The sequence below is a fragment of the Emydura macquarii genome, unplaced genomic scaffold, assembly GCF_026122565.2.
Source record: "Emydura macquarii macquarii isolate MOO-44397 ecotype Brisbane River unplaced genomic scaffold, CSIRO-AGI_Emac_v2 contig_2199, whole genome shotgun sequence".
Lineage (NCBI taxonomy): Eukaryota > Metazoa > Chordata > Testudines > Chelidae > Emydura > Emydura macquarii.
Window position 1 is genome coordinate 1,863,314 of NW_027132336.1, and position 121,896 is coordinate 1,985,209.

The 121,896-nt window shown below is 42.4% G+C and overlaps 1 long non-coding RNA gene across 2 annotated transcripts; it reads left to right on the top strand.

The window, feature by feature from the left end:
* Positions 1-53,408: 53,408 nt before the first annotated feature.
* Positions 53,409-121,637, top strand: LOC137160346 (uncharacterized). Of its 2 annotated transcripts, XR_010921858.1 has the most exons (4): positions 53,409-53,880; positions 98,716-98,804; positions 119,848-119,911; positions 121,528-121,637. It is a non-coding gene; the product is annotated as an uncharacterized lncRNA (long non-coding RNA). The 2 variants fall into 2 exon arrangements; XR_010921859.1 differs by lacking the exons at positions 119,848-119,911; positions 121,528-121,637 and adding an exon at positions 102,292-102,703.
* Positions 121,638-121,896: the final 259 nt, after the last annotated feature.

A 121,896-nucleotide genomic window follows, 5' to 3' on the forward strand; every position in this document is an offset into this window, starting at 1 on the left:
TTGTGAGCAGAATTGCCATTTGTAGGTTTGCTGTAATTTTTTTTCATCCCTGATCTGTGTAAACAAAATTTGTTTTGTATTTTGTGAATAAAAATGGAAAATGTGAAAATACCCTAAAGTCTGTGTGACCAATTTCCCCTCCAGTGAGAACCTGCAAAGCCTAAGATTCGACCACAGCTCTAGAAAGGGGTTTCAAAATATGAGCAATCATGCATTTCTATAATGGACTGATTGTAAGCAATTAGTAGAGACTGTATACTGCAGGCTTAGCAACTAGAGAAGAGAATATTTACATTTATATTGTAAAAAACCAAGCCCATATAATGCATCAAACATCCTGATGACATAGTAAAAACAGGTTAATAAACTTGTTTTTGAATGAAAAATGTTAAATTTATTAACATATCAGATTATACTCTAAATACAGCAGAGGCATGGCATTCCTTAAAAATGCTAGAGGTCTTACTGAGTCATGCCTTGTTTGGACAGTAATGCATTTCAAAATGAGAAATTAAGAGAGGAACTTTATGGAAACAGTAGTGAAGCCTGATGGCACAAACTCTACTTTTGTTTGTTTCCCCTCCCCTGTATTCCAGCTATCTATTCTCTACAAGCTTTTCTTTACTATCTGTGGCAACTTGGAAAGTAGGGCTGAGTGGGAAATTATTTTACCATCCATCAAAAATTTAAGAGTTCAAACATTTTTTCTGTCCTAAATGGGACAAAGAGTTGAAATTTCAAAAAATTTCACAAACCAAAAAAACCCAGTTATTTTTAATTGAGGTCAATCTTTCTTCTTTTAACCTTTTTTTAGTCTAATTAGCCTAAATTTCTAAATGAAAAGTAACTTTGCACTCAACTGGAATTTTTCATTTAAATATTGAAATGAAACCTTCTGATCCTTTCAAAACTTGTTTTTCTAAAAACTTTTTGAATCAGGAGATGGGGCAAAATTTACCCTGTTTTGTGAACAGTTTCAATTCTGACCAATAGGCATTATTCAACAAAACAAGGTCTTGTGAAAAAATTCCTGACCAGCTCTATTAGGAAGAGGTAGGCTGGCACACCTACTCTGACAAATTTCATGACTAGATGTTTGAATCTCATGGGCATTTATTTAAGAACTGGACTGAAGAAAGTTTCAAGTTAAACTGCAAAATCAATACCTGAGAAGATACACAAACACAAAATAATAATTTAATTCAGGCTTTGACATATTGCCATTTCAAACAGCAGTAGGTCAAAGCACACTAAAGATGATTTAGTGCATGTAAGCAGGTCCACACAGCAACTTAGTGTGCAGGAGGCTAGTGCATTATACATTCACACTCTGGCTTCCCATGCAGACAAGCATTTGTTTTGCTGTTGCTGTTCTGATTAAATTTAAGGTAATTCAGTTCAGTCAAAAGGCATGGGTGGCTGATTGGATTTTGGGAGATATAAGTCACCTAGTATATCAGTGACAGGCTGTTCCTGGCTCCAATTGCTGACCAGTTCATTAGATGACACGGCCTCTCATCTTTTGTGCCATGTATCTTTTTATCTAACTTTTTAGGATGAAGAAGAGGTAGATGGCACTTGTTACATTTGGGAGAAGTTAGTATAATCATACATATTTTAGCCCTAACCCTTGCAAATCATTCTCCTAATGCTTCAGGGTAGGCATACAGACACAGTCGAGGTCACAAAGCGTTTTAGGAATATTACAAGAGTTTTCACTAATCTAGTTGTTTAGCATGAGGCCTCTTCTCTGAACATAAATCATAAGAACGTAAGAATGGTCTTACTGGGTCAGACCAATGATTCATGTACCCCATCATCCTGTCTTATGATAGTAGCCCATGCTAGATGTTTCAGAAGGAATGAATAGAATATGGTAATTATTGAGTGATCATCCCCATCATCCAGTGCCAGCATCTTGGCAGTCAGAGGTTTAGGAACACCCAGATCCTTGGGGTTCAATCCCTGACCATCTTGGCTAATAACTAATGGCTAATAACTGATGGGCCTACCCTCCATGAACTTATTTAATTTTTTTCTGAACCCAGTTATACTTTTGGCCTTCCACATCCCCTCGCAACAAGTTCTATGGGTTGACCGTGCATTCTCTGAAGAAATACTTCCTCTTGTTTATTTTTAAAACTGCTGCCTAGAAATCTCTATACTTAGTGTTCTCTCTTTATACTTACTCTGAATGCTGTCCCCTGTGCATCCACATAGGAAGCAGCCAGAGTGCCTGTGCTTTACAATTCTAGTGTACAAAGAGAGCCAGCCAACATGGCTACAGTTACTCTGTACCAAAGGGTCTGTTGGCTGGATGAGCTGGCGTGTACCAGGACCTTCCCGCCTCATCCTGCAGCCCCACACCACTGGTCCTGGAGGCTGGTGCTGATGGGAGAACACTGAATCTCTTTTTTGTTTTGTTTTTGCTTTAAAGGGTAGCTAGCATTTCACAGCTCGCTACCGTCTTCTCCAGAGTCCTTGGAGGCAATCCAACTGTCTCCTTATCCCAGAAGCAGAGTGCTCCTACTTCTGCAGCCTACACAGCTCATACAGGTTGGGCTGCCAAAACTAGAACAGAGTCCTTAATTTAAGCACATAAATCTATACTGCTGAAAATCCCATACCAATACAAAATTCAAATATTTCTTATTGGATTTCTCTTATAATAGGTAACTCCTCTTCCACTATGAAACCACACAACATGCAACAAGACAGTAAGTTTTCTGTTTTTCCCTCTTTTCAGGACACACATATACACCAGTGTCCACTTTTCTCTCAGATTGAGGAGGAAAAGAGCCAAGGATCTAACTTTAATCCCTAAATTCCAAAACAGAAGCTACTTTCTTCAACTAAAAGATCAAAGACCTCATCTACCTTCCATCTAGAAAAAATCAATCCCATTATAATAACAATCAGGATAGGCAATAATTGTTCACCATTTTCCCTTTGGGATTCTGTATATATGGCTCTCTACTGACTCCACCAGTTTTAGAAACCAACTTAATGTTATGTTAAATATAAAAAAATCCCCTGAAAAGTAACAATCTTCTGTCTTCAAAAGACATAAGAAGATTCATACTTTTCATTAACTTCTTGAAAGGAGTCTCTCTTTAGTGATTCATAAAATCCAGCAGAGGTAGCAAAAAGTTACATAAAATGCTTTTTAGAGTAATTGTCTTCTGTTGGAAATTCTGACATTTGTGATCTTTTACTCTTTGATAGTTACTATTAATAACTGCCTAACAGACATCATTTGCCAGTTACTTGAAGTTAAATAAATAGAAAAAAGCTACTTACAGTTGCAAGAGTTTTCTCTTTTTTTAAAATTGAATTTAACTGACAAAGTAATGTTTTTTCCCTGAACTGGATCATTATTTTTCCAATCAACATAAAACCCAATAGATAGTGTTAACGTATGGTTAGCTGGACCTTTTATCTTCTAATTAGTATTTAGGTATACGTTTATAGATATATATTATTTGTATTACAGTAGCAACTACAAACCCCATAGTACTAGGTGCTGTACATACACATAGTATAAGACAGTCCCTACCCTGAAGAGCTGACAATCTAAAAAGATGAGACCAAGAATAGAAGGGAAGTAAAAATACCAGTTTTGACAGAGTCCCAGAGATAAAATTTCTAGACACAGTTTCTGACTGCTTCTTCGAGCAGTTAGTCCTGGAACCCACAAGGGGAGAGAAAATTCTTGAAATAGTCCTAAAGTGGCATACAGGATCTTGTCCAAGAGGTGCATATAGGTGAATCGCTCAATAATAGTGAACATAATGTAATTAAATTTAACATTCCTGTTGGGGAAATACCAAAGAAATCCATCATAGTAGCTTTTAACTTCTAAACGGGGAAATATATAAAAATGAAGAGGCTAGTTAAATGGAAATGAAAAGGATCATTCATAAGAGTGAAATGTCTATAAGATGCATGGAAATGTACTAAAAACACCATAATAGAAGCTCAAACTAAACATATATCCCAAATAAAAAAATGGTAAGAGGGTCAAAAAATGCCACCATGGCTAAACAGAGTAAAAGAGATGGTTAGAAACCAAAAGAAGTCAAACACTACAGAGGAAAATAGAAAGGAACATAAACTGTGGAAAATCAAGCATAAAAGTATAATTAGGCAGGCCAAAAAAGAATTTGAACAACTAGCAAAAGAGACACAAACTAACAGCAAACTTTTTTTAAAAGTACATCAAAAACAGGATGCCTGCCAAACAGTCAGTGTGGTCATTGGACAATCAAGGTGCTAATGGAGCACTCAAGGAAGACAAGGCCATTGTGGAGAAGCTAAATGAATTCTTTATATCAGTCATCACTGATGTGATGTGAGAGGATGTGAGAGATTCCCACACTTGTCATTCTTTTTAGAAGACGTATCTGAGGAACTGTCCCAGACTAAGGTATTAGTAGAAGAGGTTTTGGAACAAATTGATAAATTAAACAGTAATAAGTCACCAGGAGTAGATGGTATTCACCCCAGAGTTCTGAAGGAACTCAACTATGAAATTGTAGAACTATTAACTGTGGTATGTAACCTATCGCTTATATCAGCCTCTAGCCAGATGACTAGTGGATAGCTAATGTGATGCCCATGTTTGAAAAAGGCTGCAGAGGCAATCCTGGCAATTACAGGCTGGCAAGCCTAACTTCAGAACCAGGCAAATTGGTTGAAACTATAGCAGAGAACAAAATGATCAGACTCATTGGGGAAGAGTCAACACAGCTTTTTTTACACGATTTCATTTGGGGTATTGGGGAAATCTAGCCCAGGTTTGATTACAAAAGTCAGGGTTAGAAAGTTATACCTGGAGTAAGAGAGAGATCAAATTAGGTCTGAGGGAAAGAGTGGGCTTAACCAGAGAGAGAGAGAGAGAGAGAGAGAGAGAGAGAGTGGGGGTGTCACTGCTCAGTGCAGCTTCAACCAGTTCAAGGTTCCCAGGAGACAGGCTGTTCAGCTTAGGGTCTGGAGTGCTTGAGACAGGCAGAGCCCCCAACACCATCAGTCAGGAAAAGGTGAAGTCCCAGTGGAACTGATGCAGCTTTTGGATCCAGGCATCAGAACAGAGTTTTGAACTTGGGTAGGGGTTTTGTAGGGAAACTACAATGATTCCAGAGAGAACACTAAGCTTGTTTATGGGTAAATAATGGCTCAAGGGAGTATACCACAGTCATTTTGTTTAGGCTGGACAATAGGAACTGATCATTCCTGGCTATGGGCAACATTACTTCGAGGGAGCTCACAATGCAATGAGGCAGATTCAGTATTTTGGATATCAATAAAGGATCTATGACTAGAATTGGTCTGATAACTGCTGAGCTGGGTGTGTGCAGGCATGGGTTCATTAACATCTGGAGCAGAGATCCCCCATCATACAGTGCTTTCCTGATTCTTTGGTCCCAGAGTTCAGTACGGTCTGTGCCTTGGAATCTCTGTTCTTCATTCTGTATGCTAATGGAGATGCCTCCTTGTTACATCTTCTATGCAAATGAGGCTAGGGGAGTTGCTTTAATCCTGTCACCCTTGTCCTGGGGTTTAGGTGTGTCTCCCACTGCCTTTTCATTGCTTTTTGTAAGTCTTCCTTCTGATCAGTTCTGATTCAAGCAGACACTGGGGGAAGGAGATGTCCTTCGTGAGTCAGACAGGTTGGGTACGGTGCCCTCGTTCCCCAAGAACACAGGGCTGACAGGTAACGCAATTCCCCTGCTTAACTTGAAATTGAATTCCGATTTTGCCAGGTCGTTGATGTCAGGGTAGGTTTTCATTAGCGAGGGTAGGAGCAGGTTGGCCGGGTCCCACATAACTGTGGGCACAGAAACATCATACAGAATCACATTGTTTCTGGGGAATAAAATACCTTCCTCCCACTTCAAGTACAATCCTAATCTCCTCAGCACACTGACATTCCTGTGTGTCCAATGTTAGTGTTCATGAACCTGCCTTTGTGATCCACTAAGCCTTGAAGAATGAGTGAATGGTAGCCTTTTGACTAACATACTCACTCGCTCCTTTCAGTGAGCAAAGCATGGGGATGTGGGTGCCATCTATGACCTCTGTGCAGTTCAGAAACCACACTCTTTGGAAGCCAGATATAATTTCTAGAAGTTTGACCATGGCAACCAGGCATGGGTAGATGAGTGTTGAGAACTTTGCAAACCTGCCCCACCATGACCCCGACAGTGGTCTTCCCCACTTGGAAGTGGTTTGTGACGGACTGGTAGGTGTTGCCACTTCCAAAGGGAAATAGCTATCCACTTCTTCACCAGTATAGGTCTTTGGAACCAAGTGCTCTGCTATTGTAGGGTGGGGGCCAGCTCCTCAAAGAGCTCCATGAATATCTGTTTCCTCATTCTGAATTTCTGCAGCCACTGATCATCATCCCAAGTTTCCAAAATGATATGATCCCATCTCACCGTGCACACACCACATAGCACCGTGCATCACTTCTGGTCCAGAAGTGGCGGTCCACCCATGGATATACAGTCACGGCACCAGCAGTCTCCTGCATCTCTGTGTCACAGAACAACAGTGACTCAATCACTGCTTCGGTCACCTGGCTTCAGCTTTTGAGAAAGGTTCAAGTCATTCACCCAAGATTCTCACCAGTCATGTACTGCAATGCACACACCTTGTTCCTGCAAGATAGAGCAGGAGCAGAAACACATTGTTAGGCACGTGCTCCATGTCTTCCACCAAGCTGGGCAGGAAAGAGAGGTGCCATCAACAAATATGTGAAGATGGAAAACAGTACCAACAAGACACTGCAAGGCAGCTCCTAGAATGTCTCCTGTGATGCACAGAGCCCTGGGATACTACCCCTAAAATGCTAATGCCAAACGCTTGTACTAAAAAGCAACAGAGTGGACATGTGTATACACATGTGTACAGCTTGTACCCATGTCCCCCACAGCATATGTTGACTCTCAGCATAGGTATGGGGTACGTGCACTAGCATATACACGGTAAGTACCTGAGTATATGCACCACTATAGACGTAGGCTAAATGTCAGAAACAGAAGAACTGCAAACTCAGACAGTCGGGTCAGATATAGGTTAGTTCAAAGGAGTGCAGGGCTAGAAAGCAACACAAACCCCCTCAGAAAGCTTTGGCCATTTATTTATTAAATTTATTTCTTAGCATTAAAGGGTAAAAATCTGTTTATATAATTTTCTTTCATTTGCTACTTCTGCTGCCCATCCATAATTTGCTGAGAGGGAAGTCATTCTTCTTGGCTGACAGCTCAAGACAGCATTTTTTTGTTTTGTAACACAATGAAGAAAAGGATGATTAAGAAGCTGATTGATAGATACAGCAAGATGTTTTAAACTGAAGAATTTGGCACTTGATATGTTTACATTTCTCCCTAGAAATTTGTTACTGTCAGGCGTTAGAGCACTGTATTAAACTTATACAAGAATTCAGGATGTTCTTGCCAGGGCCATTAGTGCAGTGCAAAATCAGCTGATTCAAGGAGGAATTGAAGTGAGAGCCTATTCAAGTACCTAAGGACATGTTGAGGTACGGAATAGTCAACTTTATCTCAGCTGACAAGGTAGAGGTGAAGTGGAAGGTGCTAATGATGACCTCACAGGATCATCTGCAAATTAATCTTGTCTGCAGCAACTTTCAATATGTCATACAAATCTCCTAATGGGGAGAGGTTGAAAGTGAAACAACTTTTGCCTAGACAATATTTTGCAGCTTTCCACAACCCAACCTGGCAGAGTAACCAGTGTCATTTTTTGTCACCTGTGTAATGGAGGAGTTCATCTCTCGGAATGCTGGTGCAGTTTTAAATATTAGTGACAATTGGTGAATGACAAGAATTAACATAGCATGGGACTAATTCTGCATTGTTTCATATCTTACATCTGTACAATGTAGATGTCAAATGCTACCAAAACTGGATGGTAGCATTTTATACTTGCATTGCACAGCTATAAATGACTGCACAAACTGCAAGCCAGTAGACAATCAGGCCCTAGTATGTTATCCAAATAGAAAAATTGTATATTAAAATTTAAAAAAAACCTTGAATATAGGTGCTACTCCTGAAGATCTGGAGTGAGTGAAATATCTATGTACTGTATAATGTTCAGGAATTATTGTTGGAGATGGAACATAGAGAACATTTTTCGAACATGTAAAATGCTCATTCCATACAACCACACAATCTTGATGTAAACATCATTCTCCCTTCCCTACTCAGCATTTTTGTTTGATTGTTTTTTTGTGTTCACTTGGTTTTTGTCGATATGTATACTGTTGCCTTTTGGGGTAGGCTCTAGGTCTTTTATATATGTGCTGAAAATTGTATTCTATTATAGGCAGGGCTACTAGCACCACATATTATTAAGGTTGCTCATTAGAAGACTTTGTTTTCAGTTGTCTGTAACTTTACCAGCCTCTAAGCATTGGTAGGAATTTCCCATTCTGGGTGTTTGTCTCAGGATTATTTAAAAAAAAAAAAAATCAGCCAAAATGGTTCAGCCATTTCTGAGAACAAGGATAGAAGAAAACTGTTACTTTGCCCATGTTAAATTCTGGTGACCTTTGAGCAGTTTTAGTGTCCTCACATTTTGAAGAAGGGACTTGAAATTGGGCAAGGTGTGTTCTGTATGTCAGGGATGTGCCATTCGCATCCGGATGAAAATCTGCCCAAATATTGTCAATTTAGAAGGTTTTAAACAACTGTAGTTTGCACATTATCCCTGGAAACGTCTTTGATTTTAGCAGCTAAAATCTCCAGACATTTCAACCTCACTTGACATATGCCATCTCCTCTTAGGTCATAGTGTTGAGTGGACTTCACATGCAGTATCCCCACAGAGAGAATGACTGAGCATGCTTCATCCAAAGCAGAACTACAGGGGCAAAGCTGGATTTTCCATCTATCAGCTGCTCTGGGCCAGAGTGAGGCTGGAACTGAAAGTGAGAGCAGGGAGTCTGTCTCTCCTGTGCTTTCAGTCACAGAGAGAGAGGGAGAGAGAGAGAGAGCACGCAGGCAAGTAGAGTGGGTCTGATGCAAAGTAGCCAAATGCAAAGGGGACAAAAGCCAGACTGGGGTGGAGGGAAGGGAGTAGATCGGGACAAGGAGATAGCGACTGTGACCAGAGATACTGAGAGAGAAACTGGGACAAGCAGGGCAAGGGGACTGAGACTGGGAGCTGGGGGAAGGGAGGCTGGGACTGGTTGGATAAGGAGAGTGCAACTGGTGTGAGGAGCCCGAGGAGGGGAGACTGGAACTGGGTTGTCAAGGAGAATGGAACTGGAACGAGAAGTCAAGGGTGAGGGAGACAGAACCTACACAGAGACAGGTTGGAGGGAATTGAGCAGGAGTCAGGCTTGGGGGGGGAATGGGCACAAAAGTCTGTTCCCATTAGCAAACACTCCCCTCCAGAGCCTAGAATGGATTTCAAGGTTCCTGAGTTTCACCATTCCTCCACTGTCAGCAGATATCTGTAAAACTTACTGACAAAGTGTGTGTCTCATCCTCATGTAATGCCGGTCCACACTGTAGGATGACAAACTACTGCTGCTATCAGTTACTCCATTAGCTCAAGTGGCAGAGGTCTGTGTGGTGGGTCAAAAGGTTACAACCCTGCTGATGACCCATGTGGGTATACATATAATGGGATTTCAGGGGGTTTTTCAGTTCGCTTTTTGAAAAACCTAGGATATTACACACACACACACACACACACACAACCCTGTATTAAAAGAACATTGTTATGGTTGCAAAGTCAAGCACTCAGAAATTAGGAAATGCCAGAATTAAGGTTGCTTAATACTTTAATATGCTCCCTGTTGAACATGCATGATAAAGTCATTAATTTAGTCTACTGTTACTGTCAGGCGAAAGGGCAATTGTTGGGAGAGTGAAACTCAGTGGTGAAAATCTAACTGAAAGGAGCTGAGAAGGAGAAGAATTTATGTTATTGCACAGGACCAGGCTTAAGTGGTGTCATTAAAAAAATAAAGGTGTGAGGAGAATGTTAACTGTCCAAGGAGATCTGGGGAGCATCACCATTAGTAAATCTGTCACACTTCTAAATTGAGGGGATAAATAAAATGGCACAATAAAGATAGACAGTGAATTACTGTATTTTGGTAAAGACTGGTGATCTTTTTGGCAGTTTGTTCACCAAAAATGCAGTTTTGAGTCAACCAATACTGTTTGTGAATTTCATTGAGATCTGGCAAATAGTTTCACCTGGAAAAAAAAGGGGAAACAAATTCCTAAAAAAATCTAAACATTTTGTCTCAGCATTTTCAAAATGAAAATTAGTGTTTTGAAATGTAACTAGATTTAACTAAAAAAAAAACGCCCACACATAAAAGAGTAAAAATAAACTACCCAAAAATGAAACGTGTTTCTCACTGAAATGAAAAACTTTTTGATTTCAGCTTGAACTGAAACAATTTTTTTTTTTTCAGTTTGGCCAACAAACCAAAAAGTCAATTATTCACCCAGCTCTAGTTTTTCGATATCTATTTACATGGCAAAAGTGGTGGCCTCTTCTTCCTCTGTGTTATATGTAGGGTTCAGCACACTTTCGATGTTTAATATTTGTCACTATGTTTATTTCCTTACTTTTTTAAAAAAAATCTCCCGAACAACTTGTTCTCCTCGGCAATAAAGAAACTCTTCAGACCAATGGTCATTAATTTAAAAGAAAAGTTCTTAGATGATTAGCTAATTCCCTCAAAACATTTGAAATCCTTTGTGACTCCCCTCTCACAGCTGTTATTGATTATGCTTATTATTTTTCATATGCATGGGAAGTTTGAATATATTCAAATATCAGTGTTTTTTTATCAAAAAGGACAATCGCTAGCTATATTCACCATGAATTGCCTGACAATCTTTTGCACCGTGGTAAAAGTTTAAGAAATTATAGTGACTTGAGGTTGAATTGTTCCCTGTGCAGATGTTTTCCTCACTTGGGAGACAGAAAACCCAGGGCCTGATTCTCCATTGCTCTGCACTTTGTGTCATTTATATACCACTGCAAAGTGTGTGTAAACTATTACTCTATCAGAACGCTAGCATTTTAAAACAGCTAATTTGCTCTACATCAGATAGCTGCACATGGCTATACAGGATACAGGACAGTGGTAAACCGGGCCTGCAGTGATTCTTCCTAAGTGTTCAGAAATGGGGCATTCCCCTCCCTGAAACAGCAAAAGAGCTTTCCTATGCAGAAAGGCAATCAATTTAAAACAACACTGACTAACCCCAGAATAATATTACATGGGTCGGTCTCTGGGGGCAGAGAGGGAGGAATGTACAAATGCTGTACTCTCTCTTCTGGCCACATCTCTTCCCCTCTCATGGAGTCCCAACAACCCACTGTGTACCCATGAAGAAGTTTCCTTGGAAATGGAGGTAACGAGACGATGCCATGGAGCCAGCTTTTCCTCCCATCCCTGCCTTACATCCCTAGTCTAGACACCAGCCTGGCTCAGAGACAGAGTAACAGCAGAGCTCTCGATTGCTTCTCTTTTCAATGGGAGAAAGATTTATAACTCCAGGAAGAAGAAATGAAGCATTTAAAGAACTGGCAGCTCATTCAACATGAGTGCTTGTTGGTAACATCCACTGAAGAGTTAATTCTCAAAATAAAACCAGACTGAAAGGACTTCTGAAGCTATATCTACACTGGAGTACAAGACCCATGGCCTGGCTGCTGCTGGCGCAGGTCAGCTGACTTGGGCTTGCAGGGCTCAGGCTGCAGGGCTAAAAATTGTTTTGTAGACTTTGGGCGCATCCCTTCTCAGGCTCCCAGAGCCCAGGCCTAAGGCCAAACATCTACATAGCAATTCTACAACCCCACAGCCCAAGCCTGAGTCAGCTGACAGGGGCCAGCCGCAGGTTTTAATTGCTGTGTGAGTGTCGGAAATCTGACAGTACAGATACAGCTCATTAATTCTCTTTTGGTTTTCACTGGATCTTTCAGTATACATTCTAAAAAAATATTCAGTCATGGAGCTAGCAATTCAATGTTGCTACCTAAAGCTATTACAAAGCTAAAATATTGTACTGAATCACATAAATAAGTACAGATGTTAGCAAGCATATTCTGTTATTCACGACAAGCTCTATTAATTAAATAACTAAATCAATCAATTATCTGGCATAGAATTACATATTCCCTCATTCTAATTAGAAATAATTAGGTAGATTTGCTTCATTTTAAAGACATTGTTCCCAGGAAATAAAATAAAAATATTTCATTTTGAGTGTTTTGTCATGAGAATTTAACAGAATTGAGATGTGATGATTCTTAAAAAAATCTTATCAAATAATTTTAAGAATCTGAGAATTGTAATTAATATGAGATACTTTTAAAAAAAAGCTTACCTTTTCTCTCTTCCGTAGTTTTTCATATGACATTTTCTCTATATATTTCTAATAAAAGATGAAAAATGTGTTTTCTTTTAAAGTCTTGATAGCAGTATTCTGGAACTAGACCTTTATAACTGAATCTTGATTGTATTGTAACCTCTATGGCAGGTATTGTGATATATTCTTAACTTAGAGGTGAGTAACTTCTTTTCTTTAAAAATGTATTTTGCAAAGTGTTGCAAGGAATTTGTTAATTTTTTTCTCCATATAAATAATCATGTTTAACAAAATTGTTTTATATGTTGCTACATTGAAGCCTAATTTTAATGTACTAGCTGCTATGACTTTATGAAGCTGGGGGAGTTGCACCTTTACTCCATAAGGCCACTTTCAAAGAATTATGAGAAAATTACAATGCACTCCATAAAAACAAAGTCACCTGTTTTTATTTGGTCAATTAGGACTTGTCTACACTGTGTGTTAGTTGGCACTAGAGTGTAGGGAGACCAGCTAGCAAGTGTGAAAAATCAGGACAGGGGGTTGGGGGTAATAGGCACCTATATAAGACAAAGCCCCAAATATCAGGACTGTCCCTATAAAATTCTAGTGGGCACTAGCATATGGTGCACTAACTGACCCATGTGGATCCCGCTGGCACTCACTAAGTGTTCCCTAGAGCACATTAATGTAGTACTGATTAAAATGGGACTACATTAATGTACCTTGGGAACTTTTAAGGGCATGCCTGTAGGATCCATATGGGACGTCAGTGCGCAACACGCTAGTTTATGCTAGAATTCACACCCCTCTAGTGCAGACTGATGTACTGTGTAGACAATCCTGTAGATAAGCTACTACTCTTCTGAGTCACAGCTAAAATGCACACTTCTTTATTATGTATGTAATAGCTATGAATGAAAATTAAATTTAAAAGCTCAGTGTCCACTATTCCATTTATAATAAAACTGACAGAAGTTGTCTCAAGAATAATTTATATGCAGTGTAGTTGTAGCTGTGTCAGTCCCAGGATATTAAAGAGACAAGGTGGGTGAGATAATATCTTTTATCAGACCAACTGCTCTTCAAAAGAACTCTGTGTGGCTCAAAAGCTTGTCTCTTTTCACCGATAGAAATTGGTCCAATAAAAGATATTAACTCACCCACTTTGTCTATCAAAAATAATATCACTTTTACTTGCAGAAATATTCCTTCTAGAATCCACTTTTAAACTCTAGTAAGTTTTGCATGGTGTGCAAATACCAGGTATAGATCACTGACTTCAGTTCCTGGTTCTATCTGGGGTGCCCTAAGGCAAGTTATTAGAAGCTTGATGCCTCCATTTCCCCAGCTATAAAATGGGCATAATACTGATGCACCTTATGAGGCTTAATCTATTAATAATTCTAAGGACTAGTCGAAATTTACTCTGCTTTGAAACAGGAATAGGTTACTGTACAGTAGGGAACTTTTAGTGCACTTTAGCAGGATCTGCATGGGCAAGTAATGCATGACACTCTAATGTGCTACCGATTTATGCTCCAGCTTTCCACTTGCTAACCGTTCATCTAGAGAAGCCCTAAGATGCTTTAGACTCTTCAGATGGAAAGTGCTACAAAGCTGCAGAGTGTTTTACAGAGCCATTCTAGAATAAGCACAGAATAAATGCACCCATTGTACACTAGTAAGCTCTAGTATCTGGATCAATAGTTCCATAAAGGCTTTTTCTCAGGAAAAATACCCTTTGCCCTTAATGACCATTTTGCTTGAATAAGCACGGCAGTATCTGGCCCCAGATAAAAGGGCTTTCTGATTAAGAGCCATACTCCAAAGCATGGGTGGCTGGTATCATAGGCGGGGAAGGTTTAGCCTTCCCAAACAGCCAGGTGTGACCCCACCCACACTTTGCAATGGGCCCCTGCCCCCTCCTGCTGCATCCCACTCCCAGGTGGGTGCTGCAGTAGCAGCTCTTCCCACCTTTAATGCTCAGCCTCCCCTGAAGAGGGTGAGGATGGAGGCTGAGGCCTCACCTGGCCAGGACTTGTGGCGCCTGGGGCCACGCAGCGCTGGGGCCCTGTGGCACTGGGGCCGCCTGGCCGGGACTTGGGGCAGCTGGGGCCACATGGTACTGGGGCCACTTGGCCAGGACGTGGAGCGGCTAGGGCCACCAGGCCGGGACACTGGGCAGCTGGGGCTGCCCAGCTGGTGCTCTAGGGTGGCCAGGGCCGCCTGACGCTTGGGCCTCATGCGACTGGGACTCAGGGCCACCTGGCCAGGACTTGGGGCAGCCTGGGGCCACGCAGCGCTGGGGCCACTTGGCTGGGGCTCAGAGCTGGGGCCATGCCCAGCTGGGGCCCGGGTTGCCTGGAGCTGGGGCCAGCGGCTTAGGCCAACTGGAGTGGGGCTTCCCCACTAGCTGCGGTAGGGGGCTCATCTCTGGCTGGCACAAGGAAGGAGGCAGGAGGGGTGTGGTCTCAGGCAGAAGGGATGGGCCATGGCCTAGTCTTGCCTAATGGGATTCACTGGGCACCCATGCTCCCAGAAGGCCTTAGCTGCCCCAAGTCCCAGCCACATATGGTCCCAGCACCAAGCAGCCCTAGCCACCCCGGAGCACCAGTCACCCCGGCCACCCCGAGTCCTGGCCACATGTAGCCTCAGTGCTACGCAGCCCCAGCCACCCCAGAGCACCAACCGCCCTGAGTCATGGCCAGGCGGCCCCAGTCACCCTGAGCTCCAGCCACCCCGAGTCCTGGCCACATGTGGTCTCAGCGCCAGGCAATCCCAGCCTCCCGAGAGCACCGGTCCCGAAGCACTGGCTGCCCCAAGTCCCGGCCAGGCGGCCCCACCGCCCTGAGTTCTGGCCAACCCCCGTTCCCACCTGCTTCAGGAAAGGCTGTCAGCTGAGCATTAAGATTGGGAAGAACTGCTGCTGCATCACCCACATGGGAGTGGGACGCAGCAGAAGGGTCAGGAGGTTGCCAATTGTCCATACATTTAAATAAGTACAATTTTAACACTCTCCGTAAATCCATAAATAAATGAAAAGGTCAGTGAAATAAAACATATTCTATTTTGACATTGATTGTCGTCAGTCAGAATCACTTCTTGTATCATAAAACTACACTGACCATGACTTTATCAATTTTCTGTTTTCTATTATTGCACACTCTCAAAGAACCTGATTGATCCGTGGCTTCTCCCCCTGGGCCCTGCATCTGTGGATGTCTCAATGGGCCATTAAGCAGGCTATTGTTCTGCCGCCACCCTGTCTAGGGTGTGTCGCAAGCAGCACAATTTGAAATACGGATGTATCAAATATATCCATAACTTGCATTACACATATAACACATGAACATAAGTATTATCATCATACTTAGCATATTATAGCCTTTCTAACAGTACCTGACATGGCATATCTTACATGAATTATTATGATTTTGACATACTGATGTTAAACAATATACTAAATGCCTCCCTCCCACCTCCCCGCCCCAAATCCAGCCAGCGTGACAGTCAGTAAAAAGTTTACCAGGTCAGTAAAAAAAAATCAGCTTCAGATCTCCATGTCAGTAAATACTAAAATGCAAAATTGGCAATCCTGGCATGGGTGGGGCCATGCCTGGCTGCTTGGGAAGGCTAAGCTTTCCCTTGCCTATGATACTGGCCACTCATGTCTGGGAGATATTAGCACCTTCATTGCTCTCTGAAATCAATAGGAGGTAAAGACTTTGGATTTTCTCCACAGACATTCAACATCGGGCTCCGTTATATCAGATGTTTGTCATTTAAAAGTTCTCAGTATTTGTTTTTAAGTTTTCAGAATTCAAACTTTAGCTCCATTTCAAAATGTAGATAAAATGTTATCTACAAGGAGGTATGTAAAACCAGTAGTCTAAACTTGCCATCCAAACAGAGGGACATGAGACTGAGCAGCCAACAGACTATGCATGGGCACTGAGGACAAGGATTCCCAGTTGTAAATGGTAAAAACTGCTGATACTGAACTTACGTTATTTGCCATAATCAATCCATCCATAAAGTAGATTAACTTTAAAACAAAAAACACCGAACAGCTTCTTTGGCAGCATAAAATATTTTTGGCCTGCTTTAATTACCTGCAATGCAGTATTTTAATGATGTGTATCTTTTATTTGGTTTCTACTGGAAATCTCAGTGAAACAAGCCAGCAATTTCCTGCAGTCTGGCTGAATTTCAAGTGTATAGTTGTATAAACCTGGTGTCCAGCTTGTTGAAGGTAGAAAGAAGTGATATTTAGTGTAAAGATTACCACATAATCCACTTATCCAAGGACACAGTAAGAGGTAAATGGCTTCCAAGTGGTTGCTTTAATACTGGTAAGAAATAATATTTCCTGGTTAATTATATAATAGAATATAACTTTTGGTCAAAATCACTAACAATTCACTTTGGATCTTTTAGGACTTCTTAATAGAACAGATAGCAGATGTGGTACTAGTCCATTAATGTTGATCAGACTGATTTTCATGTCCTAACACTCAAAATTATCTATAGGAAAACCCAAGCTGTGACTTGGCTTTTGTATCACAAAACTCAGGTTATTCATATTTGGATTTGGTGTTTTCTTTTCCCCAGTTCACATTATCTCTTTTTTCTAATTCAGTATTCACTGGTATTTTCTTTGTGCATATAAACTTCTTGCAAATACTTTTAAAATACGGAATATTACCTGGAAAGAAAAATTTCTGTTCATGAATTTATCTCAAGGCATTTTTCAATTTGGTTTTATTTTACAGGTTAGACCTGAAACTGGCAATTTTTGCCATCTCTGTCTATTCTATTGACTTTACTCACCTACACTGCATGATGCAATTGGGAATGGTGTGATTTGCTTGCTCTCCCAATTTGAATATCTAAAATCATTTCTTTAACAAAGACCTCTGAATCTTAAACATCTCTGTCAATCATGGGGTTTGCATTAGAGTTTAGAACCCTTCTAGCCAAGTGCTGCATAAAATTAAAGAGTACAAACAACCAGATCTAAAACATATAAATTTCTTATCCTGTGTTGCTCCAGGGGGAGAAGAGTATTGATGTTGTTGAGGTTTTTTGGACCAATTTTTTTAGGTCTCTAATTCAGGAAAGCACAGAAGTTCAGAAAAGCACTTATGCACATGCTTAAATCCCATTAAGTTAATAGGATTTAAACATGTGATTAACTTTAAGCATGTGCTTAAGTACTTTAGTGAATAGCAATGCTTTCCTAAATTAATTTCTATATGAAGGCCCAGATCCACAATGGGATTTAAGCCCCTAACAAATCACTGGAATAACAATGGGGTTCTCAAGCCTGAATTAGGCATCTAGACTCTATATACAATGCATGGGGAGGGACAGGCACCTGAGAATGTGATCCACAGAAGCCAGCACACGAGGAAGGGAAGTGCCTAAGAGATGCCAATGAGAGGGGTGTGTCCTAAGCACTTCTTTTACAGCATCTAAATCCAGGTTACCAGAAGGCACCTATCTCTGCTAGAGATCATAGAATCATAGAATCATAGAATATTAGAGTTGGAAGGGACCTCAGGAGGTCATCTAGTCCACCCCCCGCTCAAAGCAGGACCAACCTCAGCTATATCATCCCAACCAGGGCTTTGTCAAGCCTCAGCTTAAAAACCTCTAAGGATGGAGATTCCACCACCTCCCTAGGTAACCCATTCCAATGCTTCACCACCCTCCTAGTAAAAAACTTTTTCCTAATGTCCAACCTAGACCTCCCGCCCTGCAACTTGAGACCGTTGCTCCTTGTTCTGTCATCTGCCACCACCGAGAACAGCCTAGCCCCATCCTCCCTGGAACCCCCTTTCAGGTAGTTAAAAGCCGCTATCAAATCCCCCCTCATTATTCTCTTTTGCAGACTAAACAAGCCCAGTTCCCTCAGCCTCTCCTCATAAGTCCTGTGCTCCAGCCCCCTAATCATTTTGGTTGCCCTCCGCTGCACTCTCTCCAAATTGTCCACATCTTTTTTGTAGTGGGGGGCCCAAAACTGGACACAGTATTCTAAATGCGGCCTCACCAATGCCGAAGAGAGAGGAATAATCACTTCCCGTGACCTGCTGGCAATGCCCCTCCTAATGCAGCCCAATATGCCATTAGCCTTCTTGACAACCAGGGCACACTGCTGACTCATATCCAGCTTTTTATCCACCGTTACCCCCAGGTCCTTTTCTGCAGAGCTGCTGCCCAGCTCGTCGGTCCCCAGTCTATAGCTGTGCATGGGATTCTTCCTTCCTAAGTGGAGGACTCTGCACTTGTCCTTGTTGAACCTCATTAGATTTCTTTTGGCCCAATCCTCCAGTTTGTTTAGGTCACTCTGTATCCTATCCCTACCCTCCAGGGTATCTACCACTCTCCCCAGCTTAGTGTCGTCCGCAAACTTGCTGAGGGTGCAATCTACCCCATCCTCCAGATCATTAATAAAGATGTTGAACAAAACCGGCCCCAGGACCGACCCCTGGGGAACTCCACTTGTGACCGGTTGCCAGCTAGACATGGAGCCATTGATCACTACACGTTGAGCCCTATGCTCTAGCCAGTTCTCTATCCATTTTATAGTCCATTCATCCAACCCATACTTCTTTAACTTGCTGATAAGAATACTGTGCGAGACAGTATCAAAAGCTTTGCTAAAGTCAAGGTATATCACATCCACCGCCTTCCCTACATCCACAGAGTTGGGACTCCTTTCCTGGGCTCAGACACCTTAGGCACCTAAAGAGTTTCATGTGAGAATGAATTAGGTGCCTGCCTAGCTCCATAAAAAATAGCTAGTGGGAAAAGGATGAGTTGTTCCTTTTAGCCCCTTTAGGGTCTTGAGTCAGACTAGTGGAGATCACAGGTTCAATGCCTTTCTCTGCGTGGTAAGAGGAAGGGATTGGAAGAGGGGTTACCCACCTCTTAGGTGAATGTCCTAACTCCTGGACTTCCCATATTTTTATTCAGTTTTGTGGTCTAGCAGACTCACTTCCTGAGTCTATGACTGTCATGCACTGTCCTTGTATCTTTTTCATGACTTAGAGTTTCACATCTTTCCTGGTCTTCTTAAAGAATTGCAAAACAGCTATTTTTCTTGGGCCCCATTTTCCTTGTATTTTTGATAGATGTTGCAAGGAAAATGTTGTTACTTTAAGGCCTCTGTGTTTTCTGTATAAATCACCTTCTTTCAGTGGTGCAGTCTTTACAATAACAAATGATATGATCCTTTCCTGGATCTTACATGCTACATATAATCCATGTTTTTGGATGTTAATTATACATAAATTACCATTTAATCCACAATGCCCTGCTAGCATTCTAAATACAGCCACGTCCTTTTTACTCTCAGGGCTTTTGATTATGTCAAATGTAGGGCATACTTCTCAGAATTTTCCCCCTTTCATTTACCTACAGTTCTTGCCATTCCTTCCTTAACTCATTTGTGATTAGGTGTTTAAACTCCAGTTTGCTTGAGGGGATCCCTAGGTCACTTGTTTGTGATTAATACCCTTTTTGCCTGTTTTTCTGTCAATTTGTTGCCTGCTATCCGTATTTGCACCAGCATCTATGTTATTACTATGGTTATATCCAGTTGAGCAAGTTCCGTTGTTAGCAGTGATATTTAATTAAGAATATATCATTTCTGCTCTCATACTTATCAATGTAAATTGCCTGAAGCCCTAAAAAGGATTCAGGCAGGATAGCTATGGCCGTTGACCACACATCTAAAGCCCAGTTTAGTGCTAGTGTCATCCCTGTTAGCTCATCCGTAAAGACGGATACAAAGTTAGCTATCCTTATGGCTTTCTTGAGTCTGAGTGAGGGCGTGCAGAAAGCTGTTTCCTCTCTTCCTGTTCCATCATCTTTGGAGCTGTCTGTCTATTTGGCAATAGTATCCCCACTTATCACAAATATATAGATTTGCTATTGCTTGTATATTTGTCTGTTTTCTTCTTTTATTTATTTCATTATATAATTTCATATCTTTCTCAGGGGGGATGGTTCTCCAGTAATAGATTATTTTCCCATAGCTATACATTTTGGTCTCTTTCAATCCTTTCTTTTTATTAAGATCCTTTGTCCACTTCTATACCCTACTTATATGGGGATTTTTTTTTCTCCTACTCAGCCTCTATTTAATTCCCAACAATCACTATCTTTTAGCTTTGTGTTGTCATCTTCACTATTATCTAGTACTCTGGCAAAAAAGTTCAAGTCTAAGAGCTTCTTTCTGAGAGTGTTAGGCATTTCACCAGCTACTATTTGTAGTACACGCAGAGGCCCAGTAGAGAAGGCGCCACAAGTAATACACAATGTCTGGGCTTGGATATAGTCTAGTTTTCTCAGATTTCTGTTTGCTGCTGTCTCAAAGGCCTGGCATTCATACACAATAATTGGTCTAACTGTGCTCTGTATGGCATTATCACTGTTTTTTGTCCACTTCCCAGGATGTTCCTGAGATGCTTTTCAGTGAGTTTTTTCCACCTTTGCACTTATCTTTAATATTTTCAATATGGTCCTTCCAAATGAACTTATCAAATATCACACCTAAGAAGTTGTAATTTTCACTATATTTATCTCTTCTCACATGGATATAATTTTACATCTTTTTGGATTTTCCTGATTGTGAAGATCATTCCCTTAGTTTTGTCTATGAAGAATTTGAAACCCGTCCTGTTTCCCCATTCTGCAGTTCTCTTAAGTGCATCTTTGATTTTTATTTATTCATTTTTGGCAGTGCTTTCAAGGTTTCTGCTTTTGGTCCATATAGCACGATCGTCAGGAAATAATGTGATCCGTGTTCTTGTATTCATCTCCTTAGAGGGGTAATTTATCAAGATCATAGAATATTAGAGTTGGAAGGCACCTCAGGAGGTCATCTAGTCCAACCCCTGCTCAAAGCAGGACTAACCTCAGTTATATCATCCCAGCCAGGGATTTGTCAAGCCGCAGCTTAAAAACCTCTAAAGATGGAGATTCCACCACCTCTCTAGGTAAACCATTCCAGTGCTTCACCACCCTCCTAGTGAAAAACTTTTTCCTAATGTCCAACCTAGACCTCCCCAACTGCAACTTGAGACCGTTGCTCCTTGTTCGGTCATCTGCCACCACCGAGAACCGCCTAGCCCCATCCTCCCTGGAACCCCCTTTCAGGTAGTTACAGGCTGCTCTCAAATCCCCCCTCATTCTTCTCTTTTGCAGACTAAACAAGGTCAGTTTCCTTAGCCTTTCTTCATAAGTCTTGTGCTTCAGCCTCCTAATCATTTTTGTTGCCCTCCGCTGTACTCTCTCCTACTTGTCTACATCCTTTTTGTAGTGGGCGGCCCAAAAGTGGACACAATACCTTACCAATGCCGAATAGAGGGGAATAATCACTTCCCGTGACCTGATGGCAAGGCCCCTCCTAATGCAGCCCAATATGCTATTAGCCTTCTTGACAACCAAGGCACACTGCTGACTCATATCCAGCTTTTTATCCACTGTTACCCCCAGGTCCTTTTCTGCAGAACTGCTGCCTAGCTTGTCGGTCCCCAGTCTATAGCTGTGCATGGGATTCTTCCTTCCTAAGTGGAGGACTCTGCACTTTTCTTTGTTGAACCTCATTAGATTTCTTTTGGCCCAATCCTCCAGTTTGTTTAGGTCCTTCTGTATCCTATCCCTACCTTCCAGGGTATCTACCACTCCCCCCAGCTTAGTGTCATCCGCAAACTTGCTGAGGGTGCAATCTACCCCATCTTCCAGATAATTAATGAAGATGTTGAACAAAACTGGCTCCAGGACCGACCCCTGGGGCACTCCACTTGTGACCGGTTGCCAGCTAGACATGGAGCCATTGATCACTACTCATTGAGCCCTATGCTCTAGCCAGTTCTCTATCCATATTATAGTCCATTCATCCAACCCATACTTCTTTAACTTGCTGATAAGAATACTGTGAGAGACAGTATCAAAAGCTTTGCTAAAGTCAAGGTATATCACATCCACAGAGCCAGTCACCTCATCATAGAAAGCAATCAGGTTGGTCAGGCATGACTTTCCCTTGGTGAATCCATGTTGACTGTTCCTGATCACCTTCCTCTCTTCCAAGTGCCTTAAAATGGATTCCTTGAGGACCTGCTCCATGATTTTGCCAGAGATTGAAGTGAGGCTGACTGGTCTGTAGTTCCCTGGATTTTCTTTCCTCCCTTTTTTGAAGATGGGCACTATATTTGCTTTTTTCCAGTCCTCAGGGACCTCCCCCTGTTGCCACAAGCTTTCAAAGATAATAGCCAATGGCTCTGAAATCACATCAGCCAACTCCCTCAGCACCCTCGGGTGCATTGCATCCGGCCCCATGGACTTGTGTATGTCCAATCCTTCTAAATAGTCTTGGACCTGTTCCTTCAGCACTGCGGGATGTTCGCCTCCTTCCCATTCTGTGCCACCCAGTGAAGCAGTCTGGGAGTTGATCTTGTCTGTGAAGACAGAGGCAAAAAAGGCATTGAGTACCTCAGCTTTCTCCACATCCTCTGTCACTAGGTTGCCTCCTTCATTCTCTAAGGGGCCCACACTTTCCCTCATCTTCCTCTTGTTGGCAACACACCTGTAGAAACTCTTCTTGTTCCCCTTCATGTCCCTTGCTAGCTGCAACTCCAATTGTGCTTTGGCCTTCCTGATTTCATTCCTGCATGTTCGAGCAGTATTTTTATAATCCTCCCTAGTCATCTGACCAAGCTTCCACTTCTTGTAAGCTTCTTTTTTGTGTTTAACCTCACCAAAGACTTCTTTGTTAAGCCAAGCTGGGCGCCTACCATATTTGCTATTCTTTCTGCACATCGGGATGGTTTGTTCCTGCGCCCTCAATAAGGTTTCTTTAAAATACAGCCAGCTGTCTTGGATTCCTTTCGCTCTCATATTAACCTCCCAGGGAATCCTGCCCATCAGTTCCCTGAGGGAGTCAAAGTCCACTTTTCTGAAGTCCATGGTCTGTTTCCTGATGTTCTCCTTTCTTCCTTTTGTCAGGATCCTGAACTCGACCATCTCATGGTCACTGCTGCCTAGGTTGCCACCCACTTCTACTTCCCCTACCAAATCTTCCCTGTTTGTGAGCAGCAGGTCAAGAGAAGCACGGCCCCTAGTTGGTTGCTCCAGCACTTGCACCAGGAAATTGTCTGCGACACTATCCAAAAACTTCCTGGATTGTTTGTGCTCTGCTGTATTGTTCTTCCAGCAGATGTCAGGGTGATTGAAGTCCCCCATGAAAATCAGGTCCTGTGAACTGGAAACTTTCCCTAGTTGAGTAAAGAAAGCCTCATCTACCTCATCCTCCTGGTCTGGTGGTCTATAACAGACACCCACCACGACATCACCCTTATTGTTCTTGCTTCTAAGCTTAACCCAGAGACACTCAACTGGCTTATCTCCAGTTTAATACTGGAGCTCAGAGCAATCATAGTGCTCTCTTACATACAGTGCAACTCCTCCACCCTTTCGCCCCTGCCTGTCCTTCCTGAACAGTTTATACCCATCCATGGCAGTGCTCCAGTCGTGTGAGTTACTCCACCAAGTCTCAGTTATTCCAATCATGTCGTAGTTTCTTGACTGTGCCAGGACTTCCAGTTCCTCTTGCTTGTTTCCCAGGCTTTTTGCATTTGTGTACAGGCACTTGAGATAAGTAGCCGATTGATGTTAGAAGTTAGGATAATTACACTCCCTTGTGGACTTCCATTTGCAATTGAATATACTTTGGAAAAAACGTTCCCTATTCAGACTTGTATAGTTCTCTTGCTTAGGAATTCCCTTATTCATGTGCACATTCTTCCCATAATACCCATGGTCACTATTTTATGAAGTAGTCCCTCTCTCCATAACACATCATAGGCTTTGTCTACGTCCAGGAAGGTTATTATCATGAATTCTTTGGTTCTCGTGCTTTGTGCTTCTGTGTCTATCCTTACAACTTGGTCAATCACACTCCTAACTCGTCTGACCCCACTTCATGTTCCATCTATGAACCTGTTTCTTTCTGTATGTTCTACAAATCTCTCCATTACCATTCTTTCCACAGTTTTACCTAAACATGTTGTGAGGACAATTGGTGTATGCCTCCGCTCTTGAGTGCCAGTTACCTGTCTTCCTCACTGGGACACCTTTTCACCATATGTTATAATATAATTTTAGTATCACCCTCAAAGTTCCTTCACTTCAGTGTTCAAGCATTTCAAAAGTTATTTCCTCCTTGCCTGATACAGTGCTTTTGCTCCTTATCATTGCTTTTTGGAGTTCTCTTACACTAAATTTTTCATATAAAATAATGTCCACATCTCTTCTTCATCTCATAATTATCTTTAATGAATTTTCTTTTCCTCTCCCTAATTTCTGTCCTCTGATTCTGATCATTACTGCCTTTTTGAAATATGATGGCCAAAATTTCCACTTTTTCTTTGTTGGAGCTTGTTACTGCAAGGCTTGGCATTATGTGGCTCTTATTCTTTATTCCATTCATTTTCCTTATTATTTATATAGCGCTGTTGTATTGGTATCTTTATTTACTTTCCCACAGTATGTTCTCCAGCTTTCTCTTTGTGCCATTTTTATAGCCCTTTGTGCAACTGCCTTACTTTTTTATATTTCATTAAGTCCTCTCTACTTAAGGACTTTTATGCTGTCTTGTATGCTTTATTCCTTTCCCTAATTACCATTTCACAATCCTTGTTCCATCATGGACCACTTTTCCTATCTTTAAGTAGTGTTGGTATCCTAGGAATAGCCAGGTTTGGGCATATTTATGATTCCCTAAGTAACATTACAGAATTCTTCAATATTTTCATTTATACATTGCTCATTCACATATTCCTCACCTTTGTTTCTAAAGAGTTTCCACTTTGTTTTATTTTAGATTTCAAGTTGGGACATTATCTTCATCGTCAATATTTCCTTTTGCTTGGTATGTAATTAATGTCAGGAAATGGTCGTCACCCATTCCCTCCTCTCTGTAAATGTCCAAGCTGCATTTATTTTCTATGGAACTAGAAGCACATCTTACATCCAGGCATTAGAAGCTTTTGTCAGCTGTACTGAACCTAGTCAGTGCTCCATCATTAATATTACTCAATTATTCTCTTCAAAGAATTGCTCTAAACTTTCTCTTTTTTAATCATTTTTCTTACTTCCCCACAATCTGTTTGACTATTCAGATTGCCACAGATAATGAATGGGCATGTGACATCTACAATTAATTCTTTTAGGTCCATACCCTCTAGTTTCCTGTATGGGTTATAGACATTACAAAGTCTTAGAGACACAGAATTGTTTCGTACCAGTATCTCAATAGCAGTATACTTGATAGGTAGCTTTTTAACTTCTACTTCTAGTTCAGGTTCTCCCCTGCCCTTTCCTATTTCTCTATCATGTCTATATATGCCATATCCCAGGATTTTATAGTCTAGTTTTCTATTAGCCAAGCCTTCTGTTTTCATATCAGTAATACTTTTCTTTAATTCCTACCCATGTACTATTAGGCTATGGGCATTCCAGCTAAAAATAGTCACCACCATTCTTTTAATCTTCAATATTTCCTTCAGTGAGGAAAGTATGAAGTCATTCAACTGATAAGTTACTAGCCCATAGGAACTTTTCAGCAGCTTTTATTATAATTCTCATTTTCTCTGTTTTCTTTCCTGTTTGAGAAATACAATTTATTACTTCAGTTGTAAATGCAATGAATCTCTCTGTTTCTACAAATAGTATGACATCTCCTTTTACCCCAGTGTCACTCATTACTTTCTTCCCAGATATTTGTTCCTGGTTATTCCCTTTCCCCATATCAGGTTTTCTTTTTTCCTCCTTTTTTCTTTTAGAAATCTCCTAGCAGCTTCTGCATATGATAAGTTGTTGATCATTTTGGTGTTTTATATTTCTCTGGCTTGATTTGCCTCAGTATCTCCTCCAGATGCTGAGCTGTGTTTTCTTCCACAATTGCAATATTTTTCTTCTGTCCCTTCCTCACAATTATCGTATGGATGTTTAGCTCCACATTTACTGCACCATATTTTTCCTTTGAAATTATTTGTTACATGACCGAATCTTTGGCACCCAGAGCATCTCACAGGAGAAGTAATACAGGGCTTAGTCCAGAATATCTGACACCCTGAAGACATTCTATCTGGTAGCAGTCTTCCCTGAGATACATCCAGCACAGCTGTCAAGGGCTTGCTAACACCCTCTCTTCAGCTAATTAGCATCTTAGTAATTATCACCCTATATTCACCTGTTCCTTGCTTTGTTTCTTCTTCTGACATTTCAACATGTTTTCTTGTTTCTGTGAGGAATTTGGATAGCTGACAGCTTATTTTTATTTTGCCTGGCACTCTTTTCTGAAGGAGCTTCCCTGCTTGTTCTTTGTTTCTACATTCTACTAACAAGTCTCCACCAAGGAGTTTCTTAGCTCTTAATAAACCTCCCACATTTTTTGACCCACTTTGCAATCTTCAGAGGTTGATATCCCCTGTTTTTATATTCTTACCTAGGGATTTTACTATTATATACTTTTTCCCATTCCCTGCCCTCCTATTTGATGGTGCTTCTTCTGGTTCCAGAAAATTTACCCTTTTCTTTTTCCTTGTTTGCTTCCAGTCCTCCTCAAAGTATTGTCTAGCCTGATTTCAGTTCTGTTTCCTATCTTCTCCATCTCACTCTACCTAATCTTTCAGCCAAAGCCTTCCTTAGTCCTTCCCATATTCTGATTTGGTCTCTCTCCTATTGAAATTGTTTGACTTTAATTAAATAATTAAACACTAATTGGGCCAGAGAAGGCAGTCTGTAAAGCAGTCTCTAACCCAGTGGTTATGGCACTCATCTGAGAGGCCTATCCCTCTCTCCCTAACCACTGTTTGAGTTGTGCTAGGAAGCCACTGAGTACACCTACCAGATTGGGCCTCAGACAAGATAGACAGAGGAGTACCTATCTTCCCCTGGGTTGTGGATCATGCTGAGGCTCAGGCCGGAGATAGCTGTCCAAGGCCTAGAGAGAGGAGGCAGCAGTGCACATACCCAGAGGCAGGAATTTTTACAATGAAAGTTTTTCAACATGTTTTTTTTTTTATATGTTACACCTGAATGAGTTTAGGTGCCTACAGAATTAGATGCCAGCTGAGCGGGGGTTTTGTGGGTTGCTGTGGCACCTAAAACTGAGTCTTAGGGGCCTAAGTACCTTTGTGAATCTGAGTCAATTGCTGGGAGATGTTGTGATGAGGTCCACAGACACCATCCCTGGGCTGGCAATGAAAGGGTTAGCCCTTCAGCTCTGGGAACATCTGCAGATGACTTTAATCAGGGTTATAATCCCTTAACAGTTGGGAAGGCCCAAGTGAATGATCACATGATCTGAGATAAAAGGTAGGGTCTCTGCCTTGGGAAAGGGAAACTAAGTTCTAAAAATGATGTGTAGGTGGCCGTTTAGAGAGGCTTAAGGTTTGGGGTGGCATTGGCAGAGAGATCCTGCTAGAGAAAACTCCCGAGACAGAGCTGGGACCTGAAGCTCTGAGGTAGGAATCAAATATACTTGTGAAAGCCTGAAACAAGGATGAATGGGGAGCTCTGACACCAGGGCCTGAAAGGACAATTTGAAGGGAGACATGAATTTAAGGGTAGACTGCCCAGGATATAGAGTGCTAGGATTTGCTGCCCTATAGTAGAGGGTGGATTGGGTTGTCTTCTTCCATCTCTCCCCCATTGCTAACAGGGAAGATGGTGTGGAATCTCCTTTCCCCCTCACCATCACCACTAATAAGAGGGGCAAGAAAGACTACTGAGTCAGGTGACAGACTGAAAACCCACCATGACCCTCTGTTTTGTTGGACTCTAATCCCAGACTTTATGGTTGACTGGAAGCCTAAATCATTGAAAAGTATAGGAATCAGCCTGTGTAAGAGTAGAAGATTGAAGTGTCAGGAGCCAGAAGAGGGAAACTGAGGCACGGAGGACAAGATACCGAGAGACGGTAGGGGTGATCTTATCACAGAAGGCTTTATCAAAAGAAAAATCTTTTAAATGTAAATATGAGCTAACAGTATTGCTGGCCCTGTGCAGTTTGCACTCAATTTAACAATTACATTTTCACCATATTCCTTTTATGAAAGTTTAGCTATCTCATATACATGAACCCTTAAGTATACTGCTCAAGTATTGCTCCCTCCTGGTTCTATGGTGTAAGCAGCTATATGCCTGTCTATTTTCTATACACTGAACCTTTACCAACAAAGTAGTGAGGTAGTTCAAGACGTCTATTCTTCCAGAGTTAGATGCACACATTGTGCCCTCATGGGGTTCGTATGTTAATTTTTTTCTTTATTCTCTTCATAGTCTACTCCTATGTTTGTTCATACAACACCTAGCACAACAAGGCATCAATCCTGAAGACCGTCTCTGAATGCTAATATTATATTCATACTTAATAAGTCTTCCAGAAAGTATGTTTGCTCTCAATGGGAAAAATATAATAGGTGGACATCAAGGAAAAAATAATATGAAAACCTAGAAAAAATATCTCCTTTAATGCTGCACTAGGTAGCATAATCTGAGGACGAAATCAGTGTCCTTTACCACCTCCTCCTGCCTTGGATTCCAATTGTTTTTTAGCTAATAGGAAAGAATAAAAGTCTGTTGCAGGAGCAGCTGAGAAGCTGCTCACTGCTGCAAGATTTCTAGTTCCCTTTACAGTAAAAAGTCTACTTCAGTTACACTAAGCATTACAAGTTGTGCAGGAAGGCCATCTTGTACATAGGACCCTGAGACGCTGTCACGCATGATGAGATAGCTTCTGACATTGAAAACGATGAAAAACACTGTGAAATGGAATCCTTTGAAGATCAATTCCATTGCACTGGAGCATCACTTAATAACCTTGACTTTCTTGCTCAGCAGGTGAGTGACTACCAGTGAATAAAGAAAAGTGGGGGTGGAGGGAAATGTCTAAAGACAAACATTTCAGACAGGAGCTTCTCTCCAAAGGATTTCACTTCTTTAGTTTGTAGCTGATTCAAAAACGTTTGTTGTTCACTTTGTAAGTGCATTCAAGGGTACTGTACAAATATTACCTAATTCACAACACCCCCAATGAAGTTTGTAAGCATCTTCATGTTACTGATAAGCAAACTGAGGTGTTAGGGGATAATGAAGTCCACAGGATCTGGAATTTGCCATTTCTAACTAGAGATGGTCAGAACACTTTGGGCATAATATCATTGGAATATGCTGATTTGTAACAATGTATCAGTTTAACAGAGTTTGAGAATGAGACAGCAAGACTCACATTCTGTAGCCTCGTGGGCATGAGCATCAGATGTGAGGGATCCTGGTTCAAGCCCTTACTTTTCCTGATTTAAAATGAGCTGGGGTGAAAAACTCTGCTGTGAATCAGGCAGGGCAGGGATTTGAATGGGGGTCTTCTACATCCTAGGCTATGCCCTAACTACCCTTGGAGGGATGACTACATACTCTCTGAATCTAAAAGTTCAAGTTTGATCCAAAAATTACCATTGTGGCACAATTCTATTTTTGTGAAAATGGCTGAAAGATTTTGTTTTCCTTCTAATGCATAACTAAACCATATATACCACAAAATAGAATTGTCATGGTTTGGTCTACTCTAGTTCTAACCCTGTCACCTTCCCTTGTGTTCATATCGTGACCTCAGGTAAGTATGTGCAGAACTTCTAATGTCTCTCTCTCTCATAAGACCAAGGAAAAAGATGGGGTTCCGAAGCCACCTGGGCTATATGTCACCTCCAAAATCCTATATCCGTGTGGTCTATATCTTTGGCTAGTTCCACACCACAAAGGCTAATGGGGGGCCATAAATAATTAAATTACATGTTCATCAGCTTCTTAGTTTCACTTAATCCTTTTCACAACCATATAAATGTTAACAGCCTCGTACTGAAAGCTAAAACATCTTGTTCTGTGTGATTAATCACAAATGACTTTCCAAAGGTCAGAAGAAGCCTTTGTGGCTTATCTGTTCTCCTTTTGGTCTGGAGATCAGACAGGAAATATGTCAGCTAGGGCCTCCAGTGAGATTCCTCATTCTGCCTGGCTTCAGAGAAATTGGAAATAGTACCATGCAAAGTGCCTTTTTCTGAAGTCGTTTGGTATCCTCCCCTTTGGTCTTTGCTGCAGACAGGAAGTATAGAGGGACATGAGCGTTACATAAAAAGTTACCATTGGAGCACAAAGCTCTGGATTCCGTTTGTTTTAGCTGAAGGCTTATTTTATGTTAAGCAGACCAGCCTATTAATTCCTCTAAATACAAGCAGACCATGTTACTGCAGCTTGAATGAGACCATTTGTCAATTGATATAACTGCTTAGGGATATTGACATACTTTGTATAACAGATTTTGCAGAGAATTGTGAAATGTCACTATCTGGCAATAATTAAAACAAATGCTATATAATCTGAGCTCTAAATGTAGTAACAAAGCTGACCTCTTTTTAACCATATGCGAATAAAGCAATACATGGACATCTCTGATTCCATTGCTGTGCAGTACTCGGTTGGATTGGAACAATGATACTCAGACCTGAGTGGTTCAAGAGCCAAATTAGTGATCAACATTACCCAAAAGAGTCACGGTAGTGTGAATTCATTGTTTCATTTACTCTCTCTATTTCTCTCTCGTGTATGTGTGTGTGTATATGTGTATATATATATATATATATATAATTATTCTCACAGCAAAATGACTGACCAAGGATTCTACAGTTGGTTAATAAAATAGTAAAAGCTTCCTGATTGGTTAATAATTATATCACACCGTGTTTTAATATCATGTGCTGCAAAGAGCTGCAGGAGACACATTTAAAAAGCCATTTGCAGCTCCCAAGCCTCAGTCTGAGTATCACTGGATTAGAGTATTACAATAATGTACATACATACTTGGCTTCATAATGCAGTAAAGTGCCACTGTCAAGAGATGTATGACAGCCCTTGAAGCTAGTAAGGTATCTAATGTATGACACAAACTGTATCACACAGCTCATCAGCTATCTGAGCTCTCCTGGAGAATGTCTGCTGAAGAACTAACTACATTCAATATTTGTATTGAAGAAAACAAAAACTTTTCATGGATTGAGTAAAAACTTCAAAACACAAAAAATCTCCGGGCACAGAAGGCATTATGAGGAGCAGTAGAAGGGAGCATGAGATTCTTAGGCATCCAGATTTTCTTTACACACCCAAGCCATAGCTTTCCCATCCCCTTCACACCTGCCAAGTTTGTCTCAGGCAGTATTCAAAGTATTTCACTAGGATGAAAGGTTTTGTATTGTATGGCTTTTTTAAAAACAAATCTGACTTGTTTAAACTGTCAGTGCTCATGAGTTCTGAAACTTCAAGGGAACACAAAGCCCTGAAAACTGCATCCACTCTTCTTTCATTACGCTACTGACCCTACACAATCTGACAAGCATAAATTAGCTATACGACAACTGGGCCCTTATGTAAAGCGCTGCACCAAAATGATATGAAACTAATGCAATACTAGCAGTCTTGAGGCAATGAATGTAATAGCACAGCTGTGATCAAGCAGACCTGATTAGTTTGTAAAGCTCAGCAGATGTGGTATCAAAGTTATTTCAGTTCAGTTTGTTCTTAAACACATTTTGACTTTGAAATAAAACTACTGTAGCTGAGGCATTTAAAGAAAAATAGAGATTGGTAATACTTGTTTGAATATTAAAAGAAAAAACATAAAGGTATATTTTCTATATTTTTCTTTCTTTTTTAAGTTTCCATGGAACTAATTTACCAAGTAAATCAAGTAGAATGCCACTACTGACTTGCACAACACTGGAGAATGAAGCAAATTAATAGCTGATTTTAGCAATTGCAAACTACCCCAATACGGGTGGCCCTGTGCGCTTCCTATAATTTCTAAATCAGCTGCTTTAGCTCCGTATGCGTTGACATGAATACCGTGGAAATGCATTTTCTACTGAAAGGTACCAAAGTGGATTTTTGGTTTTGTTTTAGAAAAACTCTATCTGAATTAACTCAAACTCACCTTTAGGTTATACTTTGAAATAGCTTTTTCTGGTAATTGAATAATTTGTTCATTAAGCAGGTTATCTTAATTGTTTTTATTGCTATTATACTCTAGAGCCATACTAACCACAGTACATTGGTTATGCTGCAAGCACTGTATGTCATGCAAACCTAGCAGATTAAAAATGGCAGAGGCTAGTGGATAGACTTAAAGGGCCTGATAAACATTCATTGAAGTTAATGGGAATTTGTCTTTTGACATCAATAAACTTCAGATCAGGCCCTAAATTAAATGGGGAAATGGCAGCTTTCACTTAAGTGACATTGTATTTCCAGAACATAAGAAGCTGGAGTTCTGAAACAAAAACAAAAAAAATGAATACATGTATTATCATGCTTAAAGTGTATGTACAAGCATGCCAGGAATATGGGGGAAATAAGCTAGAAACAGAAGCCATATTAATTGACTAAGTTTACAGTGCTACTTTTTGTGGAATGTTCTCAAGCAAGGATTTTTAATGAATTTATAAACTTAGGGGATGTACCATATGATTGGAGAATTGCTAACATAGTACCTATTTTTAAGAAGGGGGGTGGGGGAAGTGATTCTGGTAAGGCCTGTTAGTTGGACCTCAGTAGTATGAAGGTCTTGGGGAAAATTTTGAAAGAGAAAGTAGTTCAGGACATTGAGGTTAACAGTAATTGACAAAATACAACATACAACAGACAAAATACAACATGGTTTTACAAAAGGCAGATCATACCGGACCAACCTGATCTTCTTCTTTGAGTTTTTTTAGACAAAGGGAATGCAGTGGATCTAATTTACCTAGATTTCAGTACGGCACTTGATACAGTTCCACATAGGGAATTATTTTTTAAATTGAAAAAGATGGGGATCGGGACAAGTAAGCCGGAGCGCCACTGCGAGGAATTCCTAGATTAAGACTATCTACATCACATAACTGACTCAATGAGGGACAACCCACTATTATGGACATACCTACTCCCCATTAACCGCATCCTATGTAACCCCTCCAATAAGTGATGTTCTCGAATTACTGATCACGTGTACTGTTAACTGCCATACCTATTATCCCCCATCCAGGATAGCACAGATTATGCTCCCATTGTACTCCGTGACGCTCAACCAAACTCTGTACCCGCTCATAATCTGTACATTATGCCTGGATGTCCAGGAACTCTTCCGTTTAAACTCTGTACATGACCATTTATTTTTTAAACATTATCTTTAATACAATTTTTAAATCTGAAAATTGGAAGGTGGATAACGAACTGGTTAAAGGGGAGATTACAATGGGTCATACTGAAAGGTGAATTGTCAGGCTGGAGGGATCAGTCTTATTTAACCGTTTTATTACTGACCTTGGCTCAAAAAGTAGGAGTGTGTTAATAAGTTTGCAGATGACACAAAGTTGGGAGGTATTGCCAATACAGAGAAGAACCAAGATATCATACAAGAAGCTCTGAATGACCTTGTAAACTGGAGTAATAGAAACAGGATGAAATTTAATAGTGGAAAGTGCAAGGAACTAATAACAAGAATTTTTGCTATAAGCTGGGGATGCATCAATTGGAAGTGACAGAGGAGGAGAGGGACCTGGACGTATTGGTTGATCACAGGATGACTGTGAGCCACTAATAGGATGTGGATGTGAAAAAAGCTAAAGTGGTCCTTGGATGCATCAGACGAGGTATTTCCAGGGAGGTGTTAGTACCATTATACAAGGTGCTGGTGAGACCTCATCTGAAATACTGTGTGCAATTCTGGTCTCCCATGTTTAAGAAAGATGAATTCAAACTGGAACAGCTGCAGAAAAGGGCTACAAGGATGATCTGAGGAAAGGAAAACCTGCCTTATGAGAGGAGACTTAAAGAGCTTGGCTTGTTTAGTCTGACCAAAAGAAGGCTGAAGGGAGATATGTTTGCTCTCTATAAATACATCATAGGGATAAATACTAGGAAGGGAGAGGAATTATTTAAGTTCAACGCCAACGTGGAGGCAAGAACAAATGGATATAAACTGGCCATCAGGAAGTTTAGACTTAAAATTAGACGCAGGTTTCTAACCATCAGAGGAGCGAAGTTCTGGAATAACCTTCCAAAGGGAGCAGTGGGGGCAAAAAACCTAACTGGCTTCAAAACTGAGCTTAATAAATGTATGGAGGGGATGGTATGATGGGACAGCCTAATTTGGCAATTAACTGATCTTTGACTACTACCTGATTGCCTTCTATGGTGCAATGACTGGCTCTGTGGATGTGGGGAAAGTGATGGACATGATATACCTTGACTTTAGCAAAACTTTTGATATGGTCTCTCACAATATTCTTATCAGCAAGTTAAAGAATATGGGTTAGATGAATTGATTATAAGATGGATAGAAAGCTGGCTAGATCATCAGGCTCAGCAGGTAGTGATCAACCACTCGATGTCTTGTTGGCAGCCAGTAACAAGGGGTCGGTGCTGGGGTTGGTTTTGTTCAACATATTCATTGATCATTTGGAGGATAGGGTGGCTTGCCCTCTCAGCAAGTTTACAGATGACACTAAACTGGAGGGAGTGATAGATACCCTGGGGAGTAGGGATAGGATATAGAGTGACCTAGACAAATTGGAGGATTGGGCCAAAAAAAAATCTGATGAAATTCAGCAAGGATACATGCAGAGTCCTTCATTTAGGATGAAAGAATCCCATGCACTGCTACAGACTGAGGCCAACTGGATAGGCAGCACTTCTGCAGAAAAGGACCTGGGGGTTACAGTGGATAAGAAGCTGGATATGAGTCAGCAATGTGCCCTGGTTGCCAAGAAGGCTAATAGCATATTGGGCTACATTAGTAGGACCATTGCTAGAAGATCGAGGGAAGTGATTATTTCCCTCTATTCAGCCCTGGTGAGGCCACATTTGGAATATTGTGTCCAGTTTTGGGTCCCCCACTACAGAAAGGATGTGGACAAATTGGAGAGAGTCCAGAGGAGAACAACAAAACTGATTAGGGGGATGGAGCAGATGACGTATGAGGAGAGGCTGAGGGAACTAGGCTCGTTTAGTCTACAGAAGAGAAAAATGAAGGGGGATTTGATAGCAGCCTTTAATGATCTGAAAGGTGATTCCAGGGAGGATGGAATTAGGCTGTTCTCAGTGGTAGCAGATGACAGAACTAGGAGCAATGGCCCCAAGTTGCAGTGGGGAAGGTCTAGGTTGGATATTAGGAAAAAGCTTTTTCACTAGGAGGGTGGTGAAGCACTGGAAGGGGTTACCTTGGGAGGTGGTGGAATCTCCATCCTTAGAGGTTTTTAAAGTGAAGTTTGACAAAGCCTTGTCTGGGATGATTTAATTGGGGTTGGTCCTGCTTTGAGCAGAGGGTTGGACTAGATGACCTCCTGAGGTCCCATCACAGCCCTAACCTTCTATGGTTCTACGATACTAGTGGTAAATAAGCCCAATGGCCTGTGAAGGGATGTTAGATTGGGTGGGTTCTGAGATATTACAGAAAATTGTTTCCCAGGTGTCTGGCTGGTGAGTCTTGCCCACATGTTCAGGGTTAGCTGATCCCCATATTTGGTGTCAGGAAGGAATTTTCCCTCAAGGTAGATTGGTTGAGGCACTGCGGTTTTTTCACCTTCCTTTGTAGCATGGGGCATGGGTCACTTGCTGGTGGATTCTCTGTACCTTAAAGCCTTTAAACCATGATTTGATGACTTTAATAACTCAATCATAGGTTAGGGATCTATTACAGGAGTGGGTGGGTGAGGTTCTGTGGCCTGCATTGTGCAGGAAGTCAGACAGGATGATCATAATGGTCCCTTTTGACCTTAAAGTTTATGAGTCTATGTGGAAAGCCAACATAGATGAGTAAAGTATTATAGAAGAGAGAAAAGGCAGACATGGAAATTGTGCAGTGTCAAAGGTGTCTTTAAAATATGGGGAAGCTACAACTTAACAATAATGTGATGGATACATTTCTGGGTAAAGAATGAAAAGATGAAGGAGAAATGGCTTTAGGTATTGGACAGGTGAACAAGAACCAAAAGTTTCTGAACTTTCAAAGAACTCTAATCTGCAGGGCACAGCATGCCTGGGGAGATAATGCTAGGGAAAATAGTCTAAAACTCATGTACCCAGTGGGAGGGCAAAAGATGAAAAGCAGTAATTCTGAAAAATTGGAAAAAAGCAGAAAAATAGATAAACAAGATACATCAATGATGACACTAGTTCCTGTTGGCCTCCTGCCTTACCATTGTCAGCTGGCTATTTACTGAAGACATCACAGTGGAATAGGTCTTGAGAAAGGATCTGAAGGATGACAGGGTTGCTGCTATATGGATTCATTTCTGGAGAATGATCCCTACGTAAGGGGCAGTGTGGAAGGTGACACAGAGACACTGACAAGTGGGTGATAGACTGGCCCCGCAGTGGAGGAGAGAGAGGCAATATGAGGTACAGGAGCAGGTATATAGAGAAATGAGAAATTGTCAAGGGCTGTGAAGATTGGGAGAAGAACTTTGGGTTGATAAGGTGCAGAAAGGGAAGCCAGTGGAAGGATTCAGAGATGGAAGACCCATCTTTCAATCAACTCCTATGATTCAAATAATATTAAGCATCACTGCCAATATAAAGAGTTCTACTATAATGTTTTGTCCATCTTACCCTATAGTTATGGACATGTTTATGAAACCTAGAGATCGCTATTCAAATAAAAATGAATATGGCTAGTTCGATGTGATATGTTTGCAATTGTTGCTGAGCCAGTTGTAAGGGAGGAATCTTAACCCACAGCAGAGAATGTCTCTGAACCTAAATAATTAAAATGTACATGCAAAATTTATGTGAGTCTTGCATGCTTCACTTTATTATCAAAACCAACTGGAGTTCATGCAACACACTAATGCCCAAAGGAAAAGTCTATACTGAATGCACTCTACTATAGTGTTTAAAAAGGACTCCTCCCCTTTATGGATAAATAAAGATACCAAAGAGAGACATTCTCTGATGTCCTACATAAAATATTTCACCCACTTGAATCATGCTTACTTCCTCAGTCACTTGGGGAAGTGAGAGGTGATAGCACAAGGTTTATTACTTGCATTAACATGTATTGCATATCTATGTCTTTTTGCTAGAAATAATCCTTTCACGCCACACATGTAACCCCAGTTATGTACAATGGGGGAATATTCCCAAAAGCAACACCAGGAGCTGTACTGCTGCATTTTCAGAATCTAGCTTCCAAACTGTCCTAGACTCACAGTGGAGCTATTGTAACAGTAATATGTGACTACAGATGTACCACTACTAATGTTCAGGCTCACTGATTTGATTGTCTGAAAGTCCTACTTTTAAATGAATGAGTAAAAACTTTGCCTACATACCTACTATTTTTGGGGAGACATACTGTATTAATTAAAAATATCTGTGCTCAGGCATAATTAATCTGCAGTAGAATCACAGGGAAAAAAACAAAAAATAGATCCCCATCATGTTTTGCACCCTCCCAACACCATACTTCCCCCAACCCACTCACAATAAAACCCAAGCAATGCAGGAACTTGCCCTACTGCTTTGCAGTAGAAATGAACCATCACATTCACTGAGGAGTCCATTTGCCTGCTCAGACTACTGAATTCCTGTTGTCATGCACTTTAGAGTCAGACATTTTAAAAAGTCACTCCTTCCTGAAAACTGGTATTTCCTTGTAACATTGAAGACAATCTGTTTCATTATCTTTAACTTGCACAATTGCCAAGAAATAGAAGCTCTGATATCTTGCCATGCCAAGGCATCTTTATTTTTCTGTAACTGAAAATTTTCAGACTACTAATCATCTCCTCCCCACAGAGCCATTCAAATCTCTGACCTACCTTTGCTTCTTTCTGAGGTTTTACTTTATACACATGTCAGGGAAAGATGTACACTTGAATAGCCATCCCATCTTTACCCATTATCTTCCTCATTTTCCCTATCTGTGCTCTGAGGTATCTTTAGCTATAATTAGTCACTGGGAAGATAACACATCTATTCAATCTCTTCATATAATGTAATCTAGTCAGATTCCTAAGGGGCAAATGGCAATGCAATGATTCCTTTAAGGATATTGGCTATTGTAAATTAAATGGAGCAGGTGGCACATTCAGAGTGACTGAAAAGAATCTATTTTTATTTTTCTGTTAATACTTATTTTCAGTAACCTATAGTCAAACTGGGGTGCAATTTCCAGAAAATAAAATACTCAAAAGAAAAACATAGAGTTCACTATTACTTACAACGTGGTAGGAGCTATTCAAGACCTGAGGAAGATACAATCCCTGCCCCTCAGAGCATATAACCTAAAAAAGACAAAGGCAGACAAGGAGGATGGCAGAAGGATACAAGTGAAGTGCTCAGCATCAACAGTTACATGTTTTGTTACTTTTTCAATATAAGCATGTTAAATTCCCTTTCCTTGCCATCATTCTCCCACCCTGATTTCCAGCTTTAGTTCCAGTGTCCTTACACCCTTTCCAAAATTCAACCCCTCCTTCATGCACATGATTTATTAATATAGGTTCTTGTAGACATCACAGTCGGTTAGCTTTTTGTTGCCATGATAGAGCCAACATTTGAGTTTGATAGACAGCCATTCACAGTTGTAACCAACAGTAGCCACTCAAGACCCTCCTTTTCAACATCTACATGAGACTGCCCCAGTGAGAAAGTGAAACACAATGGACTCCAGGGAAAGCAGTATGTGGATGACGTTTGTCTGCATGTCTTCTTCTCAAGCACTGATGCCTGCACTGTCATCATGTCGTCCTAATGCCTGAAAGAAATAAGTAGCTAGGTGAAGAGCAATTAGTTTTAAAATCCCTTTTGGAAAAGGGGTAGGGAGACTGGGAGAAAGGGGGAAAGAGGCCGAGGAAGTCACCAATATGCCAACCTTCCCATCAATCCAAGGTATTGGAACACAGATTATCCAAGTGGTGAGGAGCCATCAGTTCATCCTAGACACTATTTCTGGACTTACAGGGCCTGATTCGTCACTGCCTTTTACCTCTGTGCAAACTGAGTACACAGACGCAAATGCTTCCAAATTAAAATAGTAGCATTTTAACCCCCTTTGCATAGGTGAAAATGGCTGCACAAAGATGCAAGGTAGGGGAGACCCAGGCCTGGAGATTGCTACCAGGGTAATCAATTCCATCTTGCCATAATGCCCTCTGGGGGAAAGTGCTTCATTAATTACAACAGTTTTGACATAGCCATTGGAAAAATGCTCCTGGTGACTGAGACACCACCAAGTCATCAATTTTCTTATGAATTGTTGCCCTGATGGCAGATGCTGCTTCTGTAATCCATGACTTGAAGTCTTCACTGAAACCACGTGCTACGGTGTATGCCAAGTTCTGACTCATGACTTTTCTCTCACTGCTCCTGTTAGAAGAGGTATGATTCAAACAGAATTGGTCTTGATCGGTTGGACTCTAGAAGGACAGCACTGCATCAGCACCTAGTTGTCTTTTCAGTGCAGGCCACCTATATAATCCTAAACAACAGTGACCTGAGACATTTCTCATTATCTCTAAAGTGGGGCAGTCTTGAATAAAGCAGGACAGATGATCGTACTAGACAAGATCCTCAGCTGCTGTAATGTAGCTGATTTATGCCATCTAATGATGGGAGGGCTGGCTATTTCCAAAACTTGTCTTTCTCCAGGACCTTATGCCTTAACTTCCTTTTCTGTTACTCATCCAATTAACCACATTAAATAGCAAGATCTCTACACCAATCGCCTATATAATATTGCTATTTCAAGTCTGAACAGACAGATCAGTTATTCATTGTATACTTGCCTTTGTTGGCAGCACAACGGTCATCTAGAGCTGCATGGAAAAAAAATTCTCTCAACATCTGTAAAAACAACAAAATTACCACAGGCTTTCAGTTGAGTATTTTTGTGAGACACCAGAAACAGTTTTCCACTGACAGAAGACTTTAATTTCACAGAGAGCTGTCTCTTCCATGTTTCCATCTGTGGCAAAGTCACACTTTTTTTTTAAACCAGGGATCTTAATGCCATCAGTTTTATTGCAGAAGGCTTGTTTGCTGTTATGAATATTAAAATGTAACTGCACATCATCTTTGTTAAAACAGCTGTGTCTTCCTGTGAATGCTCATAGCAAAAATCAGTGGCTTTTGACAGCTCTAGTCCTATATTATACCCACAAAACTCTTTACTCTCTCACTATTCATGCTGCAGAAGACTCTAAGGTTCAGGCTTTTAAGCTACACAACAGTTATATATACTTTATTTTCAGAAGTGCTACTAAACATTTAGAGAATGAGAAAAGAATGGAGTGAAAATTCTCTCCTAAGGCTCATGTACGGTATCTGCTTTTCCAAATTCCAGTGTCCTAGGGCCTGATTCTGCCATATTTACATTTAGTACCCTATTGATTTCACTGGGTCTTCTCATAGAGTAGGGTACTTGACAACATGACTAAGAGGGACATAAATTGGCTGTGAATCTTGATTTTTTTTTCTTTATTTGCTTTTCCAATTCAGCAGGTGCATCACTTTTCAGTATTTTTTTTTAATACCAATATCCTCCTCTATGTAATTGGTGCAAATTATTCAAGATGTATTTGCAAGATGAATATCAGTTTTGTTTGCTAAACAGCAAATTTCTTTCACTATTCCCCATCGGAAACCAACAGCCTGTAGCATAATTGCCATAGTACATTTCTACAGTTGCTTTAAAGCTCATCTCATATTAGCACTTGATGCAATTTTTTCCTGCCTCAGTAAAAATCCTCAGCCTATTCCCTACTCAGTTTGCAGCAGGAAGAGTGCAGCACAGATGGAAACCCAATACAGAGACAATCCTCTCTTTCAGGAAATGTGTGTGTTTGGTAAACTGTACTTAATAAGACTGCAAAGAACAACAGTAGAAACATGGCTGCTGGTTGCATATCCCACTAACTGTTTCAGTTGATAAACCACAACTTGCAGTAGCTTGTGAAGGGGGGACATAGCAAGTTGATCTTGGCTGATTTTTAACTTTTGTGCTAATTCCTTCTTCATACATCTGAGATTAGCGATTTAGAGCTTTATTCGCATGGCATGCATACTCGTACATCAGGCATAAAATGTTACCTTACCTGCCCTTTTGTTATGCTAACAACGGGACTGTCCAGGTAACTTGGTCATTTATAATGTAATTGTGACAGACTGTACACCACTGCAAGAATTCAAATTTGACAGAAATAAGAAATAAGAATACAGGGAAAATCAGAAGCTTTACAATTCCCATCAAAGGTGGGGGACCTTCTGTCTATCACTGGAAGCAAAAGCAGCAAACATCCTCCTGCTGAGAACAAAACTGCCTGCCTGCAAATCGACTTTATTCTAACCAAGCTGTTTGCAGAAAGGTTCTGACATCCGTTAACATCAATGTATGTTCAAAGCAATCTTTGAAGTGGCAAATATTAAGTAACAGGAGATGAAAAAATAAACTGTGTACCAACAAAGTGTAGTTCCCTTAAATAATGAATAGACCTGGCCCATCCATGAAAAGGGAACATTAGTTTCAAGGCTCATTGTACACTATAGCTAGTAGTTACAAGGTAATGAATGATGCATATGCACACAAGGATCAAAGGGAGATAATTCTGATGACAGAAGCGCTGATTCAGCAAGATACATAAGCAGATATGGCTCACCCCTTTGAGGCAGATTCTCAGCTAGTGTAAACAATGAGAGTCCCGTAGCACCTTAAAGACTAGGACTCTCGTTGTTTTTGCTGTATACAGACTAACACGGCTACCCCCCTGGAACTTTTCAGCTAGTGTAAATTGTCTCATTGATGTCAAAGCATTGATCCCATACTCAAAATCACATGCTTGTTAAAATACCTTGTGGAGTGAGGCGTAAATGGGAAGATAATGGTTGATGGATGAGAGGAGGGAGAGCGTTCCAGTCATAAGGAATGGCATGAACAAAAGGCTCTGATACTCATGGAAGTAACTAATGAATAGGAATAGTATGACTAACATCATTAGTGGATAGAAGGTGCTAAATGTGATAAGTAACCAGGCTGGACAAGTAGGGAGGGGGGAAGAATTATGTAGGGCATAGGAAGGAAGAACAAGAAGTTTAAATCTGATACAGTGTGGAAGGGAGAAGCAGTGGAAAGATTCAAAGGAGGTGCAGATTGACAGGCAGGAAGATGACAATTTTAGCGGCCATGTTTTGGATGGACTGAATGGGACCAATGACAGTCTTATGGGATATGTCTATATGACAACAAAAATAGCCATATCAGCAAGCCTCAGTGCCCAGGATCTACTGATTCAGGTTTCTGCTGTGGTGCTAAAAATAGTAGTGTAGATGTTCTGGCTCAGGCTGGAGCTTGGGGTCTGAAGCCCAGACAGGAGGCTAAGTTTCAGAACCCAAGTTCCAGCCTCAGCTGGAACATTGACATGACTATTTTTAGCACTGTAGCACAAGGCCAAGTCTGTAGACCCAGGCTCTGAGACATGCTGCTGTAGGTTTTGTGTGTGTTTGCTGTGTAGACATATGGAGTCCTGGGAATAGGAGAGGATCAGGGTTCATCCATTCTTTATCCACTGAACCCCAGTGCCTGCCCAGGCAAGTCACGTCTCTCACTGTTTCCTAATCTGTAAAATTGGGACAGTCCTATTTATTTACCTCAGAGAATATTTGAGAATCATAACTACCCACTTCTGTTAAAGAACTAAGTGTGATCCCTTTGGAGATGGTGCTCCTGAAATACCACCCTGAGTCTCTAGAGGACTCACCCCTGGACTACAGCAGTGATGCCTACAGAGGCTCAGGACTCTGTTTCCCAGATTGCCTGGTGTCCAGGACAGAGATTAGTTCTGGTTATGTTGCTAGCCAGTGTGACCTGTCTGTACCCAGGGTAACCGACCTGAAAAAGCCAAGTTCAGGGAAGACTGCAAAAAGGAGAGCAGATTCTCCCAAAACTGGTGGCTAACATTGCAGTTAGATTCCCCAACCTGTTACAAACAGTGCTTCTGATTCCCCACACTGGTTATCAAGAAGCTAAAACAAAAAAATTACACAGCCCCCTTTACTGCATTTCAGTCTCTGGCCCTGCGTTAGCCCTAGGTCCACTAGATAAAGAAAGAATTTATTAAAACTCTATTCCCTTTACCAAAAATGTCCTCCTGATCCCCAAGAGTCAGCCATGTTACCAAATCATTATAAGTTTGGATCTTACCCAAAATACCACTCTGCCAGCCAATCCTTTAGTAACTAAAACTAAAGGTTTATTATAAAAGGAAAGAAACAAATAAGAAGAGAAATGTTAAATGGTCAAAGCAATCAGATACATACAAGTGACATTGACGTCACTTGAATATCAGATTCTCAACAGAGTTCTGGAGTTTGTAGGCTTGAACAGTTCCTCTGGTGTACATTCAGTACCTGGATGGGTCTCAATCCTTTGTTTCACAGCTTCAGTTGCAGATGAATTGATCCAGAGGTAGGAAGCTGGAATGAAGACAAGATGGGGATGGTGCAGCTGCATTTTATGTCCTTTCTCCATGTGGCTTGCCCCAAACACAGCCACATAGCACATGGCGTGGAAAAGCCCCAGAATCCTTTGTCCCTCGGCATGTTCTTACATGTCCTGGTGACTCATAAGATGTAGCTCCTGGGTTCTTTCACTGCATTCATCATATTTTTGAGTTCCCTTGATGGGCCATTAAGCAGGCTTAGTGCAGCTGCCATCCTGTCTTGGGTGTCACCCAGAAACACAGCACAAGTTGAAATACAAATATGTCATACATATTTAGAACTTATAATACAAAATTGATACATATATATAAACATACTTATCAATCTTAGCCAATTATAACCTTTCCAACAGTATCTGACATGGCATATCTCATATTAATTATTGTAATTTTGCAATATTGATATCAATAAGATTATAAATGGTCACCCCTAATCCAGACAGCATCACAGCCAGTTCTATCAAAAGATAGAACTCAGAGACAAAGGAGTTGGTTTTACTTTCGTTTTGGAGTTGTGTTTGGAGTGTAGCATCAAAGCCAGGGAGGACATTTCTACCCTCCACATTCTTACCCAAAGAAAGATTGAGTCCTTTTGGGGTTTCTGGGACATTGAACGGTGTCATCTCAGCAGACACCAGAAACCCAGGGGAATTGTGATAGCTTTTTGATTTTGATGTGCTCTGACTGACACGCCTCTGTATGAGACTGTGCATTAAATATTTTCCCAAGGGACAGGCCCTTTTTGTTCCCTGCACTAGGAGGGGTTTCCTTGGGTGGAGGCACCAGGCACCCTCATAAGTGAACCCAGAGCCCATAATCCTGAGGAGAAAAAGGAGAGGACTGCAGACACTCATCAAGGCTGTGGTTATAGAAGTACAAAGTACTACGACCAGTTAGTGGCAGGATGGGAATACACTCAGAGGGTGAGATCCTGATCCCACCAAACTCAATGGGAGTTAACTCAGAACCTCCTAACTCTCAGGGTGTGCAGTCCAAGGTGTGAATGCAGCAAGTGTAGACATAATGGAGCCAGCTTTGATCTAGCTAGATTGAATGATAATAGCAGTGAAGCCGTGGCAGCTTGAGCTAGCTGCCAGAGTATATCCCCAGGGTCCTGTGCAGGCTTGTACAGCCTGTGCTGCCAGCCATGCTGCTGCAGCTTCATTGCTATAGTCATTCAAACTAGCTCAGATATGTCTACACCTGCTGCAGTCAGATCCTGGGTTGCACTGTAGACCTACCTCAAGGCCATGTCTGCATTAGCCAGCTTACAGCGGCACAGCTGTACCGACGCAGCTGTGCCTCTGTGAGATCGCTCATGTAGCCAGCTCTGTGCTGATAGGAGAGAGCTCTCCTGTCGACGTAATAAAACCGCCTCAATGAGCAGCCATAGCTAGGTCGGCAGGAGAAGCTCTCCTGCTGACATAGCACTGTGCACACTGCTACTTATGCCAACAAAACTTATGTTGCTCAGGGGGTTATTTTTTTCACACTCCTGAGTGACATAAGCTTTGCCAGCATAAATGGTAGTATAGACATGGCCTCAGTCTCTGAGCTGCTTTACATAACTCAGTAAACAAACTCTTTCCTCCAGTCATAAAGCATTTTGTGATTACTTTTTCACTTAGCAAAGATGAGACATTGTCAGTAATTGAAGTGTCAAAAGAGCAGAGGCTGGAATAAACTCATCATTTAAATAGCAACAAGTTGCCAAGAGCACATACTAAACCTCCAATAGTGCTGAAGGATCTTAATCAAGCAGTTTAGCTGCCAGCAAAAACATTCAATCTCTCATTAAAATCTGCTATCAGACTAGAGATATGGGGAATAGCTAATGTTGTAGGTAACTTTAAAAGAGGCTTTGGGCTGATTGAGAATTACAAATGAGTGAGGCTTACTACACTAATGAGTAAATTGGTTAAAGCAATAATTAAAAGCAAAATAATAAAACCCCTAATGAACAAAAGACAAATGGGTGAAAAGATATGAGCAATTCTGTGTAGAATGGAGATGAATAATATCACTTAGTGAATGGAACACAGAAAGTAAATTGGATACTCCCATTTATCCTTTGTGGTAATAAAAGAACAAGGGGCCATTCAATGAATTTGCTAGGCCACATGTTTAAAAAACCCAAAAGAAAATTACTAAAATGGATAATTAACCTGTGGAACTCATTGTCACAAAAATCATTAAGGTCAAGACTTTAGCAGGATTCAAAAAGGATTAGACATCTGTATCGCTAATGAGAACATCTAATGTCATATTAGATTTATATCCCTTCTATAAAATATATGCCCTCCTGCTTCAGGGCATATGCCAACTGTTAACTGATCTGATTTAGAAAGAAAGCCTTGATCAGGTTATCTATATTGTCCTCTACTGACTTTATTGCATCTTTTTCTGGAGTACCTGGTACTGGCTGCTGTTAGAAATGGGATAGTGGACTAGTTAGTTCACAAATCTGATCCTGTGTGACCATTCTTATGTTTGTATGAAAGATGCATAAGAACCAGAATAAACTATCCTCATATTTAAATGTTCAGAAAATATTTATTTCACTTACAAACTTGTGTCATTTTCTCTTGCATGTTTTATTATGAAAAAATATTGGTCTCGACTGGCAAAAACAGCCTTTCATCTCTGCTGAGGCCAGTCAAAATCTTAACTAGAGGCCTGTTTTCGTAGCTGTTCAGGATTTGGGGATTTGGATTTTTTTCCACATTTCATCACAGCACTGTATTCCCAGCTCTCAGTTATGTGTCCTTTAGCAAATCCCTGACTCTCCAATTATCTTATGGACAGGACTAGGTGCCCTATCCAAGCATATTTGTAATGCACTATTTTAATTTATAGAAACCCCCACAGCAATGAACACAAACTTATTGTTTCTTCCAAAGTATTGTGTAAATTGAGGCTGCATTAGCACTGAAGATTTGAGGGTGTCACTGAACAGACCATTGGGAAGAAGAATACCACAAAAAAGAGCCTAATTGTCTACCAGTGATAGAAAACAAAAATCCACCGCTTTCATGAAGGTACAAGAGTCTTCAAAGATTTTTTTTTCAAAATTGTTTCATTTAGGGCTGTCCAAGTTGTTGGCCTCTTTTTCAGGGTGGACAAAGGTAGCAAAATCTCAATCATTCTTCTGTTATTCAGCCCTGGAAAATGTGCATGGCAAAAATGGGGAATTTCACCCATCTCTAACTGAGCTATAAAACCAAACAAATCCCAGTCACTCAGTTAAATAAATCTTCACGCTCTCAAACAAGAAAAGGGTCATCTGATGCTGTATATAAACTGACACACATTCTAGAAACAATTTGGCTTATCACTTATAATGGACCTTCTGGAATCAAACTGCTCTCCCACTGAGGATGAAAATAATGTTAAATACTATAGGAATGCCAGAGGAGTTTCATTTCAGAAACAGACAAATCAGGAATGCTAAGCAGAGAGATAAACAGCTTGTTTGAAACACCTTTATTAGCATGGTACTGTCTGTCTATAATTAAAAATAATTTTCTACTGCTTACCAACCATGACCAGAAATTGCCTTCTCTTACACACAATGGGTAATATTTCACTGAAATATCGTGTTTCATGGGACTCCCTGGGCAGTTTCTTTTCCAGAAATATATTAATTTCTTGAGCAATAATAAAAAGATCTGACTCTACAGCTCCAATAACTGCACTTTTCTTTGATATACTTAAAAGTGTCATATGAATGTTAAAAGAATAAACAATGAGAAAATTGCTGTGGAATTAAAGTATGTTTGGAAGTTGCATTCTGCCATGAAACTTGTGACGAGGAATATAACAACTCTCTACAGCTCAATCAACTTAATAGTGACTAAAAAAAACCAAATCTCTGCTACAGTTCTCTGAACTTGAAGATTCTAATGCTTTGGGCTGAACAGACAATAAATGAGTGAGATAACAATACGTCGAATTAGTAGATTAGTATGTGGAACAACACTTCTCAGGGAAAATGCTGATTCTGTTCAGTAAATGAAGTTTCTATTAGTACTTTCAAGCTGCATTTTAGCCCCTCAAAACAAAAGGAAGAAGTCTATATAATACCAAGCATACTTATTAATATGGGGCTAAATCCTATTTTAAATTGATGAGCATTTTGCCCAAGTGTGAAGTGCAGCATGTGTTCTTCAGTGTAAACATTGGACTGAGGTTAGTATTTTAACCAACACTAGGAAATCAAACAGCAAATTCAAAAGTACATGTAATTTAAAGCAGTGAATACTCTGATTTAGGCTTTGTCTACACTACGGGTAGTGATCAATGATTCGATGTCTAGCTGGCAGCCGGTAACAAGTGGAGTGCCCAAGGGGTCGGTCCTGGGACCAGTTTTGTTCAACATCTTCATTAATGATCTGGAGGATGGGGTAGATTGCACCCTCAGCAAGTTTGCAGATGACACTAAGCTAGGGGGAGTGATAGATAGCCTAAAAGATAGGGATGGGATACAGAGTGATCTAGACATATTGGAGGATTGGGCCGAAAGAAATCTGATGAGGTTCAACAAGGACACGTACACAGTTCTGCATTTAGGACAGAAGAATCCCATGCACAGCTACAGACTGGGGACTGACGGGCTAGGTAGCAGTTCTGCAGAAAAGGACCTCTGGGTTACAGTGGATAAGAAGCTATATATGAGTCAGCAGTGTGCCCTGGTTGCCAAGAAGGCTAATAGCATACTGGGCTATATTAGTAGGAGCATTGCCAGCAGATCGAGGGAATTGATTATTCCCCTCTATTTGGCATTGGTGAGGCCGCATTTAGAGTATTGTATCCAGTTTTGGGCCCCCCACTAAAAAGGATGTGGATAAGTTGGAGAGAGTCCAGAGGAGGGCAACAAAAATGATTAGGGGGCTGGAGGAGATGACTTATGAGGAGAGGCTGAGGGAACAGAAGAATGAGGGGGGATTTGATAACAGCCTTTAATTAACTACCTGAAAGGGGGTTCCAGGGAGGATGGAGCTAAGCTGTTCTCAATGGTAGTAGATGACAGAACAAGGAGCAATGATCTCAAGTTGCAGTGGGGAGGTCTAGGTTGGATACTAGGAAGAAGTTTTTCACTAGGAGGGTGGTGAAGCACTGGAATGGGTTACCTAGGGAGGTGGTGGAATTTCCATTTTTAGAGGTTTTTAAGCTGTGGCTTGACAAAGCCCTCGCTGGGATGATTTAGCTGAGTTTAGTCCTGCTTTGAGCAGGGGGTTGGACTAGATGACCTCCTGAGATCCCTTCCAATTCTTATGTTCTATGATTCTATGATTCTACACTAGCATTTATTCCAGCAAAACTTTTCTCATTCAGGGGTGTGAAAAAACACACACCTGAGTGACATAAGTTTTGCTGGCATATGCACTTGAGTGGACAGCACGATGTCATCAGGAGACGCTCTGCCACTGACATACCTACTGCCACTCATTTAGGTGTTTTACTACGTCAGTGGGAGAGTTCTCTCCGGTCAACATAACATGGTCACACAAGCACTTAGAGTGCCACAGCTGTACTAATACAGCTGTGCAGCTGTAAATTTTAAGTGTAGACTAGTCCAAAGTCTTTTGCTCTGAGATCCATTCACATTGATGGCATAAAGAGATGGAAACCATCCCCAGGGAATACCCAATGCTCCACCATTGGCACTGAGCTGGCAGAATGTCTCTTCACCTGCCCCCCTCCAAGCCCTTGATACAGGGTGTGTTGAGGGAGGGCTAAAGGTAGGTTGCACTATCTGGCATAATTCTTATGCAGTGAAGGGGGAGGAAGAAGCAAAGTATTAGTTACAGCAGAGCCAAGGCTGATCTAACTTACATCAGTGGCTGGTTAAGCCCTCAGTTGAATCCATAAAAGCATGAAATTTTAATGATGGGGTTGGGGGAGGGGTAATCAGGACAGGAGGATGAGGAAGAGAAATCACAGTCTCCTGTAGAGAGAATCTTGCTCAGTTTTCTCTTTCATTGGTATCTTCTACAGGGTATCTTTGAGAATGTACCAGCTGTTAAATGCTGTGTGTTGCCTGAGGATACTCAGTTCCCCTCAGCGCCCCAAAACATCTCATCTAACTTCCTCCTTTTTATTTTCCATTGTTTGTTTTTGTTTTGCTCTCTTTGTTCCTATTTTGCATTAGTGTACTGTTAATTAAGTGGTTCATGGGGCTTCTACAGCAATTTGTCTTTTCCAGAAATATATGGCTTAAAATTTATTTTTAACAGAGTTTAAGAAAATGCTTGTAACAAAATGTATATGTGTAAGTTTACAAAGTAGCAGAAAAGTAAATTTTCTTTATTGTCCTTCTTCATGATGAAGTGATGATGAGTGAATTCTTGGCTTCTTTTCCTTGCTATATTTTGTGTTTGTTGATGCATAAATCAACTAGAAAACCACAAACACAACTGTGTGGTTTTGTTCAGAAGTGGTGAGATATCCACTTACTCAGGAGCAAGATAACCACTGAGCATCTAGATTAAGACTGAGTCTGAGTTGCCTGAGATTCAAAGAAAAAAAAATCTCACCATACATTATAAATGGTCTGGGAAAAATGGACAGGCTGGCGGCAAACAGCTGATGCACCCCACTAGAACAGCTGAGCGGAGGCTGTCCCGCCCAAACAGCTGAGAGGTAGTGCCCCCCCAACATCTGAGAAGGGGTGTCCTTGCCCAACAGCTGTGGCTCTGGGGGTGCTGAGCATCCCCTATTTTTTCTGTGGGTGTTCTAACCCAAGAGTACCCAGGGAGTCGGTGCCTATGAGACTCTTTCATCCAGAGGATTAGTTTGATTCTCACTTGTCATGCCTGATAACATATAGTATGACTCTCTAGCACAGTCCAGTATTATATTCTGTTCTGTATTGATCTGTATAATAAACTCCTCTGTTTAGGAGAGAGCAGTGCTAGGCCTTCCTAGCACATAGCTCCAACTCCTGTCTCTGGGCTTGATTCTTTTCCTTGTGCTGATGTAATTCCATTGGCTTCAGTGGAGTTACTCCTGATTTATACTGGAGTAAATTAGAGAACAGTCAGGTCTTCTGAGTTTTAGGAAAAGAGCTCTTTAAAAATAAATAAAAACTGATTCTGTTGCTTTTAGCAATCTGTCCAGCAGCAAGCTCCTCAAACGTTCCCTCAGTTCACTTTTTCTGTCTTCAGTCTAAATGCAGCAGCTGTAAATGGTGGTGTGATTTGCACAGCAGGAGTGAAATGACCTAGCCTACACGACTGTAAGTGGCAAAGGAGCATAACTTGCACCAGCCTGACAGTCAGTGGGTTAAATTCTCATTTATTTGGCTTTATACCAATTATTGCTGAGGACAATATTTTGTCCAGTGACTGCTTCCACTATTTAGGTATTGATGAAGACTAAATTCAGCCCTGGAATAAGGGGGCATGACTCACATTGAAATGGATAAGAGATGTGCTTGCTGATGTTTGGCCTGAATTTGTCCTATGAGACACACTTGCATATAACTATTAATCAATATTCCCACTTTAATTCATCTACTGAACTACAGTATGTAAAGAATGTGGCTGGCTTATTGAATTTCAAAGGGATGAGTGCCTAACTCCCTTATTTTCTTTTGAAAATCCCAGCACGCAACAAAATATTATAAATGGCAATATAACGTACTTACAAATTATTTCATCTGAAGCTCAAACTTTGATGACTGAGTGGATACATAATAATAGGCAACATACATTCAGCCCATTAAACCTTTCTGACACTGAAGATAATAGATTCCTTTCTCCACTGTCTCATTATTCATGTTCTTGCTAGTAGCATAAATTTTTTGTCTCCTGATATAATTTCTTCAATATTCTTTAAAATGCAAACATCTGCATTAAATCAACCAAATACATCCTGAAAATCTTGTATATTCTCAATACATTTTTATCGGAATTTTGCAACCTTTCTACATTTTCAAACCTGATTGTCAGTCACCTGGATACCATTTTTCACAGCTTCCAAATAAAATTATACATCATACTCCTGTGTACCGGTGCAATACATAACCTATGCTGACATTTAAATATTATCACACTAGGTTTGATGTTTATTATGAAGCAGAAGACTGCAAATAAAGACAGAAATGTGACTAGTGTCTAATTAACCACATCTTTTATTAACAACAAATAGAACTGAACTTAACACTGGGCAGGCAGTCCTTGCCAAACCTGACCCAAGCCAGAGTGAACTGATGATGCAGAACTAGTTCCACTGATTCATTAGGGCCTGCCTATGCATGCGCTGCTAATAGTTCAACATACTACATGGGGCATTCACACAGTAGAGTTACCAATATCACCTTAAATGTTAGCCTACTGATGCTAGTGAGTAATAGCCCCCAGCCCTTCAAGTGCATTAACACCTAAAGGATGAGTCACTTGATACAGCTGCCTTCCTGGCTCATGTTTTATTGCCAAGGTCTGCCTGCTTGGAAACATATTGGTGGCTATGGGAACACACAAGCTGTGCCACAAACATATGGATATGAAATACCCTAGAAACACCAAGGAACATGAACATTCACTTGAGGCCAAACCCTAATGTTGTACAATCAAAGTTTGGTAGAAAATCCTGCTGGAAAATTCCTTCTTGTCCCCAGAAGTAGTTGGATCTAGCCCCAGGGGTCAATGAGGAAAACCACATCCAATGAGCAATGAGCCAGAAGCATATAACTGAGCAACTACCCTCCCAGATGCCACACCATAAAGCTAACTTTGTGTGGAAGACAACAGCACATGGAGATATAACCATATATCAGGGGTGGCCAGACTGGCTTAGAAACTGCAAGGTTCTTTTACAGTAAAAGTGCAGCTCGTGGAGCCCCCAACATCCCCCCTCCTTCTCTGCCTACCAAATTAGGGTGGGGAGTTCAGGGCTTCTGCCATGCAGTGGGGTGATGAGGCTAGAGGTTTCTGTCCAGTGGGGGAGAGGGGTCTGAGGGCTTCAGCCCCATGGGGCACACCTGTCAGGGATCGGGGCTTCAGCCCCATGGTGGGGTGATGGGGCTAGAAGCTTCTGCCCTGTGAGAGATACCTGCCAGGCCTCCAGGCTTCCACCCCGGGGGGCATGCCTGCCTCACCACCCCCACCATGGAAGCCCAGAGGTCTAGCAAGTGTATGCCAGTTCTCAAACTTTTGAAGATTGTCCAAGGGTCAGTAAGTTTGGCACCTCTGCCATATATGATGTAAACAAAAACTTGATTATGCTATATACTTGTAATGGGATGTATTCCCCACACCAGCCCAGCAAGAACTGAATTAGGCCAGGTGAGCCCAATCAGCCAATTAAGCTGCAAATGGGAGAGCTTTAGGCTGTGTAGAGGGAGCTAATTAGGAGGAAGTTCACCTGTGAGGAAGCAGATGGAGCTTCTATAAAGCCAGGAAGCTGGCAACAGTGGGGGGAGAAAGCCTATAATGTCTTTTACTGAGGTAAGGGAGAAGGATGGTAGGGAAGAAACTGCATATAGGAAGGCATCTGGGGTGATAGCAGTAAGTGGTGTAGCTGCAGACCTGACTGATTAACTGTAGGGCCCTGGATGGAACCCAGTGTAAAGGGTGGGCCTGGATTCTCCTACCAAACACTGCAGAGTGGTATTGCTAAGTTGGGCAGTGAATCGGAAGCCTCTTGGCATCGCTGTGGGACTGACATAGGGCAGCAGGCATGAGGACTACCTGATGCTGTTTGGGGAGAGAGACTTTGAAAGACCACCCCAGAAGGGGAAACAGCTCAGTGACCCTGCTCAAAGGCTGAGTCACAGAGAGGAAGCAGCAGCTTCTGAAGCAGAAGAAGGGATGCAGACTGAGACAGAATGATGGAGTGCAACCATTAGAAGAGGCACCAGCCTGGCAGAGCTAATCCCCAGAACTGCCAGGAGAAGGTGCCATCCAGCAGTGAGTAAAATGTCCTGTCACAATGCCATTTGCTTTCTGGGTGTGCAAAAGGAAGGGACAACACAAGAAACTGTTAACCTCACATGTGCACACACTGTTAGGAACCTGGACATAGGTGATCTGGCCTGGTGGTTAGAGCTGGTATCCAGTCTAATGAGAAGCGCAGGCATCAGAACCAGAGTCCACTGCCAAGTACAAGAGCCAAGGGGTTGAACCATAGTCAAGACTAGGAATTGAAACTAGGGATCAGAGCCAGGGTCAGACACCAAGTGCCAGGGCCAATGGTTCAGCCAGAGTCAGAAGCTGGAGCCAGGGTCAGAACCAGGATTGGTAGCCGATGGCCTTGTAGTGAAAGGGCAGGACCCAGAGAGCGGCAAGGATTATGCAGAAGCAAGGTGGGAGCAGGAATCAGGAGGTTTGTATCAGAACTGCAGGAGGCAGGCAAGAGCGGGTCTGATGTGGCGGTAGCAGCAGCAGGAAGTCTGCACAGTTTCTCAGACAGCCCTACTGGTTCACATCCTGGCTTAAATAGCACCTGTGAAGCTGTTAGACAGCTGCTGGGCTTGGTTGCACCACTAAAACATGCTCTGGGGTGAGATGCTACTTTTCCCATCTACCTTGGTGGTGATGATGCAGTCTCTGAGATCCAGGGCCCCACAGCCCTGGGTTCTAGACCTGCACCCTCACATCCTTACACCAGCACTGTCCTTCACACATACTCCCTTCTGGGGTGGTGCTGGGCACAGCTTGTCAGGAGGCGTTTCGTGAAACTTCTTCACTAGATGTGGGTTGCAGGCTTCCAAGATAGCTCCTTAGGAGGATAGCCTGCCCAATTTATGAGGTATTTGGAGGCAACCTTATTGCAGACAGGAGTCAAGAACCTCATGCTTTATATAGTCTTCATGACCCTGAATCTCAACTGACTGGGGATTGTTGAGACCAGCCCAGGAAGGGATTCTTTGTGTAAAGCTAGAGGAATGATTCATGGAATAATGGGTGGATGGGGAGGGACTGGGGAACGCAACTGGACTGACCTGTATGCAAGTGTGGAAGGGATCGATGAACCAACGGTATAGCTTCTGGGAAGGCTAGCACATCCTGAAGTATCTCGTAGCAAGCCAAACCTTCTGGGCCATGGCAAACACAACTGTCTGCAAACCATTTGTAGGCTTCTTTAGCCTCCTCCAGGTGCCTCTCAAGTTCATCTTGCATCAGATGAATTTGCTGGACCCAGTTGATGGTTGACAGGTCCTGAGTTGGGGGGGCAGTGTCCCTTTGTGGTACCCTTCAGATAGCCACTGAGGTCAAGGGATATTCTTCAAGTGTCATGATCCCAGGCTGGAGCCCCAGATGTGGGACTGCGGAATGGGGCTCCATGGGCTGCAGGCAAAACCTTTGACAGTGCTTGGAGGAAAAGCTGGTTGTCCTCTCCCACCAGGAAATAATGGGGTCATGCTGCACTAGCCAAGTAATACCAAGAGTCAAGGAGAAGTGTGGTGAATGGATTGCATTAAGTTGCATGATGTCCTGGCGCCCCTGGAGAACAATCTCGAATGGCACTGTTTCATGGGTTACTAGACCTGAAGACAGGAGGGACCCACTGATGGTTTTCAACAAGATCCAGTGTTCTCTTGGGCTGAAGGGGGATGTGCAAGACAGTCTGCCTCAACATTAATAAAATTGTCTGCAGCCCCAGAGTCTGTCAGAGCCAATTGGAGGGGGAAGGGCATGGCCAGATCCAGGGTGCATATCTGTATTGGAAATGCAGGAAAGCCCTTCGGGTCATAGTTTGCTTCCAGATGGCAGGTCAGGAGGCAGTGCTGAGGTGGGGAAAACTAGCAGGTCCTAAGTCAGCTCCCTTTAACTGTGCCTAGGCCTGTTAGTTTCCTGACATTTTTCTGATTGGACAGGAGGTGAGGGTGAGTCTGGAAGCCCATACATCTTCTCAACATCATTTCTCTTTCCTCTGGGGTCAGGTGGCAGCTTAGGACAATCTGCATTAGCTGGGGATTGGTATATGGGTCTTGGGTTCAGCATTTTATCATGGGGGAGGGGGGGAGGGTTCCCACATGCTGCTTCTCCTCCTTTCTCTCTCTCTCTCTCGTAGTGCACCGTCAATAAGGACAGTCACGTTGATGAAAGTATCTAGGTGGGAAGGACCTTTGAATCAGGCCAGCTCACCCTTCCCCTCTTTGCTCAGATCTCCCGGGAGCTGGTATACTAGGGCCTCCGCATTCCATTCCACATCCACTGCCCGTCACCAAAAGCGAGCCATATGTGGTGGCAAGTCCTTGTCCCTGCCAAAGCTTTCACAGAAACCCTTCAGTGGTACGGACTCGGTGTGGGTCATTGAATATAGTAGAGAGGGCTTGTAAAAAAGCTTCCCGGTTGGTCAAGATGGGGCTGCCCTGCTCCAGGACAGGTGAGGCCCAGTCCAATGCTTACCTCCGAGACCAGGCGAAGGTGGGCTGGGTGGTGAGCCTACTCTCAGGGAATGTGCTGGGATGGAGTAAGAAGAGCAAACAGCACTGGTTCAAAAATTCCCTAAACTTCCAGTGATTGCCGTCCAAGTATTCAGGTAGGGGGACTGCAGGAGCCTGCTGTGATGAGGGAGGTCCCCAATGAGTCTGAAGCATGGCCACCTCCCCCTGAGAGTGAGCTGGTTGTTCGCAGAGGGACTGCACTTTTCCTGCCAGCTAAGCCACTTGGGTCTGCACTGCTGGTTATGCAGTTCTAGTACAAAGGGGGGATCAATGGGTATCAGCAAGCCCACCTCCTCCACTCCAGGATGAAGGGGGGCCCAAAGCATCCAAGCAATTTGTTAGGAACCAGGATATAGGCAATCAGGTGTCCAGGTCAGGAAATTGAAGCGAGGGTCAGAGCTGGAGTCAACTGCTAAGTGCCAAAGTCAGGACCGGGAATCAGAGCTGAAGCTTGGAGCCAGGGTCAGACACAAATGCCAGAGCCAAGGATTAAGCCAGAGTCGGAAGTCAGAGCTGGAGGAGCCAGGACTGGTAGTTGATGGTCAGGAGCACGATGAAAGGGCAGGAACCAAAGGATTTGGGAGGTTATCATTCTTTAAAACTTTTGCTTGGTACTTTGCTAGTATATCTTTGTTCTGCGCTGATCCAGGCTGTAATGCGACAGCTATTAAATGGGCATCATTTCCAATCTTGTAAAGTACCTCATGTGCACTTACATTCTCTAGCCCAGAGAATTTTTAGTCTGTCTTAAGAACATATGTACAGAATCAGTTTAACAACCTGCATTTTAGGAGCTTTTAGAACATAGATTAGCAGGACTTTTCAAAACGTACTGTATAAGGAGGATCACATTCACCACTTCATCCATAATTCTTTGTTTTGTCTTCAGGGCACCTCATTCTGCCATGGCATTGCAGATGTCTGATCCTCCAGATGTACTAACATCTGCTCCAATATCCAAACACAATAGGACAAGTGAAGGATTAATATCCTTGCTTTTGTTAGGTCCTGGAACGAGGTTAATACCATTTGAACACTGCTATTTGTGTTTAACAGAACTACATTCAAGTCTACTATACGATTAATACTTGGTGCATTCTGGAGATTTGCATAATCTCCCTCTAAATTATTCCTCGCTAACAGAGTTGCATGACAGACACATTGCACTGACCCAGTTTTTGCACTCTTGCTGTGTTTGCTGGGATGTCTGGCTAACAGTAATTCGAAGAGGTGGGGATGCCTAGCCATCTAAATGTTCATAGCTAGGTTAGTATGAACATGGTCTCCAAGCCCCTTGCTGGAATACAAGAGGACATGAGGGGCAAGGGCTGGACTGTCCCCCTTTCTCTGAGCAAAGTGTCTAACACAGCTGTCTGCCGTCTTTCAAGGAGGGAATGAAGTTGGGCTCAGATGGTGAGAATTCCTTTGTCAAGCAAGCATTTGTTACTCTATAAAAGGAGACACATTCTAGGGTAGGTCTGCAAGAAGGCCTTTTTGTCCTTCGTTTTAACACTGACTCTTAGCAGTCCTTTAGATTTCACTTATTTTAATTGTAGACCCATTGATTAATTCTCCATTCCTGATCCATGGTTTACCTGACCTGTCAAGAGACACAGCCAAAGCTTGTTCATTAATACCCCTTTGAGACTGGCAAAATCGTATCCAGTCAGCAGTGAAGGAGTTAAAGCCTTTCATGGGAGTGAAAGAAATCTTGTCCCAATGCATTTGAACTGCATTAGCTGCCTGGCTAGGATATTAGGGCTGTCAGCTGTCTTTTGTTAACAATCTCTTAATGGCTTCCTTTTACGCTAATACCTAGTGTAACTAACTAGTACCTGTTACACTAATATAACAACAACAGGATGTGGTGGGCTCAGTGTTGCAGATGGCAGCTCTCTGTAAACAGGGCAGTTACCTTTTCTCTCACTTATTTTCATTAAACAAAATGCAAAGACTAAGTTTCTTGGTGACAGAACAGCTAAGGGGTTGTGGGTCTGGCAATCTCTGCAGGGAAAAGTGAAGTGTGCATGGGGATACAGACGATTGTGTGATCAGGAGCCAAGACCAGTGAACTGCTAATCATCCTGCCAAAAGCAAAAGAGTGATCCACACTGTCTATGCCACCCTACTGAGAAGTACAGGTCTGATGTGTTTAGAGGAAGGGCCAAAATCAACTACAAGCTTTTTTTATTACCCTATTGTTTTTGTAGGGGGTCAGAGCCAGAAAAGATGGCTGGAGGAGATCTGACCAACTTCTAAATTTGAGGAACTGTCTGTCTATTAAATGAATGTAATCTATTATCTGAAGTACCCATTTTCAGCCCATGTATTCCGAACATTGGCAATGGTTCTTTCTATTATGACCAGAAGTGTGTGTGCTCCATGCTATGTTAAGTGTTATTGAATTGTATAGATTGCAGTTAGAGCTGGGTGGAAAATGGCTTTCCGTCCCATGAGAATTTTCAAGATTTGAAAAGGTTTTCCCATCTCGAATAAGGACCAAAAAGCTGAAATCTCAAAAATTTTCCACAAACTGATAATCCCCAAAAAACTCAAATAGGGTAAATCAAAATTTTGAAACACATAGTTTCAATGTCAATCTTTTAAATGTTTTTTTTACTCTTTTTTACTATAAAATCACATTTAAAAAAAAATTGTTCCAACCAATTGGATCGTCTTTGTTTAGAAATTGTCAACTCTGGCATTTTGACAACTTTGAAACTTTTTTCCAAACATTCCTGCCAACAGTTCTGGCTTCAACAAATCAGCATTTTCTGATAAAATATTTTGTCAAAATTCCCTACCAATTCTAGATACAGAATACTCAGGGAGGTGGCATCTGTGAGTGACAAGCAATGAAACATTCAAATAAAACAATCATACCTCAAAAACAGGATTTGATTGTTGCTAAAGAAATTGAGACGTCCCAGGCCATGCAAAGAGAATTTCTGAGGTGAGATCAAAAAGTAAAGATGTTAAAAAGAGGGAAAGTTGTAAAGGGTAGAGTCAGTATGGGAAAAAGACCCACTTTTCTCTGTAAGGGGGAGTATATGGTGGGGGAAGACAGAATTTTGATACAATTAACAGGTTGAAGAACAAGGAGATGGGAGACCAGAGAGCTACAGGGGAGGTGCCTGGAGATTGGGAGGGAAATTTAGGCTGCAGAAATTTGATAGCAATGAGATTAGCTACTATATTTTGGACACCTGGAAGACAGGAGCATGTGCACCAACAAACTCCAATGCTTTGGTAAAACTTTCTTATGAGAGTATCCCCACTGAACTTCAAGACTTAAGCATTTTTAGTGAACTGGTAATTTCATGTATCTAGGTCATGAAGCTGTGGGTGGGTACAGATAATGAGACCTCTCCTATATAAGAACTGTCATACGTGGTCCATCTTGCCCAGTGTCCTGACTCTGAGGCCCATAACAGACTTGGAGGAACATACAGGACAGGGTGATTATGAAGTGATCCACCCCTGTAGTCTACTCCCAGCTTCTGTTAGTCAGAGGTTTAGGGTCTCCTAAACATGGGGTTTGCCTACTTAACTATCTTGGCTAATATACAGTGAAGGTCTTATCCTCCATGAACTTATCCAGTTCTTTATTGAACCAAGTTATACTTTTGGTCATCACAACATCCCATGGCAGTGAGGTCTACAGGTTAGTTGTTCATTGGGTGGAAAAAGTTCTTCCTTTTGTTTGTATTAAATCTTTTGCATATTAATTTCTTCAGGTGACACCCCCCCCCCCCAATTTTTGTATTGTATGGAAGGGTAAATAAGATTGTTCTATTAACTTTTTCCACAAAATTCATGATTTTATAGACCTCAATCACATCCCCTCCCCAACCCCTCTTTTCTAAGATGAACAGCCCTAATTATTTTAATTTCTCCTGGTAAGGAAGCCGTTCCAGACACTTGATCATCTTCGTTGCCCTTCTCTGAACTTTTTCCAGTTCCACAATATAACAGAACTGGACACACTATGCAAGGTGTATTTGTACCATGGATTTATATAGTTGCATTATAATATTTTGTCTTATCCATCCTTTTCCTAATAGTTCCTTACATACAGTTAGCCTTTTTGACTGCTGCTGTGCATTGAGCTGAAGTTTTCATAAACTATACATGGTGACTCCAAGATCTTTCTTGGGTGGTAACAGCTATGTTAGAACCCATCACTGCATATGTATAGTTGAGATTTTTGACATTCCCCATGGTGCAGTCGAGACTGCTGTGTCCCCATAGCTCTCCAGCCTGATGCCTTTTGCATAGCTTTACTAGAGAACTGCAACCTCTCCAGGCTCAGCTCACACATAGTCACTAGCGTGTAAAATCACTCCTGGCTGAATACATGAATGCTATGTGCAGCCATCCACATATTACATACAGGGTGACATCCACATATCCCCAGTCCTAGCTTTGCCCCCAGAAATGTGCATCTTGCACTGCTCATTAGCCACCCAGACAGTGCAAGCTCATAAATAGTTCATCATTCCATACTGAGTAATGATTATGCACCAGCCTTGTTAACCTAAGTAGATTCCCAAACACTTCAGCCAAAACCCATTGGTTTAGGTAAAACAATAAAAACAAGTTTATTAACCAGAGGAAAGATAAAGTGATTACAAGTGATAAGGCCTAAGTCAGAATTGGTTACAAAATAAATAAAAGGATAAATACACAAGTCAATTCCTAAACTTTACCAAAGTTAATTGGTTTAAAAACAAAAAAAGCTTTTCTCATTGTAAGCTGCGATACATTTCACAGGCTGCATTTTTTCCAGCCTGGGACCCCACCTGGTTTAAGTGTTCTTCAGGAATTCATTGGTGTCAGGAGCAGAGAGATGGGAGGTGGAGAGGTGATGTGGAGGTCACTGTCTCCCATTTTTATATCCCATTCCCCTCTTTGAGGATTACCCCCCCCACACACACACACACACTCTGCAGTGCAGACAGTCTCCTGTGTACATGAGGTTTGAAGTGTTTTTTGGGATGAAATGTAAATTCTTTGTTTATATCTTCACCCCCAACCCCCCCCCCCCCCCCGTTAAGCAGGTTATTCCTCCTCCCCCTCCCCCTAGTTAAGAAGGTAATGGCCCTTTAACACCTTTCTTGCATGCCAGTATGTTTTTGTCTCTGAGAAATATTTTTTGTGGGTGTTACCCAGAACTACAACATATTTCAGTTACAATCATATAGCAAAATCTCATAATTTTACATGCAGTGATGTTATACACATTTCATCAGATTATGAATTTTCATATAATACTGCACAAAGAATACTTTCTACAAAATATATCCTAACCTTATAAAATTGGTGAACATGGGGTACAGGGTGTCACGGGATTATTTTTTCCAATCGAGTTTCACTGCACTTAGTGTGAATTTTATCTGCCATTTTCTTACCCAGTCACCCAGTTTTGAGAGATCATTCTGTAATTCCGCACAGCCTGCTTTGGACTTAACTATCCTGAATAATTTTGTATCACCTGCAGACTTTGCCACTTCAGCATTCACCCCCTTTTCCAGATCATTTATGAATGTGTTGAACAGCACAGGTCCCAATACAGATCGTTGGGAGACTCTTGGTGAAAACTGACCATTTATTCCTATCCTTTGTTTCCTATCTTTTAACCAGTTACTGATCCAGGAGAGAACCTTCCCTTTTGGCTACTTAGTTTCTTTGGGCCTTTCATAAGGGACCTTGTAAAAGGCTTTCTGAAATACCAAGTGCAGTCTATTGACTAGATCACCTTTATCCACATGCTCGATTCCCTCAAAGCATTTTAATAGATTGGTGAGGAATGAATCCCTTTGCAAAAGCCTTGTTGTCTCTTCCCCAAAAAACTGTTTATCTATGTGATGATTCTGTTCTTTATTATAGTTTCTACCAATTTGCCTACTATGGAAGTTAGGCTCACTGGTCTGTAACTGACAGGATCTTCTCTGGAGCCCTTTTTAAAAATTGGTGTTATATTAGCTATTCTCCAGTCATCTGGTACAGAGGCCTTGTGGCTTTATAAGTGGGTTCTGCCTCAAGAAAATGTAAATACTTGAAAGGAATCTTCTCATGCTGTTTGTAAATAATGAGTAAGGTTGTCCATATTCAGTTAAAGAAGTCTTTACTGTTCATGAAAGAAAAGCAGAATTGATGGATGAGTCACATCATACCCAAGATTAATTAAATCTAATCCAGACTGTTAAAATCACTGCCATCAAATATTAACCAGCTGAGCGAAGTTAGAAAGTAAAATGAGCTTTTAAAATATTGATAACATTAGACTTATTGTGTTGAACACACTGCTCATTATATAATTCCATTTGACATTTTTTCTGTGTACTATTCCTTCTATTTGTTCAGAAGTACATTCAGGTCTCGTAAACACTTTTTTCAAAATGCATAATGTGTGCTGTGCTTTTGCATAAAGGTAGATGCACTGAGAGAACCCTCCCAGTTCTCTATTTAGTTATATTTCTTCTTTCAGTTTTCCTTGAAAGTGAAGAATTCACTTTGATCAATTTACATCAATTATTTTCAGCATTTCTTGCTCTTCAGAATCAAAATGCCTCATTTAAATCTATGGAAACTATCCTCTTGCACAGTTTGTGTAAATTCCTTAATCTTTACATTAAATTTTAAAATGTTTGGAGATGTTTCTATTCTAGTTGCTCTAAACTGAGTCCTGGTTTCCTCCCCTCACTTTGTCAACCAAGATACTTGGTACCAGATCATTAGGTGAAGTCTAGTACATACCTTCTTTAGCAATGGTACTTACCTCTCTTGATTTATACCACTGTGTTCTAGCAGTGCAGAGGCCTCTTCCATTAGCAGAATATGCAGCAACAAAATGAGCTATTTCTCTTTTTCTTTTTCTTTTTTTTTTTTTTTTAAAGTATGCAACATCATTGATGTGGATGAAAATGGCCTTGCATTTAAAGAGCACTTTTCATCTAAATGGACCCCAAAGCACTTTGTGCAGTGCAAATAGTTTCTATATGACAAGAATCCCTCTGCTACAACTGAAGTGCAGACCAAGTGCAGGTTGTGGAGGAAAGAGGCAGTGCTGCCCAGTCTGATGATGATTTTGAAGGATGCTATAAATTTCCTTCCAACTGGTTTCCTACAACTGAACTAGTCCCTCTGCTGAGCCTCCAGAAAGGGTATAATCCTAACAGTGTGAAAGGCAGCCTGGTCCATTGACTAATCGGTCATCATCCTCTATTTCCAGCTCTGACACTGACTCCCTTTGAGGAGCAGCGATGGAGCAGCTCTGGCACTCCTCAGAATGCAGAGGCTAAAGTTCTGCCTGGCCCTTATATGGGCCACACAAAGGGAAGATTTCTTGCACCCTCCGCCTAGTAATGCACCAACACAGACTACATAGAATGGGGTCCTTAGATGGCTGACAAGGCAGATACATCACCTTTCACTTGACTGAAACAATGGACACTTATGGTACTGTACAAATAAGAATATTGTCTAATTTGTTCCAATTATCTCAGTGAAGAAGGGAAATGTGACTTGGTTTTGGTGAACAGAAAAGTTCTCTCTTTTTTTTTTTTTTTTTTTGCACAATGATGATCATTACTTGTATGGCCAGATCCCCATCATATAGGACCGTGTAGATTTTAGATTTTCTAACAATCAACATCATTAGCCACAGTGAGAGACTAATAGAGCACAAAACATAGTTCCCTTCATTTCTCTGATATGTTTTCAAAACAGAACTCTGCCTGTCTAAGGCAAAATTCTTAATACACTGGATATTTAGAACAAGGCTGTGTAGTAGTCATACAGTATATAACTAAAGTCAGGGGTTCAGATCCTTCACTGGCCTTCACCCCATTTCACCCCAGCTATCTTCTCTGGAGTTGTACAGCATGTAAACTAGTGCAGAATTTGATCAAGACCGTTTTATTCATCCAGGCAGAACAGAATAATTGCTGAGTTTGTTGCCATTGTCAGCAAAGGTCAGGCAGAGCTTTGTGTGGGTTCCACCCTCCCCCTTCTCCTTTGTACCTTTTTTTAAGGTTGTTGGAAACAGGATGCTGATATAAGGGATATCTGGAGCAAAACAGAAGAAACACACCGTTGTTTCCTTTGACTAAAGAGGCAGTGATAAAAGGTTTCTTTATCCTGACCTTGATGTTGTGCTTGTCAGTAGATTTTTTTTTTTTTCATGTTTCCCTTTGGGATGCCTTTTATTTGGCAACCAGATGCAAGTGGATTATAGAACTTTAATGTCATGGGAGACAGATTTACAGGGTACAAGAGTTGCAGCAAAGCCCCATTTTAATGTTTGTTCTACAGCAAGAACAAGTCATGACCACATGATATCCACGTGGTCTTACTGAAGCAATACTGTTAGCATAGACCCTGTATCAACTAAGGAAGTGTTGAAAGTGCAGCCTAATTTGTATGGTGTTAAAGAAATAGCAGCATGGTATTTTACAGCTTCAGACATAAACACTGAAAGATTTATTTTGTCCTTGGGTAACAACCCCTTTTGAAAAATACTGACTTTCTGAATTGATAGTTCTTGCCTTCATATTTAATCTATTTTGTGCACAGAAATAAGAGTATGTTGCCCTGTAGCAGAAAAGCTCTATTTTCCTGAATATGACTGTTAGGGTAAGTTGGTCAGCTCAGAGATTAGCCCAAACAGGAGCATCCCACCTCATTCTTTCATCTCTTCTGCCAGATTTTGGTGATACTACCAAAATTTAAACATCAAACTTGACTTGCTCTCTCGTCCTAATGGGATTCTTAAACTGCAAAATGTTAAGGGCTCATTCATATCTAGGCACAGCCCTGAATAAGGAACTGTGCAGAATCTGATATAGACACCAAAGAAGCCCCTCCTCTAGCAGTGCTTTCCTTAGCGACTCCTTGGCTCTTACTAACTCAGTGCAGGGTTCTCCTTTTATAGGAACTTTTCCCAACATGCACTTCAAGAATTGGCTCTTTATGTGTGACTGAGACTGAAAGGGGACGTTTTGTGGCCAGCAGCTGCTAGCTGTGTATTTCTTCCAGGTAACTGTTACCATCTCTTCAGCAATAAAAAAGATACGTTAAAACAGAGCCAAAATGTGTGAGCGGGCTCCATGTGGGACTGTGCCTCTGTAAATAAGAATGAGTATGACTGTTGCATCAGGCCTCTGCTGATTGATAGAGAGCATGTCCCTATCTCCTCCCTATACTCTTTAGTGTAGCTAGTGTCACATGAGGTGTTAGCAGAGAACAGGCTATTTGCTCAGGGAAGCTTTGGGAGTGAGATTGTGACTGCATCTGGCCCTTGCACAAGGAGATCAAGATGGGGAAAAGGCTCCTACTGCCCTGCCCCACTGCACCTTTTGTGCACTATAAAAGGATCAGGTCCACTCTAGCCCTAACTGAACTTTATGGGAAACATACTGCTGGGCTGAACAATTGCTTAGTAAATGTGCCAATAGAACTGCAAGAAAGGTTTGAATCAGAACCATTCATCTGCTAGTAACAACATAGGAAGGATTGTACAAAAATTTGTGTTTTTTTTTTTTTTTTTTTTTTTTTTTTTTTTTTTTTTCCATATCAAACAGCAGGATCTAATGAAAAGACTGAAAACACAAGGGGAATTCTTAAGTAGTTGTAGTTATGATTCATAATCTGAGAGACTAAGGAGAACACTTGTATTACTAATATCTTAATTTCCCCACCTGTAAAACAGGGATAATAGTTACTGACCTACTTCAGAGGTATTATATAATCAGTTGCTAAGCAATCTTTCAGCGGGACAGTTTGTACAGCACCTTGTACAATGGAACCCTGATCAAGAACGCAAGAATAGCCAGACAAATGGTCCACGTGACCCAGTATCCTATCTTCCAACAGTTGCCAATGCCAGATGCTTCAGAGGGAACAAACAGAACAGGGCAATCCTCAAGTGATCCATCCCTTGTTATCCAGTCCCAGCATCTGGCAGTCTGAGTCTGAGGGATACTCAGAACATAGGGTTGCATCCCTGACCATCTTGGCTAATAGCCATCGATGGACCTGTCCTCTGTGACCAGAGGCTGTACATGCTGCTGCAATACAAATAATAAACAGGAGTAACGAATGATAGATTAGCACAGTCTATTTCTTATACCATGCCTCTCATTCTGAGATTTGAGCACTTTCACATGATGTACCAAGGACAGCCACAGGCTTAGTACTTGATACCAGTATCAACACCTTAAAGATATATAACTAGAAGATTAGACATTTGAAGTTGCTCCCATGGAAACCAATGGCAAAGTTTGTTCAGTATATTTAACAAAGAAAGGACCAGAGATCCACGTAAAAGACCTCCAAGGGGTGGATCTTCCATTCCCTGCGTGGGGGATGGGGAGTCTTGGCTTGTCTGAAGCCAGGCCCCTCCACACTGCACGTGTGCCCCTCCACATATGGTCCACGTTCTATACCCAGTGTGAGACTCTCTGGTCTAAAATACTTGCCCCCTCCCCCCCCCTCAAAAAAAAAAAAAAAAAAAAAAAAAAGTCTGTGTATAATATAGCAGTCCACTATACAAACACAGTATTTGTAATATCTTTACAACTATGGTGTTTAAAAATACATTTTATGTAATGTTTTTCTAGAATTGCACAAAATATAAAACCTTTTTTAAAAATAATACATGTTTATGTATCGCTGCAAACATTCTCGTGTTTCAATTCATCAGGCTACAGTTTCTTATTAACATTAAATTCTGTAAACAAACTGACAAAGCCAGTGATCACAACCTACCTACAAGTATCAAGAATAATTTAACAAAAGTGTCACCCTTCTGTCTTGCATTTTGATTGCTAGAATGTTTTGATTGCAAACTATAATGATGTAACACAGCTGGTTAAAATTCAGTATTTTATAATAGTATTTTATTTTTAAAGACTATTAAGTTACATGTGTAAAAGCAAAGCCCATCTGCCACTTGCAAAGTAAAATCCTAATATTGCAATACAGTCAACAGTGGCCTCTAGGTCTTTTGCAAATTTTACAAATGATGATCTGGATCCAATAAACTCTTCCATATGTTTAAGAAGTCATGGGATAAGAGGGAAGGTCCTCCCATGGATACATAACTGGTTAAAAGATAAGAAACAAAGGGTAGGAATAAATGGCTAGTTTTCCCAGTAGAGAGAGGTGATAGCAATATCTCCCAGGGAACTGTACTGGGACCAGTGCTGTTTCTAAGTGATTGGGAAAAGGGGGTAAACACTGAGGAGGCAAAGTCTGCAGATGGTACAAAATTACTGAAGATCAGTCCAAAGCAGACTGCGAAGAGTTATGCAGGGATCACACAAAACTGGATCACTGGGCAACAAAATGACAGATGAAATTCAATGTTTAATGCACATTGGGAAACATAATCCCAACTATACATACAAAATGATGGGGTGTAAATTAGCTGTTACCACTTAAGAAAGATCTTGGAGTCATTGCAGATAGTTCTCTGGAAATATCCGCTCAATGTGCAGCGGCAGTCCAAAAAAAAAAAAAAGGCTAACAGAACATTAGGAAAGGGGTAGATAATAGAGCAAATATCATGCCACTATAAATACAGTAAATGGCATCTGGTACTGGCCACCGTCAAAAGACAGGATACTGGGCTAGGTGGACTATTGATCTGATCTAGCATAGCAATTCTTAGGTGCCTGACTTTAAGTGTTGCCAACTCTTGTGGTTTGAGTTTGGCCAGGACTGGAGCCAATCTCCTGAGTATGAGACACTTTCTCCTCTCTTTTGAATTTCAGCTCTGCTTGGGGGAAAGACCCCTTTTGATTGGCTGCTTTCTCAACTTCCTGGAGAAGAACAGCCAATCAAAGCTGCTGTAGAAAACAAGCAGAGTTCTCCCTTGCCCATTAGGAACACCACCATTCTCACAGGAGGGGAAGGGGAGAAGAGAGAGTAGAAAGAGTCCATAACAAACCAAGGGAAGGTCATTTTAGTTTCACAGCAGTATAAAGTAACTTGGCTTTCTATAACTCAAATTTACACATTTGAAAACCACCCTTTGACACCTTATTTATGTTTTAAAATATCCACTGTTCTCTTCAGTTATCAAGTCAAAGTATGGGCTTCCTGGTGTGTCAGAAATTTGCATATGCCAGAAAACCAAGTAGCAAACAAAAGTTCCTGGCTTTGCATTGTTACAGCAGAGTTGCTGGTATTCTAACTAGAGAGAGAGCAATCAGCCAAGTAGTTGTGATAGCAGAAGCTGCACAGAACTGTTTCTTTTTCTGCAAAGCCTCGCAGTGTAGGATATGAACAATGCAGTGGTACTTTACTCTTGCAACATATAAAACAAATTAGGCCAGATCCTGGTTGGTGCTGAGCACTGCAACTCGCACTGAGTCTGGTTGATTAAATCCTGGAATTTAGCCCACTGAAACTGGTGTGATCCTTTTATATGTATTTTTCTTAACAAAATGAATTGTATCATGCTAAACATGTTTTATAATCTAAGGTCACTTATGCTTTCTGTGTCCACAAGGATAACCTCCACTCCACTCAGATAAGGGAATTATTGGTGCACAGGTACCTCTGAAAATCAGGTCAGTTAGTTACCTGCCTTAATGTGAGCTAGGTGCCTAACTCTGGGTACCCACATTTGAAAGTGTTGGCCTTAAGAGCCTTGGCCAAAAGCTCAGCCACTGACTCATTGTGTGACAAGTATAAAACTAGGGAGTTTCTGGTTCCCATTCTTGTTCACAATTCATGATCATAAAATATTAACCCTACTACTACTTCACACTTACATTCGACCTTCCACTCGGTCATGAAGCACTTTAGAAAGATAATGGTAAGGATTTGTCAAAGATGGGGAGACTGACTAGAACAGACCCTTATTCCCTACCTGAAGTTTTCCAACATTCTGCAACAGTTGTGTGTAATCTGCAGAAAGGATTTTAGCCACCTCAGCTTTTAGTTGCCTAAATTAGTACTTTGTGCCTTAACCTTTGATCTAGGCAGTAATTGGCATTTTGCCCTTTGCACTCTTTTGTTGGCTCTGTTTGCTGCTCAGAACCCATGCACTTTCCTACTTCTATTTCTCTTCGTTCTCCTTCTCTCTTTAATCTTTCTGTATTTTAGCTCCCCAGGTTCTCAGTTCTGTTTTTTTGCACACGTGCGCGGGCCAATCCCTGCTCTGAAAAGCTTACAATGTAACTAGACAAAGCAAGGAGAGGAAAACAAGTACAGGGAGGTGAACTTAGTGACTTGCTTAAGGTCACATTGTAGGTCAATGCCTGACTTCCCTGAGGGCCCCATGCAATGCCCTCAACATTAGACCTCACTGGCCATTCTATTACAAAATTCAACTCCCCAAAACATCCAGCAGTGCAGGTTAGTGCTGCCCATCCCTCTCTTTGATTTAACACTTTATCTATGAGCAAAGATGGCTTTTTTTTTTTCCTGCCACCTCAAATTCCCAGCTCCTCCCCTGTAATTCACTCTCTGTTTCTCCTTGAAGCAGAATCCTCAACTGAATTATTGGAGTGATCACTAGAACACTTCAGAAATGTATTCAGAGGACCTCTCAGGAAACTAGATAAACAGAAATAGTTCTTTATCATAGCCTGAGGAGTGAGTTGAGACCATTTTTAAAAATAAAGATTAAAATGTGCTTTGCTGCTCTGTATTCATTATTGAATCTGCAATAGAAAGAAAATATTAGCAGGGAACAGAGAACACATTTGCTTCTAAACTGGTATAATACTAGTGGTGGAGTTGGTACAGCATTGTGTGAAACCCAGCAGTCTATCTCTGTTCTTGTACCAGGCCCATCATCACAGTATCTAAGTCCTTTCCAGCTATACATGAAAGAATGACTAACCACTGACTAGTAAATGGTTCCGCACAGTTTGTTTGGTTTACAGTCACCTCGATTCGTGTTCCCTTGGGAATTGTCTAGAGCAGGGAAATCTGTACCGGTGCGTGCAGTGCCAGTGTAAAACTGCTTGCTGTGGTGTGATTTAGCCTGGCATTCAGTATCATGTGTTTATGATGGGGTGGGCGTTAACATAGCACTGCTATGCTGTAGTGACACTGGTGCAAATTTCTCTCCTCTAAAACAAGCCCTGTCACTTTCAATTTCATGTTCAAATTAATTACAAAGGTATTCAACAAAATACATGGTTTCATGTCAGAAACCCAAATCCTTTCTCAGCACCAGTGAGCAGAGAGGGTCAAGAACCTTGTCTTTATTTCTCATGGGCTTTGATGGTAGTTTTCATCAGAAAAGGTGCTCAAGCTATCCCACTCCTCTGGTTTAGACAGACAGGAGCAGGTGGTAGGGTATTTTCTGAGAGTCTGAAACAGGGTCAGGATGGTAATGCTCGCTCATCGCTTGGTTTGATAAGGCCAGACTTGTTGACCTTCAAGGATTCTGTTTTCAGAGGCTTTCCATGATGAGGTGCATAGAATAAAGCTGAGTGTTGAACTTCACTCATGGTGGGTTGGAGAGGCTCTTTTTGTGGCTGTTGATCCCGATGAATTTCTTTCCATCTGTGTTTTTATAACATTATGTATATGTTACAATGGACCAGCACAGTAACGGCGGGACTTTGTTTTCCCCCTTGGCCAGCCAAAGATGTTTCCTCTGAGACCCTCTTTTATACATTGATACAAACAAATTACGTATTGCCCCTCTGACGTGTGTAACTGCCGCCACCTGACGTGACAGGGTACCACCCTTTGATGTGGTAAGATACCACCCATTATCTTGTACTGGACAGTTTGGTCAAAACATCTCTATTTACCATATTAACAAGACATATCTATCCATTATAATGTCATTTGAGGAGGACAGTGAGCCCTTGTTACCTCTGGTGTATTAAGATATCCTGATATCTTTCTAGAATGTGCTTGTGCCTAGTACCTCTTTGGAATGTGTTTGTCAATCCAGCGCTGTTCTTACAGTAATGGGTAAGTCTGCCAGTATTCACAGCATGACTTCTGCGAACTTTGCTTTATAACAGACTTGACCATTACTTTACTTCGGGCCTCATACCTTGCCTGTTACACTAGGCCTCATGTCTCAGGCTCTTATTTTCTACTATAGCAGGCACTGAAGCTGCACCTGTAGAAAATATAGGGGCACCTGTCTCATATATAATTCACTAAATTTTGATTACCTAAATACCCACTATAATTCCATTTTACTGCAGAAATAGTGAACAGATGCAGTCTGTTTTGACAGCAGAACTCCCATCTGTGGATAACACAAGACAAATATGCAAATCCGGACAGTCCTGGATGCCCATAACCTGAATTGCTTAAGTTTGGAATAAAGGCACCACGATGTAGCAAAGCTACTCAGACTAAAAAAGATTTATTTATAAATGAACAATTGAACAGTAACTAAGACTTTTCGTAAATGTAAACACAATCTTATCATTCTATCAATACACTAAATGCAATGCAAACAAAAAAATAGTATAGAACATAGATTTCTTCAGTACCAAAAGGTACATGGGCCACAAATCCTATGCATTTTAAAATATGCACCATTAATTTGGTATTAATGTCACCACACAGTGCTGAACAGCTCCCAATTGTTTTAATAGACTAGTATCCCTCTCCTTGTGGTTATCATCTTGTTGCAGTTAGTAAAACCAGGCCCATGAGCATGAGTCCTCAGGGTACAGATCTTCAATCTCCCCTCCAGTATGGCTGTCTTCCTCTGGATTTTCCTGTACTAACTTCAGAATTTAGCACCTTTTTGTTTTAAACGTGGGAGTGGAATTGGCCCCCACTCTTGGAGATGTCCTACTCAACACACTCCAAGGTTGGTGAACTTTTTTCCTTTGTTTACCCACTAGTCCCAAACTAACCAGAGTCTGTGTGCTCCACTCTCCCAGCAAAAATCAAAACAAAACTGACAACTGCTGTTGAACAGGAACAGCAACAGAAGGGTGTGTTATGCATGCACGGAACATACATTAGCAAATATAAATGTGGGAACTGAACCTAAATGGGCACAATCACCCAGTTTGTGGATGCGAGGATTTGTTTGGGCTTTTTGTTTTTCTTTTGGGGGGGTTATTGGGTTATTGTTTGCAGGACGGGGGTTTGTTTTGTGTTTGCAACAGAAGCATGCGATTTTTTTGGTGCCAGTGCAACTTCTATGACCATGTTTCAAAATGCCAGACCAGTGTTTCCAGGCAGTGGCCAATATGTTTTTTTGTTTTTTTTTTTAATGCAGTGCAATAACCATGTCTCATCTTACAGATCAATCCTGTTACGTATCCCTTATACATTACAATTCATAAGGTTCTTGTTAACCTTGTTAGTGGCATTTCCATAATTTCCTTTGATGCTAAGTTGTTCGGATATATTTGTTGAAGCTAATGTTCTGTTAAAACGAGTGTCCTGTAGCACCTTAAAGACTAACAAATTTCTGCGGGCATAAGCTTTCATGGGCTGCAACCCACTTCGTCAGATGCATGAAATGGAAATCACAGATAGGAGAGGTAGGTGTGTGTGTGTGTGTGTGTGTGTGTGTGTGTGTGTGTACACACACCCTGGGTAAGTGTGTGTGTGTGTGTGTACACACACCCTGGGTAAGTGTGTGTGTGTGTGTGTGTACACACACCCTGGGTAAGTGTGTGTGTGTGTGTGTGTGTGTGTGTGTACACACACACACCCCTCCTAGGGTAAGAAACAACAATGGGGAGGGCAAGTGCTAACAAAGTCAATTCAGTTAGAGTAGATGAGGCCTATTCGCAACCATTGATTAGAAGGTGAGAATGTGTGAACAGTGACAATTACTTCTTGTAATGAGAGAACCATTCCAAGTTCCTATTCAGACCCAGTCTGATTTGTGTCAAGTTTGCAGATGAGTTCCAGCTCTGCGGTTTCTCGCTGAAGTCTGTTTTTGAAGTTTTATTTGTAGAAGTATAGCAACTTTCAAGTCAGCTATACAGTGTCCTGGGAGGTTGAAGTGCTCTCCTGCTAGTTTATGGATGTTACCATTTTTGTCTGATTTGTGTCCATTTATTCTTTTGCGTAGTGACAGTCCAGTTTGGCTGATGTATATAGAGGGGCATTGCTGGCACATGATGGCATATATTACATTAGTAGATGTGCAGGTGAATGAGCTCCTGATGGTGTGGCTGATGTGGTTAGGACCTGTGATGAGTCTGTGCGGGCAGAGTTGGCAACAGGGTTTGTTGCAGGGATAGGTTCCTGGGTTGTTCTTGTTGTATGGTATACAGTTGCTGATGAGTATTTGCTTCAGGTTGGGGGGAGGCAGGTCCACAGCTTGAGCAAGTGAGGGATCATCTGCTAGGATAAGTTGTAGATCCTTAATGATGTGTTGGAGAGACGTTAGCTGGGGGTTGTAGTGATGGCCAGTGGTGGTCTGTTTTCTTTGTTGGGTCTGTCCTCTAATAAGTGACTTCTGGGTACCCGTCTGGCTCTGACAATTTGTTTCTTCACTTCCCCAGGTGGGTATTGTAATTTTAAGAATGTTTTATGGAGAGCTCGTAGGTGTTTTGTCTCTGTCTGAGGGATCGGAGCAAATCTTAAGGCTTGGCTGTAGACAATGGATTTTGTAATGTGTCCAGGGTGGAAGCTGGAGGCGTGAAGAGATGTATTGCAATCAGTTGGTTTTCGGCATAGGGTGGTATTAATGTGACCATCCTTTATTTGTATTGTAGTGTCCAGGAGTGGATTTCTTGTGTGGACTGGTCCAGGCTGAGGTTGATGGTGGGGTGGAAATTATTAAAATCCTGGTGGAATTCTTCGAGGGACTCTTTCCCGTGGGTCCAGATGATGAAAATGTCATCAGTGTAGCATAGGTAAAGAAGAGGTGCTTGGGGATGAGTTTCAAGGAAGCAGTGTTCTAGGTCAGCCATAAAAATGTTGGCATACTGTGGGGCCATGTGGGTGCCCATAGCTGTGCCACTGACTTGAAGGTATAGATTGTCTCCAAATCTGAAGTAGTTGTGGGTCAGGACAAAGTTCAGCTACCAGGTATGCCATTTCATCATCAGGGAAAATGTTCCTGATGGCTTGTAGTTCATGTGTGTGTGGAATGTTGGTGTAGAGAGCTTTTACATCCATAGTGGCTAGGATGGTGTTTTCTGGGAGATCACCGATGGATTATAGTTTTCTCAGGAAGTCAGTGGTATCACGAAGATAGCTAGGAGTTGCTGGTGGCATAGGCCCTGAGGCGAGAGTCCACATAGCCTGACAGTCCTGCTGTGAGTGCGCCAATGCCTGAGATGATGAGGCATCCAGGATTCCGAAGTTTGTGGATCTTGGGTAGCAGATAGAATAACCCTGGTTGGGACTCAGGGGGTGTGTCTTTGTAGATTTGTTCCTGTGTTTCTTTAGGGAGTTTAAGTAGATGTTGTATTTTCTTTTGGTATTCCTCAGTGGGATCAGATGGTATTGGCTTGTAGAATGTGGTGTTGGAGAGTTGTCTGGCATCCTCCTGTCTGTAATCCGACCTATTCATGAGGACTACGGCACCTCCTTTGTCAGCCTCTTTGATTATAATGTCCGAGTTGTTATTGAGGCTGTGGATGGCATTGTGTTCTGCACGGCTGAGGTTATGGGGCAAGTGATTGTTGCTTGTCTACAATTTCAGCTTGTGCACATTGGCAGAAACACTAAGTCTAGTCTGCTGTTTCAACCGTCAGCAGGAGTCCATGCAGAATTCTTCTTGTAGTGTTAGTAGGAAGGTATCTGTGGGTTAGTGTGGTGTTCAGTGGTGTGATGGAAATATTCCTTGAGTCGGAGATGGCAAAAGTAGGATTCCAAGCCACCGCAGAACTGAATCGTTGTGTGGGGGTGGTGGGACAGAAAGTCCCTGAGACAAGACAGACTCTTCTGCTGGGTTAAGTGTATAGCTGGTGTGGCGGGGTGCGCCTGTTCCGCCCTGTGGATCCTGCGCTTCACCGGCTAGGTCAGTGGTGCGGCTGGGAGGGGAGTGAAAGGGGGGGGACCCTGTCCCGCCCTCTGCCCCGGGCCACCAACCCAGGGACCCTGTGAAGAGTGGTCTCACCCTGCTTAGTCCCGGAGACCGACTACCTTCCCTGGGTCACCTGTCCGTGGCCCCCCGGCTTGTAGCCTGTTTCCTGGTACCAGCGTGAAGGGTTGTTCAGCCTTCTCCGTCTCGGTGTGGTAGCAGCAGCGGGTGATAGTCCCAAGCCCCGCGGCTGTGGCTGCAGCAGGGCAGGGCAGGGCAGGGCAGCTCCTCTCCGCTTCCCTATGCCCTGCGTTGCGTTGCTTTACTTTTCTCTGCTTTCTCTCCTCTGGCTGTTAACTCTCTTTCAGCCCTCCTGGCCTGCCTGAAGTGGAGGCTTTTAACTGCTGGGGCAGCTTCTTTGATAGGTTTCAGGTGGCCTAATTGGCCCAATTGTCTTGAATTAGCCCCAGCTGGGTTACCCAGGGAAGAGGGCTTTATGGAGCCTGGGGCTAATATACATGCCTTCCAGCCGGTGGCGGCACGTGGCGGGGAGGCGCTAGAGGGGTCGTTCCTGGTGCCCCATCAAGGGGCCCAGTACAGGGTCCATTACAGCACGGGCGAGGCCCGGTGCTTCCTCTGCCGGGCGATGGGGCACGTCCGGAGGGACTGCCCCCTGGCCCGGCAATGCGGGGAGCCCGGGCCCCCCGGGACCCAGGGGGGTGCCAGCCAGACCAGCGGCGGCGCCCCCCTCAGCCGAGCAGTTCCTGTGGCTGCCCCTCCCCCATCGACGGCCATCTCCGCTCGGGCCCCGGGGGTGCCTCCCCCGGTGCGCCCAGACGAGCGGGCGGGCCCCGCTGACGCCCGGAGCAGTCTGGCGGGGCCTGCGGGGGAGAGGGAGCCGGGGCGGGCGCTGGGGTGGGATTGCCCCAGGGCGGGGTTTTTCCTTCCCCTGCTGCCCCACCTCCGCCTTCCCTCGTCCCATCCCCTGCGCTCTTGCCCCCTGGCCCTGCCCCTACCGCCCAGCCCTCCATCTCGGAGGGCTGGGTGCTCGTGCAGGGTAAGCGCGGCAAGCGCAAGGCCGGGACCCAGCGCCCCCTCCCTCTCGTCACCGAGGGGGGTGAACGTCCATGCAAGTCCCGCAAGGGGGCTGCTGGACCCGGGCCTTCCGCCGTGCCCCCTGCACCGGCCGAGGAGACTGCAGCGGCTGCTGAGGGAGGTACCATCTCCCTCCTAGAGTCCCTTCTAGAGGAGTCCCCGGCCGGAGGCCCTTCTGCCCCCACGCCCCTCGCACCCCCTGCCGGTGTTGAGGCTGCTCCCTCCTCGGTCCCTGCCGAGGAGGACCTTGTGGTGGCGGGGGGAGACTTCTCCTCCTTGATGGAGGAAATAGACGCCTTGGGCCTAACCCCGGCGTGTCCGGGGGTGGACGAACCCTCCCGTCCGGAGGGTTCGACCAAGGACGGCCCCCAGACGCCCTCCCTTTTCCCCTCCCTCCTTCTCTAGCCGATGGCCTTGCTCCTGTCCCCGAGACCCTTCCGGACCCTTTCCCCTCCCCGGTCGACGGCGCCATCTCCGCTGCGACCCTTGGGGCGATGGCCGAGGCCGTACACCCGGGCCCCGGGCAGCTGGACTTTCCACTCTCCAGCGCGGGATGGCCCCTCCCCCCGTCGACCCAGTCACCCCTCCCCAGGAGTGTGGAGCCACCCATGCTGCGGCTCCCGAGTCTGGCACCGAGGCCGTCCCCCCCATCTCGCCTGACCCTCCGGCTCCCGGCCCCGATCCAGAGGCACCACGCCCCGCTGGCCCGGCCGCTGCGGAACCCGCACCCACTCCTGACCCTGTTCCCCCCCCTGTTCCCTGCAATGACCCTGCCCCTGTCTTGATTCCTCCCCTTCTCCTTGGTCCCGCCCCTCCTCCTACTCCCACCCCCGAACCCTCCCTCTCCCCCCCCGCTACCTGTGTCCCCGCCGCCCCTGGAGTTGTCTCCTTCCCTATGGAGAGCTCCCAGGAGGCGGCCTTTGTTTTCACCACTCCCAGCCCTTTAGGGGCTGCTGTCTTCCCTCTGCCGCTGCCCCCGCCATCTGTTCCATCCGGCAGCGGGGCCGCTGTAGGGGCCGAGCCGGAGGACGAACCCCCCGAGGCGCTGCGTGAGGAGCTGCGCACCTTTTTGCGGGACTCACGCGGTGCCCGGAATCGGGTGCAGCTCGCACTGCAGCGCTGGGGGGACTACCACCGCGTCCTCCGGGCCGTGAGGGCCACACTGAAGGAGGGGAAAGGGACCGGGCGGCAGGACACCGCGGCCTATCAGCGGGCCCGCAGCTTCCATGATGCCCTGCTGGTCTTCGGGACTGGTCACGGGCTGCTGCGGAGCCTAGCGAGGCCCGCTGGCGTTCCTGGCCGCGAGGATCCCCCCCAGCCCTCCTCATCATGCCAGTCACTTTTGCCACCTTGAATACCAGGGGCTGCAAGATGGGTCTCCGCAGGACGCAAGTGCTCTCCTTCCTTCGGGAGGGGGGGTACTCTGTGGCGTTCCTGCAGGAGACCCACACGGACCCAGCCGCCGAGGCCAGCTGGCGGCTGGAGTGGGGAGACGGGGTGCACTTGAGTCATCTCTCCGCCCATCAGGGCGGAGTAGCCACCCTGTTCTCCCCCAGCCTGCAGCCCGAGGTGCTGGGGATCACCGAGGTTGTGCCGGGCCGCCTGCTGCACCTCCGGGTCCGCATGGAGGGGCTGGCGTTGCATCTCGTCAACGTCTACGCCCCGACTGCGGGCCCGGAGCGGGTGCGGTTCTTCCGGCGGGCGGCCGCCTTCCTCGGTGCACTGGATCCTCGCGAGTGCCTGGTCCTGGGCGGGGACTTTAACACCACCCTCGAGGAGCGGGACCGCACGGGGACCGAGCAGTGCCCGGCCGCCGCAGACGTCCTCCGGGAGATTCTAGACCATCACTCCCTGGTGGACGTCTGGCGCGACCACCACCCGGACGACGTTGTCACCTTCACTTTTGTCCGGGTGGGGGAAGACCGGTCGCGCCACTCCCGGTTGGACCGCATCTATATTTCTCGTCACCATCTTTCACGGGTCCACTCCTCCAGCATACGGCCGGCCCCGTTCTCGGATCACCACTTGGTGACCGTGACGGCCTCTCTGACGGCAGAGAGGCCGGGGCCGGCCTACTGGCATTTCAACAACAGCCTGCTGGAGGACGTGAGCTTCGTGGCGTCCTTCCGGGAGTTCTGGCTGGCCTGGCGGGGGCAGAGGCGCGCCTTTCCCTCGGCACGGCGCTGGTGGGACGTGGGGAAGGTGCGCGCCCGGCTCTTCTGCCGCGACTACACTCGGGGGGCCAGCCGGCGGAGGGATGCGGGGATAGGGCAGCTGGAGCGGGAGGTTTTGGAGCTGGAGAGGCGTCTGGCCGCCAGCCCCTGTGACCCGTCCCTCTGCGGAGCGTGCCGGGAGAAGCGGGAGGAGCTCCGTGCCCTCGAAGACCTTCGAGCTCGGGGTGCCTTCGTTCGATCCCGCATCCGTCTCCTTCGGGAGATGGATCGCGGCTCCCGCTTCTTCTATGCCCTGGAGAAACGACAGGGGGCCCGGAAGCACGTCACCTGCCTTCTGGCAGGGGACGGCGCCCCCGTGACGGATCCGGTGGAGATGCGTGGCAGGGCCCGGGCCTTCTACGCCGACCTCTTCTCCCCAGATCTGACCGAAGCCGCCGCCCGCAGGATGCTCTGGAACGAACTTCCCACGGTCGACACGGGCGACCGGGACCGGCTGGAGCTCCCTCTCACTCTGGCCGAGTTCTCGGACGCCCTCCGCCTCATGCCCACCAACAAATCCCCAGGCATGGACGGGCTGACCGTGGAGTTCTACCGCGTGTTTTGGGACGTCCTCGGCCCGGACCTCTCCATCATCTGGGCCGAGTCCGAGGCCAGCGGAGAGCTCCCCCTGTCGTGCAGGCGGGCGGTGCTCGCCCTGCTGCCGAAGAAGGGGGACCTCCGCGACCTCCGGAACTGGCGTCCCATCTCGCTCCTCTGCACGGACTATAAAATCGTGGCCAAGGCCGTCTCCCTAAGGCTGGGGTCCGTGCTGCAGGACGTGGTCCATCCCGACCAGACCTACACCGTCCCGGGCCGTACCATCTTTGACAATCTGTATTTGGTCCGGGATCTCTTAGAGCTTGGGTGTAGGGATGGTCTGTCGTTCGCCCTCCTGTCTCTGGATCAGGAGAAGGCATTCGACAGGATGGACCACGGGTATCTCCTGGGCACCCTGCGGGCGTTCGGCTTCGGGCCCCGCTTTGTGGGTTTTCTCCGGGTGTTGTACGCCTCCGCGGAGTGCTTGGTCAAGCTCAACTGGACCCTGACCGAACCGGTCAGCTTCGGGCGTGGAGTGCGCCAAGGCTGTCCACTGTCGGGCCAGCTGTACGCCCTGGCCATTGAGCCCTTCCTCTGTCTCCTCCGTTGGAGGATAACAGGTTTGGTGCTCCGTGAGCCAGCGCTGAGGCTGGTCTTGTCAGCGTACGCTGACGACGTGCTCCTCGTGGTCCAGGACCCGGGCGACCTGGTGCGGTTGGAGGCCTGCCTGGCCGTCTACTCGGCAGCCTCCTCCGCCCGGGTCAACTGGGCCAAGAGCTCTGCCCTGGCGGTAGGGGCCGGGTGGCGGACGAGCTCCCTCCCACCCGCGCTTCAAGCCATCCGGTGGAGCGCGGGTCCGCTGCTCTATCTGGGCGTTTACCTTTCTGCCACCCATCCCTCCCCGGCGGAGAACTGGCAAGATTTGACGGACAGGGTGGTGCGGCGGCTCCGGAGCTGGACGGGACTGCTCCGGTGCCTCTCCCTTCGAGGGAGGGCGCTGGTCCTTAACCAGCTGGTCCTGTCCATGCTCTGGTACCGCCTCAACACCCTGGTCCTGACCCCGAGTTTCCTGGCCTACCTCTAGAAGCTAGTTCTGGAGTTCTTTTGGCCAGGACTGCACTGGGTCTCTGCAGGGATTCTGAGTCTCCCCCTGGAGGACGGGAGGCAGGGCCTGTGCTGCATCCGCAGCCAGGTCCACACCTTCCGCCTCCAGGCCCTGCAGAGACTCCTTTATGGTGCAGGTAGTCCGGCGTGGAGCCACTTGGCGCACGCCTTCCTCCGCCACCTCTGAGGGCTCCGATACGACCGGCAGCTCTTTTTTCTCCACCCGAGGGGTCTTCCGCGAGACCTCTCCGAGCTGCCGGTCTTCTACCAGGACCTCCTCCAGACCTGGAGGCTGGTCTCTGCCTCCAGGCCCCTTTTGGTCCCCGAGGGGGAGGATCTCCTCGCGGAGCCCCTGCTACACAACCCATAACTCGGTGTGCAGGTGGCGGAGACCCCCTCGGTGCGACGGAGGTTGGTCCTGGCGGGAGTCACCAAGATCAGAGACCTCCTGGACTACGCCCAGGGGGACTGGGTGGATCCCCATGCACTGGCTCGGCGCATGGGGCTCTCCACCCCTCGTATCCCCCGGCGCATACTCGAGGAGGTGAGGGCAGCCTTGCCCCCCGCTGCTCACGCCTACCTCTTGTGGGTCCTGGGAGAGGGTACTCCCCGCCCGCCCCTCAGCCCTGGCCCTCCGGCACTCTCCATCGGGCCCCGGCCCCGCGAGCCCGCTCGGTCCCCCCTTCCCTACGCACCAAGCCGGCTACACGATTTGCAGCCGGTCCCCTTTCAGACCGCGCCGAGAGACCACCTTTACACGCTCGTGCTCCACACCCTACACTTCCCCGCCCTCGCGTCCCACCCCGACACCAAATGGCGGGACCTTCTACCACCTATAGAGGGCGGGGACCCCCGGTGGGCCAGCCTGTATTCCACCTTGACCCCACGGCCCACCGGGGACATTAGTTGGCGGCTCCTTCATGGAGCCGTGAGCACAGGCGTGTACTTGGCGCGGTTCACCCCCCGCCCCGACACCTGCCCCTTCTGCGGCACGAGGGAGACCCTGGCGCACGCGTACCTGGAGTGCGCCAGGCTGCAGCCCCTCTTCCGGCTCCTCCAGAACCTCCTGCTGAGGTTCTGGCTGCACTTTTCCCCACACCTGTTTATTTATGCGCACCCCGTCCGTAGCCCCACAAAGTCGCGGGACCTCCTCGTCAACCTCCTCCTGGTCCTGGCCAAAGTTGCCATCTTCAACACCAGGGAGGGGAGGTTGGCTGGGGAGGCGTCCTGCGACTGTGGGGTCTATTTCCGTTCCCTTCGCCGTTCACGTCTCTGGGCAGAGTTCTCCTGGGCGGCGTCCGCTGGCTCCCTGGACACCTTCCGGGAGCGGTGGGCGCTGTCCGGGGTTCTCTGCTCGGTGTCCCCTTCCGGTTCCCTTCTTTTATTCCTTTGACCCTCACGCCCTTTCCTGTTTTTACATTTGTTGTCCCCCGGAATTAGTTGCCCTCTAGGTCTTGTGGCTCCTCCCCCTAGGCTGGGGGAGAGGCCTTGAACGGTGGGCGGGCTGACGCCCGCCCACCCTCCTAGTTCGCAAATAGGAGCACTCTTTCATAGCCATGCGGTCTGGCCCTGTCACACTGGATACATTTATAATATTGGATGAGTCAAGGGTATCACAGTTGTGGTCTCTTGTGGCATGTAGGAGCTTAGATAGTTTAGAGTCCTTGTTCCTCTGTACAGAAGCTAAGTGAGTGTTATAAATGGCCCACATTCTTTTTGTGAAGACCAACCATGTGGAAGTTTCTGTGGCAGTTTGGCTTTTCATGAGATTATCCACCACTGAGAGTTTGTTCTTGATCTTCTCCTTTGCTGAACAGAATGCTGATTAGGTGGTTCTGTAGTTTTTTTTTTGTGTGAGACACAATCTCTCACCATAGTCTGTATAATATGTCGATCGTAAGGGATTTTTCACTTTTAGTCCATTTGGTATGATGTCCATTTGTTTGCACTTGGAGAGGAAGATGTCTGTCTGTATCTGTGAGTTTTTTTTCATGAAGTTGGTAGATTTCCATTTCATACGGCTAAATTCAGTGCCTTCCATGGTGAAAAGTTCCAGAAGGGTAGCCGTATTAGTCTGTATACAGCAAAAACAATGAGAGTCCTGTAGCACCTTAAAGACTAACAAATTTCTGAGGGCATAAGCTTCTGTTATCCTAGTGAAATGGGTTAGGAAACCCAGACGCACAGTCTCACTGATTTATAAAAGGTTCCAGCTCCCCATTGTGAACTATAAGGAGATGAGTGCCTATGCGATAAGATTAATATTTAAGCACAACAATTATTCAATTACATTATTCCCATGAGAGAGGGTCTGAAGTTTTTCATTTAAAAAATTGTCCTTTTCTCTTTGACTAGCTCTAACACCCACACAGATATTACTGCCAGGAGAAATGAATACACTATGAAAATATCCAAATAAATACACTGATATGGATATAAGACTCTTGTCTGATAGTGAGACAAGTGTCACATACAAAAGTTCAGTGAAACTACCTTTTATGGATGGGATGCAGAATACAAAACGGAGCAGAGCCGCACGGCTATAAAATCTACAGTGTGGAGTGGAGAGAGGAATTATGACTTTGTTCCATTAGTCAAGTTGTTTTCATAGGTCAAGATTTTCGAAAGGACTAATTTTGATATTTTGGGGTTCTCAGCTTGGGAAACCTTAAAATAGGCCTGCTGTTCACAGAGTGGGTGCTCAGCACTTTCTGAAAATCACATCCATTCAAGATGTCTCAAGTTGGGCAGTAGTTGTGTCTGAAAATCTTAACCCAAATCTTTAAATGGCCTCTGTTTGCTTTTATCTATCTGCTTATTACTAGTATTTGTATGTGTCTGTGCACAATGAACCTTGACCTGCATCACTGGATCAGTGAGAGTTTTTTGCCACTGACCTCCACGATGCAGGATAAGGCCCGGTATGAGTAACCTCCACAGTGTGGAATAGAGAGAAGCATTGTACCTTACTGTTGTATATTTTAGTTCCGTTGTGTGTTGTTTTCCCAAATTTATATGGCATCTATGAGCTTTATCTCTCTAACTATCAGAGTGCATTTCTCACTGTTGTATCTATATGCAGGATCAGCAACATCCTTTATGCCTATGTTGCGCACTTCTAAAGTATACCATCTTCTATTTTAAAACAGTTTTAAATTATTTTTTTCTTTATTCTTTGTAATACTTTCTCAGAAGCCTGAAAATAAGTTGGATTTTCCTATCAAGTTGGTAATTTTTCATCTGGGAAAACCTTCCACAGTGTTACCGTGAGTATTTAATTATAATAAAGTGTAATCAATCCACTACCTCCTAATTAAAAGAACTGGATTGGTATGTTTCTATTAATTTGCTACTAGATGCACGGACATATGACATTTCCAAACCTCTCTCAGAAGAGCATTTGTTGATCTGCTGCTGCAGGGCCTGGAGGTAGAATTCAGACTGATGGAGTGGGAGAGTGAGTGTGTGTGGTTTTTAGTCTAACAAAAAGCATGGAAGGTGTTATTTAAAATTTCTTGTGGATTAAAACAAATCAGAATCCAGGGAGCATTCCTTCCCAGTTTACAGCATCAGTTAACCCAAAACTCCCAGTTTGGATTTGGATTTGGGTGGTTCTGGTAACTGGGAATGTCCCAAACCATGGCTCCTCTGAAAAGCTAGCCAGCATTCTTCTCTTTGCGCTCGGAGGGGAGGACTATGGTCTCGCTTAGCCACTGCACCTTGTGTGGTCATTTATGACACTGAGAGGTAGTAGTTTACACCTACTCTGCAGTAGGGATGTAAAATTTTGTTTAAGAATTTGTTGAAACATTCTAAATATAGAAATAATTTTGTTATATTATATATAACGTTTAGAACGTTTAAACACTTAAATGGTGGGGGGAGCCATGCTGGGCGTGGCTCCTCACTGCCAAGCGAGAGCTGCCTAGCTTCAGCTCCCCCCTGCTGCGCATGCAGAGCCGTAGCGGGGCAGCTCTCACGTGTGGGAAGTTGAGCCGAGCCCAGCTGCGGCTTCCCCTGCGCTGGGCTCTGCGCCTCCCCACCAGCAAGAGCTGCCCAGCTACTACAGGATGCCATCCAAAACAATAATCAGTTATATACACAAATGCGCGCGCGCGCACTTTTAATCCAGGAAAAACACACATCACTAAGGAGTCTCATATAAATATGATGGACAGTGTATGATTCTTGTGTGTTTTGTTCCAGTCATATGTACAATCACCAAATCACCCCACTACAATGAGGAAAGGCAGCAAAGGAATATACTAGAAACTTGGTTACCAGTTAGTTGCCTGACACAGATGCCCATCTAAATTTATGCACAAGAAAAAATTGTACAGTGTTCAATTTAAACTCACACTAACCCTTGATTGCCACAGAAGGATCACATATGGGATGTAACTTGAACAGAATATAACAGGATTATTGCATATACCAGCTCCCATACATATTGTTATCCAATTAGCCAGGGTTCAGTGTCCCACAGGTAGAATAATAGAAAATTAGGTTTGGACGTGACCTCAGGAGGTCATCTAGTCCGATCTCCTTCTCAAAGCAGGACCAACTCCAACTAAATCATCCCAGCCAAGGCTTTGTCAAGCCACGCCTTAGAAACCTCTAAGGATGAAGATTCCACCACCTCCCTAGGTAACCCATTCCAGTGCTTCACCACCCTTCTAGTGAGTTTTTTTCCCTAAAAATCCAGCCTAGACCTCCCCCACTGCAACTTGAGACCATTGCTTCTGGCATCTACTACCACTGAGAACAGCCTAGGTCCATCCTCCCTGGTTACCCCCCTTTCAGGTAGTAAAAGACTGCTATTGAATCCCCCCCCTCATTCTTCTTTACTGCAGACTAAAGAAGCTTAGTTCCCTCAGCCTCTCTTCATAAGTCATGTGCTCCAGTCCCCTAATCATTTGTTGCCCTCTGCTGGACTCTCTCCAATTTGTCCACGTCCTTTCTGTAGTGGAGGGCCCAAAACTGGACACAATATTCCAAATGTGGCCTCACTGGTGCCAAATAGAGGGGAATAATCACTTCCCGCGATCTGCTGGCAATGCTCCTACTAATGCTGCTTAATATGCTATTAGCCTTCTTGGCAACCTTCAGGGCACACTGCTGACTCATATCCAGCTTCTTATCCACTGTAACCCCCAGGTCCTTTTCTGCAGAACTGCTGCCTAGCCCATCGGTCCCCAGTCTGTAGCTGTGCATGGGATTCTTCCGTCCTAAGTTCATGACTATGCACATGTCCTGGCTGAACCTCCATTGGATTTCTTTTGGCCCAATCATCAAATTTGTCTAGGTCTCTGTATCCTATCCCTACCGTCTAGTGTATCTACCACTCCCCCCAGCTTAGTGTCATCTGCAAACTTGCTGAGGGTGCAATCTACCCCATCCTCCAGATCATTAATGAAGATGTTGAATAAAAATGGTTTGTTCAAGATGGTTCGCATTAGGATGCGAAACTGATGATAGTCAGGTATTCCTTTGCTGCAATCCTATTTCTTTACAACAAATGTACAAAGCCCTATTTCCCTTAGCACAGAAAGAATCAAACAGCAAGAGAGAGTTTCTGGTCTCTCAGCTCTGAGCCCTTTGCAGATAGCACTCAACCCAAAAAAAGCGGTCTCTCTCAGCTTTTTGGGGAGCTATTTTCCCAGTTCTTGTTCAGACCTCTCTGGCCTTTCTGCTGTTTCTCTCTCAGACATAAACAGTCACCAAAAAAACCCTAGCAAAACCCTTCTGCCCACATTACTTCAACTAGCTAGTTACATTAAAAAAGCTTAATGGCTTCTTACAGCGGCCTTTAAATAAGGATGACAAGGTGGGTGAAGAAATATCTTTTAGCAGACCAATTTCTGTTGGTCAGAGAGACAAGCTTTCAAGCTGATACAGAGCCCTTCTTAAGGTTTGGGAAATGTCCTCAGTGTGTCACAGCTAAATACAAGATGGAACGGATTGTTTAGCATAAATAGTTAAGACATTTCAAGGGACCATTCAAGGTGAAGTGTCCTGTTTAACATCTCTCCAGTCATGGGAGGAAAAGGGAGCGAGGGGGAATGGCAGCTGGAGGAGGGAAGGTTAGTGGGTTATAGATGGTTATAAAAATCCATAAATCTGTGTCTATTCAGTTCATGAGTTTTTTAGTGTCTAAAGTTTCCCAGACCTGTAGAAAGTTTCTGTGTAGGCTTGAAAGCTTCTCTCTCACCAACAGAAGTATATTGCGTCACCCACCTTGTCTCTCTCATATCCTGGGACTGACATAGCTACAACATCACTGCATTCAATGAAGAGTGCCAGTGATACCCCATAGTTTCAAAAAGGGTTAACCCAACCCATAACAATACTGTAGCACAAAATGCTTCACATTATTAAATAATACTGTAAGGATATAGCACTCCCAATCTAGTCCTAACACAAACACATGCTCTAGATATGGTCTGAATTTATCCTCTTCCTGAGATTTACTTTACTGTTAATTTCATATTTGGTATTACATTTGTCTGAGGTTTCTCTCAAACTGAGCATGGCTGTTGCTAAGGCTTCCTGTGGACAGTTGTTCTCTCCTTCACTTTTTTTTTCTTGTCTCGGTCATACTTTCTCTGTTGTATGCTCTTTGATTGGAGCTAATAAGGCCCACACCATCTGGTTGTCAGGGTGAGTCCGTGAAAAGCTCTGCCTTATAATATAGGGTGCTAGAACCTGACCGAGATCTATAAAACATCTCAATACAGAGAGTAAAAAAGGAGATGTATGCAATATTTTCAGATAATTAAAATGATGGAGGGTTGAGGAGGCAGAGAGAAACAGGAAGGCTGTGTGTGGCAGATGCTGAAGTGAAAATAGCTTACAAACCAACACTGGTAAGATTGTATTGAGGTCTAGAGTGCAAGCCAGTATTCGCTAAGTGGAGAAGAAGGAACTTGAAACACACAGTCCATGAGGTAGCCTGGAACAAGTCCATGGAAGGGTTGGAAAAGCAGGTAGGCACATCTGACCTTGATCAATGACTGGTAACCTTTTGTTTCTCTGATAGCTTTAATGATGAAATGGAATACAAATAGAAGTAAATTGCATAATGTAAACAGTTATGCACAGAGATGTGGATTCTCCAGTCTGCTAAGGCCTAAACCACAGGGAGTGGACACACAATGCCTCTTCAAATTCCTTCTTTCAAGGAGAATATTTCAGGGATATTTCAAGGACAGGGCATGGACAGGAGACGGTGTGGAGTTTCACTACACCTAATTCTCTGTCAGCATCAGTTGTGAAAGTTAGAGTAGATCTTCTAACTTCCACCAGGGTGGCCAGGGAGCTGCACCAATTCCTGCAGATGCCCCTCCCCACTGCACCCAAGCTGCTGCTGTCAGTCTTTTTTAGGTCCATACCTGCACTTATAATATTCAACTTACTTAGTAGCTCCATAAAGTTTATTTGCAAATTTGCTATCTCATGCAGCAACTAGGTGCACTGCTGACAAGCCAGAAAATATACAAAAAACAAGCAGGTGAAAATGTTATTGTCAGGAGTGTAATGATCAATCTACATTCATCCCCAGGTGCACTGTTGTGATGACAAATTAGTGACATGGAGTGAGTTAATTGTGGTATGTAAGCACCTTCACAGAGAGAAAATAGCAGGAGCAATAGAGCTCTTTAATCTAGCAGAGAAGGGCATAGCAAAAACCAGTGGCTGAAAGTTAAAGCCAGACCATTTCAAATCCGATATAAGGCACAGATTTTTAACAGTAAGGATCATTAGTTACTGGAACAAACTATCAAGGGAAATGGTGGATTCTCCATCTCTTGCCTTCAGATCAGGAGTGGATGCCTTTCTGGAAGAGACACTTTAGTCAAACACAGGTTATTGGACTCAGTGCTGGGGTAACTGGGTAATATTCTATGGCCTGTGTCATACAGGAGGTCAGACTAGCTGATCTTATGATCCCTCCTCTTCAGTTATGTGGCTCTTTCTTTCAAATTTTTCCTTTGGGGTCAAACTTTCTTATATTTACTTTAACCCTAAAAATGGTAAAATAAATATTAACTTCAGCAGTTGTTGCGTAGTGTGCATATAAAAAATAAAGCATGTTTAAGGGAATTTAAAAAATCATTCTTTCTTTTATTTTCATGTTTGTGTCCTTCCAAGTAACTCAGAGGTGGGATTGATTTGAAACTTCAGGCTTAGACTATATGCATTCCTGAATGAGAGGTGAGTTTTGTGAAATTATGGGTGGGGGGAGTGTGAAATAATTTTTGAAGTTTTAAAACTGACATACAGTATTTAGTTTGATATATTAACAGTATCTGTGCATTGTGATATGTTATGGTAGCAATAATAGTGCAATGTATATCAATGGAGTTATAGTCCTGAACTCCTAGTACAGCTAACAAAGGCTGTTTTGTCTGCTTCATGAAGGATGAGTGTTCAGACTGAGAAACTGACCTTTTAACCATTAACTCCAAGAGCATTTATGAAAAAGAAATTTCCCATTTACCTTTTTCCAATCTGATTTCCACTGAAACATAGAAAAATAGTTGGATTTTATCATGAGCCTATCATGAGAGTATGGAAATAAAACTCACTTTTTGTAGAAAATAAGGCTTGCATAAAGAAAAGGGTTCATGCAGTTTCAGTATAATGGTACAGAGAGCCAAGGCTGTTTAAAGATTCTGGACACAGACCCTCTGAAATGACAAGGGTCATCTTAAGAGGAAGTTCTGTGGTTCTGTCTCCTAGCAACAGTGTGTCATGCTAACATGTAGTCTTCTCTTTTAAATAAACGATGTTGACAGTGAACCTATTCAACAGACTGTGCTACATTTTCACTTACTCTGCACAGTCTTACAGGGGAATAATGGGGAATACAACCTCTCCTCACTGCTCTACGTGGGTTACCCAGACCTTGGGTCTAAGTACACAAGGGTAAGGGGAACCTGCATGCTTGCTTTCTTCTCCCTGGAGTAGGTAGTAAATAGAGCCTGGACACCACCCCACCCAATGCAACTTAGCTGATGCATCAGAAGTGGTGGTAAGCCAGCAATAAAATTTCTACCCGCTCCCTAGCAGCAGCGAGAGAATCATGACTCCCTGAGCTGCCCCTGTCCAGCACTGTAACACTTGCCCTTTACTAAGTGCTGTATCCTAGAACAAAATCTAGCTTATGATGGGGGGAAGAAAGTATTTGTTATAATAGCAAAGACTGCATTAAGTAAGACAACTAAAATAAGGGTTCAAGACGAACCCTGCCAAAGTGTCTTAACAACTAAATGGCACAAACTTGTTTACTGCTTGATTGCAAAGTCACAGGAGTGATACTAGCACAAGTGAAATAAGAATAATTATAGAGAAGAAACAGCTACTGATTTTATATACAGAAGTTAAAGATTTATGCATCTCTGCCATGGTAAGGCGATGGGAGGACAGATGGTTCAAGTGAGTCTATTTGACTGATGGACTGATTAAATACGTTTCCAAAAGTAGCAAAGAATGCAGAGGCTTTTATAAAGTCTTAAAAAATGTCAAAAGGGTGACTCAGTATCAGAAGGGAATGGGGCGCAGTCATGCAAAGTTACCCAAGGAGATAAGACTACCACGTGGAAGTTTTCAAAGCCTGCAGAGCGAGGTATGGCAAAACACAAGACCCCAGGAAAATGCTCAGACAGCACATGTTCATCAGTTGCTAGATAGTTTGAAATATCACTTTGAACTTAAACTTACCTTCAACTGAGCTGAACTTTCTACCTCTCTTAAAAGGCTAATCCGTATAGACTATCAAACTGAACTGGACAATTTAGCTATACAATTGTTTCTCTTGATAAGTGACAAAGATTTATACATGCATTTCCTTCTAAGCAAGTAACATTCTGGTGATTCCAAATGAAATGCATCCCAGAGGGTTTGTAGCTAAATAAGGGAGCTTATGGACAACTTAAAACTATAATAGATATGTGTATTTCACGAACAAGTCTCAACGTAGCAGTCTATAAATAAATGGTTAGGAAGGCTGGCATTGGAAAATGTGTTACATTATTCAGCATAGCACTACTTAACAGGAAAGTGTTTTGCAGGCAGGGAACCAAAGATGAGTGAAACCATGCACACCTAGAGCAATTTCAGCCTATCCTCTTCAGCTAATGCATGAATTGTGATGTTATGTTAAGCAAAACTGACAGCAAAGACACAGAAGTTGGAATTACTGCATTATATACTAATGCAATTATCATTGTTTCAACATAGGTTCTGGACTATCCTAACTATAACAATAAACCAGCATTTGGTTTGCAGATTACCTGTGGTTACAGCCAGTAGGCAAAGTAGATTAAAACAGAAGGAGCTCTCCTCAGAAGAGGTAAAGTGAGTTGCTCAGTGAAACCAAAGAAGAGACCTGCTTACTGCTCCATGTGAACTGCTAGAGAAGACAGCATTACATATCTAGTAGGGGTTATTTTGGTTGTGATATTTGTGTGTATGAAAGGAAAAGGCTTGGCCATGGACCAACATTACCTGAAAAGGCCATTTTAAATTGTATTGACATTTTGTAGTAGTTTGAATGTCTGTCTGCATTTCCAATGGTAGAGTTACTTTTGGATGAATTGTCATATTCACTGGCATAGAAAGATTGATCAGCAAGTTAATATGGACTTTTTTATTAATCAACAGTTTCATGTTGATATCAAAATCACCATCCCAGAACTATATAGAATTGAAAATACTTAGATGTAATGAAAGAAATCACATGAAATCTAAGGTGTTTTTTTTCATATTCCATGTTATCTTTATTCATTTAAACTTTGTAAGCACTATTAAAACGAGTGAGGTAATTGTCCAACTCTACGTGGCACTGGAGTACTCTACTCAGCTAGAGTACTGTGTCCAATTCTGGCCACCACACCCGAGGAAAGACGTGGACAAATTAGAGAGTCCAGAGGAGAGCAACAAAAATGATAAAAGGTTTAGCAAACCTGACTCATGGGGGGGGGGGATTTAAACTGGGCAGGTTTATCTTGAGGAAAAGAAAGCTTATTAGGTCCCCCTTCAGTCTTCAAATATGTTAAGGGGCTGTTATAAAGACAATGATGATGACTTATTCTCTATGTCCACTGAAGGCAAGAGAAGAAGTAAGGGGCTTAATCTGCAGCAAAGGAGACTTAGAAAGTTTTTTCTAATATAAGGATAGACAAGCTCTAGAATAAGCTTCCAAGGGAGGTTGTGGAATCCCCATTATTGAACATTTTTAAGAACAGGTTGGGCAAAACATGTCAGGTATGGTCTAGGTTTACTTAGTCCTGCTTCAGAGAAGGGGGCTGGACTTGATGATCTCTAGAGGACCCTTCCAGCCCTGCATGTCTGATTCTGTGACTGTTTCACTTTCTGTTGGACTCCTCACCTGTCAGTTTCAAATTTTCATGTTCTGAAATTGCACATCACTTTAATAGTTTTAAAGAGGAATATGATCTGCTGTGATTTCATTTTCAGTGGTCAAATTTGACATATAAGACTCTTTAGGGATATGAATTATTAAATATAAACCCAACATTTTGTTCACTTTTAAGGGACCTACACTAAATAGATCAGTACTGATTAGTGTTCTCTTTAACTGTGTCTGTGCTAAACATACGGAGTTCACAAACTCCGTGGCTGGACATGCTGAGAGGCTGCTGCTTTGCTTTACATGATGGCTTTGTATTCAGGTTGTGTTTTAGTTTCTTAATGATGCTGTCCATCCATCAGCTTCATGGTTTTTAATTGTAATCTCAAGATCATAGGCTCATTGTCTGGTTCCTTCTTGAGAGTCAAGATGGTGGAAAAAACTACAGTGAGTAGGGATAAAATAAGTTGGAGATTTAACTCTGTGTGAGAGTGAGTGAGAGAGAGAGAACACGATTGATCGATCTGGCTATGATTATCTAATCTATATTCCCCAACACTGCACAGGCCATGGAATTTTACCCAATGATTTTTGCATGTAGCCCAAAAACCTGGGGTTCAGTTTCTTTATATCTGTCATTCTATACTTGTGTTGGGTTTTTATCATCATCTCCTTAGCTCTCTCTTTGAGCATGATCCTACACCCACTGAGTGAAGGGAAAAACTCCCATTAAAATCAATGGGAGCAATGTCAGACTATTCATAAAGATCCTATCATGCTTATTCTCAATGATGCTTTTCATTCCCAGAGTCTCTTCCCTTCTTTCCTAGCTACATTAAAGGCAGATAGAACTGTGCAGCATTATTATTTTTAGGATCTGGTCCCCATTTTGCTGAGCACTGAGCAGACATGGACTAAGACAGTCCCTGCACCAACAGTTTTTAAGCTAAAACAAGACACACACAGTTTTAATAAACTAATGTAGGCAGGACTAGGATAACCATGATGGGAACATTGTTACACAAATGAGCAGTATGCACAACTAGTAGGGTCCCAGCTATAAACAGGAAATACTAATGATACCAGTTATTACAAATGCCTCATCAGTTAATGAATTTTCCTCAGTGTGTATGTGGTCAGTGGTATTCTCTGTACAGCCAGTCATTATTTACCAGACCTTAATAGGTTACACATGCTAAAAAGATTAATGAGGCATTTTTTCTCAGGGAATTACCTTGTTAGAAAGATACATTTTTTCCAGCGAGTTGTGCAGTTTAATTAAGAGCAAATGACCTTATTTATGCAAGGATAATTTGTGCATTCCCTCTGAATACTGTCCTAGTAGTTTGTATGCTGGTGATAGAATGACACAATAATTACGGTAAATTAAACAATCAATGTGCTCAGAGAACAGTACAGTACTGACTCCTAGCAAGAAGACTAAGAGGTTTGTGCCTTATGTGGGATACTTCTACAATGTCAAAGCCCCTCTTTGGACATAGCGTTTCTTTCTAGTCTGCACTCTCCAACATAATGTTTACTTTGCTCACAGGACCCAGGTTAGCCGTGACAGAACAGCTAGCTGACTAGGTCGCTATTTGTCAGTGGTCATTGTGGCTCAGACAGAGAAGTTCCAGTACAGAATGAGAAAGCAAATATCTTTTAATGGCACTATCAGGGAGCTCTTCCTTCAAATGCAGGCAGAGGGAGACGTCCAGCTGGTCAGAAGATAAATTACCCACCTGAATGTTGCAGGGAGAGAGATGAGGCCTCCAGAGAAGTAAGCAGAGGAAAAAAGATAGGGTTCTCATTAGAAATAGTCCTCACAAAAGAATTGTAAGCTATGGACACCAGGGAGTGAGCCATTGCTCAGTATGTTATGTATTCCCCACTCATGGTTGAGCCACAGAAGATACGAGTCTGCTACAGCTACTAGCTGGTGTATTTAATCTATTGCTCAAGCTATAACATCTTGTGCTTTAACTACAAAGGCCTGACATTCAATTCCTGGTGACAACTAAGAAGACAGTTATTGCAAATGCACCTCAGACTCAGCTGACCAGGCCTCAAACACTAAATATTTACTAAGTAGTAGTGCTGCATATGAAATTATTTTCCTGTCCGGCAAAACATTTTCAGTATTTTAAAAATTATTCCTGTTGTGCAGCAAGCTGAAACCAGGACCTTTTGTCCTTTTCCATAAGGGCATGCTGCCTTGAGAATAGCCAGTAACCTGGTGGTTTGGGTAGTGAGCTGGGCTGTAGGAGACTAGTGTTCAAGTCCCTGCTCTCTGTTACTCAGCACAGGGACTTGAACATGGGTCTTCCACATCCCATGTGCGGGCCCTAACCACTTGGCTGTGGGGTGTTCTGGCATGGGGGGCTCCTCTCAGTCTCTTGTGTTGGAGCTGTTCCACTTTGTATAGATGATGAAATATTCATTGGGCCATAGACTCAATAGCCTGGTGTTTAAAGCACGTGAACCTGGGCAATGGCAGAGCCAGGGACTTCGACCTGCGAAATCTTTCCTGATTAAAGTTTTGTGAAAACCGAAACCTTCTCAAGAAAGGTTTTGATTTTGATAGAGCAGCATTTTCCAACAACAAAAAAAAAAGTTTATCACAAAATTCCCAATCAGCTCCTAATCAGCCCAATTCTTTCCAAAAAATGGGGAGGGGAGAGGGGATGGGTGGGTGGGTGTGTGCGCGCGCGCGCGTGTAAAGAAGCCCATTTTCCTCCTGCTGTCGGGCATCAGGCCATGCAGCAGAACCAGTCTCCAGCTGTGCTCATTAGGTCGCTTGGTCTGTAGTCAGCTGCTTGATCAGCTACACTCCCTGACTTGTTGGAGGAGTCAGGAGACCAGCAGCAGCAGTTCATTGGCTGCTCAAAGTATTTGCCCACAGTTGTGATAGCTCCTGCTTCGGACCCAGCCCCATTGTAGGTAACTCGAGTCCTGACCTCTGGCATGTGATCTGACTCTGGCTGTGACCCGTGGTTTGGGCACCTGCCCTCCAGCTCTGATTGCTGGCTCCTGGGTGCTCCCCCCGCATATGAATATGCTGTTTAAAATGTAATGAAGAATTGTATTGATTTTAACCATAGTATAAAGGATTATATCATCTCTGTAAGAATGCTGAAAACCACTAGTATGGATATAGTTCTCTAGTAAAGTCTAGTGATCCCTGCAATGATCTCTCTCTCAAACCTTTATTTAGAAACTGTAGAACATTATTGGTTTCATCCCTAATTCTATTGGTTTTCATCCCTGATCAGTGAAAGAAACTCTTCGGTATTTATCTGAAGAAAACTATTTGAGATTCACCTGCATATGCTGCCTGCTACTCATGTTACCAGCTGTTACAAGGCCACCCATCCCCCACCCATCCCATAGCTGACTGCTCCTGCCTGATCATCAGGAGTGGGGATCCTTTTCTGTCTCTGGGGTCATATGGCTGATCCTCTTTCATGGTCTTTTTCTGGGGATGGTTTTGCAGTGTGTATAGCAAGTCTGCTTGTCACTTTCTTGTGGCTTCCTACTCTGTGTGATGGTCTCCAGGTCCTGGATCATCAGCCACAGTAAGACAACCAGCCTCCTTCAGTCCTTGCCTAAGGATTGGTTCTTATAGCTCAGGCTCACAGCTAGCCTTGGCAGTGCTCCAGTTCAGGCATGAGCCAAATCATCCTCTGGAGTGTTGCGGAGGAGCCAGACTGCTGTTCCAACTCAATCATGTTATGTCAAGAAGAAAAAGCACTTACGACACCGTGTGACACTCAATTCCCCATTCCCATCTCCCTCACTTGGTCTCATTGTGATTCACATCTTGGTTCACATACATCTTAGACATAATTACATTCAGAGTGAGATCATGATACATAAACTCATTCTGGCCTTACCAGATAGTCTCAGCGAGGTCATTGGCTCACACATGGGGATCAACTTTAAATGTTTTGGCACTTCAGCAACTCAGTATCAAGATTTTTTGACCCAGTAAGGTGGTAAGTTTGTTTTTTGTTTTGTTTTGTTTTGTTTTTTTTTGGGGGGGATGTGTGTATTAGATTCTATCAAGCAGTTCAGCACAGCTATAGATATAAAGCAATTTACTTAATATAGTCGACATATATTTTCCAATTTATCAGTGCTCAATTATCTTAAAGTAAGACTGCAGTAGGAATACTCTGAACTACCGCATTGGTCATCTCACTTTAATGAGCAGTTGTACAGATGTATTTAAGAGTGAAACAAACTATGGAGATTTAATAAGCATATGCACTGTAGTGGGTTGAAAAATGAATATTATAATGTAACCATTATCCATAAGCAAAAATGGCTTTCCCTCCTGAGAATTAACTATACATTTTTTTATAGCTGATGATTCCAGTAAAGTAGCTTGTTTGAAGTGGTTGGAAGGAGTTTTGCAAAAATAAACTTGATTATTCGTTTTTAATGAACAAACATGCTAGATATTGGTAGCTGGTAGAATGATTGATTAAAAATGACAACTTCTATGTGTGTATTTTTATCTTGTATATAAGGGACCTGATTCTTAGAAAAATCTTCCGTCATTGATATTAGTGCAGTTTCTCCTGCTCTGCACCGGTCTCAGGTAGATAAGAAGCAAGCCATAATTCTGACATAAGCAATCAGCCAAAGTATCATGTTGTAGGCGGGATTTTTCCAAGCAACCAGCATTGGCCTTACTCTTCTCCCGTCGAATTCACTGGTTAAGCTCCTTTTAACAAGTTAGGCCAATTCAGAGTGCTTTTGAAAATGTTCACCTATCCTCCATTGTATTCTCTCTGGAAGCAGTTCATGGGCTGATCTTCAAAGGTGCTGAGCCTCAGCAGCTCCCATTGGCTTCAGTAGGCGCCCCAGGGCTCAGCACGTTAGAGATGGCTGATTAACAATTTCACTTTTTTTTTCAAATTGTTCTAAATTGTTTTTCACTATGTCAAGCTTCTAAAGCTGAACAAATCACAAATAACTATTTTTCATCATGCGCCCTGCTCTAGTTTATATCCATACAAAAGATGTTAAACTTAGGACTCTGTTATTTCAAGAAGGGATAGGCAAATACTGAGAGTGACCATGAGTGATACCCCATGTGGGGTCAAGACCCACCCACTTCTTGTGGTTTTGCCTGAAAAATATTAGCAGAGTAGTGCATGGAAATTTCTATTATATTTTCAGCATATTATAAACATGTTAGCAACCCCTGTTTTGGTTGGAGCCTCTTTGCTAAACTGGGTACTAATACATAGTAAGACAGTGCGTTGCCCAAAAAACTCAATATAAATGGACAAGGTCTGCAGTGTGTGGGAGGAGAAATAGAGAGGTAAAGTGACTTGTCAAAGGTCACACAGCAGGTCAGTGTCTGGGAGGAGAAGCCAGGTCCTCTGACTCCCAAGTCTAGTGCCCTTTCCACTAGACCATACTGCCACGTTACCATTGTCTACACGTTACCAGCTCTATGACTAGAGAATATCAGTTTACAAGCCAGTCAGCTTGGTTCTGTTTACCACCAATACATTCACTATAAAGAGAGACCATAATTGGGGGAAGGGGTCAGGGAGATGAAGATCATTTTAAAACTCTTCAGGCCAATAGTTCAGGTGCTATCCTGATAATGAAAGAAGTATAACATCTGACAGTCCAGTCAGTCACAAGAATAGGAGCAGAAGAAAGTCGTCATTAAAACTTTAAAAAAAAAAAAAAAAAGTCTGTGTGGCTAGCTGAAGAAATTGGGAAAGATTTCAAATCTACTCAAAGTGAAATGTGAACTTTGCCAGGTCACTTGAATAATGATGATGATCATTATCTTACATTTGAAAGCATAGTGTTCAAGCCATGATTCACTTAAGTCACAGCAGACTTGAAATATCTTGCTTTGATATCAATAGAAAATGAGCATACTGACAGGTCCCCAGAGGTATTCAGCAGATAACAAAGAGCCAAGAGTGATCTCCTCCAAGACTACATCACTTGGAATTAGCAGATAAACTTTTGTCACTCAAGCCTTGGACAGCCAGAGATACCAACATGCCAAGAAATCATTTCTTGAACAAAAGCTTAACATCTGGTTGTTTGAGGGAATCTGGCTTGCTGCTCTTTCCAGTGGGAGGCATTAATGTTTATAACTAATAATTGAACTACCTACCCATTAGACTTTATACAGCCATGAATGGCATGGGTTCAACTTACAAGAAGCATCCCAAAGCTCTCCCAGCATTTGTAGAAACTGGGGTCCTGATCCTGCAGTCGGCTCTATGCTGGTGAAGCCTGGTGCCTGGGCAATGTCTGGGAACAGGGGTTTAGATGAGGGGACAGATCACAGCACAATCCCAGAAGAAATTGCATTTGGCTTTTCCAATCTGCTCTGAATCCAATCCATTTTTGTCTATGCACTAGATAGAAGATGTGTCTCGGTAAGAAATAATCCATTCTTTCTGAGCAGAGGCAGCCTGGATTCACCTGGTCTGTCCACCACCCAGACTATCCATATTATTTGGCATCTGTATACAGCTAGTGGGAGAGCTGGTGAGATGACACAGGCTGAAGTGGTAGCAGTAGACAACATCCAACTGTTCATTTCGTTTACATAAATATAAACAGCACCAACTCCTGACAATCACAGTATCAACTCCAAAGCAGCAGCTGGATGAAGCTGCAGCTGAACCGGCACAAGACTGTGGCGATGCTAGTGGGTAAAGGGAAAAGCTTTAAAGAACTCTTCTCCATCCTAATAGCCCCATACCTTAAGGCCTTTACCATCAGATAGTTTTTTGTTCTGGAACAAAACCATTGACCTAAAGGTCTTGTGACCACAGGAGACAGAATCTTCTCAGGAGCAGGACCGAGACTACAAAACTGACCATATATGTACTGACTAAATGAGGCAGGGGTTTTGTAAAGAAAAAAAGTAATGTGATCTTATAATTAAAGACTGTACCATAATGCATTTACACAAGTGATCCAAATTAAGGTTAGAATGGTGACCTTAATTCTGACATTTCCTAATTTTTGGGTACTTGGCTTTGCAACCTTACTGTTCTTTTGCTGTCTTGTAAGCCACAACAACATTTTTTCTTACAGGAATACCATTCAGCCCATTGCCATACTGGCATTGCCACTGCCATCTGATCTGTCTGCAAGCCCTTTGTTATATCTCATTCAGATTTCAGGTAACTTCAATATCTTTGGCTTTAATTAATATTAAAACAAATTATTACTAAAATCTTTAAAAGCTACCCAGGGAAAGTAGAGAAATGCTAATTTGTGGATTGTTGAGGAAACAGGTTACATTTCAGAATTGAATGTTGCCCTGAAAATTGAGCAAAATCTGTGGACAGTGCAGTTCCTATTAGACTAAGGTCAAAATTTGTTTCTTCTATCTTCCTGAAAAAGCTCTTTTTAGAGAATTAATTTTCGTCAGAAATTAATGTCAGTCAAAGCTTTTATTTCCTAATTGCCAGTAAGCTCAATAGTTTGCATCATTTTTCAAGAAAAATCAGCAGTGGAATATATACATTTCTTAATCAGTGAGGGTTCTCTCCAGCATAAATCTTATTTCCAGGGATGCCATCTAAGGATGGTCCACAAGCTTCTAAGGCTTATCACCTACTGAGCTTAAACTGAGTCAAGAAACAAAATGGCCTCTGATTTTCTGCTCCCATCTTTCACGAACCCATGAAACTTCCCTGAAGGCCATTTATAGGAAAGTGTGTGTGATAGGGTTTACATTGCACATGCACAATAGAGTTCACTGTTGTGCATCCCGAAAGGAGATGTCGCCTTAGATAACTGGCAATAGTAGCTACACTGAGCACTAAGGAATAATAAGCCAAATTCTTCCTCTGCTGGAGAAAATGTGGTTGCTCCATGGAGGGATGTGGTCCAATATTTTATGCTAAAACGTAAAATCTGAAAAAGTGACACCTTCATGGCCATATGCATGGAAAGAAATACTATAACTCAATTAAATAATCTTCAGTATTTTAGTAGCTAGCCAGAATCCAAATGGTGAGGTACTTTAGATGACTAAGTGTAGCTTTTGGCTGAATTAACAACACCAAAAACAAAAATAAACTTACAACTGGGACTGTGGATGAAACCATAGGAGCCAATTTCAGCCTCTAGTTAATAAGATAACTAGTTCCATACAGGTGAAAAACCTCATTAACCTAAGCTGCCTACCAGAGGTTTATTCTCTATAGAAGTCACTGGGGAGCCAGCCATAGTTGTTCTGCATTTTGTCTAATTTTGTCTAATTCAGTGACTGAAGAAACCAGATCCACGTTTTCCATAGAAGATCACGGAATTCTCATTAATTCTTCTAATTATTTCTGCTCAATAAACCCTAAAATAATTTACTGAAATATTTCTACAAAAATATCTGCAGTAATATCTCTTAGGCAGCATATCGTGAGATATCAGTAATGATCCTCACCAAGAAAGTTTTTAATTATTGACCGTATACTAGATTTCCAGTTTCAAATGCTTTTCGGTGCTAGAACATAGTCAGGCAAATTTTGTTAACCTACCTGATGTAATTAGTATCGTTTTCCACACTCAAAGCTAATGCATTTGAAAAATGTAATCATTTCTTCACTTGTGTCATGGTTATAGAGCACCTCAATATAGTTGAGAACATAGCTATTATCTTACAAGACCTCTTAAATGTCTGTCTAAATCAAAGATTTTGCTTTATTTCAGTAGATTTTTAAAACAAAAAGGCTCTGTGTTTATTAGAAAATCCAGTTCCTTCAAACCAAGTGCGAGGTTTGACAGTAAAGACCACACAAGTTAATTCTGATTGAGCTAGTAAGCATTTTACCACTTACTAATGGTTCAACAAAGTCAGCAAGTATAAGTGACAGGAGCTTCGGTGTGATGGAAAGCCTGTGCATGCTGTCCCCATCAGGATCCAGGCGCTCATTACCCTGCAAGAAATAGACATATGATGACTTTTACATTGCACTCCTTTCTGCCTTTACAAATATTAAATCAATATTTTAAGATTATACTATTAATCCTTTACAAGTATTAACCAATCAATACATCAGTCCTTAAAGCTATCCTGAGATGTAGGTAATTAAGTATTATCCCCATTTTACAGATCCATTAACTTAGACACAGAAAGGTTAAGGCTGATATTTTCAAAAGGGTTCACTAATTTTGAGTGCTCCAGTTAAAACACCTCAGGCCTGGTTTTAAGAGGTGCTGAGCACCTGCATCTCACACAGATGTTTTTGGAGTTGTAGGTGCTCAGCCACTCCAGAAATCAGGTCAAATTGGTCATGTGAGAACAGACTCCCCAGATTTATGGACTCTTCTGAACATGTAGGGCTAGGTGACTTGCTCAAGATTACAGCTGCAGTTGGCTTCACCTACAAGATTAGAACTCGGGAATTCATGCCTCCCAGTCCAGTGCTCAGGCACTGCAGGAGTCTCTCTCATGAAGGCTAGAAAATAGAACAAGCATCCAGTGGTTGTGTGCATGTGTCCTCCTGCACATTAAGGCAGTAGAGATTTGATCTGCAACCCTTTGATCTGAAGGTAGCAGCTCCCCCAGGTGAACTTGGCTACAAGCCTGTCATCTGAAGCTGTGTAAAAACTGAGATCTGGAAGTGACTCTTGACATATTTTACATACTAGCAGCGAGGGGGAACAGCAGCGTAATGAGATAAACACCGATTGCCACAAATACCACTTTCTGGTGAGATTAGTGTGTCAGGCACTCAATTGCAAAGTTAAGCTGCACTCATTTTAGTCTTACAAATAACAAAAATCCACTTATTTAAGATAGCAGTGCTTGCAATTCTGTACAAACTAGCCTGGCATTCGTTTACTGATTTACTTAAAAGCATGTAATTGGCTAGGTATTTGAAACTTAGACTCTATGGTTGAGCAATATTTACTGCAATGATACATGGAGCAGAGGGCTCCCCTCTTTTGGTTAAAGAACTTGTGCGTTTAAAACATAATGGCTACTGCTTTGTTAGAAACAGCCACTGCGATTGATTAAAATGGCCAAAGCAAGATCGCAGAATTTATCCAATCTCAAAAAGCTGTTTATTAAAATTACAAAGCAGTAGAGGTTATCTTTATTATACAACTATTACAACACCTCACTAATCCATGGGCCAGATCCTACTCCCAATTATGTCAGTGGGAATTTTGACATTGACTTCAGTAGGAACAGGATTGGGCCTCCCTTGATTTTTACTTTGCTGAAACAGGCAGATTTTGCTTCCAGGACATGCTAATGTCAATAAGTGACTGAATAAAACAGCCGTTAATTGTAGTAAACTAATCTCATCATGGAATTTCCCGTGGCTTGTTCTTCTTTGATTCCATTTACAATTTTTTTCATCCTTTTTAAAGGGCAACTTCTTATAGTCCAGGAGTAAATAATCCAATAATATCATTTTAAAGCAATCTGAATTGATTGAAAGAAAGGGTGAAAGCTGTTGTTTTTAATACAAATAATTTGATTTCTGAGATGATTGGATTAAAAAAGCATCCTGTTGGAGTGATTCAGTTAAGTGAAAATGACCATAAATACCAAAACAAAGCAAGTTACTCTGATAGAAGTATCCTGCCAGCACTAAAATGTCTTCTGTTTCTACAGCTCCTAACACTATTTTTTTTTTATTTGTATTACTGTAGAACCAAGGAAGCTTAGTCATGCTCCAGGACCCCATTGTGCCAGGCACTGTGCAAACACACAGGAAGAAAATGGTCCCTATCCCAAAGAGTTTGCAATCGAAGTATAAGACAGGACACAATTGGTGGATATAGATGGGGGTGTACAAATAAATAATGAGACAGGTTTGGTCAGCCTGATAGATACCATCTCTAGCTAGTAATGGGCCCATACCGTTGCTAGGATCTTTTGTTCCTAATGTACTTTAAAAACTATTGTCCTTCGCCCTGCCAATCATGGATTTTTTTTACTGGTGTCTCTTCTGCTTTTTTCCATTTTGGTTATATATATATTTATTTCTCATTGCTGCCTTTGCTTCACCAGTGAACTGGGATGGCCTTTTAGACAAGTTTTCTTCTTTCTCAATTGTGGAATCATGGCTTTTTGGCCATCTAATAAAATCTCCTTTAAAGAACTCCCAATTTTCATTCATATTTTTGTCTCCGTTTTTACTCCCAGCTAATTTTGCCCATAATTCCTCTCAGGTTTGGGAAATTAGCTCTTTTGAAGTATCAAGTATATATATTACTGGTTGAGACTGTCTTCTGTTTGTCCATATTGAATGCAGTCAGGTCACCATCACTGGTCCCTAGGCAACCATCAACTTCCAATCCAGTGATTAATCTTTTATGTATCACATTGAGATGCAAATAGTTATCTTGTGTTGCGTACAATACCCTCTTATGTTAGATTATTATCTGTAATATTTAGAAACTCGAGTGATGATTTACTGCTGGTTGTATGGGACCTCCAGCAATACATCTCCCAAAGTGAAGTTCCCAACTAATAATTTCTTTCCATACATTAGAGCCAGGTGTTTAAGGAATAATTCATCCTGTTCTGTTTGATTTGTTGGTCTGTAACAGACCCCACCACTACATCCGCCAGGTCTTTGTTAGCTAGCACGTTGATCCATATGCATGCAAGATCCTGAGGTTCTGATTTATCAATAACTCTAAGACTGTTACACCCAGATTAGATTATTGCATTGCACTGTACATGGAGCTGCACTTTAAAACCATTCAGCGACTGAAGTCGATGCAGAACTCAGTGTCGGCTTATTGAGTGGTGCATTCATGCTGGGATCATTTGACATTAGTGCTCTGGGATCTGCACTAGCTGCCCATTGATCTCAGGTGGCATTTACAGTGTTGTCTGCGACCAATAAAGTCCTAAATGGCATGGGACCAGTCTCCTTGAGAGATCATCTCTGTTCTTGATGTAGTACTTAAGGCCCCAAAATTCCGAGTTACCACTATTTAAAAATTGTCCAGACATCAAGGCTTTTTAGAAAAGATAGACCAGAGGACTCGGACTAAAAGCCCCAGGGCTAACAGCTACTCGGAGGAAACTCAGAGCTGCTGAAGCCTCTTGCAAGAGTGTGCCACTGGTGCAGCTAAAGAAACTTCCCCTTTTTGCCGTGATATTAACATAATCAAACTGCAACCTGAGCAGCATAGTTCAACACCTCTTCAAATCCTGCCTCTCTCACTGGATCTGTTGCCAGGGGAGACCACACACCTGTATTTGCCCCAGTCTTGAAGTTTTTAACTCCCTTCTTTCTTCGTCAAACTACCATTGAGCACCTGTGGAATTGATTACTTTAAAGATGCAGAATTAGTTTAATTGTATTTATTGTATAATTAATTATGGCACCTCTAGTACCTTGGATAGGCATTTTTAGTTATCTAAATAAACATATAAATAAAATGGCCCAGAACCTCAGCTGATTTAATTTGATGCCGCTATGCCAAATTACAGCAGCTGATGCTCTGATCCTCTTTTGTATGTATTTTTTAATCTGCTTGGAAATTTACAAAATTAACTGGATATTACTATGCTAATGGACTCTCTTTACTGTGTAAAATAGTGTAAGCTATGACAACACAGCTGGCTTCAAGTATGATGTCTATGTCATGTATCCTGGATTTATGATCTAGTAAAAGACCAGACTTGGCATTATATCCCTTTATGCAGTTTGAAATATGATACTGATATAGAGATGGCTTTTGATTATAGAGTAAAATAATGAATATTTAATGAGTGTTCATCTCATACTCATTCACCCAACACTTACGAGTGTTTTAAATTGGAACTTGGTTTGGACTAATTTGGGGCAGATTTTATTGAATAAGCTGTACCAAACCCAGAACCTTGAATCCAAAGTCCTTTGAATTTTTTGATCGGAGGAGTGGGTTTATTTTAAAATCCTTAGATTGGAATTTGCTTCTGCTATTTAAGGTATGCAGTGGATGTGAAACTGATACAGGCCTCTTTTTTTCCCCTAGTTTAGATGTGGCTGAAACCTGGTGAAAACCGTTGTTCTTCTGAGGTTTTGACCAAAGATGGTGCAAGTATTTAGAGCAGTGGTCCTGTGAGCTTTCCAGCACTAGGAATGAGCTCTCATGAGTTTGCCCAAATCATACTCTTGATTAATCCTTATGCCAGAACCCTAAACCTAAAAATGTAGAGTCTAACACTGCTGCTTTAACCCTTCTTTAGAGCTAAATAGTGTGCTTCTTACTCTATTTTTATTCAAGAAAAATACACATTGAAACAGCTGTGGTTGGTTGCCTTAATAAGGACTGCAACTGGATGCCTATAGGGAAAAACTTTCATAGATATGTGTGAATAAATCCATTGAATTTGCATAGGGTATATTCACAAATGCTGTCCCTCATTCTCTGCAAACTTTTACAGAAACCAGTTTTTGTTCACAAAAGTGTTCATGGAGGTAAAATTCATCCCTGTGCAAAGTAAGGTTCTGTGTCTTCACATTGGGTCTCTGTACAAGCCTGAATTTCAGCCAACAAGAGAGAGTGCTGGGAATATTCATGTATGTGTTCACTCCAGAAGCATTCAGTAGCCATCATGTAAGGTCTTTGGGTGTATCCAATCAGGGATGACTTACATTATGTAAACTATAATGACTTAGTACAAATACTGAATTTTGAATATTGAATTCTCATATCCACTGTTGTGGTGAATATCGGAGAAGCAACTGAAACAGGTTTGTAGAAACCATGAGCTCAATAATGAACACATTTGTAAAAATTAAGGTCTTCACCGAGACAGTGGTGATAGGTACAATATTAAAAACTGCATAGAAGAATGGATAAATTAAAAGGGGGCTAAATTAATCAAATTGTTCACTTCAAGTAGTTGTCTCAGATCTATGAAGGACTCCAGGGTTTGGTTCTTTGGTAACAAATGATTCGACAGGCTAATGTAAAATAATGTAAAATGTAGATGAATTTCAGGAAAATAATTGTCGGAAATGGCAGGGAGGGATGCTGTGGATACATGTTGTCTGAAACCTCGCTTATCCTTTTTAATTAACAGCGAATGTAAGGCAATGAGTCACATTAAAAAGAAGAATTTGGGGATTATATGCGTTGATGGTTTATTGTCTTGCTAATTGAAAGAAAAATTACACATTCTGTGTAGAAAAACTGAATACACCTAAATCAATGACACACAAGTTTTGGTGAATTAGCATGCCTCTTCCATGGCATTTTTGCTTACTGCAAAATTCTCAATACAGCAGAAGGCAATGGTATTTTAAAATATTTCAAATTCATCATTCAATATGAAAGAAAACGCTATGCAACTTCTTCTAGACATAACAATAAATGTGATATTTGGTGAGTAAAAGTGTGAATTCCAGACACATGATTAATATAGGAGGTAGATATTACAGCTGAATGAATACTGCAAACGGTTTTAAGAGGCTGATCTAAAGCTCACTGAAGTCAATATAAAAGATTGTCACTTCAGTAGCCTTTGCATCAAGTTCTGACTGTTCATGCATCCTTTTTTAGTTCATTTTTTTGCAAATATTCTAGATTTTCTTATCTGAACAGCAGTCCATTCTCCCTGGAGCCCCAAAGGGTAAAATTTTCAAAATCACCTAAGTTCCAACTTCATAAATGATTTAAGCACTTAGAAGCCAACATCTCATTGAAATTGAATAGGACATAGTATCCTAAATCACTCAGGCCCTCTTGAAACTTTTACCCTCAATATCTAATCCCGCTCCCAATGAAGTCACTGAAAGTTTTTCCCAGGACTTCAAAGTGAGTAGAATTTGCCACTTAAGGCCTAATATGTAAAATAATTAATACCTAACTTTTATATGGCACATTTCATCGGTAGATCTCAAAGTAGATCAGTATTATCATTCCAGTTTTCAGATGGGGAAACTAAGGCACAGAGAGATTAAATGACTTGCCCAAGGTCACCTACCGGGCCAGTGGCAGAGCCAGCAATAGAATGCAGATCTCCTGAGTCCCAGTCTACTGTTCTACCCACTAGCTCACACTGCCTCCTCTCTATAAGGTGCTGAGTCCCTCTTGCTTGGCGGGAGAGCCCTTAACTCTAGAAAGCACCTTTCACATTGTGGGAAGTACTAGAGATTGATATTAGAGGGGCAAACTAAATGTATACCCCAAATAAAAAATAAATAAGAGGAACAGAAAAATGCCACAGTGGCTAAACAACAGAGTAAAGGAGGAGGTTAGTGACAAAAATATATCCTTTAAGAATTGGAAGTCAGATCCTATTGAGGAAAACAAGAAGGAGTATAAACTCTGGCAAATTAAGTGTAAAATTATAATTCGGCAGGCCAAAAAGGATTTGAAAAGCAACTAGCAAAAGACACACAAATTAACAGCAACATGTTTTCAAGAAATGAGCAGCAGGAAGCCTCCAAACAATGAGAAGGGCCACTAAGCAATCAAGCTATCGAGATGCTAAAGGAGCGCTCAAGGAAGACAAGTCTATAGAAGAAAAGCTAAATGATTTTTTGCATCAGTCTTTGCTGCAGAGGATGTAAGGGGGAGTCCGCTATCTGAGCCATTCTTTTTGTTGACAAACCTAGGGAACTGTCCCATGTTGAGTTATCAAGAGGAGATTTTGGAACAAACTGATAAATTAAACAATAAGTCACCAGGACGAGATAGCATTGACCTAAGAATTCTGAAGAAACTCAAATGTGCCACTGCAGAACTACTAACTGAGGTAATGTAACCTATCACTTAAATTATTCTTTGTACCAGACGATTGGTGGATAGCTATTGTAATGCTGATTTTGAAAAAAGGTTCCAATGGTGATCCTGGCAACTACAGGCTAGTAAGTCTAACTTCAGTATCTGGCAAATTGGTTGAAACTATAAGAACAGAATTATTGGACACAGAGATGAACACAGTATGTTGGGAAAGAGTCAACACTACTTTTGTAAAGATGCCTCACCCATCTAATAGAATTCTTTGAGGGGATCAACAAATAAATGGACAGGGGTGATTCAGTGGACTTTCAGAAATATTTTTACAAGGTCCTCACTAAAGGCTCTTAAACAAAGTAGGCAATCATGGAATAAGAGGGACAGTTCTCTCATGAATGAATAACTGGTTAAAAGATAGGGAATGACAGATAGGAATAAATCGTCAGTTTTCACAGTTGAGAGAGGTAAATAGTGGGGTCCCCCAAGGATCTGTATTGGGACCAGTACTATTCAACGTATTCATAAATGATCTGGAAAAAGGGGTAAACAGTGAGGTGGCAAAGTTTGCAGACAATACTCAATTACTCAAGATAGTTAAGTCCAAAGCTGACTGAAGAGTTACAAAAGGATCTCTCAAAACTGGGTGGTGACAACAAAACGGCAGATGAAATTCAATGTTGATAAATGCAAAGTAATGCACATTAGAAAACATAATCCCACATATACACAAAGATGGGGTTTAAATTAATTGTTACCACTCAAGAAAGAGAACTTGGAGTCATTGTGGAGAGTTTTCTGAAAGCATCTGCTCAATATGTAGTAGCAGTCAAAAAAAGCGAACAGAATGTTATAAACCATTAGGAAAGGGATAGACAATAAGAAATGAAATATCATGCCACTATATAAATCCCTGGTATGTCAACATCTTGAATATAGCATGCAGTTCTGATTGCCCCATCTCCAAAAAAGTATAGAGAAAGGCAACAAAAATGATTATGGGTATAGAACAATTTCCATATGGGAGGTTAAAAAGACTGGGACTGTTCATCTTAAAAGAGAGATGACTGGGGAAATATGATAGATGTCTATAAAATCATGAATGGTGTGGAGAAAGTGAATAAGAAAGTGTTATTCAACCCTTCACATAATGCACAAACCCACTGAAACTAATAGGCTGCAGGTTTAAAACAAACACACAAGGCAGTACTACTTCACACAACGCACAATCAACCTGTGGAACTCATTGCTGGGGGATGTTGTGAAGGCCAAAAGTATAACTGGGTTCAAAAAAGAAGTAGATAAGTTCATGGAGGATAGATCCATCAATGGCTATTAGGCAAAATGGTCAGTGACTCAACTCTATGCTCTGGGTGTCCCTAAACCTCTGACTGCCAGAAGCTGGCAGGGAAGTATGACAGGGAATGACTCACTCAGTAATTTCCCTGTTCTGTTCATTCCCTCTGAAGCATCTGACATCGGGCATTGTTGGAGGACAGGATACTGGGCTAGATGGATCATTGGTCTGACCCAGTATGGCTATTTTTATGTTCTTATAATAAGAATACTAATGACATAATGGCCAATATCTGCATGTGGTAACTTAAGAGAATTCAACCATCACACTTGAGGCCATTGGCTGATCACTGCTGGGATCAGGGAGCTCCCCAATCTCCTGTGTATGTGCATAATTGGTTAGGTGCATTATGGAAACTTTCCACCATTGTCAGAAACAACAGGTATAGGCCACTGCTGGAAGCATGATGTCAGACTTGATGATGGATTAGAAGTCTGAATTTGTAGATTCCTATTTTTCTACATTTCCTAGTTGACTTGCTGTGTGGGTGAGCATTGACCCATGTTGGGTTTGCTGTCTTAATTAATCAGTGGGGTCTTGAGCTATATATCTTAAAGTAAGTGTAAGGGCCTACGGCTCTGCAACTAGTCACTCTTTGTGCAAATAGAAAACTATATATTTTCAAAGTTATTTTTGCTTTGCTTTGACACCATTCTCTACCCACCTGATTATTTTAGTGAAATCTTAATACATTATTTGCAACATCACAAGTCACTTCACTGGAAATGATTTTACCCTCACTCTACACTGGAAATAACACGCAGCATCCACTGCCCTGAAAATGATTCTGCCATGAGTAAATTAGGCAGGCACAGAAAAATAATTAAAAAGGAGAATTTTTTTCTTTGGACTTGTGTCTCAATCAGCAATGAGAAAAGGAAGCACAGAAAAGACTGTGTAACTTAATTAAAAAGCTTGTGTTATATGCCAGATTCTACTCCCATTTACATCAGAGTAAATCCAGAGTAACTTCATTGATAGTCACTGATTTTTACATCAAATTGGAAATAAATGATGCAGAGTCTGGCCCAATATTTGTAAATAAAATAAAATAATAAAATCTGACTATAGGGTCAGGACCTCTAACATTTATAGCTGTCATATCCATTTATTGCCCGTATTAGCCTGGCCCTACTCTCCTCAGTTCTTATCTCTTTCTTGATTGCACCAGTTCATACACTGTTTGCTTTACATCAGTGGTTCCCAACCTTTTTGGCTCAAGGGCCACAGATATAATTTTTACTATCCTGAAGGGCCAGCAGGCTCTCCCCCATCCCCCGCAGCCAGACAGAACCAGTTCAGCAAGAAGGCTTTCCCATCCCGTTGGCTGCAGCGTACTGTAATCCTATGTGCTCCACTTGGGTCCCTATGCAGTGGCTCCTTTCTGCAGCCAGGGGGATGGGAGATCAGTGTTCCCCTCCCTCTCACTCCAGCAGGGACCCCAGTGCCTATGGACCCAGGTGGAGCGCTTTGCTGTGGTCCCTGCTACAGCCGGGGGGGAGGGAAGCGCTGATCTCCTGTCCCCTTGGCTGCAGCAAGGAACCTGCATCCATCTTTTAGCCCCATAACAACGTGTTCCACCCAGGTCCTTAGGCAGCGGCTCCCTTCTGCAGCCAGCAGGAGGGGAGCGGTGGGCCACTTTGAAAGCCACCACAGGCCACTTTTGGCCCTTGGGCCACAGGTTGGGAACCACTGCTTTACATAGTCCTCTTGTTTGGAATATCTTAGTCCTGTATATTTTATTACCCACTGTTGCCTGATATTGTTTTGTAACATATGTTGTTTAATCACTTTAGAATTGATCTCTGCAAAAACATTTTTTTAGTTCTGAATGAGTCAGTTTTGATTTTCAGGATATATCATGCTCATCCATGTTGTTTTCAGTGTATTCTCACTTCAGTGGATTCTCTTCTATATTTCATGTTTGGTTTTATTGCCTTGGCCATTGTTTATGGTCAGAGAGAGATATGGACAGTTCCCTTGCAGAGTGCCTGATGCCTCGTTTTAAGATGCACTTACATCTAGCACTGTTTCAGGTTGTTCACCATAGATTTGAACTAGACCCTCCTTTTCCCTGAGCTTGTAAATTCAGGCTTTTAATGGCCAGAAAACACAGTGCCACTGATGCTGCAGCAGCCAGACAATGAATCAGAAGTTCTGGACATGATAAACAGGCAGCTGAACATTTTGCTAGTGGTTCTTTTTATTCAGAAAAGAACCATTATAGCAAACCCACTACATGCCACATTTCAGACAGTCTTGGGAATACTGAGGGCCAGATCTCAACTGGTGTAAATTGCAATAGCTCCATTGACTTCAACGGGCTTAACTAGTCTTTGTCTCTCTCTGATTCCTGAAATCAGTGGAGCTATGCCAATTTACACCAGCAGAGAATCTGATCCTTGAAATGTACAGTCATTGCACTGCTGGCATCATGGATGTTGTATGTCTGCTGAGCTCTACAGTTACACAATGATTAAAGGCTTGTTAACGTTTTGTTTAAAAGTTCAGTTTGTAACATTCTAACAGAAGACCCCACCCAGCATTGCTTTAAGTCCCGAGTTTATGGCTCCTCATTTGACCAATGTTTAACACTTGGTTGTGTCTTCTCATGTATTACATCATAACTGTGGTAAGTAAAATGTCAGTAAAATATCAGGACTATGTGTTTGCTCACATTAACGTAATGAAATGGAAGATTTAAATGGGGAAATTTAAATATTTGGAAGCAAATGTGGTTAAGAAAATGAGAGCATTTCCACTGCAGACATCTCTAGTGCATGTAATGAGATTTTGACATCACTGAAACTTTTGGAAAAGGGATGGCTAGTTCAATAACTCACTGGGAATATTGTTAATTGCACCACAGCTAATGCTGCAATAAATGATACAGATGGCAATGCATGACTGCATAATAGGTCTTAAAAGTGAGTCAAAAAGGAAGAAAGAATATCTATGATGTGGATGTGCAAATGTCACCATACATCTCATGGATATCTGAATGCTTAGGCTGTTAGGAACTGAAAGTTGTAATTAAAAAACACACACACACACAAATGGAGGAGTCCCCAAAGAGGAATATTTTACTTATCTTGTCTAATGAAACTGATTTTGAAGCTTATGCTATTTCACAGTTTATCTTTGACATTATACTACTGTACTATTTATTCCGTTTGAGATACACGGAATATCATAAATAAGGCTAAAGGCCCTTCTGTGACAGCTCTAAGTATTTATGTAAGCAGTTTAACCAAAATAATTATTTGTAACAGGTGGAAATTAGATCCAAAACTGCTTGCCTGGTTTCCCCTTTTCAATGACTCCCCATCATTATATATATTGCCTCTGTGCTCTCAAGTGCTACACAACCCACATGAGAGATGAGGAGGAGAGATGATGTGTTCTTCTCAAGCAGATAAAATACATCTCTTCTAAAAAGAAAAGGTTAGACCGTTTTTTGAAAATGTCACAGAATAAGTCAGTGCCATCCAGAGGCAACATTAACTGATGCTCTGTTCATTTTACCTAGCTATTAACTAAAGCAGTCAGTAAAGAAAATAAGTATATAAAGCTGAACTCTACCCTAACAAACCCTGAATAATATAGTTCTATACATACGTAAGATCTGTGACCTGAATTCTTAGGAGTAAAGAGCTCTCTGTTGCTGATGAAATGGAAAAAAAGCTCCCCAGAGTTGCTTAAGAACAGCAGATGGGCAGGCGCTTTGTTCAGGCAGGAACTCTCTGCTGGCCTGCTTTGGAGAAGCTATGGGAGTAGACTGAATGAGCCACAGCATATTTGCATTTTAGTTATATGAGCCAATATGGGGCATTTTGGTTAAAATACAGTGACATTTTCAGTTTGGGGGCAATAAAATGCAACTGACCTTTTGTTGGGAAATACAAAAATAAGATGTTGACATGCCTGGGGTCACGCTGAGCATTACTGCTGTCGGGCATGGGTGGGCATGGGAACCTGGACAGAGCAGATGGTTGGCAGCATCTGTTTTCTGCTGGGAGTGCTTCTCTGGTGGTGAGGACGCTGTGAAGCGCCCTATATGCCACTGATGCCTCTCTAAAGAGCTGAGCTGAGACTGCTGCAGAACAGAGGACTGTGCAGCACTGAAGGTGGCTTTCAGGCAATTTTGGCACCAAGTGGTGGTGGCTGAAGGCAGTTTGGGCAGAAGCTGCAGGGAGCAGCAGCCTACCTAAGAGACTCTGATATGGGCCTCCCTGCCCAGCATTTAAAGTGAAATCACTCCAGCTGGATCAGGTTGTAGAGCTCCCAGAGCAACCTAGGGAGCAGTGGCCTGCTCAAATCCTTGAACTTCTTCAACCCAGAACAGTTAAGTGTGAGGGGGAAGAGGGGAGCTAAGTGACTAAACCGTATCAGCCACTCGGAGGACAAAGATTGCAACTACTGTTAAAACTCCATGCCAGGGCAGAGAGGAGGAGAGAGAAAATATTACCTCATAGAATGTGTTGATGTAATAATTGCGATTTTCCTGAATTTATTATCTTGTCCTCCCCACTTCTCTCTCTTTTAAACCCTGGACTCAGTGCTTGTGAGTAAGGAAGTATTGCCCTTCAGAGGTGCCCAGGTTGGTAGATATAGTTTCCCAGGTTTCTGGGTGGGGGCTTGAGCTGGTATGAAGTCTTTAAGGAAACCCCTAGAAACCTGAACCTGGCCCTTTTTGCAGCTGTCAACACCTGACAGGTGTAACCCTTCTATGTTTGTGTAAATTTCATACACTCATGGAGCCAAATTTTGATCTCAGCTACAATAGTAAACAGCAGTGTGAACTTCAATTGAGTTATTCTAGATAAATTTAAATAAGGATCATGCGACATAGATACAATTACCTTGGACATAATGAAATCTAACGTGCTATATTTTATTTATTTTTGGTATTACAGTAAGGCCCAGAGTCTCCAGCCAAGAGCAGAGCCCCTTTTACTAAGCATCGTTTTTGCTGTATACAGACTAACACGACTACCCCCCGGAACATAGTAAGAGACTGTCTCTGCCCCAGAGAGTTGATAATCTAAATAGACAAGACAAACAGAGGCCCAGAGAGGTGAAATGAATTGCTCAAGGTCACTCAAGGGATCATTGGTAGAGCCGAGAATAAAACCTGGGTCTCCTTAGTAGCAGTTCACTGGTCCACGCTGTCTCTGTATAACATAAGATATAGATGAAATGCGTAAAATATTAACTCCAGGATCTACAACACTATTTTAAAATAGTAATAATTACTAATAGGGATGGGTGAACTTCAAGAAGTTTGAGGGTTGGAAATTTCTTACTGTTTTGGGGAGATGCCGGATTTGCAAGCCTTTTGATTTAAGCCCAATGCCAAGAGAATTCAGAGTGGGCAGCACTTCACAGGGTCAGATTTTAAACAGAAAAAACTTGTATGTATAATTCAAACATAATATACCCAGGAGGTCAGACGATAAACTTATTACACAGTAGGACCGTTGTGTACATGTTTTAATACCATAACAATAACAAACATGGTTTTAATACCATAATACCAAAAATGCGTAATAGGTAAATGTATATCGGTTTTGCAGGATGTGTATTTTAAGGATGAATTTGAATGAAGAGAGTGAATGTAGGAATTGCCTATAAATCATACCAGTGGTCCATCTAGTTCAGTACCCCATCTGACAATGGTCAGGACCAGCTCTTTCAGAAGAAGGTACAACAACACAACAGCAAGTAGTTATAGGATAACCTAGTCCCAGGGAAAGTTTCTTTCACAACCAGCAATATTAAAGGTTGGCTTAAGCCCTATTTTTTAACTCTAGATGGAATTGTCTTGTTCCATGAAAACTTTGAGGCAATGGTCACGTTTTTCTTAAGAAAAACAAGAGGAAAATAAAAAAATAGAGACTGAGGTGGTGTTAACATTTGTAGCAGATCACATCTCCAGTACACTCTTATTTAAACAGAGCATTGTTCAGCTCCCACATGTAATAGCAACCCTATTTGACTCTTCTTCTTTACATATACAACATCAGCTTCAGCTCTTCACATCTTTTAGCCTCTGATCAGAATTTTCAAAGAGCTTTGTTCTGGTGCAACTGTCTTATTTAACCATACTCAAGTACATATTCTACTAGTAGTTTGACTTGGGCAGCTGTATGTACTTTTGTAAAACTAATATTAAAAATGAATAGCAGAGGTAGAAGAGTGTGCTGACAAGAATAAATATAAAGGAGTTATACTGGAAGGGGCATTGTTCCAGATTTAGGAAGTTTGCTACCATACATTTCTAAATATCACATGGAGGACATTTGATAACTCTTAGGCGTAGTCTGTTTTTAAAACAGTTTGACATAGCTAGGTTGGTCAGGGGAGTGAAAAACCCTTACCCCTGGGCAATGTAATTATGGTGACCAGTGTAGAGACAGCTAGGTCAGTGGAAGAAATGCCTCCATTAACCTCCATCATTCAGGGAAGTGGTGTTCCTACACCAACAGAAAAAAACCCTTCCATTGGTGTAAGCTGTGTCTATACTGTGGAGTTCTTCTGGTATAGTTACAGCTCATAGCTATGCTGGTATAGTCCCTATAGTGTAGACATAACTAAATCAAGTGTGATCCTAAACTGAATTATTATGATGTATTTGCATGACCCTAATATTGGGGTTTATGACAAAACTAAGCTCTTGTCATGTAAACTTTGATAAAAAAAATCAGAAAACATGGGGTTTTTTTTCTAATTTTGAATAGGATCGTTATTAGAATGAATAAATAAATAGCATTATCCCCACAGATGAATAGATTTGGACAGAAGAAACCATTATTCCTAGGTAAGTTGTTCCAATGGTTCATTACTGTCACTCTTAAAAATTTGTGCCATATTTCTAGTCTGAATTTGTCTAACTTCAGCTTCCAGCCATAGATTTTGTTTATCCTTTTCTCTGCTAGATTTAAGAGCCCTTACTATCAGAAATCTCTCCATGTAGGTACTTATAGAATTCAATCAAGTCACCTCTTAACTGTTTCTTGGATAAACTAAATAAATTGAGCTTCTTGATTCTCTCACCATAAAGTACTATGATACTGTATATTTTTTAAAAGGGAATATGACAACTATGGAACATGAGCTTGTTAGATCTATAGACTGGAAATCAGCAGTCAGAACCATAGTTAGAACTAGAAGTCAGTCTAACTCAAGTTGATAGAATCATCACAGGGCTCTTTTGGAACTGTGCATCAGCTGCCCAATCACTTCTGTAATGGAGCCAAACAGATGACAAAATCCTCCCAGGGATTTATTAAGCTGATGTCAGATACATTTTAGTCAGTGTACAGAAATACCTGTAAAATTAGATGAGAAGCTGGAAATGCATGGGCATCTGCAGTGGCAGTTCATTTTAGCATTGCAGATAAAACATATGTAAGAGAAAGGTGCGCCACTCTGGCCATCACGGAGGTTGTGGGATATTACAAAAGTAGGACACTTGTTATGCTGCTACAGTATTAAATAAGTCAAAAGTTGACATGATATTGTTTGTATCCTCAGTAACTCAGTCAGCTACATGAGGAAATTTTGTGATAACTAAAAATACAGAAAACCTTTCTTTAAAAAATATTTCCACTGCACCATCTGTCACTTGTGGGATGGCATTTTTAAGATGGAATTGAAAACATCTCCTGTTCAAAATGCACTTGACTTGACCATATATTCCAGTGAGCTGTTAAAGGGCCTAATCCAGCTCCCACTGAAATCAACAGGAGTCTTGTAAGTGAGCAGGAGCTCATACAAATATTGTTCTACTGTGCTGTGAACGGTTGGGCCCTGATTCAGCAAAGCAATCAGGCACGTACTTAGGTCCCTCTCTATTCAGGACAGCACTTAAGCCTGTGTTTAAGTTTAAGAATGAGCCTAAGTCCTACTTAAGTGCTATAATGAAAGTCTCGCTAAGGAGTTAAAATCATATCAAATATAAAGAAAAGCAGGTGGTTTTCTCTCCTAAAAGGAGTAAGCAGATAGCATACTAACAAAATGTATGGTTTTGCTGATTGAAAAATGGCTTTTTTTTCAAAATGAAAACTTGCTATGAAAAATGGTAATTTCTTCCAAAGTTTTCCAGTTTTTCAACAACAAAAAATATCAAACTTTTTTTTTTTTTTTTTTTTTTTAAAGGTGTTCAGTTTTTCTATCAAAACTCCAGAGAATTTCCAGGAAATTTTGGAATCATTCAGAGAAATACTTACCATTTTCCAGCCTGCTCAGCTTCTTGTTATTGTTTGTATAGTGCCTGGCACAATGGGGTCCTGATCTTTGACTGGGTTACTAGGTGATGCTGTAATACAAATGCTAAATAATAACTCTTCCAGTATCTTTGTGTGTGATTTAAGATTGCATATTTATCCAAATCTAGTGAACTGTGGTTTTCTAGTGCTATTTAAATTGCTAACTTGCTGTAGTGAGGGTGTCCGTCCCTTTCTATCAGTTGCAGAGGGAGGCCACACTCACTCCCTACCCTGTTCCAGCAGGTAGTGGCCCACGCTGGGGCAGGAATACTGTCTTTGGGGCCGGGGAGGGAACGCACCCTGTTCAGATCCCCCCCAGCGAGGCAGCAAATAGTTCAGAGCCCTGGGGGCGGTGTGGGAAAGGGGGATGCGGACCCACCCGACTCTACTGCGCCTCAGCCCAGGTCCATGGCAGAAGTCTGTGCCATGCAGTCAGTGGGGTCCCAACCACAACACGCTGACTCGCTTCCCACTTCCACAGTCCCTGGACTGTTTTCCCCCTTCCCCTGGGCTACGTCCTGTCCCTTTTCCCTATGGTACCTGGTGGGCTCCGGCCCAGGCACCCTCTTCGGGGTAGTCACGCAGGGGTAAATTGCAGAGCCCCGCGATATCATCGGGGGGGAAGTAGGCTGGGCAGCTCATCGGGGAAGTCGGCATAGGGCAGTTCCTCCAGGTCCGGCCCCGTCAGGGCCCTCGCCCCATAATCGGCATTGGGCGACTCCTCCAGGTCCGGCCCCATCAGGGCCCTCGCCCAGTCATCTGCGTCCGGCAGCTCCTCCAGGTCCTGGGCCCTCTGGATCCCCGGGTACTCCGGGGTCCTCGGCTCTGGGGGAACTGGTGGGCCCCAGGCCACCAGCCGCTCATTCGCCAGCGCCCGGTTCCAGGCCCCAGTTCGCTCACCTGAATACCAGGCCGTAGGCAGCTCTGGAGGGCGGGAAGAGACATCCTTCCCTTCCGGGAACTTGCCGCAGACTGAGCTCCTGGGCTTTCCTTTTATGCTTCCTGTCCTGCTCCCTCGCTTCCAGGCGGGCGGACAGGCAGTCTCTGGCTCCACCCCCCCAGGCTCGGCTTGTTCCTCCCTGTCAATTTCAGAGGGAGGCCACACCCACTCGCTACACTTGGAAACCAAAGTCCACGTTACATAGATGCATTCATACATTTCCTGTTAGTGATAAACGATATATATCTGGCGTTAGAATTTGGCTCCGTTACGACCCATAAAACCCTAGTCATTATTCATCTAAATTACAGTTCAATCAGCTAGCTTGTTCTTATATTTTGGGGGTATTTATGACATTTAAAAATAATAATTGCACATGATATTTGGGTCCCTGACTATATCCCGGTGGGAGTGTAATGCATCTGTTGTAATATTATACATTAATTTTGTGCCCTCTTCATGGAGAAATCTATGTTATGGCTCTGTCACTGTACTGTAACTGAAAGGAGTCACGTCCGAATCAAGTCAAATGTAACAGGCTGTCATATCTCAGGTAGAGGAATTGGCAAATTGTTTCAGAGAAGTTTCTCTCATTAAGTTTCTCTGTAATAAAATATGTGTCTTATATAATAAAGCCATTAAAATCCCAGCACCCAACACAACTATAGATTGTTTCCAGAAGTTATTGGCACTCTATTCAATAAGCCCTTCCCTTTACACTAAATACATTCTTATGGAGGGAAAGATTTTCCTATGGAAATACCTAATTGGCCTCATTCAAACTGGGAATGTAACAATATTATCATGGTGTGGCCATAGCAATATTAAAATAATAATTATTTCTGAAATTTGCAGGCTGTTGGGAGAACGAATAGAATTTCAGCATTCAAATATGATCAATCAAAATATCATATCAGTAGTGTCCTGTTCTGTGAGAGTCCTTAATCTTTGTTTGTTCTGCGTGCTGGGGATAGGCTTATGTAACAGTACAATCGTACTGTGCTCTGAAATTTGCAGAGTCTGCTTGAAAATTGGAACATTCTTGCAGATTTCTGTGTTTCAGTGTTCATTTACAGGACTGTTGTAGTTGAAGTTTCTGGGTGAAATTCTGACTTTGTTGAAGTCAGTGGGAGTTTTGCCATTGACTTCAATGGGGGCAGGATTTCACCCTTGGCCTCTTTTTGGAAAAGAGCAGAGAGTGAGCCAGGCCTTACCAAAGTTGGGAAATGGGCATGTCTGACTGACAGTGATAATAATTTAGTGGAGTCCTATTAAATGACTAAGTATGGATGGTTACAGATCTTCAATTAAATATTGTGGGCCAAATTTTTACTTGTAATTCTGGGCACCTTCTTTAGTTGCCTGGTGCATATTTTTCAGGTGCCCAAAAAACCTTAGTTTGCATGTACAAATCAGGAAATCAGTGATATTTTTGAATTATCTAGGCAAATGCAGTCTGCTCACAGAAACCCAGTTTGAGTGCTCCAAAACACAGACACCTGAAATGGGCTGCCAAGTAATAGAGGCTTCCAAAATTACAGGCTGAAACCACTTTCAACCAAAATGTCCCTTGCAGATGCTGAGGACCAGACCTTTTATGCCTCTCGTCACAGTTAGTAGAAATTTTATCTGTGTATGGCTGTAGGATCATATTTGCATCCCCTGTGCAAAACTGCAGTTAATCTCTGGGATATACATTTGTATTCTCCTAAAATAAATAATTTAATTCCTGGAGGTCTTTGTGCCTTGAGCATCTGATCAGAATGCTGTGGCTTGGCTTGACTAGATTGCATACACCAAATAAAATGCTGCCATTTACTGAAAATGTTAACATGTGACTATGCAAATGTAACCCAGCTATGTTAGGGGTTAATACATGGCCATTTAACTTCAAATTCAAATATTAAATTGCAGTTCTGTCTTTACTGTCTTTTCTTTTCTTTTCATTTAAGCTAGAAACCTCTACCTCTGATGGCAAAGAGGAATCTCGAAAAGATTAAAATCTATTGGATAAAGGTAATTCTGTTGACATCCTATGTTTATTTTTCTGTTAAGCATTTGACTTAGTACCGTACAACATTCTGATTTAAAAAATCAGCGCTATGTAATGTGGCACATATGAAATGGATTGTAAGCTGGCTAACAGGTCTTAAGATCATGAAGGTTAATATAGAATCACTAATATGTAGTAGATGTTTGGAGTAGAGCCACAAAGGGACTGGATATTAGTCAATGTGTTTTTTATCAATGATCCAGAAGAAAATAAAAAATCCTTGATGATAAAGTTAGCAGATGACCGTTTTAATCATCATCAAGTTAAATCAATTAGGACTGATAAATAACCTGTTTAGTACCCAGCAAAACAGAAAAAGTGATTTATTTTTGACTTACCAATAAGAAAATTGGTGTTCACTTACGTGGTGCTTGAGCAGAAATTCTATGTCAAGCATGATGTGGTAAATAGCAATCATTGTGACTTTAAGAAGTGGGCATCATTGTGCTCTTTCTATGTTTCATTGTGAATTACTGATAGGCAATAGAGTGGGTCAGAGTGACTATCAAGCCACCAACCATCCTTGGGCAGTGTGCACTCACTGGAGATGCACTGTAGGTGCAATACCTCCGTGAGTGCAGGAGGAGTCTGCATTCTTCTTCCCCCCCCCCCCCCCCCTTATGCTCATACCAGAGTCCCACAGTTCATTATTTTAGGAAGTACAGAAGTGGCAGTTTTCAGAGTCCTTGCACACCTGATGCCCAAGACTAGGACTGTGCCTGACATCTGCACAGGGAAGCAGACCTTTTGCACTTGCTCTCTCCTTTGCCCCTTGCACATCTGTAAATGGCTGGGCATAATTGTGCCCATCAGGTTTATTATAATGTGCCATTTTGCTTGCACTTGATAAAATATACAGCTGCCTTAGCATGTGCCATCAAAGGGTCACCTTTTTATCTCCTATTCTAAATTAGCTGTACAGATTCTTTAAACGCATTGTGTAATTCAGTAGAATCCAAAATCGATATATTTAGCCACAAGCTGAAACACACCCTTGTAAGCCATCCTTTTTGTAATCAAATTGGGTCTGATAATTAAATACAATAACGCCACAATGTTACCCATTGGGAATTTATTAAATACCAGGTGACAAGCTAGCAAAACAGAGTATTACAGAGTCAGAAGTTCAAAAGTCTTGGAGAAAAAGAGCAAGAAGGACTATGCTGCTTAAAGTTTTTCAACCTTCAAACATATGGCTCTTCCATTCTTTCTAACTGCAAAATGTCAGTTTATCTGAAACACTCCTACAATTATTCTGATTTTTCTGTGCCAAGTTCAAATGAATAAATTATATTTGAGTAAACTGTCATATTTATGTAGTTTTGCATGGAACTATAGTCTTCTACTGAATTAGATAAAGGCATATCTAACAATATACATATTTTAAGCATTAAAGGATTATTTTTCAGATGAAATTTAGCACTTCAATCTTTTATTAAATGCAGAACAATTACTATAATCTCACATACTAGGCATTGTGATTTTTTCATCCTTTTCTCTCTGAGATCTCTAAACATCTACAGTGATCAAATTCTTTGCCATAAGTTGTAATTGTGCTTGTTTTTATTTTGCTATTCAGTTAACCCAATTGCTTACAATCTGATGGAGGCCTAAAATCTAACCAAGAGTTCAAAGGTCTGATTTCTCAAGTGACTGGTTTAAATGGCAATAAAATATATGTTGTGGTGACACCCTTTCTGAGTTTATGTATTTATCCACAGACTTCTAGGTTGGTTTTCAAAGCTTCTGAGGAATTTAATGGGTGACATTTCTGGCTAAGCTGGTATTTGGTATCTTGTTTTGAGGTGGTAGTGGTCTGACCAGAATACTGTAAATGGAAGAATGGATGACATGTACAACAGTATACTTAGCATCACTGATGAGAAAATTAATAGGCAAACATATTTGTGTATAGCTGAAATCTTTCACATGTATAAAATGTCAACAA